At 40.8% G+C, this 144,179-nt stretch overlaps 3 protein-coding genes across 7 annotated transcripts in view; 1 reads left to right on the forward strand and 2 right to left on the reverse strand.

Annotated features, from left to right (window-relative positions):
- The first annotated feature begins 26,564 nt into the window (after positions 1-26,564).
- Positions 26,565-68,377, forward strand: prkcd (protein kinase C delta). 3 transcript variants are annotated; one of them, XM_002934221.5, is made up of 18 exons: positions 26,565-26,668; positions 53,632-53,754; positions 54,194-54,393; positions 54,482-54,542; positions 57,888-58,047; positions 58,433-58,464; positions 61,247-61,332; positions 61,438-61,567; positions 62,270-62,370; positions 62,676-62,775; positions 64,187-64,308; positions 64,391-64,564; positions 65,860-65,951; positions 66,074-66,136; positions 66,452-66,590; positions 67,151-67,339; positions 67,527-67,655; positions 67,749-68,377. In XM_002934221.5, the coding sequence occupies exons 2-18, from the start codon at positions 53,640-53,642 to the stop codon at positions 67,905-67,907; spliced, it is 2,052 nt and encodes a 683-aa protein (XP_002934267.1). In that variant the 5' UTR covers positions 26,565-26,668; positions 53,632-53,639; the 3' UTR covers positions 67,908-68,377. The 3 variants fall into 3 exon arrangements, with proteins under 3 accessions (XP_002934267.1, XP_012816952.1, XP_012816953.1); XM_012961498.3 differs by having other exon boundaries at positions 26,629-26,877; positions 67,749-68,370; XM_012961499.3 differs by lacking the exon at positions 26,565-26,668 and adding an exon at positions 27,020-27,117 and having other exon boundaries at positions 67,749-68,370.
- Positions 68,378-70,590: 2,213 nt separating this feature from the next.
- On the reverse strand, positions 70,591-106,021 carry pfkfb4 (6-phosphofructo-2-kinase/fructose-2,6-biphosphatase 4). 3 transcript variants are annotated; one of them, NM_213666.2, is given in 14 exon segments: positions 70,591-72,369; positions 74,296-74,360; positions 74,807-74,869; positions 75,393-75,522; positions 77,337-77,441; positions 78,082-78,228; positions 81,508-81,715; positions 81,978-82,099; positions 82,997-83,053; positions 84,062-84,136; positions 85,024-85,090; positions 86,948-87,044; positions 88,236-88,352; positions 91,213-91,626. In NM_213666.2, coding segments are annotated over 14 exon segments (1,413 nt in total). In that variant the 5' UTR covers positions 91,313-91,626; the 3' UTR covers positions 70,591-72,309.
- Positions 106,022-138,642: 32,621 nt separating this feature from the next.
- The window catches only part of wasll (neural Wiskott-Aldrich syndrome protein-like), an 8,716-nt gene continuing 3,179 nt past the window's right edge, over positions 138,643-144,179 (reverse strand). The window contains exons 3-7 of the mRNA XM_002934239.5: positions 143,882-143,924; positions 143,012-143,162; positions 142,105-142,835; positions 140,293-140,392; positions 138,643-138,744 (exon numbers count right to left, since the gene is read on the reverse strand). Of these exons, the coding sequence (XP_002934285.2) occupies positions 138,710-138,744; positions 140,293-140,392; positions 142,105-142,835; positions 143,012-143,162; positions 143,882-143,924 (1,060 nt within the window). The 3' untranslated portion in view covers positions 138,643-138,709. The remainder of the gene's footprint in view (positions 138,745-140,292; positions 140,393-142,104; positions 142,836-143,011; positions 143,163-143,881; positions 143,925-144,179) is intronic.

A 144,179-nucleotide genomic window follows, 5' to 3' on the forward strand; every position in this document is an offset into this window, starting at 1 on the left:
TGTACAAATGTGCATGGGACCATTGCTGCTGCAGTATTCTTTTCTCATACTCTCCAGAACTAAGCTTTGCTGTGATCCCAATCCCATCCAAAATATGGATGATATAGACTGTATCTAGTTCCATCCCTGCCTTTGGCACCCAGCCCACTGCCAACCCTTCCATGGTCAATTGGCACATGTTTAGGACAGTCTGTGCATGCAGACTAGAGAGAGGTACAAACACTCCCCATCAGCTTTGTGTTTTTTTTTTAATAATCACATGATAGGGTCACCCATAAAGCTACAACTCTAGGCACAAGTGTTTGGGGGCCTATAAAGTAAATATGTCCCTCTCCCTGCCAAATCTCCTCCCACTTATATAACTGCCCGACCGCTGTCATTGCAATCACCATCACCATGCAGCCCCTCATTGCCCCCCCTCCTTTGCACTTTGCATGCTACAATGACTTTGACTTTACTTGTCTTTGGTTAACTTCTAGTATGTTAAAAAATGTCCTATTCTAATCAGCTTTTCAAATGGTATTCATTTTTTTTAGTTTTTTAAAAAAAAGAATTTGCCTTCTTTTTCTGCTGCAATCCAACTTTCAGATGGGGTCAGTGACCTCATCAGGCAATGAAATGTTTGTTCTGTGAGGCTGCAATAATGCTGTTGTTATACTGCTATTACTTTATCCCTTATATTTCTATTTAGACCCTCTTCTGTTCATCTTTCATTCGTACCACTGCCTGGTTGCTAGAGTAAACTGGACCATTGCGACCAGATATCTGCTGAAATTTCAAACTGGAGAGCTGCCAGAACACAAAGCTATATAATTCAAAAGCAACTAACAATAAAAAATGAATGCCATTTGGAAATTGCCTCACAATATAACTAAACATTTGTTTAAAAGTAATCTTGGTGAGCATGATTAAGCTTCTTTAAACCTGAAAACATATACTTTACATGAGAATTGACTTGAGGGGGTCTATTTTTAAAAGATATACACATTGATTTTTTGTCACAGAAGGAAAGGGTTAGGTATTCTATTTATTTTTATATATCTTACTGACTGCCTATTTTTCCAGCTTAATTATAAATGGAAAGCTCTGCCTTACTCTGCATTGTTTTGTTTCCATTGAAACCTGTATAAATGGCCAAGAGCTCAAACAAAGCAGCAGAATTAGAACTGGTCTGGCCTGGAAAATCTGTTACATGATCAGGTTTGGTTGCTTTCATCAAATACTTTGCATCATCTACAAAAGAAACAATGCAGGGTTAGTGGCTATTTGCCTTAAATGTTAGCAAAACATATCATAGTAAATATACTGTATAGCCCTGTACTCATCCAGAGGTGCAGTCATGCAGAGTTCCAGCAGCTCGGAACCGGTACAGTATTACTGTAATAAAAATCAGATGTAAGATATTTTTATTTTTACAGTTTTTTTATAGTTTGTATTGCAAACTAAATTGCCATAAGAACAATGCTTCATTTTTAATGGCAGTATTGTTTGTTATATAAACTATATACTTATCCACTCAGTACTACAACGCACGCACTGAGACACTAGAGAACTGATAGGAACAGCACTCACATAGCCAGAGACTGACTTGTGCAGTGAATTCAACATATTGGGGGGGGACAAACCTTCTCTTCAATGGGTTTTATCCTTGATGAAGGGAGGCTTTGTCCCCCAAAAATGTTGAATTAACTTCACAAGGAAATCTATGGCTTACAATAAAGGGCAGGGTGCCAGACCTTTAATGGCAGAACAAACAGTCAAACATTAAAATACATGAAACTTAAACCTGTAAACAAGCCAGAAAACAATACTGCACTATTAAATCTTTTATGAAAAAGAAAATGAAATAAAAATAATACCCACAGTTTGTATGTGTCAGGTATTTTCATTTTAATCTCACCCTTCTCATTGTATCCAATAAAGAAGACACAAAAAAAGGTGACAGAACAGCCTGCTACTGTATATCCTGGCTCCATGTATAATTATCAGACTATATAAAAGTGGCTTTATTGGGATGCGGGGTGTAGGCCTTTGGTTTTCTCTTGCTTTTAGCCCTGCTTGTACCTCCCTCCTGTCTCTCCAATATATATTCTCACAAGCAGAGAGAAGCGCCACGTAATTCTGGGGTATATGCCTAAAAATGATTAATCGCTATTCCTGTCAGTGTTAAGGTAATTTGTGCCTGGATTGGCTACAAGCTTTTGTAGTGGTTAAAAGCTTAATCTGAATCCCTTTCTGGCTGAACTGCTTTCTTTCTCAGGATCTCCTACGTCTCACTGGGAATTCCTTTCAGGTAGTAGAACCAAAATAGCTTGAGTTTCCCTTTATAGTGTAGAGGAAAGGCCGCCCATTTCTCCTCTCCCCACTGCCCCTCCCTTTCACTCAGGACAAGGAACTACATTGCAGCAGGAGTGCCACTGAGATTAAATACATGGAGACTGTATCTGCCTGCTGGCAGCCATTCCTCATGGGTACACCTGAGTCATGTTCCATACACAAAACTATCTCTCGCAGCTCAATAAATACAGTGACGTAACGTTTTTCTCAATGCCCCGTGTGTCTTCTAGGACTGTGCCAGTATGACTGCATTTACTATGACTGCATTTTCTATGATATAGATGGAAGGTGCATTGTCAAGATTTTTAGTGACATTAACAAAAGTGGATTTGTAGCTATAGGTGTTGTGACCACACCTGGGCCCTTATTAAGTTGTGTGGGCACAAAGAATTGGCTACTGACACCACAGAAGAAAAGAGATAAAGACATTGTGGAAATATTGTGTATGGGGCTGCCCTGCTACACTGCCCTGTGCACTCTGGTCTTAAAGGACATGTAAAGCCTACATTTCCCTACAATGTATATCAGTTGGGCACGTCTCCCCCACCCAAATGGCATTTTTTGTACTGCATATTTACCCTCTGCTTGCCAGCACCATCACATTCTCCTAAAGCCAATAGCAGCTTTTACCCGGTGGCCATTTTTCCTCTAATACATAATCAGTTACATTTAAATCTGCAAACAGCATACACACACACAGACCCTTATTCAGCATACATTTCATCATGAATACAGGCTCACACAGGTAGAACTATCTTTGATAAAAGTTCTGCTTTGTTTGAGCACTGTAATGGTTAAGCTGAGCTCAGGAGAAAAAAATTGAAGCAGACAGCTAGAGCTGAGTTTCTATGGGAACCAGAAATGCCATCTCTTCACTGGCTGCTAGACTGGGGGGCATGCTTAGAACAACTGAGCATGCCCACAAGCCAACAGCCAAAGTAAATTCCTGAGGGAGGGGGCTGAGTGGGAATCTAGGTAATTAAGGAGATGTTGCAGCCTTACTATTAACCTCTGGACAACCAGTGTGGCAGGTATTGAAAGATTTCAAATGTCCTTTAAGGGACTTTTCTATGGACCTTTGTTGCCTAGGTAAATCCTAGTAGGCAAGTAATACTCCACTACTGAAGTTACAGGCCAGCTCTAGGCTGTAGGGTAGGGGGTGTGGGAGTGGAAGTTCAACAATTAATATTCAGTTTGTTGAAGACAGTATAGCACATGTCTTTTTATGGCAAAAAGGCATTCAAAGCATTTTAGAAATCCACCAATAAATCAGTCATTGCCACCTTTGTTGCCAGAGAGTTCCATAAACTGACTCCCCTTTCATGCTTATACAGAGGGGGTGGTTAATAAATGGACTTTCCATACCCCTAGTTTGTGTGTCATTCAGGGACAAAAGGGGGCCTATTTATTATGCTGTGTAAAATGAAATTCACAGAAAGCTGTGCAAAATAAATGCCGAATTTTGCCGTCCAAACTATTTTACGTAAATTCTGGTGGAAGAAAAAACACGTAAAACATTTATGCCAGTTTTTAAGCGGCAAAGCCTGGCAATGTGTGGAGAATTTTGTTGGCGATTTTTTACTCATAATAAATAGGCCCCAAGGTGAAGCGGTATGTTCAGGGCTCCCTCGTGCCTGTCAGCGCCGCTCTGCACCTACTTGCACCTGTGCTGTTAGTAAATGAATCCTCACATGACCTTTATGGAGAACAACCCAATTTGTGAGGCCTGTGTCAAATAAAGCTCCTATTTTTTTTATTTCATCAAAATCATATTCGGGGGCACATGTATAAATGTAAGTGCAAGTTGCTAGTAGGGATGCAAAATTATGGACACATTTATTCTATGGGGTAATGTCCTTAAAGAAAAATGTCATATTTGCGCCAACTCATTCACAGACTGATCTTCCATCATTTTTCCCCCTCAACCGAAAATTTGCAAAAAATGTTGTAAAAAAAAAAGTAGGTGTGGCTATTTTGTGTCATATGTATAATATTTTTGAGAATTAGTCAGAATCACAACATTTTAACAGACATGTTTTAGGCCACAAATTCTCTGCCATAACAAAAATGCCAGGGAAAAATGCCAGTAATTTGGTTTAGGTCTGTAAAGAGAACATTTTTTGGGACACAAACCACATTTTCATAGCACAATAATGACAATTGTTTACCATGTATATGTAAGAACTGTGCACTTACCAACACTTTTGTGAATTCCCCCCTAGAGGTTACTTCTGGCCACCTTACAGTGATGCACCTGTCCAACCTTAAATGTACACATTTGTGTGCAAGGAAGCTAGGAACTTGTGCAGCCTAGACCTGTCATTAGTGATACTGGAACTGATGCCGTCCCCACTATGAAAATGTGTGACGTCACAAAAGTCAGTTGCTAAATTGTGCACATTTTGGCACATCACATCAATGTGCAGTGGATGTTACTTAGTGGGCACCTACATTTACACTTCGGGCTAAACTGAATGGTGGGGAAAAAAATATGGTTATTTGATTCCAATTAATGCACTTTGCACTTGCTTCATAAACAAGCCCTGGAGAGTATTCTGAATAAAACATTATGTATTATGAAAACATTAAACATTATTACATTTTTTTCACCTTGGAATTGTAAACAAACTCCCTGAAAGGGGAAAATATTAAATATTTATATGAAATGGAGCCTGCCAGTTTTAAATGGTGCAACACACAATAACTCTGTGAATATTGTAAACACAATTAAATTGTACCACCCCGCCTCCCCAAGAGGCGTGTCTAAATAAAAGCTTTCTGTAGATCGAAGCATTTTAAAGGAATTTAGCTTAATAACTTTTGTTAGGAGTTTTTCTCTCTACTGGTTAAAGGTTAAACTGGCAAGTCAAGCATAACTATTCATCTGAAAGTTTGTTTTGTGAACAAAATAGGTTTTCTGTATCAGAGGCGGCACAATGGCTCTTCTTGTTCTTCCCTTATGTTTTATGTGTGGTACTTTGTTACATTGGACATTGCCAAGTTTTGTGTTTAACATACACCTGTAATTCTGATGTACAGTGGATACCAGTGTAATAAGAGGAAGGTTGGGTAAAACATTGGTACATCATTTACAGCTGACATACAGACTAAGAGATGGAATGGTTAGGTCCAGTAAACTATTACACCCACGGTGAGAAAAGTTTAAGAAAGAAGGGGCTGGGTGGTGTGGTCACTGATTAAGGAGACTGAGACTTATGAAATCATATGTTTAATTCCCATGCCTCCTGTTCTGATTCCTGGTGGCTTTACACAAATTATGAAATCCCCTGGCACCTACCTACAACTCCATAAGTTATCCCCTGCGGACACCATCAGGCGGAGGGCCCTGTGTTTGCATGGATCTAAAGCCTCGGGCACTTTGAAACTTACTGATCTATAGGTTTTCATATGCTCTGCCAATTTAAGAGGATTGTAGCTTGAACAGCTCAAGAAGCACAAGTTTCTAAAGTTTTATATTTATTTCTTATAAGTAACCTGCCAAGCTGCATGTGAATGTACTGCCTAAAGTACAAATTAGCAGATACAATCCCTAAAGGAAAAATGTGCTTTAGACTAAAGTGTGGCATATCTCATTTTGCCCTGGATTTGTGCCAGTGGACTCGATAGTGAAGCCATAAAGAATGGAACTAATTCAGGGGTCCTTAACCTTTTTTACCTTTAAGCCACATTCAAATCTAGGATAATAAAAGTTTCTGGGGGTGCAAAATAAGGGCGGTTATTGGCTATTAGGTAGACCATATATGGAATGGCAGCCTACAGGAGGTTCCGCTTTTAATTACACCTGGTTTTTATGCAACCAAAACTTACCTCCAAGCCAAGAATTTAGACATAAGCACCTGCTTTGAGGCCACTGAAAACAACATCCAAGGGGTTGGTAAGCAACTTGTTGCTCCAGAGCCACTGGTTGGGGATCACTGGACTAACAATGCAGCCTGAAATAGTGACGGTGGACAAACAAAGCGAGCCTGGCCAGTTAAGTAGATAGTAGTTCACACCAGTCAGATGAGAAAGTAATCCTCAAATCATTATTTTCAAATAGTTTAGAAAGAAACTGCTGACTTAACAATAAAAATTAGTGAATGTTTTTGTGAAAAAATGAATGCATCTATAGCACGGTGTTTAAAAATTGGGTAATAAATAATTATACATTTTAATGTAAATAGACTAGTGAGCAATGAAATCTCCAACATATTTGGCTAAAGGTCATAGCCACATATTTTTCCTTTATTATCTTCTAAATAAAGTTTCCTTTGTGCATACTTCTGCAAAGAGATGGTGAATGGCTCTCACTCTTATCTTTGGGGCTCATATGATAACCTGAGTTATCATATAATAGAAAATGTTGAAAACTCTACTTTAGAAATGGCACAACTCCCCTATTTCCTGAAAAACACAGCACACAGGAAGATCTTGTGGCAAAGTCAAGAAAAGGTTATTAAAACCTAAAGTTAATTGAATTGGTTTCAAAGCTGACGTGTAGTGACATTCTGAATTAATTACTAATAAGCCTTGTATTATGACATTTTATATTCTATATATACAGTATATTGTGAGTCAGTCCCTAAGCTCAGGTAACTGTGAGTCAGTCCTGAAGAGCATGTGCTGAGTGTGAATCAACAGAAAAGAAAACAGGGAGGAATCTTTTGAGGCACAGCTCTGAGGTTGCCTTGGGCAGGTACTGAACCCCAATACATATGCAGAATTTTGACCCCCTTCTCTGTAAGGTTTTAGTTGACCTTTAAACAGTTGACTTGTAAATCCTTTGTGCTATTTGGTTTCTATTAGTGATTAGATCTGCAGCAAACCTTGCATTTTTATATATTTATATATATATTGTATTGTATCATACTTCCTCTACAGAAGTATTATTATTCATGCTGTAAGAAATCGTGTATTTGGGTGCCATTATTTGTGATATATATAAATATATATATATATATGTGTGTTTGTGGCTCTATTGTGTTATACACTGAGTATGGGGGGAGCTCTAATGATTACTATAAACCAGTTGTTCAAGTAAATCTCCATATCAAAGGGTTTTTCTGTGGATGGTGGGACAGTACGTCTCCGAGAAGCCATAAAACTCAACAGTTACTGAACAAGGGGCAAGGTGTGGTTTTTATCAACCCCCATCTGATCAGTTGGTATGTGGGGGGCAGTGGCTGAAAGGTGCATAAATGTGGGCTGGACGGTGGTCAAGGGAGAACCGGGGAAGAGCAACCTGGGAAGAGCAACCTGGGAGGAGCACCTGGGGACTGGATCAGAAGTGACCGGGCAGGATGTGAGACAGACCAGAGAGAGGAGGCCATGGCAAGGAATCAGACCACCATGTTCTTTGTTCATCGGTAGCTATAATGTAGATTGTGTCATTAATCTTTAAATGTAAATAATGTATAAATATTGTTTTGTTAACTAATCATTTAAGTGTAACCGTCCATTGATTTGCTACTCAATATATTCATTTTAATATACACTTATTGGTGTGGGTTATTTGTCTGCTTCTCAAAAGAACCGAAAACCCTAGTAAGAGGGGTGATTAATATTATTATTAATATTATTATTATTATTATATATAGTCAAAATCTTACAGATGGCGAATGCAGGCAGGAGAGCAATGCATGGCATTTAATTCATATTTATAAGTGTATATTATTGTGTAGCAAACCAATCGATTGTTTTGTTTTGTGTTGTTTTAGTCTTTGTTTTAAGTTTAAAAAAATGGATGTCTTAGCTAAAAAGATTGCCAAGGTCACGTGCTCAGGGGAGATTGTTAAGTGTATGAAGGGATCTCCAGATCCATGGGCTAAGGCTCAGGTTTATGTGACCAGGGCAATACAGGAAAAATGCATGTCTAAAGCAAAAGGGAAATGTGCACTGGTTTTTGCTGCCTGCTGGATAGCAGAACAGTATAAAACTCTAGCGGTGCAAAAGGAGAATCTGGAGGAAAAGATTCTTTATTTGAATGATACAATTGATTCTCTGAAATTTTCTGTTGAAAATGCTGCTGCTATGTCCATTAGCAACCAGCAAACAATGGCAGAAAACCAGAAGGAGATTGCGCAGCTCAAACAGAGGCTGAGAGATGCAGAGGGCACCATTAAAAGTTTGGTTGCAACCTCAACCAGCAATGTAGGAGCTGATCATTCAAAATATATATCGGAGATTAAAGGGTTAAAAACTCAGTTAGGAGCAAGAAGTCCTGTATCAGTGGTTAATGGGCAGAATAATACTAAAAAGAGTAGAGATCTGTCTGTTAATGAAAGCAGTAGAAAATGTAACACTGCAAGTGAAGGTAATATGACTAGTTTAGAATGTACTAGTCATGCCAGGCCTTCTAAATTGATTTCTAATTGTGCAGAGTACAGGACTGATAAACTGAAAGACAACAGTCCAGGAAAACAGGTTTCTAACCCCTTGCAATCTAGAAAACAGCATAACAAGGAAAGGGTGTCTGCAATACAGGTTTCTCTCCCTGCTAAACAGACTTGGAACAATTCAGTTAAAAAACATACAGAAAAGAAAGTGTTTAGGTGCTATGTGTGTTCAAAAGTTGGGCACATAGCCAGGTACTGTACCATGAAACACTATTATTGGAATGATAATAATTGGTACAATGAAAGAGAGAATTGGAATTCCTCTAGGTGGGGATTTCAAAAGAAAAGTAGGTATGGGAATACATGGATCCCATATCAGGTTCTTACAACTCAGAAAGAAAGGCTGAGTGCAGAGAACTCCAGTCTCCAAAATGCATGGGGAGCATTTAAAAAAGAGTTGGAAAGCATCAAATTAGAACTTTCTCAAATTAAAGGAAGAAGGGCTAATGAGAATAGAAAAAAACAAAATGTGAATATGCCCTAACGTTTTCCCTTCACCAAGTTTATATTTTACAGGATAAACTAGGATTCAGGATTATGCGAAGGAGAAGTTCGTGCCTTACCCTGTCCTGTGGGGAAAAAAAAAAAAAATTATAGAGGACCTTATTTATTTGTTTTTTTTTTTCCTTTTTACACAGAAGGAGAAGCCTCTAAATTGGTTTGGTACAGTCAGGTTATACAAATTCAAAAATATTTTTTGGGTTTTAATAGTTAGAATGACCTGCACTGTGAGGGAGTAAAATGGCTGCTGCTTTAGTTTAGTAGGAGAGTAAAAATCACTGAGGCACAATTTGAATTTTATTTTTGATATGATTTGCCTGAGTCAGATTTTGTTTTTTTTACTCTTTGTATTAGCAGCAACACGTTTGTGACATTTTTACATAGAGTGCATGCTGCTTGATAACTTCAATATATGTTATGTGTTTCTGTATCAAAGCAGGATTCAGTCTATAGTTTTTTTTTTCTCTCCAAAGTTTGTCTTTTGTTGTTTGTATCGTAAGTTTGATGTGTGTGTAAAGTCTTCAAGGTGGGGTGTTTTAAAATCAATTCACTCTACAAGTCTGCATTAGAGTTACCAGTCCAGTCTGTTCTATGCATTTCTAGTTACAGCAAATGATGTTTATGGTCTGTACCTGTCCAAAACAGCTAAAACAATGATGTTCCTTACATTTATGTTACTCTATTTTAGATGATCAGGCATGAAACTGAGGGCGAAATACTGAGACAAAGATGACAAACATCTCACTAGTGATTTGGCTAAGATAGTGCTGCACACTTTAGTGTAGTTTATCTTTTTAATTTCCTGAAGTCAGTATTGGTTATGGTCACACCTATCAATGAATTGAGGTGCTAATCCCAGCTATGCTGATTAATAAAATGTGCCACAGAGTTTCTCACACTACCCCACAATAATAAAGGATTTTCCCTGTGTGGTCTCATTCATATGGTAACCGTGGTAAGCAAAATGTGTTGGGTGTTGCAAACACCAAAGTGTAAAGGCCATGGGTTACTGCAGAGGCCTAAAATGGGATCCAGCCCAGACATGGGTGGAGCAGTGTCATGTGGGTAAGTGGTGTGTATAGCGCACAGACAATGCAGCAAAGTAAGCTGGAAACAAAGCCTCTAAAAGTGTGTGAGATTTTCTAACTGGCAGAAGGGTTCAAATTATGAGTATAAACTGTGAGTGTATTTATAATTAGGTTAAATATTACCTCACAGTACCCTAAAACTTTAGCATGTGTGAGTGTTATATAATTTGGGTCTCAGTAATCCTTTCACTTTCAGCACAAATACATATTATACATGAATAGGTGTCCCTGAATGTTATACCTTTTTGTATTTAGAGGGCTCTTTCCTTGTGAAGTCCTTCGCCCTCTAGGTGGGGATTTGTAAGAAATCGTGTATTTGGGTGCCATTATTTGTGATATATATAAATATATATATATGTGTGTTTGTGGCTCTATTGTGTTATACACTGAGTATGGGGGGAGCTCTAATGATTACTATAAACCAGTTGTTCAAGTAAATCTCCATATCAAAGGGTTTTTCTGTGGATGGTGGGACAGTACGTCTCCGAGAAGCCATAAAACTCAACAGTTACTGAACAAGGGGCAAGGTGTGGTTTTTATCAACCCCCATCTGATCAGTTGGTATGTGGGGGGCAGTGGCTGAAAGGTGCATAAATGTGGGCTGGACGGTGGTCAAGGGAGAACCGGGGAAGAGCAACCTGGGAAGAGCAACCTGGGAGGAGCACCTGGGGACTGGATCAGAAGTGACCGGGCAGGATGTGAGACAGACCAGAGAGAGGAGGCCATGGCAAGGAATCAGACCACCATGTTCTTTGTTCATCGGTAGCTATAATGTAGATTGTGTCATTAATCTTTAAATGTAAATAATGTATAAATATTGTTTTGTTAACTAATCATTTAAGTGTAACCGTCCATTGATTTGCTACTCAATATATTCATTTTAATATACACTTATTGGTGTGGGTTATTTGTCTGCTTCTCAAAAGAACCGAAAACCCTAGTAAGAGGGGTGATTAATATTATTATTAATATTATTATTATTATTATATATAGTCAAAATCTTACAATGCCTCTCTTTCTTATCCTGTGCAGTTTTATATTTACTAAGTGACTTCAACTGCCAAATGCAATGATTGCTCTCATGCAACTAAAAATAATGTTAAAAAAAATGATTGCTCTGTGCTAGGGTCCTATCAACGCCTCGCTCTTACTTCCTTATTTGGTCTCCAGAAATTGACTAACTCCAGTGCCCACAAAGCTGGTTACTTCCTTCATCTTATTTTCACTCAAATTTGCTCTTCAGATGACATTTCAGTCTTCCCCTTTTTTCTTGTAAAGAATTATTTTATCCTGCCCAGACACCTTCAACAAACAGGGTGCAACTAACTCTCAGCTTGTCCGGCTCTGCACCAGAAACCCAATGGTATTTATTATAGATGGTCCTCAGGTATTTGTGCATTTTACACCTCGGTGCTCATAAATGACAAACGTCTTGGCCTACAATAACAAGCAGATTCCTAATTCATTGTAACTACACTCACTGGGCTGAAAGTGTGCGGTTAAAATCACACATTCTAACAGACTTTTGCACTACACATGTGCCCCACCCTCCTATAACTCTGCTTGGGTTTCGTCAGTGCAGAGCGATACCTCAGTTGAAATCAATGAGCTCAGATTAGCACATAACTCCAAAAACATACAAGCAGGTTAATTGGCTTCTGACTAACAGATCTTATGAAACACTATTGGAATTATGTTTATTTCGTGGACCTTTTTGCTTATGGACAATTGTCTTTTCTTATTGAGAATTGCCACTATGACATTTGTCTCTGTATTTTGAAATGGTAAATATGCTAATTGCACAATTATGTATGTTAATGAATCGTCAGACTATTAAACCACGCTCACTGTTCTGGTTTGTATGTCTGACGAAGGGGTATGCCCCCGAAACATTGCTCTTATACTTTGAATAAACACGCAGGGGCTAAGCCCCACTTGCATCACACTCGTTGTGCCGGTCAATTTTCTGCTTCTGACAGCACCAGATTTCAAATCCAGGCGCCCCTAGGCCACCCCCATTCGTGCCCCGCCCCCCCGCACATGCGCAAACAAACCCACCTCCCCCCCGTGCTGCGCCGATGCAATTGCGCATGCGCAGGCATTTAAACTCTCATACGGAGCAGTGGGAAGAAGTCCCCATTGCTCCGTATGGGAGCGAAATGTCACAATTTTGTTGTGGCGGGGCGGCATGCCGCCCCTAAATTTCTGCCACTCTAGGCCCGGGCCTTTGTGGCCTCGCCACAAATCCGGGCCTGGCTTCTGACTAAACTCACCATAGTGTGTGTGAATGCAATAGTGGACCTTAGATTGAAAGCTCCTCTGGGGAAGGCACTAATATGAACGATGAATAATCTCTGTAAAGCACTGTGGAAATTTGGCTATATAAATAACAGAAAATAAATAAATAAAAACAGCTTCTTGCTGCCTTTCAGTTATATTAATATAATTTCTTCTACATCCTCTTCCCTTGGCTCCTCCAGGCAGCCCTAGAGTTAGAGAAGATGGGGCCAGGGTGATGCAAAAACACTGAGACCTCTGTTTACTGAATTATAATTCCCAGCATCCCCCAAACAATAAGTGTAAATAAAGGGGTACAATCTAACAATTGTAACACAATATACAATTTTATTATGCACGGTTGGTTATTTTATTTTATATCTGCAATGCCCATTTAACCCAGAAACCAGTGACTAGTGATCAAAGGGAGTAATATAACAAGAGGGACCTCCATCCTCTTGTGTCTTTGACTCTTAACTTATTGCAACTGTATCTTGTATTTATTTGTATTTATTGTTATACTTTGTATTTATCTATTATTATCTTAATAACCCTTTGTTTGTATTAATGTATTCTTCTGTACAGCACTGCTTATATAAGTAGTGCTTTATAAATAAAGATACACATACAATAGGGCCAAGGTTTAATTCAGATATTGAAACCTATAGCTATAGTAGGTCAGCTCTGACCTACATTAGACCTGCACATGGTAACTAGCTGAGGTGTATTATTGATCTTGAGAAACCTTTCACTTATGATAAAAGTGTTTTGTGTAGGATCTAGGAAATCTAGCTTGGGAAAAAAGTCTATCCAGTGGTGTAAGCAGCTGGGACAAGATCCCCCCACTTGCCCCATATATGGCTGTGGGTGGCAGATGTGGCCCACAGGTGTTGGTAGTGGGGGGTGGGTGAGGATCCCAACATATCCACTGGCTCCATATGAATGAGGCACCTATTTTTAGCGATAGAACCTTGATTCAGTATCAGTAGGGCAGAGAGAATACATTCAGTAGATATAAATGTAAAAGGGTACATGCAATATGGCCAGTTGTTGTGCAGTTCCATGTCTCATGCAGAGCATAGAGTATAAGAGTATACACTTATTCCAGATATGGCAAATAGCTTTAGCCGCTGTTCTTTATAAAACAGCTTTCACTCCTTTATCAGTTCTTTCATCCCTAAATCAGCAAAAATATTGTGCAACTTGGTCTATTCTGCATTTTCTACAGGATCCGAAGCTCAGATAACTCAGCAACTTCTCCTGTGTTAAACAACTGTTTCAATATACTTGTATACTTATAATATTCCCTTGCTATAATGGTGTTATAACACTTCTCTGTGGTACATAATCCAGTTCCAGTTCGGACCGTAAATCTAGCCTGACCTAATAAAGACGGAGGACTCTATTATTCCTATAACTCTTCCCATTAAAATTTAAAATCTTTGTGTAGTGATCCACTACTGTGGGAAAGCCTATTATTTCAGTCACAATGACACAGTCCTTCCTGGCTTCTATTGTTTCTGGCAAAATAGCTCCTGTAATTGTCTCCATATCTTATTCTTGTCACTATATCTTTTTCAGTGAAACAAGTCTTTGGCTTTGTCTAATCTATACCCCCAGATAGCTGATTACATCTTTAGAGCCTCATTATCATTTGTATGTTTAAGTTACTTAACCCTCACCTCTTTTCATTCCATTGTATATCACTAGTTGCCTGTAGTCTGTCATTCTAACTGATGTTCTTCTGTGAAATAATATAAATATTAACTGATTGAATTGATGTTTCCTGTTCGACAGCACTGCATTTTCACAGGTCAGTGCCCAGCGATGGACAGCTGCTGTACCTACAGGAATTATGAGCTAAATCATCTTAAAATGAATAATAATATCATTACTTTGTTACTTTGTTCTGATTATTCTTCATATGTTTTGTCATCTATAGAGCTAATTTATAAGCTAAATATAGTATAATAACAGTTACCCATAACTTAAATTTATTTAAAATAATGTCCTTGCACAGAGCTGCTGTCTACCATTGTGTGTACAGCAATGTTACACAAAGTCTCTTAAATACTTTATGAGGAGTGAAAGCGATACCATATAGCATACAATGGGAGTATGTGAAACAAACTTGCACCTGAGCATAGTTTATAGCTTTAAGTCATACCTAAGTGGGTTAAAAGGAAGATACTAACTATTTAATAATTGGTCTGGGTTTTTTGTATCTAAATGTGATTTCCCCGTTAGTTGATCATTGGCAGTTTACATAAAACAAAAATACCATAATTACGTTATAAATGTGATGGCATCCTGGGTCAAAGGGGAGCCAAGATCAACTATTAAGGTTAACTGACGTAGATACTGGAATGGGATATATTGTATGGATTTCTTGGGAGCTGAACTTTTGCATATATGGAACATTGTTTCTTTATACTTCTTTAAATGTAAACCAAAGAATCAAAAGTTCCCTGATATTATTCTAAGCAATCTGCATTTGTTACTCGTTTTTAATGGTTTGAAATTTTTTTGTAAATGCAATAGCTTTAGAAAGCAGTAACTGTCTGTCTGTGGCTAATCTCTGTACCACTGGTTCCAACTATAAAAAAATGTAGCAGAAGTCAGCAGACCTATGACGAAGCATGCAAGGCATTGCGGGAGCTGGAGTGTTGCCTGCTGCTACATTGTTTCAGTAGTCAGAAGCAGCAGTATGGAGAATTACAAGACACAGACAGGTAGACGGTTTCCAGTAGCAATTAAAATTACAAATAGCTTTACTGTATGTACATTGAATAGTTGCTTAGAATTATTTTTTCTTATTTTATTAGGTAAAATTAATTTTTAAAAAAGCCTTCAAGAAAATCTAGGATTATCTCAGAGCAAAACCAAGTGTTTGGGTTTGGTTACTTGATCCAAGACAATCTCCTATGTGGAGCGCTGATTTTGGAGACATCCAGAATGCTGTTTATCTGGACAGGTTTAGATTCCTGCTAAGTATTACAAAGCATTCTCAAACTTGAATAAATACAGCAATCACTCAACTGGTGGCCAACTTAACTATTCTAATTACGTATGAATTTTAGCAAATGCGTGGCTGATGACAAGTTGTGCATATTTTTGCTTTAACTAAAAGATCTACATGTAAAAGCTTTATGGGCTATAATACTATATACCAATATTTTTTACCTTAATTAATTTTGTATATGATGAAGAGAGCATTTTGTCCATTTTGTAATTTACCTAGTTGCCAGGGCCCCACTTACCCAACAGGCACCCAATATTAGCTTGCCTCTGGGTAGTGGCATAACTATAATTGTGCAACCCCACTCCCCCGGACTGCAAGGTACACAAAAGAAGCAATGCAGCCTAGTAAGGACAGACAAAGGGGGTTGCAGGACACCCAAAATTGCCTGAATAGGGGCGGGGGTGGCACTGACCTGGGATGGCATTAGTTGCCACCCCTAGTAAAAAACTATTTTCTTAGACTGAAAAACTCCATTACTGACATTTAAGTAAATAGGGAAATCAGGGGTGATTTTGGACTCTTCTTATGCTTCTCACCTTGCAACTGCAAGTCCGTGAGAAATTACTACTTGCACAAAATAAAAAAGAATGTTCACCTTATAGCAATGTGTACATGAACCAGAAACTGGCTGGACCTGCTTTTGAAAAAAAAGTCTCCAAGGCCAGCAAGATAGCATATTGCCCCCGTATTTCCTTATACTGTACTACTGCAGACTCTTTGGTCTAGTAATATGAGAAATGAAACGAATACACAAACTTCACAACAGAAAATAACCAACCAAAATTCTTTGATCAGTTACAACTGTCCAGTTGTATGCTTCTGGCCATGTATGGCCAGCTTCAGTGTATATTTATTCTACCTAACTGTAGGTATTGTGTGCTCATGGGGAGTTAGGCACAAGTTTCCAGCTTAGTTAAGGGTTATTGTTCACACTGACTGCCATGTTGTTCCTATGACCCTAGCATGGTTAACAACATTTGAAAATAATTTCCAGAGAATCTGTTGCTTTGCCTTTGTGTCATAGTATGTTATTGCCTCTCCCATTTGCAGGCAATGGTAACTGATTTTAGAACACTGTACATTTTTGTGCATTTTCTAAGACAGCAATATCCAGGACAAACATTGAAAACCAGGGGCTGTTTTTAGGAAAGAGAGCCAAATGGCATTTATACACCCTGGAATGGTGCACTCCACTGCTACTGAAGGAGCCATAGGTTTCCAGATAATACAATTGCTAGGTGTAACTGAAAGAACTAATGGTAGTCCCCTGTCTTTGTGGACCCTAAGCAAATGACTCTTTTGCCCATTTGTAAAAGCAGCCCTACTGTACTATTGACAGCCTTAGTGGGAGTATGTACTGTATAAAGTAGCTTTTGTTAAGCATTGGTTTTACTCTATACTTTGGTGTCTAAAAATAGAAGCACATATTTAGTAAATGTAAAAATGTATACATACAATGTTCCCAAAATGCCCAAATTTTCACCTTCAGTTTTAATGGCTTGTTTATACCAGTGATTCTGCATGCCATCATTATCCTTTATTTATACAGTACCAAGAAGTTGGCCAGGTATCCCTTCCATGTTTCTACATAAACAGATAGATAGTAGAGAATGAATAACAAGCCCTTCCCAAATAATCTGATGCCTTGTTTTTCATACATAACCTTTTTTGTCCATGTAACAAAACCTATCCCATGTCTAGGTCTCTATACAAATATACAGTGGCTTGCAAAAGTATTCGGCCCCCTTGATCTTTTCCACATTTTGTCACATTACAGCCACAAACATGAATCAATTTTATTGGAATTCCACGTGAAAGACGTGAAAATGTTTGGAATCATGTATGATTTTCGTTCCACTTCTCACATGTACACCACTTTGTATTGGTCTTTCACGTGGAATTCCAATAAAATTGATTCATGTTTGTGGCTGTAATGTGACAAAATGTGGATAAGTTCAAGGGGGCCAAATACTTTTGCAAGCCACTGTATAACATAAAGCAGCTCATATGTAAAACCCTGATTCATTCTAGATAAACCATCATCATAAAAATATACTCATTTATAGTATGTGCCATTAGGTAATCCAAGTTAGAAAATGGCCATTTTTAAGTACTAAGGGCTGCCCCCTGGGATCATACGATTTATGGTGTAGGTGAGCGATCCTCCTCCTTCCTTCTCCTTTTGAAAAGATCCTGGGGCCCACACATGTACAGTTCTGCGAAAAGCCGGCTTTTTTGTTGAAAGTTTGGGTTTTCACTCCAGGAAGACCAAAGAAGGAAGAGGATTGCTTCATTGCATACACCCCAGGAGCAACAGCTGGGGGTTTTAGGTAATGCCTAACATTTTGACAACCCCCCCAGTGATTGTAACTTTCCTTCTCCTTTAATATAATGTAAAATATCTGTTGCTTGAGTATTTAATCTGGGGGTATAGTTTCCTTTAAATTTTATTGTAAATCTAAAAGATCTTACCATTGAATTTATGTTAGCCTTGACTGTCCAGAATATTCATACTGATGATGGGAATATGATTACGGACAATATTACATCTAGGCCACACCCGAAAGCTGAGATACTGCAATCAATAACTCCAGAGTGTGTAAATGTGTGGGAGAGCAATAGAGTACAACTGTTCTTATCATGCCAGTGGAAAGAGTATACAGTGAAACCTATTATAACACACAGGGATATCACATGGAAACTGTAAGGTCATGGCAAATGGCACATGACTATGCATAATCCTCTGCTCCTTACAATAACAAAAAATACTGTGTGGGTGTTTTTCTTGCTTTTGGACAGAAAATAAGAGAATGCCTCTATGGGGGCAGGGAAAACAATGCTACTGAAATCAGGGCAGATAAGTATATATGAGTCTATAACCAATTATCCCCTTTTTGCTGTGAGATTATATAAGAGGAATTGAAAATATAATTACAATATAACAAACATCTTATTTGTCAGTGCCAGACTAGGTCTCCTAGGGTCTCACCACAGAATACAGAGTCCGCTTATACAACAATTAGATGTAGATGTATATAGGCTTATGGGGGAAACAAGAAAAGGTTCATGGAAATTTTCATTGCCTGGGGTCCACTACATAGTAACATAGTAAGTTAGGTTGAAAAAAGACATCAAGTCCATAAAGTTCAACCTTAAAAGGAGAAGGAAAGGCAAAGTCACTTGGGGGTGCCAAAATGTTAGGCACCCCCAAGTGACTTTAATCGCTTACTTTGTACCCCGGGCTGGTGCCCCTGTTCGGAGAAAACAGCACCAGCCCGGGGTACCTGTAGCAGAGCACTTCCTCCTTCCTGCTTCCTTTTCCTAAAATGCCAGCGGTCAGCGCATTAAAATGAAAAGCCGATTTTTCTGTTAAAGTCCGGCTTCTCACTCTACTGCGCATGCGTGTGCATGGAACCAGGAAGGAGGAAGCAATCGCTGCTACCCTGGGCTGGTGCTGTTCTCTCCGAACAGGGGCACCAGACCGGGGTAAAAGGTTGGCGATTAAAGTCACTTGGGGGTGCCTAACATTTTGGACTTTGCCTTTCTTTCTCCTTTAAGTTCAACCATAATGCCTATATATAACCTGCCTAACTGCTACTTGATCCAGAGGAAGGCCAAAAAAACCCATCTGAAGCCTCTCTAACTTGCTAAAGAGGGGGAAAAAATTCCTTCCTGACTCCAAGATGGATAAACTTGTACTAAGAGCTATTTCCCATAACCCTGGATTCCCTCACTTGCTAAAAAGCCATTCAACCTCTTCTTGAATCTACTGTATCTAATGTATCAGCCAGTACAACTGGTTCAGGGAAGGAATTCCACAATTTCACAGGTCTTACAGTAAAAAACCCTTTCCAAGTACTTAGACAGAACCTCCTTTCTTCTAAATGGAGTGGGTGCCCTCATGTCGGAAGGACCTACTGGTAAATAAAGCACTATTATATGATCCACTTATATATTTATACATAGTTATCATATCACCTCTTAAGCTCCTCTTCTCCAGTGTAAACAAACCCAACTTGGCCAGTCTTTCTTCATAACTGAGACATTCCATACCCTTTACCAGCTTAGTTGCCCTTCTCTGGACCCTCTCTAATTCAATAATGTCCCGTTTTAGCACTGGAGACCAAAACTGAATGGCATATTCTAGATGGGGCCTTACCAGCGCTCTGTAAAGGGGAAGAATAACCCCTTCTTCCCGTGAATCTATACCCCTTTTAATACAGCTTTAAACCTTGTTTGCCCTTGCAGCTGCTGCCTGGCATTGCTTGCTACAGCCAAGTTTATTATCTACAAGGACTCCAAGGTCCTTCTCCATTATGGATTTGCCTAGTGCAGTCCCATTAAGTGTAGAAGTGGCTTGTAGGTGCATGACCTTACATTTATCCACATTAAATCTCATCTGACAATTATCCGCCCAGCTTGCCGCCCAGATCCTGCTGCAAGGATGCCACATCCTGGATAGAATTGACTGGGCTGCAGAGTTTTGTGTCATCTGCAAACACTGATACATTACTTATAATACCCTCCCCTAAGTCATTTACGAACAAGATAAACAAAACACTAGGTTCTGTTCTAAATGGAGATACTCTGGTACTTAGCCTGGCCAGTATGACCCTGATCACATTAGCCTTTTATGAACAGGCTATAAAATCCATCTCTCAGTAACACTGAATTGATGCCAAAAATGTCAATCAAGCTGAGGAAAATGTGGGTTATACAGTAGTTGAGAACACCCGGATAGCCAAAGATTCGCTAGTTGTATATAATATATATATATCAAAGGGCCGCCAACATGTAGCATAGCTACATTCTAAAAAAAACCAAAGTACTGCAGCAGTAAACATTCTATAATTATATGAAATATATATATTCAAAAGAAACTTGTGTTACTTGTGTTGAAAATACTAACCTGGGTTATTTTCTCTTTCCGTACCCCCTCTTCCTTTATAAACAGGACAATTTGTTCAGAGCTCCCTATCTTCCTTTGAACAAACAAACCCCTAACCAAACAAAACCCCTTCTCTAAGGGCTGTGGCACGTGAGGGAGATTAGTTGCCCCGTGACAAATCTCCCTTGTTGCGGGCGACTAATCTCCCCGATATGACATCCCACCGGCGAAAATGTAAATCGCTGTTGGGATGGCATACGCGGCGGCGCGATCGACAAATTTGCCTCTCAAGGCAACTTCTGAGATTTCCGCAAATCACCGCGCCGGGTGATTTTCGCCGGTGGGATGTAATATCGGGGAGATTAGTCGCCCACAACAAGGGAGATTTGTCATGGGCAACTAATCTCCCTTGTGTGCCACAGCCCTAAAGGTGGCCATACACGGGCAGATTTGAGCTTTCAGGAACAATGCCTCCTCCGGCCCTGTCAGTCAGCAAGTTGCTAAAAAGACACGGGAAAGATTGCCACCTGGTTGGTAAAAATGATGTTTGATGCCAATGTTATTTATAAAGAAAAAGGTTAAAAATATTGGAAGGCTGGTATTTTTCTCCTGAAACCTTTTGGAAGAGCACTGGGTGTGCCCAAAACGTCGAAATTTTTTCAATAAAATGATTTTTTCTTTTGTATCAAGCCCCTGTGTGTGCGGCACTCTTTCTATTATATATATATAATATATATATATTTTTTTTATTTTTTTTATTACAGTGGTTGCCCTTCTGAGAAAAGTCCAATTTTTGTTCCTACTATTAAGGAATGATGCAATGTAGTCAATTTAAAACATCTTGTCCCTGGCTATAGCTTATGGCAGTGATCCCCAGCCATTGGCTCATAAGCAACATATTGCATACCAATCCCTTTTTTTAAAAAAAATTGAAATAAATTAGTATTGATTCCCCTTCCCGGAATGCATTTTCTGCTGGCCTGCACCTCTGGTGGGGGAAACTATTTGGCCCCGATAGGTGCCCTCATAGCAAACAATTCTAGAATCTATGGTATATTGTGGTACAGGTATGGGATCCCTTATCTGGAAACCCGCTATCAAGAAGGCTCCGAATTCTAGAAAGCCCGTCTCCCATATACTCCATTTTAATTAAATAATTCAGAATTTTAAAACTGATTTCCTTTTTCTCTGTAATAATAAAACAGTACCTTGTACTTGATCCCAACTAAGATATAATTAATCCTCATTGGATGCAAAACAATCCTATTGGGTTTAATTAATGTTTTATTGATTTTTTTGTAGACTTAAGGTGGCCACACGTGGCGATTTTGGATCTTTCGTGCGACCATCGGTTGCACGAAAGATCGTTCAATCAGCCACTAACGTTCAGGGCTGAAACGGCAGATAAGGAGGTAGAAACAATAGGATTTCTACCTCCTTCTGCCGATTCAGCGCTGAAGGCAGATTTTGGTCAGGCACCTTCTATCGACCGATATCAGCAGCAAAAGTTTTTAATTATACAGCGTATTGCTAAATGTTATAACCAGCTTTCTTGTTTAAGTCTGAACTTGTACCCAAACAATACATAGCAAACAGAAGGACATGTAAATATACTTTACAAACAATTCCTGCTTACTAATGAGGAAGAAACATTTTGCAAACACGAAATCTAAATAAAAAACTGCCACAGGAAATGCCATGCAAGAGTCAGAACTGGCACTGGAAGTAGGCTGGAGGAGAGAGAGTGGAGACAGAATGAGCAATAAAATGGGAAAGATAAATAACTGTACCTTGCCAAATCTAAAATAAAAGGTTTAATTCCTGTAAAGACTCAGCAGATTATCTCCCTAACATTTACATTCCATAACAAAAGCACCACATTATTCACTTAAATTCCACAGCAGATCTTTCAAGGCCACCTGAACAGTTAAAGTTATCCTTTAAAGTGATACTGGCATCCCTTTTTTTAATTTCTCTGTTTTGGAAATGCCGGTAGGAAGGAAGTGCAGTTACTGAGTTTCCCTGCAGTGGAATGTGGCTATGGCGAGACATACTGTAAGATTTTTTTGCTCGTGCTTCGCTTTAATAAGAAAAATAAGAGAGAAGCAAAAGACAAAACAACACAAGTATTGGTCACAGAGTGAGAATGAGGAACCTGGCAGCAGAAGGGAAAGACAAGTCACACCCACATAAATAGGATTTCCATGTCATTTAATCAGCATAATTTGTCATCTGGACAGAATGATGAGATGAGATGCTTTTTATCCAGGTATTTATCTGATTACCTTTACTTAACTTTTAGTATGTTTCCTGTTCTTAGCAATTTTGCAATTGGTCTTCATTATTTATTTTTTATAGATTTTAATTATTTGCCTTCCTCTTCTGCCTTTTTCAAGCTTTCCAACGGGGTTCACTGACCCCTCAGCCAAAAAACTTTTGCTCTGTGAGGCTACAATTTTATTGTTATTGTTACTTTTTATTACTTATTTTTCTGTTCAAGCCCTCTTCTATTCATATTCCAGTCTCTCATTCAAATTCATAAAAGTTGATTTAAAGGTTTAAAGCTGGCCATACACGCACCGATAATATTGTACTAAACCTCGTTTCGTGCGATATCTGGTGCGTGTATGGCAAGTCGGCGAGTCGACCGATATCGCAGGAGGTTGCTGATATCGGTCGACTTGCCGATCGGCCAGGTTAAAAGATTTTGATCGGGCGCCATAGAGCAAAATCTGCCTTCAGGGCTGAATCGGCAGAAGGAGTTAGAAATCCTATTGTTTCTACCTCCTTATGTGCTGTTTTTAACGATCTTTCGTGTGTGGCCATCTTAAAGCTGGCCATACACTCACCGATAATATCGTACGAAACCTCGTTTCGTACAATATTCGGTGCGTGTATGGCATGTCGGCGAGTCGACCGATATCGCAGGAAGCTGCTGAAATCGGTCGATTTGCCGATCGGCCAGGTTAGAAAATTTTGATTGGGCGCCATAGAAGGCGCCTGACCAAAATCTGCCATCAGGGCTGAATCGGCAGAAGGAGGTAGAAATCCTATTGTTTCTACCTCCTTATCTGCTGTTTCAGCCCTGAACGGTGTGTGGTGGATCTGACGATCGTCAGATCGCCACGTGTGTGGCCACCTTTAGGAAGATGGCTGTATCTGAATGTAGTTACACACAGGTGACATTGTCAAGCACTGCTATCTTTATTTACAGAGCTGATGTAAAATTTGCCAGTGCGCAGATTTGAACTCTATTGAAAATAAGGAATATTAATTGGGCTACTCTGAAATCTTATTGAATTATGCAAAACAATGAGTGAAATTTTTGGCTGAAATCCTCCCCTTGTTTGCAGTGACAGGCAGATGCACAAGAGGCTGTAGCTGCCTGTGTCAGTGCTTTATCTGCCAGCTGAGAAAGATATCAAGTGCCAGAGGTGGGCCACCTCACCCCCACTGCAGCTTCCCTGTTCCCCCCGTGCTCGTGCACGAACACACACATGCGTGCCATTGAGGGGGGAATGCAGCACTAAAGCCCACAAAGGGGGGAGCGACCAGGAAATCAGCGGTGGGGGTAAGAGATCCTGGACTAGGGGTTGGCAACAGAGGTACCTGCCTAACGACCTCTCACTGTTGCTCCCTAGGCGGGTGCTTCTTCTGCCTACCCCTAGTTCCAGCCCTGTCAAGTGCCATTACCTAAAGAAGCACTTAAATAACACATTGGCATTTATTTATTAATTTCTAAACACTGAGTGTGTATAACCATTATTCAGTATATTACAATATGTGTACATTAGAAATTTGCCCGTGTGGAAGAGGCCTTATGCTGGCCAAACATGCCCCAATGTCAGTTGCCGATTCTGCCCCCCCCCCCCCCGTCTGCATCATATTTGGTTTTGAATAAGACCTGTCCGACAAATAGCTTGGCCCAGCAGGTGCGTGACCAACTGGGGATTTGTTTGGCTACTTTAAAGGACAAGGAAAACATTATTTATTTGGGATGCCAAAATGCAAGGCACCACTGTAAAAAAGAGTTGCAAGCATTGTTCCTTGGGCCGGTGCCCGAATGCGCTGGCCTGGGAAAATTTAAATTGCAGTGCCACGGTGCCATTTTACCTTGCTTTCTCAGTTGTCCCTGACACCGGTATAGTAGGGTAAAATTTCAGGACTTAAGCTGGCCATACACGTACCGATAATATTGTACGAAACCTCGTTTCGTACCATATTCGGTGCGTGTATGGCAAGTCGGCGAGTCGACCGATATCGCAGGAGGCTCCTGATATCGGTCGACTCGCCGATTGGGCCAGTTAAAAGATTTTGATCGGGTGCCATAGAAGGCGCCTGAGCAAAATCTGCCTTCAGCGCTGAATCAGCAGAAGGAGGTAGAAATCCTATTGTTTCTACCTCCTTATCTGCCGTTTCAGCCCTTAACGGTTAGTGGCGGGTCTGACGATCTTTTGTGCGACCGATGGTCGCACGAAAGATCGCCACGTGTGTGGCCACCTTTAGCTCTACTGTGCATGCGTGAACCTATATTTAAGTCCAACAGGAACCGAGGTAAGGCTACGCCTCTGGCTCAGGAGCAAACATTTGTGTTCACTTGTGAATGCATAACATCTTTTACTTTGCTGTTTTTGGTAAACCTACCTTCAGGAAAATGTCCCCTTTAAAAAGTTTAACACATTCCTGGTGCTGAATTTCAGAAAAGCAGTGATACCCAACCAGTGGCTCTGGGGCAACATATTGCTCCCAAACCCCATGGATGTTGCTCTCAGTGCCCCCAAACCAGGTAGTTATTTTTTAATTCCTGACTTGGGGGCAAGTTTTGGTTGAATAAAAACAAGATTTACTCCCAAATAAAGCCCCCTGTAAGCTGATAGTGTGCATAGAGGCTGCCTAATAGCCAATCTTAGGGTGGCCATACACGAGCAGATCCGCTCGCTTGGCGAAGTCGCCAAGCGAGCGGATCTTCCCCCGATATCCCCACCTACGGGTGGGCGATATCGGGGACCATTTAGGTAAAAAAAATAATAATCCGATCGTTTGGCCCTGGGGCCAAACGATCGGATTATGTGGGCGGCAATGGGGCAGTCGGATCGGGGACCGCATCAACGAGCCGATGCGGTCCCCGATCCGACCAGATTTTCTAACCTGGCCGATCGAGATCTGGCCAATTTCAGGCCAGATATCGGTCGGCCAGGCCGCTCTGCTCTCCCCATACACAGGCCGATTAGCTGCCGAATCGGTCCAAGGGACCGATATCGGCAGCTATAGTCGGCCCGTGTATGGCCACCTTTAGTCTTTTTACATTTGATTGTGGCTCAGGAAAAAAACATTGGGGAACCCTGCTCTACAGCATAAAGTTCTGGGCCACCCTAAAACTGCCCCTGAGAAAATGCCTGTTTGTCTTTTGTGAATTTTACTTTGTGAATTTACCGCAGTCTGCTATAGTTGTAACATTGGGTTTTATGCGGTAATAAGAATAGTGATACTGCTTTGTGGTACAGTCCTGGGCTAAAGCATGAAGGCTTGGGGCCCTATAAGATGATACTGGGACTGACGATCAGCAACTGCTGGAGGGCCACAGGTTGGACCTCCCTGGTGTATACACTAATATCTAACAAAATGTACAAAATGTAACGAGCCTTTATGGTTTTATTATGCTTTTCCACTAAGGGGCCATTTTGATGCGGCTGCGGGCCAGGGAACGTCCGGCCCTGGGTGGAAGTGGACATAAATTCTGACAGGACACTGACAAATAGATGCCCTGGGCCTGGGGAGTCTGTGCGGCAAGAGGAGGATAGAAGACTGGGAAGGAAGTTCATGGCCAGGGAACAAATTAGTAGAAGGCGAGTGGGCGTAGGACTGACTGGGACCTTATCTGGGAGAGGAGGGGACAGGGCGCATCGGGAGACTTGGGGAAGGTGAGGGGACATGGCCGAGACACATGGAAGAGAAGTAAAGAAGGTAAGACAGAGGCAAGTAGGGAAGGAAAGTACAGGGAAAGTAAGGGGGCGGGGCCAGTGAGAAGGAGGAGGAGGGAAATTCTGGGAGGGGGACCCGACTTCATTACACACTGCGCGCAATAAGGAAGCAGCTTAGCGAGCAGCACTTTTCCAAGGAACGGACTTTAGTGACCGGGGCTCGCAGCCCTGCCTGACAGGTGAGTGGGCAGTACGAGTTTCTGCCGAACGGGGAGTGGGGAGAAACTTTTGAAACGGAAGAGACTTACAGAAGGTGGGAAGTGAAACTTTGCAGCCATTGATGGACTAAAGAGCCAGGCGAAGGTGCCATTTGTGCTTCAGCAACAGCCTGGGGTGGGACTGAACTATTGGAAAACTGTCCGGCCTGAGGTGCTGCCTAGAACTGCAGGTGGGTGGGAACTGGTACCGGGACTCGCCATGATCCTTGGGCTGTGCCAGAGGGGTTGCTATGGTGGGAAAGCCACAGGCAACATTCACACGCTGCTGAACTACAACTTTAGCAGGCAGAGTACTCATGAACCAGTAGTGATACTTACACAGGGGATGAGCAGGCCAGGCAGGGCGTGTAGCTTGGAGAGGGAATGCTGCTTGAGACTTGTAGTTTGACAACAGGCTGGAAAAGCAAGAGGTGGGTGATCCTTATTAACTTTCAAGTTGTATTTCAAGTTCATTGGTCTGTAGTGCTAAAGGGGTAAACAGGGGTAGCTGGTCATGGAGCTGACAATCTAAAAGTGCCGGGAGGGCTCAGTATACCTTAACACCCCCTTGTCTTACTGTCTGCTTGCTGGATAGTGCTGGAGTCATACAGAGCTACATTGTATCAGCAGCCAGATATTACTGTACTCTAACCCAGTGTTTTTCAACCTTTTTTGGGCAAAGGCACACTTGTTTCATGAAAAAAATCACGAGGCACACCACCATTAGAAAATGTTAAAAAATTTAACTCTGTGCCCAGTAGCAGTGCCCCCCTAGTACATTGGTGCCCAGCAGCAGTGCCCCCTAGTACATTGGTGCCAAGAGCAGTGCCCCCCTAGTACATTGGTGCCCAGCAGCAGTGCCCCCCTAGTACATTGGTGCCAAGAGCAGTGCCCCCCTAGTACATTGGTGCCCTGCCTACGGCACACCAGGCAACAGTGGTTGAAAAACGCTGCTCTAACCAACAGCCCTGGGGGCTCCCTGCAACTCCCAGAATCCTTAGCCAGGCGGTGGGAGAGAGAGTGCTTCTCCAAGTCTCACATCTATGCCGTGATTGTGCTCAGATTGGCTTTCATCTGTTTGAACTATGAGACAAATCATTTTGCTTATTGGAATGATTAACGCATGTACTGTACTATTCTCTTACACACAGCTTGGCGGCCAGAGTCTGACATACTTTGCTTGCAGATGTGCCTGTGGCATGTGTACAATATACACGCACAACTGCTGGACTAAGGCGTTGTTTTTGTGCAATCTCCTTCCCTGTTGTGTTGTGTGGCCTTAAGTTTTAACTGAATATTTGTGTTAATGTATTTGCTCATGAATTGCAGTCCACACATAGTCTGGGCCAGTTTAATATAGTTAAGGACATATAAAACTTATCAAGTGCTGTACAGTAGTTTTGGGATATGCATCAGTGCTGAAATAGTTGGTTGGATGGTTACTCTTCTTCTTGCATAAAAAATAAAAATAGTATTAGATATATTTTTGAAGTAGAATTCACTGGTTAGGTATCCTTTTTTTCTCTTGCAAAGCAGCAGTTGTGTCATGCTTTATGACTCAGATTCTAGCTATTGTTTTAACAGGTCATTCAGTCCAACATCCTACCTGAGTTTTGGATTGTAGTACAGGTATGGGGACCTGTTATCCAGAATGCTTGGGACCTGGGGTTTTCTGGATAAGGGATCTTTCCGTAATTTGGATCTTCATAACTGAAGTCTACTAAAAATCATTTCATTATTGAATAAACCTAATATGATTGTTTTGCCTCCAATAAGGGTTAATTATATCTTAGTTGGGATCAAGTACAAGGTACTGTTTTATTTTTACAGAGAAAAAGGAAAATATTTTTAAAAATTAGAATTATTTGCTTATAATGGAGTCTATGGGAGATGGCCTTTCCGTAATTCTGGACTTTCTGGATAAGGGATCCCATATCTGTATTATGCCATAGGTAGTGAAGAGTAAATCTCTCCCATTTTGAATCATTTCGCAAAAAGTTTGCCAAACTGCAGGAATTTGCAAAACACATTGAAGTCAATGGGCATTGTTTTGTGGCTACCACACAACTCTTGCAGCCATTGAAATCTATGGGCGTTTTTTCACAGCGAAACCTTGCAAAAGATTTAGCTCATCGCTAGTCATAGGTTAAGCAACCACTGCAACAATCTTGAAAACTGTGTTAACTAGCCCAAATAGATGATGGGTTGCTGTTTCTCCCCAGAAAGCTGGCAATTGTAGATTCTGTTAAGGGGGATTCAGCCGAATACCAACCATGTGGGTTCAGTGCATCTCTAGTATGAATGGCTCAGCTCTTGAGCAGGGTCCTCTTTACCTTCTGTGTCTGTACAGTGCTGCAGAATATGTTGGCACTTTATAAACACGTGCTAGTAATAATACAGCAACTGTAAGTCTAGTTCTTACACAGAAGTGGGATTTACTATCATACTTTATGATGATGACATTCCTGCCCTAAAGCAAGGAGGTTAGTGGACAGCGGACATGGCACTTACCCTACAAGATGTGTCCTGTTTCTTAAAAGATAAGTGCATTGGGCTGCTACAGCATTCTTGCTTGCCAATTAGCCCAAGCTTTGACACGCCCCCCCTCCTCTCCTCTTTTAAAGTCAAGATCTAGACTTGAAAAGCAAGAATTAAATTAAGTATTTTTTAGCCTCCCACCGCTCTTTGGACAGTCTAAAATTCTGCTTCTGATACAGTTATTGGGGGAAACATATATATAAATATATATTGCATACATTTAAAAGTTGCCATAACCTATCAAAGTAAAATATGTTGCGTAATGTTACTAGGGAGTAAAACAACTTGGCTAAGAATAAAAGAAATGTAAAATATTTTGCATAATATGTTCATTATTATTATTAACATTTATTTATAAAGCGCCAACATATTCCGCAGTGCTGTACAATAAGTGGGTTACATACATTGGACATACAGAGTAACATATAAAGCGACCAGTAACCAATACAAGAGGTGAAAAGGGCCCTGCCCAAAAGAGCTTACAATCTGATGTCTTTGTTCCTCTTATGACCTTAAAGCACTTTAAGGGCACCTATTGTATAAAAAATGTTTAACTCATTGGGACTGTGGGCACAACAGTTTTTTTTTTCCCCCAAAAAAGGGCCCAAGCTCCCAGTATGGATGGACAGATGTTGGAGCACACACATGCCAAAATGAATGAATGCCCCAACTCATGTGTGACGTAGGCTCACTCCCCAGATCTCATATCACATGCATACATGTGTCCTGTTCTTAGCAAATTTTCAGTTGGTCATCTTTTTTTTTTTTTTTTTTTTATAGTTTTCTATTCTAAATCTATTCACCTTTCAAGTGGGGTGAAGGTAGTCGTAGACTTAGGGGTAGAAAATGTGAGTTCCTGTGGCATTTGTGTATTTGTGCTGAATTATAACTTTCACTCATTGATAAATGCACTTCTAAAAATCCCATAGGAATGAATAGAACGTTGTTTTTTATGTATTAAGCTCTAAACTCACATTTTGATCTGCTCCTTATTTTTTTTTAATACTTACCTTTATTCAGGCCCTCTTCTGTTCATCTTATAGTCTCTTATTTCAACCATTATCTGGTTCCTAGGGAAAGTAGGAAACTAGCAACCATATAGGCTGAAATTCCATACTGGAGAGTCGCTTAACAAAAAAAAAAAAAAATGAAATAATTCAAAATTCTTCCTAAGCCCATATACTGGTAGTTATTGGCTGTCAACAGCATAAATCAACAGCCAATAACTACTAGTGTATAGGCTGTCGTACTGTGGATGCAGCACTGTACATTTTTGCAATACAATAATACGACAGGTGGACAAACATTGCAATTAAGAAAGATTACATAATACCTTAGAGCTTACAGTCTGTTACTTACCACATTAAGCCTGTTAACCTGCCTGGAAGTGTGGGAGGAAACCAGAGTACCTAGAGGAAACCCCTGCAGCTTTAGGGAGAATATACAAACTCCTCGCAGATAGCACCCAGGTAGGGACTCAGTGATACATGATGCATTCTGAGCAGTGCATGAGCATATACAGTGGAGGAAATAATTATTTGACCCCTCACTGATTTTGTAAGTTTGTCCAATGACAAAGAAATGAAAAGTCTCAGAACAGTATCATTTCAATGGTAGGTTTATTTTAACAGTGGCAGATAGCACATCAAAAGGAAAATCGAAAAAATAACTTTAAATAAAAGATAGCAACTGATTTGCATTTCATTGAGTGAAATAAGTTTTTGAACCCCTACCAACCATTAAGAGTTCTGGCTCCCACAGAGTGGTTAGACACTTCTACTCAATTAGTCAACCTCATTAAGGACACCTGTCTTAACTAGTCACCTGTATAAAAGACACCTGTCCACAGAATCAATCAATCAAGCAGACTCCAAACTCTCCAACATGGGAAAGACCAAAGAGCTGTCCAAGGATGTCAGAGACAAAATTGTAGACCTGCACAAGGCTGGAATGGGCTACAAAACCATTAGCAAGAAGCTGGGAGAGAAGGTGACAACTGTTGGTGCGATTGTTTGAAAATGGAAGGAGCACAAAATGACCATCAATCGACCTCGCTCTGGGGCTCCACGCAAGATCTCACCTCGTGGGGTGTCAATGATTCTGAGAAAGGTGAAAAAGCATCCTAGAACTACACGGGAGGAGTTAGTTAATGACCTCAAATTAGCAGGGACCACAGTCACCAAGAAAACCATTGGAAACACATTACACCGCAATGGATTAAAATCCTGCAGGGCTCGCAAGGTCCCCCTGCTCAAGAAGGCACATGTGCAGGCCCGTCTGAAGTTTGCCAATGAACACCTGAATTATTCTGTGAGTGACTGGGAGAAGGTGCTGTGGTCTGATGAGACCAAAATAGAGCTCTTTGGCATTAACTCAACTCGCTGTGTTTGGAGGAAGAAAAATGCTGCCTATGACCCCCAAAACACCGTCCCCACCATCAAGAATGGGTGTGGAAACATTTTGCTTTGGGGGTGTTTTTCTGCTAAGGGCACAGGACAACTTATTCGCATTAACGGGAAAATGGACGGAGCCATGTATCATGAAATCCTCCTTCCCTCTGCCAGGAAACTGAAAATGGGTCGTGGATGGGTGTTCCAGCACGACAATGACCCAAAACATACAGCAAAGGCAACAAAGGAGTGGCTCAAGAAGAAGCACATTAAGGTCATGGAGTGGCCTAGTCAGTCTCCGGACCTTAATCCAATAGAAAACCTATGGAGGGAGCTCAAGCTCAGAGTTGCACAGAGACCGCCTCGAAACCTTAGGGATTTAGAGATGATCTGCAAAGAGGAGTGGACCAACATTCCTCCTAAAATGTGCGCAAACTTGGTCATCAATTACAAGAAACGTTTGACCTCTGTGCTTGCAAACAAGGGTTTTTCCACTAAGTATTAAGTCTTTTTTTGTTAGAGGGTTCAAAAACTTATTTCACTCAATGAAATGCAAATCAGTTGTTATCTTTTATTTAAAGTTATTTTTTCGATTTTCCTTTTGATGTGCTATCTGCCACTGTTAAAATAAACCTACCATTGAAATGATACTGTTCTGAGACTTTTCATTTCTTTGTCATTGGACAAACTTACAAAATCAGTGAGGGGTCAAATAATTATTTCCTCCACTGTAGAGATGAGAAAGTGAAGAGGATCTGTAATTTGGTCCTTTGGACTCAAATGAACCCAAATGTGGCATTTGGCAATCTCTGTGTGTGTCCAGTCACATGTTATCCATCCTTTCATCCTGCAGGCTGATCAGTCACCCATTGTATGTATATACATACATACATTTATTTATTTATTTACTTTATCAAGTGTGTACATTGAAAAATGTAATCTAAATCAAATGGCCTGCAAGCACAATAAGCGATAAAAAGATTGCAGATGGCCATTGATCACAAGTAAAACACATCTATGCCACCTACCTTACTGCCATTGGAGTACTTAGATTGCTTGGTCACATTGATAAAGTTGCAAGTTTAAGTGTAGCCAAAATAATCATGGGTTTCAGATGAAAAACATTTTTGTCTTTGTTCCAGCACTGTAAAAGGACTACAATTGAGGTTCAGTTCTGCACTATGGCTTGCTGAGGTGAGGAGAGAGCTACACAGTGCAGGCATTGATGGCATTCTGGCAGCTGGAGAGGGCATGGTGGTACACAAGACCCTCAGTATTAGCCAGAGCGGATGTCCCAGCCAGGGTTAATCTGATTTGGCTGCACCCAAATTTGCTCTGTTTTTTTTTTTTTTGCACAAATACTTTTCTATGCATTTAATTTCCAACTTGCATTTTTTTTAAAATTTAGCATTGTTTATTCTGACAGCCATCTCAGAGCACTGTTCCAGTGGGTTTATGTTTTACAGCTGTGCTGTATTTTTTTCATTGTAAAATTCCAGTTGTTTAAATGGAAAAAACTATCTGGGAGGGCCCACTAAACAGATGGAACATTTTTCTGTGTTGTGGTTATTTTCAAGCAACACTACTGCTTATTTTGTAGATGGGATAAACAGCCTAAGGGTTTCGAGTATAGGTGCTGTTAAATTGACAATGGGATAGTTATTTCCTGTCTTGCATTAAGAACCTTTTATAATAATTGTTTCTTCCAGGGGAGGTGGGGCTTATACAGCCTGCACTTCAGTTAGGAAAAACAATACTATTTGGGCAAGAAAATGCTTTTAGTGAGCTCTGTGATGCCTGGTGTGGATGCCATGTTTGGAAGCTCACAGATTGGTGTGCCAGTTTGCTCATCATGTTACACGTCACACATATGCACATAATGAGAATATTTGTAAATTATTCAAAAGTTAGGCCCCCCCTGTGATTGTATTCACTTACCCGATAGCCCAGGCCGGTGCGCCTGTTAGCAGAAAACTTAACTAGTCGCGATTCTTCCACCAATCACTTTCATTGTCCTTCTCCTAAAGACACACACACAAAATAAATCTCCAGGTAGTAGTACCAGCACATATATGTTGCCTAAACCACTTAGGTTTGTCAATGATGTGTTCTCTATATGTATATAATGGTGCAAGCTGTACCTGCAGAGAAGAGCAGGCCATAGTGGGCTGTTGGTCAGTAGCCTGTACATATCACTTGCTGCACTGTTCTATTCAGGGTGGGACTGGGCATATTGTTTGTGCAGTTTTGCATGTGTGGTGTTTTGGCAGAGATAAGCACTGTGACACAAATAATAGTGTGTGTTTAACCTTACTTTGGGCATGGGGTTATTACGCTCCTGCAACAGGAATTGGCCTTCCCCAAGTTGCTGCTTCTGACAGGGGGGTCTTATGAGGGGGCATTGGCTGTGCTAGGGTTTAGCAGAGCAGCTATGTCAGCATATTAGTACAGGTAGTTATCTTCATAATTATATATGGATCATTTACAGAAAATAAGCTGTGAGCTTCTCCATACAGCTTAATGCAGCCCTGCATTGTGTTGCATCTCAGATGAGATGAAAATGCCAATAGATGAGCAGACAATACGTAGATTTATGATGGTTCAGCAAAGAAGGACAGTCTGTAGTGCTACACAGGAGTGCTGGTCAGCAGGAATGAATAGGCTGTGCCTTTATATAATTATATTTTGTGTAAGCAGGGATGGAAAGAATGTACTAGTATATAATAGAGATAGCTATATCAGCACAGATGACTGTACGTCTGTAGAGCAGCACAGGATGTGTCAGCAGATATATAGGATATCTAAAAACTAAGGGGTCCCTGTGAGGGCTAATCTGACAAAGGTAACAGCTGCAGTGTAAAGGGGATGAAGCACAGTAGGACATGCAGCGTTTGAATGATATGGTTGGAAGGAGATGGTGGGATGAGGAGACTAGTGGTAATGAGAGGCAAGGAGGGGTACAGATATATAGGAAGCACAACTGGCACATTGTGCAGCCAGCTATCAGTAGTGGTGTTTCTGAATGCACAGCCACATTTTAATTTTAGCAGTTTCAAATAGAAGCGTTGGCTCCACTGCTCTCAGCCTTCTGCAACTCTGTGTATCTGCTTTGACAAATACAAGTCCCACCTAAGTGCTTTTTTGGGCCAATATCTGCTCCATATACCAGAACTCAAGTGGAGCCAGTACTTGTCAGTGCAGATACCTGGAGCTGCAGAAGAGAGCAGATCCACTTCTTTCCACCTGCCTAAAAAAAGGCAGACTGAGAGCAGTGGAGCCAACACTAACATGTATACACAAAGAGCTAACCAGAAGGGCATGCTACCATTATTTGATTATCTAGTCCCCAGACAGTCATCTGTGTCCAGATAAAACAATGGTACGTTATAATATATGATCGTTTAGAATAAAAGCCCATACACACTCCAATATATTCATTCAATACGAACCGCGTGTGAGCTCCAAATTATTATCCTGTCAATTTTCGTTCCATGGCGATGGGACAGATCAGAAAATTTTGATCAAATAGCGATAGTCTCTGTGCATGTATTACTTATCTGATAATATCCTTGGGTGACCTACAATCTATTTCTGGGACACGGCTTTTGTACGATTGTCATCTGGCAATTATTAATTGTCCTACAATTTTAGTCTGAATGCTAAAATCTAAACATGTATGGCCAGCTTAAGGGTAGGGGCACACTGGGAACACTGAGTGGATCATCCGCTTTCCTCCACCTGTGTTTTGTATGCAGTAGGAGGCAATAGCGTCCGCTGTCATCTGCTCATTTGTGTATCCCCATTAACGGGCACAGTGTGGGCCTGCATTGAGCTACACTCAGGAGATATCAGTGCAGAAATGCCTATTATCCTGTTTCTGCGCCAGTATTAGCTCTGTGTGGCTCCATGCAGGCCAATGCCATGGATGTCAGTGGAGCTACAGGAATGACAGGATAGATATCCCCCACCTGGGCAAGAAACACAGATAGAGCAAAGCAGATTATTTGCTTCATGTATACTTGGCCTATTGTAAACCATGGTTGGTGAGTTACCCTCAGAAATACCCCTCAGAATCATAGGTGGCAAAATGTATTGGTGGAATTCTGGTCCTTTGGTGTGGAGGTAAACAATTACCCGTGGGGTTATTCCTATGCAATGGGCGCAGTTTAAACTGGAGAATGTACCTCAAGTGTACATCACTTTTTAATTCTCTTTATAAAGTATGAAGGACAACCAAACATTGTAACATATTGAATACATATTCACTTTTATACATGTATTTCTATATGGTTGGTAGAATTTTCATTTTGTATTTAGCTTTTATGACATTAATTGCACAAATACAGGATGTGCCAGTATATGTGTGATTTCAGATTTGTGCATAAAATTATTGCATAAGCAGGTCCATGTTAGCACCCATACTGGTCCTTGTACGGGTCACATAATGAGCATTTCATGTGAAGCCGTAGATTGTGAAAATTGAGATGTTAGCTTTTTCTCTTACCCATTCTATACCTTCCAAATGTGGAACAGAGGTGTTCAGATTTTTTTTTGTTTTGTTCTAAATCATTGATAAATTCAGTCATATTTCCAAATGCCCCAATTTCTTGTAGGTTGATATCTATGTAAACTGCTAAAATCTATAGGAAAGAGTCTACTGCTGACACAGGTATCCATACACGGGCAAATTTCAGCTGCCGATTCGGTTCCTTCAAAACAATTTGGCAGCTTATATGCCTGTGTATGGACATTCCCCTCGGGCCTACCTAACCAATATCTGGCCTAAAATTGGGCACATATGGATGAGGATGTTTGGTTTTCCCATTGGATTGGGGACCGCATCGGCTTGTTGATGCAGTCCTGGGTCCTACGGCCCCTATACCCGCTGTTTCATTTTGATAATTTGTCCATAAGGCCAAACAATCAAATTAGCCTAGTCCTGCTCACCGTTAGGTGTGCATATTGGGAAAAATTTGCTCATTTGGCAACGTCGCCAAACAAGAAGATTGTAACATGTATATCCACCATTATGGATTTTAGGTACCTGATACCATAATGGGACCCTTCTACTTTTTTTTTTCTTTTTAAAGGTCACCTACCTTAGGGAAATGCTACCTCGGTATGAGCATTTCTTGGTCAAAATATTATTGTTTTCCCCCAACTCATAGTTGGTCTTATTCATATTACCAGCAGGCAGTGCTAAGGCCCTAACCCAAATTATTTGTGGCCCATTGCCCTCTAGCTATGATATATATATTTTTTTTTTTTAAACTTTGTTTTTATTTCAAATTATCAAAGATGTCTTTTACAACATTTATGGTAGTGTTTCATTCTTACATTATAGTAAAACATTTAGGTTTAACATTTGTAACAAGAACTTGAACTTTCAGCTCATACTTGTTTCTCCTAGGCCTTGTGAGAATTAGTTTTCACTGTGGTAGGTTGCCAGCATTCTGTTTATTTGTTGGCTCCTGGGGGGTCCGTAATTTCGTTGGTCCGTTTCCTGGTTTTGTGAATTTTGAAGGTACTGGGATGCTTCAATTAGGAGTGGGTGTTCCTTAAGTGTTTCCATGTCGTACCATGTGGTTTGTCTGAATGTGTGGACTATGAGGTATCTGATTGGGTTGAGGTAAGGAAGCTATGTATGTGGGCCATGTGTTAAAGAACTTTGCAGTGTTTTGTTCTTTTCTGGTTGTTGCCTCCAGCCAGTCCATATAGAAGATGTTATGGATGGAGTATCTGGAGTTAGTGTTATGGATGGAGTATCTGGAGTTAGCCATTGATGTAGTATTGTCTTCCGGGCTGCCGCCGACAGTCTCCCCGCCAATAGTTTTTCAGATTTGGTTAATTGTGTATAAGATGTGGTTGTGCTGAACAATGCCCATTCTAAGTTTGTTTGGAGGGGTTTTCCAGTCACCTGTGACCAGTATAAGGCTATTTCCTTCCAAAAAGTTAGCTATGATATTTTATTTTAAAAAGAGTACAGGTTGTGTCAGTGTGTATATATATATATATATATATATATATATATATATATACAATCTCTATTGCTCTATAACAAAGCATGGCATGGCAGTAAAAACAGCCCAGTTTGTGGCAACAGAGATTCTCTGGGCCGACATGGGAGAAACATTAGACATGCAATATTCTCTGCATGAATCGGCATGTGAAAGGCTTACGGCACTGAGCCAGTCACAGCTTCACAATAGTGGAACAACCTCCTTATCCTTTTGGGAGAGCCCCAAACCATTTAAATGTTTGGATACAGCAATCTTTAAAGGACAAAGCAGCGCAAAATATAATTTTTTGCCTTATAAAAGAAAACAAAATTCTAAGCAGCTTTGCAGTAAACATTTATTACAAATTTGTAATGATTTTTGAGTTATTTCTATATATAATTGCTATTAAAAGCAGTGTTTGCCTGTCCTTTTCTATTCTCTGCCCTGGTGACTCAGACTGTTGAAACAATGTAGATTGTTAGGCAGCAGATTGACAGACTTGACTTGCTGGAGGAGACTGAGGGGCACATTTATTAACCCATGAACGGGCCGAATGCGTCCGATTGCGTTTTTTTCGTAATGATCGGTATTTTGCGATTTTTTCGTAGCGTTAAAACTTGCGCGCAAAGTCGCGCCATTTAAGTTTTAACGCTACGAAAAAGGCGCGACTTTGCGCGCAAGTTTTAACGCTACGAAAAAATTGCGACTTTGCGCAACTTTCGGAATGGCTACGAAAAACTCGCGTTTTTTCGCAAAAATCGTAAAGACGCCGAAAAAATCGCAAAAAATACGAAAAAGTCGCAAAATGTTCGTTTCCAATCGGAATTTTTCCAATTCAGATTCGAAATCGTGTCTTAGTAAATCAGCCCCTTACTGTTGTAACATTGTTTAAAAAGTAACAACCAGGAGTTCAGCAAATGCTGCTTTCAATAGCAGTTACATTTACAAATAACATTTAAAGCGCTACACATTTTTAATTATTTCATATTGGAAAATTGCTTAGAATTATGTTTTCTTTTATTATGCAAAAAATTATTTTTGGGGTTGACATGCCTTTTAAGGACTGCAGCACCAGAACACCTTATATTGCTTTCTGTGGGATGTGATGTTTATATGTCATATCATTTGTCATCATTTTGTCCCCTTATGTATGTTAGGTTGGCGAATTATTTAAAAGTGACCCCATTACTGCTGATACCTACCTGTATGTGGCCATCTTATCCCATTGTGAGGGTTTTTAAGCTATAATTGTGAACCATGGCCTACTTGTGATTTGTCCTATTGCAGCCAGTTGGACCTACAGAGATACCTGTTTTTTGAGCACCCACAACGCTGCCTGCCTACATTGCCCAGGTGATAGAATTGCTCCCTGTTTTACAGGTCTGTACAGATCTCACTAGTACACCTCTACCTCCAATTACCCCTGGTGCTTTGAGTCACAATGATCAGTGCAGCAGATTCAACATTTTGGTGGGGACATCAGGAAGGGAAGGTTGAAATATTACATCTGCTACACTGATCACTCGGTGGCACAATATATTGGCAAAGTGCTTAAAAATCCAGTTCCTATCGTTGCTGCAAACCCTGTACACAATGGGCCTATGTTCACCTCAAAAACTACTGGCTTTACTCTAGACGGAAGGGTAAAGCTTGGGGAGACAACTGCGCTCGCTTGCCAAACACTATAGGACAAGGTGAGAACTGGTTTTCAGCAAGATTCAATTGGTCACAGGGTTATTGCTAGAGGGTGACATTTACATGGTGTTCAATCCAAATGAATCTTGCCGAAAACCAGTTTTCACTTTGTCCTATAGTGTTTGCCAAGCGAGCGCAGTTGTCTCCCCAAGCTTTACCCTTCCGTCTAGAGTAAAGCCAGTAGTTTTTGAGGTGGAATTATTTGACTTATGGTCACTGTGCTGTTTCAGAAGCAACACAGAGGTCCTGAGTTTGATCCCTACCTGAACAATATCTGTGTTTTCTTGTGTTGCCTGGGTTTCCTTCTAAAATCCAACAAATCTCTATACCAGCCCAACATATCATGTATCACAGGTGTACCCAGGACTTTGTTGTTTGGCCACCAGAAATAGTGACCATGTGAATCGCTGTCAGAACAGGGTTATGAAAAGTGATATATATATTTCAACATCAATAACAATCAAACACTTTAATAGAATGTTCCATCCAGGACGCAGCATCTCATCATATTATTATTTTTCCTTTGTATGGTACAGCAGGCAGCAAAGGGTTAATAATAGCATTTGTGTGTTGTTCACATGAAACATATTTGCAGAGTGACCCAAGGCGGCCTGTTTGCTTCCTTTTGTATGTAAAGAATCTCCTAATAACTTGCGTTGGGAGACACCCTTAACTCTTCCGGTGCCACCACTGACCCCCATCTGTGGCACTACAAGGAATACTTTGCCTTCTCATCTCTCCCCAATAGAATCACCGTTTCCTTTGAATTTTACCCATACTGCACCCATAATTTTCGCTTAAAAAAAAAATTGCTGAAGTTTCAAATTTCTACAGGACTTTTTAATAGCCACAATTTGGCCGGATAGGGCAGCTGATTACATCCATAGTACCAGTTGTATATTGCCTTGCCAACAGGATAGGGCAAGCTTGAATGGGGATTATATTATATGTCGGTAATGTAGATGTAGCAACATAGATGATATTTGTCTACAACTCCCGTCATCCCACCAACAACATGTTAATTGGTTGCCCAGTAGTTTAACAACATGTAGCAGGCCTCCGTTTGCCAGCCTGTTATAGGTATGCACAGGTCTTGTCATAAAGAAAAATGCAGTTTTGGTGGGGAAATCCCAGAGCATTATTTCAGTGCTCAGAAACCGGTAGCAGACTCCTACACTTGCAGTTTCACTGCTGTGAGAGTCTGACCCCGCCCCCTGCCTTCAAAGTGTAAGAAGGGCGGTCCCTTATTTTATTTACTTTGTTTGGGTGTAAAATATTACAAACACTGCAGTCTTCATTTACTTTTCTCCATTGCAGTAACTCATAGCAACCAAATCAGCAACTAGCTATGGTCAGTTTACTGCAGTCAAAATAGTCCAAAAAGGTCTCTCAGGTTGCCTTGGGTTACAGTGCAGTTACATTGGTGCATGTGGGTTAATACAAACATTGTGCTAGGTGCAGAACTATAAACATGGGTTTGTCTAATGCTGCCTGTACCCTACATTAATAACACTGTTCTGTACTGGAGGCATTTAGAAATCTGATCCCTTTAAAAGGGGAATGGAATCCTTTGTCGGCGTTGGTTTGTGTGGCCCTGAGCGAGCCCGGACTCGCTATAGCGACTTCCCATTTTTGTGCTGCTGCAGGTTGCAAGCCGAATTCAGGTTCAACCAGTTCTTGTGTTTTCAGTCGAATTAAGGGGCGGGAGGGGGTAAGACGGAGACCAGAAGAAGAAAATCAAGATTTTTCAATCTGTAACTGTTTAAATGAAAGCACAAAGGCTCGGATAGTGGATGTACGGAGGGGAACTGGTTTGGTGGATATGAAGGCTGTGTAACTCAATAGCTTTCAGACATATAGGAGAGCTCTGGCACTGGGGGAGACCATGGGATCTTAATGGCAGAACTGCTTGTAAATGGCTACAAACAGATCTCTTTGTTAGCAGCAAGACGAGGTGCCCATAGGATTATTAACTTTATAAGGAACAAAGAAACCTCATTCATACTTGCTAGAATTACTCTTCTTCAGAGAGGGAGGTTGATGAAGACTGTACTACACCGGCTGATATTGTGTTTATTTACCAAAGAACACTGATATGGCTGTTTGCCACAAGCACTGTTCAGGGACCAATCAGGCGTGAGTGGGCCAGTAGAAGGAGGCTTATAGTAACGATCTATGTTCCAGGCTGACTCGCAGCCAAATTGCTGGAAGTAAAATCTAAATCTGTAATTGGGCACACAATAAAGCATTAGATAAGACTTGCCTGATTAGGCAGTTGTAAGCCAGTTAGTGGGGGGAACCTTAAAGCTGGCCATACACGCACCGATAATATCGCACGAAACCTCGTTTCGTACGATATTCGGTGCGTGTATGTCAAGTCACCGAGTCGACCAGTATCGCAGGAGGCTGCTGATATCGGTCGACTTGCCGATTGGCCAGGTCAATGGCGCCCGAGCAAAATCTGCCGTCAGGGCTGAATCGGCAGAAGGAGGTAGAAATCCTATTGTTTCTACCTCCTTATCTGCCGTTTCAGCCCTGAAGGTTAGTGGCGGGTCTGACAATCTTTCGTGCGACCGTCGGTCGCAGATAGCCACGTGTGTGGCCACCTTAAAGGAACAGTAACACCAAAAAATAAAAGTGTTTTAAAGTAATTAAAATATAATGTACAGTTGCCCTGCGCTGGTAAAACTGGTAAGTTTGCAACAGAAACGCTACTATAGTTTATATAAATGAGCTGCTGTGTCAACACGGGGGCAGCCATTGAAGCTTGGAAAAGGGAGAAAATGCACAGGCACATAGCAGATAACAGATAAGCTTTGTAGAATATAATGGGGTTTTATCTGTTAACTGCTAAGTAACCTGTGCCTTTTCTCCTGTAAATGGCTGCCCCCGTGGTTACACAGAAGCTTTATTATATAAACTATAGTAGTCTTTCTAAGGAAAACACACCAGTTGCACCAGTACAGGACAGCATTACATTATATAGTAATTACTTTTATACACTTTCATTTTTTGGTGTTACTGTCCCTTTAAGTTTCCAGTCTGTCAGATGTCAGCTCTCAAGCACACAAGCGCTAGGTTGCATGTATTTTTTATATAAGGACCAGAGGTCCCAAGCCATGGGTTAAGTCAGTACTGTCCAAGTGGTGTCCCACAGCCCCCCCTGTGTGCCCCCCATCTGTCTGGCTGCTTTGACTGCTTACCTTTTGTCTAGAAAGCGGCGACTAATCTCCCCGTGTGTCACTGCCCTAACAAGCAAGCTCCATCAGCATGTAAGGATCTATAAAATCTGTATATTGGTGCAGAACATGGAGACCCCAGTAATTTACCCAGCAACATCAAATTTCTGGCTCAGACCCCATGTTCCAGATTAGGTGAGCTGCAGAACATATCTGTGCTGGCACGTGACTGCTGTATCTGAGGCACTATAGAGCAGCCCTAATGGAGCAAACAAATGCACCATAACTCTTTCTGGGCCTTTAGTTATTAAAAATCTATATACATAGGACACAAATGACATGTTTTGCAATATTTGAAAGTAGAAACATGCTGCAGATAGGGGGAAGCAGTGTTGCACATAGCCACAAACCATTTCAGTTCAAATTGCTTTGATGAAAATATTGCATAAACTTCCCCCAGATAAGTTCCTGATTTCATGCTCCAAATCATGTGTAGGGGAAGGTACATCCGAGTTTGTTGGAGAGCCTTGTGATGGGGAGCTACCCTGCTGATGGGTAACCAGTTCAACTTCATTTCATAGTGATGGGAAACCTTGTGTCATTTCTTCCATGTGGCCTGACACTGCTGGGTGTGTGTATGGCCGGAGGCTGCGCCTATGAGACGGAGGGATGCCTGACTATATTTAATGAGTTATTTATTACACATTTCCTTGAGTATGATTATTGGACTTTGGATCCCTAAGAAGAAAGAATAGCATTACTGTAGTGCACTAAAGCGCTTATCTGCTTTGTATACACTGACACCAAGCTACATTCTCTTTTCAGCTCACCTTGGAGGTTGCTCTCTGTATAAAGTACTGCCACACTTTCCCTTCATACACTTACACACACAAACAGGGCTCACAGTCAAATCAGTATTCCTTATATAGGAATATATTATCGCTAAAGTAGTGGGTTCCTGCCCGTGCGGACGGGCGGGCGACCGGGCGGGGGGGGTCAAGGCAGTGGATGGGAGTGATCCAGCCTGAACAGCATTTAGGGCAAAATTCATGACTTTTGGTTGTTTGCTGTTTTGGGTGGCCATTTAGTGGTAGCATAGCAGTGTTATATGTATGTATGGGATTCCTAATCCAGAAACCCCTTGTACAAAACACTCTGTATTACGGGAAGGCCTTCTCCCATTTTAAGTAATTAATTCTAATGTTTTAAATTATTTTTTTTTTTCTCTGTAGTAATAGGATTGAGTACAATATACTGTTTCAACTAAGCTGCATGAATCCAAAGCAAAACAACACTATTGTGTTTATAAAATGTTGAAATGATTTTTAGCAGACTTAAAGGACATGTCAACCCCCAAAAAAATGTTTTTGCCGAATAAAAGAAAGCATCATTTTTAAAGCAACTTTCCAATAGGAATTTATTAAACATTTTTAGTTCGTTTTTGTTCATTTTTAGTTGTCAATGCATTAACTCTTAGGGGCCAGGTCATTAAAACACAATTCAAATCCAAAATGGGAAAAATTTGGTTTGGATACGATAATTTCTGAAGATCGCAAATATCGCGAAAATGCTTATGAAAAAATTGTATTGGTCACGATAATATCGTATTGGCGATCCGAAAGTCCTGAGATTTTCGTACCGAACAATTGTAAACAGCGGCAGAACCATTCCGAATTTTTCACGCAGGCGTGCAAAAAAGTTGCGCATGCGTGAAAAAATCGGTGAAAATATGCTTGGAGCTTTGGGTCCTAATAAATCTCCTCCTTGGTATCATGTAGAAACTGCTATTCTGAGACAATTTGTAATTGGTTTTTATTTTTTATTGTTTGTGGATTTTACTTAGCTTTTTGTTCAGCAGCTCTCTAGTTTGGAATTTCAGCAGCAAACTGGTTGCTAGGGTCCAGTTTAACCTAGCAACCAGGCAGGGGTTTGAAAGACAGACAAAAATATAAATAGGAGGGTCTAAATAGAAAGATAAGTAATTTAAAAGCAACAATAACAATAAAATTGTAGCCTCACAGAGCAATAGTTTTTGGCTGCTGGGGTCAGTGACCCCCATTTAAAAGCTGGAAAGAGGCAGAGGAGGAAGGCACATAATGAAAAAAATATAAAAAATAAATAATGAAAACTAGTTGCAAACTAGCTAGGAATAGGCCATTCTATAACCTAGTAACCTGAACCTGAAGGTGAACCTCCCCTCCTGGTTTACTTTTTAAACGAGGTTGCAAGTTAATCTGCTGCCTTGTGTGACATTGCTTCAAACGCCAGAGCCCCAGGGCACAGAATGGGAAAAGACAAACACTTTTAATAGCAATTACTTTTACAGAGTTGCTTAGATTTGTTTTTTCTTTTATTAGTCAAAAGTATATTTTTGGGTTAACATGCCCTTTAAGGTATGGTGATTTAAGTTACAGAAAGATCCCTTATCCATCAAACCCGGGTCCCAAGTATTCTGTATATCAGATCCTGTACCTATATTAATATACGCAGTGCAGCAGCCATGGCTTGCGATTCATACCACCCTTGTGTTAGTACATGAGACTCAATTAATCTTTTCACAGTTCTGGCTATATTGACCCAACTACTGTTCTGTAACAGCGATACCTAACCTGTGTTCTCCAGTTGAAGGGTTGTGAAGGGTTTCTAAGTGGATTTTCTTTTCCCAAAGCATTTGAATGTGAGCCTTTGTTATATAGAGTGCAGGCCATAATGTGCTATGGGAATGCGAGATTCTTCACAAAATGCCTTTAGAGTGCTTGCCCCAGATACAGACGCTCTTGTGTATCCCAAGCCTGTCTGTGTGAAGGTCACATCTTTCCAGCATTGCTAGGAACTGCATCATGTCATTCCTGTGATCAAGCACTGCCTTTTCTTTCTGCCCTCAGAATTGGCCCTTCTGCGTTAGCCCTCAGTGTGGGCCCTTCTGTGTTAGCCCTCGGCGTGGGCCCTTCTGCGTTAGCCGTCGGCGTGGGCCCTTCTGCGTTAGCCGTCGGCGTGGGCCCTTCTGCGTTAGCCGTCGGCGTGGGCCCTTCTGCGTTAGCCGTCGGCGTGGGCCCTTCTGCGTAAGCCATGCTGCACCCAGCTGTCACAGGGCAGCGCTGTTTGCATCACTGCTTTCACTATATTTGTATGAGTGGTTTAAATGGCAATGGTCATTGTTACAAAAAAGACATTAAACTTTAGTTTATGTTTAATAGGGATGCACCAAATCCAGGATTCACATTTTGCCCAGCTCTGGATAACTGAAAATTAATGTTTCTAGTCTATGCAATTTTATTATTTTTCCTAAATGTGAATATGCAAATTAATGTTTGGGATTCGGTTTGGTATTTGGCTGGATGCTTTGTGGAGAATTTGGTATTTGGCTAAATTCAGAAATTATATATTTGTGCATCTTTATATTAAATGACCTATTTGTGAGTTGCTCAACCTAATTTTTATTTTTGTGAGTCACTGACAGATTGTCTCTGCTCTCATTGGCTGATTCCAGCATGAGTCGCCAATAATTTGCATTGTGTATGTACATATGTACAGTACATGTCTTAATACAGGAGTGGGATCTGCTTTCCGGAATGCCAGGGACCCGTAGGTACTGTACATGCCCATATCTGGTTGGAACGTTTGGCTGATTTATACTGCTTAACCCTCTGGGCATGTTTTGCGAGGTGAGAGGCTGTGTGGATTGATTGATCAAAGATTATCTAGCCTGACTGAAAATTTTCATTGGTTGACTGCACTTGTGATCATTTGGGCAATGCACATCACTAGTGGCCACACAGTTTTGCCATTTAAGGGCATTAAGGGCAATGTGCCATCACAACATTACCTGGCAGGGTATCCCACCCCCTCAACAACCTCACAGTAAAGAACCATTTGTGTCAGGTGACAATGCCTTCACTCTGAAGGGCTGGCTTCTTGCTTTGTTTTCCCCTTTGTGAGTCTGTATTGCCTTCCAATTTATTGGGAAAGAGTTGCCATGTTGCTCGAAAGCATTTCTCCTTCAGAGAGAGCTGTAAAGTTGTGGAATTCTTTCTCCCTAAATCAGACGTACTGGCAGATATATTACATAGGATTAAGAAGGGGTTGGATAGCTTTTTAGCAGAGGAGAACATTTTTAAAAAGTTACTGAAATCAATTGATCCAGCGACAGGTTGGTCAGGAAGGAGTGTTTCTCCCCCCTGAGGCAAGTTAGACAAGCTTTAATTGGGTTTCTCTGGATCAACTAGCAGTTAGGCAGGTTTTATTTAGACAAAAAACTTGATAGACATGTATCTTTTATAATGCTAAATACTCTGCCGTAAATGTGTCATTTATTAAAATATATTTGAAAAGTGGAAACATCGTCCATGAAACCAGTACTATAGATAACAGATCCCATGCTTGCCATATGTGTTTTGGGGATTTTCTCTCAAAAACGGGGCTCATGCAGGTAAAAATAGTGATCCCTATGGACCTGTACATACAAAGGATTATAAATAGGGGAGGTGTGTGTGGAAAAGTAACACATATGTAATGGGACGGTGGAATAAACATTTTGTACCTCCCTGTTAATGGGAGCTCTTTTTTTATACTGCGTATTGTCCCCATCCTACGAGTGTATGGGGAAGAGTCACTCATACTACTATTTATACTCATACCTCTTTCTCTGGTTACGTCAGTGGCTTATTTCTGATTTAAAAGGAGTATGGTGAGTAAACAGAAAGAAAGAGAATGCTAATTCTGCCACTGGAAGATGTAGTTATTCTGGGCAGGCTACACAAATTACAGAATATATATATATATATAATATATATGTCAGTGAAAGGCTATTTCCAGATTAAGAGAGAAGATGTAGGCGTAGACTAGTTTTTTGCACATATATGTAAAAGTATAATTTAAAGGGGTGGTTCACACTAAAAGTTAACTTCTGGAATGTTTATTGAATGGCCAGTTCTGAGCAACTTTTTAATTGGCCTTTATTTTTAATTTGTTATGGTTTTGGATTTTTTGCTTTCTTCTTTTGACTCTTTATGGCTTTTAAATGGGGGTCACTGACCCCAGCAACGCATAAATTGTTGTTCTGTGAGGCTACAGTGTTATTGTCTATGAAGATTGTCATTCATTCATTTCATCTCATTTATTTTACAATGTTATTGTTATTGTCTTTTTTGTTACTTATATTTATATTCATGCCTTTTCCTTTAATATTCTAATCTCTCGCTCAAATCAGTGCCTGGTTGCTAGGTTAAGTTGTACCTAAGCAATCAGGTAGCTACTGAAACTCCCAGCAAGAGAGCTGCTGAACGAAAAGCTAAATTGTTCAAAAACCACAAATATAAAAAAAAAATGAAGATCAAATGTAAAAGTTGTCAGAATATCACTCTCTACATTGCACTAAAATTTAATTCAGAGATGAACAACCCCTTTAAAGGGGAACTGTCCTTGTCTGCTAATTTACCCTCATGTTTGTGTTGAATGTGCAGGGCTATCACCCTTATTACTCTCCCGGGGCGTGCCGCTGGCCTGTCCTGCTCCATCCCTGCAATCATTTACTATAGCATTTCCGGAGCTGCGGCCAAGGATATTTCTGGAGGATAATTCAGGAAGGAACAGCTTTCGTAATTACCTTTCACTAGGATGTGGAGGAAACTCTCCTGGCTGAGAAAACTGTAATGTGGCCTCAGTTCTATGTATACATATTGTTTTCTGGTAGAATCCTGTCCTTTTCTTGAACTGTGTATATTTGTATATACAGGTATAGGATCCATTATCCAGAAAGTTCTGAATTACGGAATGGCTGTCTCCCATAGACTCCATTATAAGCAAATAATTCTAATTTTTGAAAATGATTTTCTTTTTCTCTGTGATAATAAAACAGAACATTGTACTTGATCCCAACTAAGATATAATTAATCCTTATTGGAGGCAAAACAATCCTATTGGGTTTATTTATTATTTAAATGATTTTCTAGCAGACTTAAGGTATGGAGATCCAAATTACGGAAAGATCCCTTATCTGGAAAACCCCAGGTCCCGAGCATTCTAGATAACAGGTCCCATACCTGTACTAGCCAAAATAATAGAAACACCAACAGGAAAAAATAGTAATTTAAATTATTAATTGAAAACTCTCTAAATGTTGGCCTTACTGCCAAGTATCAGTGCCCCTTGTAACTTCAAGAGCCGACATTCTGATTCTTAAATCGGAATTTCTGCAACTCGGCCCTCTCTGACACAAAAACCCAAAGTGGGGGTGGGGTTGGGGGAATCATTCACTCAGGGCAGCACTAGGGGCTGAAACGTCCTTGGTTTGGTGGTATGTGGCCAGAGAATGGATATCCGTAGCCAGTGCCTGGCTAAAGCATTGGCATTTGGCTTTAGCATAGCTGCACCAATAGGAACATATCAAGAGAGTAACATACATAGTTAGATATAGTTACATAGGGTTGAAAAAAGACCCTTCCAAGCAAACCCAGCACACACAAACCTATACTGACCTATCTATCCACTCACATACAGTCCCATACTGACCTATCTATCCACTCACATACAGACCCATACTGACCTATCTATACACTCACATACAGACCCATACTGACCTATCTATCCACTCACATACAGACCCACACTGACCTATCTATCCACTCACATACAGACCCATACTGACCTATCTATCCACTCACATACAGACCCATACTGACCTATCTATCCACTCACATACAGACCCACACTGACCTATCTATCCACTCACATACAGACCCATACTGACCTATCTATCCACTCACATACAGACCCATACTGACCTATCCACTCACATACAGACCCATACTGACCTATCTATACACTCACATACAGACCCATACTGACCTGTCTATCCACTCACATACAGACCCACACTGACCTATCTATCCACTCACATACAGACCCACACTGACCTATCTATCCACTCACATACAGACCCATACTGACCTATCTATACACTCACATACAGACCCACACTGACCTATCTATCCACTCACATACAGACCCATACTGACCTATCTATACACTCACATACAGACCCATACTGACCTATCTATCCACTCACATACAGACCCATACTGACCTATCTATCCACTCACATACAGACCCATACTGACCTATCTATCCACTCACATACAGACCCATACTGACCTATCTATACACTCACATACAGACCCACACTGACCTATCTATCCACTCACATACAGACCCACACTGACCTATCTATCCACTCACATACAGACCCATACTGACCTATCTATACACTCACATACATAAACCATATATACCAACATCAATGCTATGCTACTGTAGATATTAGTGTCACAATAGCCTTGGATACTATGCTTGTTCAAGAACTCATCCAGGCCCCATTAACAGAATCTGCCATCACAACATCACTAGGAAGGGCATTCCCCAGCCTCACTGCCCTCACCATTAAAAACAAAAACCCCTACGCTGCTTCAAATGAAAGATCCGTTCCTCTAATCTCAAGGGGGGCCTCTGGTGCGCTGATTGTTTTTATGGGAAAAAGAACACCCCCTATACGTCTACAATCCCCTCTAATATATTTAGGCGTGAGGCGTGCACCCCTCTTCGATGTTTCCGCTTTAATGGTACTTCATGGTGTACACAATATTTCAGACCACCTGGTCTATTTCTGAAGTATATTCAAGAGAAGCCCTGTTTGGTCCCAGCTTTGCAGAGAAAGTCTTTAACCCAAATTGCATGGTCCTATTAAATTATCATGGCACTAGATTGCAAGGTATTAACAGGAATTTATTGGGGTCATTTATTTCTCTGTATTTCAGAATTAGCCGTGGTGCTCAACATTTTGCTTGATTTAGGTATACCCTATCGGGCAGATTTGTCAGAATTCTTTTTTTTTTTTGTTTTTCTAAATATGAATTTTATTCGGAGAAATGCCACTAAGTTTCAAAGGGTTTTTATATATAATCAAAGGGGATTATAGCCAGATAGTGGTTGAACATTTCTCCCATAAAAACAATCAACGCACCAGAGGTCACCCTTTTAGATTAGAGGAACAGACCTTCCATTTAAAGTAGCGTAGGGGGTTTTTCACAGTGAGGGCAGTGAGGTTGGGGAATGCCCTTCCTAGTGATGTTGTGATGGCAGATTTTGTTAATGTCTTTAAAGGAACAGTTATTATTATTAACATTTATTTATAAAGCAGTTCAGTGTAAAAATGAAAATGGGCAAAATAGACAGACTGCACAAAATAAAAATGTATTCAGTATAGTTGATCAGCCAAAAATGTAATCTATAAGTGAGCAGATTTCTAACATAATAGCCTGAACACTACTTCCTCCTTTACAGCTCTCTAAGCTGTTAGCAGTCTTTGACCTGCATGCTCACAAACTAACTGAATAGTTAGTTTGTCCTATGTGCCCCCCTAAAGTCACTGACTAAATAAGAGGTTCAAAAGCGGAATGCAGGAAGTAGTGTTCAGGCCATTATGTTAAACATCTGCCCACTCCTGCCTTTATAGATTACATTTTTGCCTAACTAACTATATTGCAAATATTTTCTATTTTGCGCAGTCTGTCTATTTTACCCAGTTTCATTTTTACACTGAACTGTTCCTTAAAGAGGGGCTTGGATGACTTAACGAACAAGCATATATATGCAGTGCTATTGTGATACTAAATGTGATACTAAAATCTACAGTTGGTTATATATAGTTTATGTATGTGAGTGTATATATATATATATATATATAATATATTTTATGCACTGGGGTTTGTGTAAAGGGGTTGAACTTGATGGACTTTGGTCTTTTTTCAACTCAGCTTGACTATATAACTATTTGTGTAACTGACTTTAATGCCAAGAATTCTTGAGTTAGTAGAGTGACAGAAATATTTTCATTCAGCCAAGCGATGATGTGCCATTGTTTTCAAAGCAGCCATAATTTAGTATGGCACACTAACCACTTGTCTAATAAAAATAATAAGGAATGAATGTATGACTTTATTCCAGTTTCAGGCAGAGCTTCCTTTTGTTGTTAGTGGCAAACAGGACTATCTCAGCTGTTTGCGCACTGTGTTTTTTACTTGCATGGCATCAAATCATCTCAACAAGCCCTCCATTGCCCTCCATAAGGATCACTTAGAATTCCAGCACAGCTCTTACGAGATGCAGGAGAGCACATTTTCTATTAGCCGCAGCCTTGCATGGTGATTTTTTGTGATTTTTTTCAGAACTTAAAAACTCTAAATGCAGCTCTTTAGCACCATCCAGAGTCAGTGCCGGGGCAACACAGGATGTTGATGAAAAAAGTCCTATCAGTGAGAATTGTATCTGACAAGTCTTATCTGCTGTGGTCTAAACACAGACAAGTGTTAAAGGATGTTTGCATCACATAATCGCCCCCTCTAATAATTACACCATCTACAGCATTTAACGTGTGAATATGACTGGTGATACCGCAGAAATGACATTTTGATCTGTGCCGCTTTATTTGTGTTGTCTAGTAACACCCGGCATGGCAAGATTAGAGAGAACCAGCATGGAAGGTGTTAAACATTGTTTGAATTGAAAAATGAGCCCAGAAGGACTGTTGGCTTGTATTATGGTAATATTGGTTTGTGAGATCCTAGCGGCCTGGGCCTCCCCGAGTGATTTTGCCCTTCTCTAGATATTCTGTCTGTGTCTGCACACCTGAACTGTTACAGCAAAGCAAACCATTAGGAATGTCATTTTAGCTATAATGTCAACAGGGGGGTAGGTGGCAGTGCTGCCCACAAAATAAATAGTGCTAAACTATATGTAAGTGGCCAAAAACTATATTGCCGTTTTGGCACACACGGGTTTGTGGAGATTAAGTTAAACAAATAATTTAAAGAAAGGAATAATTTTAAAATGAAAGTTATATATATATATATATATATATATATATATATATATATATATATATATATATATATATATATATATATATATATATATATTAGTGTGTGTGTGTGTGTACGTATCTATATATATATATCCTGACATTTCTGGAAGGAAAGTGGAATAATTTAGGCTCATTACTTTGGCAGTAGATACTTGTAATATAGTAACAGAATCCATGATTTACTGGTTATATTTCAGCCTGGTAGAGTCCTCAAACAGGTATAGGGTTACTTTTGGTTTTAATTCCTTCTTTCTTTTTCTTTCTTTTTTGCTGTATTTTAATAGTTGTTGATTTTAATGTAGGCAAAATAAAAGTATATTTTATGATTCGGAGCAGGTGTGCCTAGATTTCATGTGTCTCTTTACTACTTTCAATTTATATAATATTATACACACTAGCGCACCCTGTTAATAGACTATAGTGCGAGGTTGATCTGCTCTATAATAGGGTTTACATGTCTGCGTTAAGCTTTCCTGGGTTAGAGAAGCAGAAGAAGCATTGCAGAAATGCTGATCTTTACAAGGCCCTCTTGGGCAAAAGCCACAGAGCATCCCACTTGGGCATTAATTCCGATAATGGTGTTGTGGGCACATGCCAGTCTCTCTGTAGTGTTTACTTTGCTCTTGTATAAACTTTGAACATTTTATTCCTGCAGATTAAAAGCAGACTCTTAGCTGTCCATTAGGAGCAGGTCCAACGTAAACAGAGCCCCCTTCCAAAGTAAACCGAGAACCCTCCGTTTCCAGTCACCTGGCCCATGTGGCACCTCTGCTGTGGGCTGCCAGTGAGCATTTCTCTAACACTTGGTTTGCAGCTAATTTCTTCACTGAAAAGTCCAAAGATCTGCCAGCAGCTGTACCCGGTGGGCACTACCTAGGTGCTTAGCCAGTGCTGTAGCGATGGCTGCCATTGAAGTGCCTTGTGGTGCCACTGTTCACTCTGAGCATGCTGCAGGCATTGCATATTCTCACCATCAAACTGTACCTAGAGAAAAACATGGCCACTAATGTAGGTAGCTCCTAATCAGAGTTATCTATGTCAGATACAATATCTGCTTATATACGGCATGCCTGGGATTGTTCTTTTAAACTGCCATTTTTATCCAGTGAGAGGGTCCGCTCTCTGTGTTACCATGAGGTAGATAATCTGGACAAGTATGTTCTTTTCTACATGTCTTCACAATAAACAACTTGTTTTGTTAACACGCTACTTGTGACTCTTTTCACAGGGTTTACAATGTCTCCTTTCCTGCGCATTTCCTTTAATTCCTTCGACCTGGGGGGCATGCTCAGTCTCCCAGACCATAGCCAGCCTTTCTGTGCAGTCAAAGTGAAAGAATCTCTCACTACAGGTAAGTGATCTCCATTCTGATTATGAGCTTACATTGCTCTTCTATAAGAAGGGTGCACCATTTGTCTATATGCATGTAAAAGTCTGCTCGCTCTTCTACAAATATAGAAAAATTGCAGGGCACTCTGGTATTCAATAAAAAACATTTTATTGAATACCCGATTGCCCATCAATTTATTTTATATTTCAATAATTTGCTTGGGGATCCTAGATTGGACCCCTGCAGTAAGCACCGAACCCTATATTATATCAAATAATTGTAAGGAGTGCATCGCCAACTATATTTTTCTCTCTTCTAGAAGATTTTTGGAACCTTGTTATTATAGTGGTTGGTGATTAAAGCAAACTTTCTACTCGACTTACTGGTGCTGACAGAACAACATGTGAAAAGAAAGATGTCTGTTTATCACCATAATACAAGACTTGTGTATCCCTTATAGAGAGAGGCAAGACTTTGGTTCAGAAAAAGCCTACCATGTACCCAGACTGGAAGTCACCATTTGATGCTCACATCTATGAGGGACGCGTGATCCAGATAGTGCTAATGAAGGCAGCAGAAGATCCTCTATCAGAAGCCACCGTGGGTGTCTCCGTGCTGGCTGAACGCTGCAAGAAAGGCAATGGCAAGTCAGAATTCTGGGTAAGTGGAGGGGTTGGATTCTGTGAGGCAGCCAGAACTGGGCTGATGTTGGGCAAATATAAAGATGCACTTTTATATCTTCCCACAGTTGGATCTCCAGCCCCAAGCCAAAGTGCTAATGTCGGTGCAGTACTTCCTGGAAGATGCTGGTATGTTCATTGTGTGTGTATTTGTGTTGCATTTCTGGGTTTTATAATAAGGGTTTTTTATAACCTACTGAGACATTGTGTTGCCTGGGGGTCCCTAATGTTTGCTGGGATGGTAATGACTATATGTGTTTAGACGTGCGTTACAGACCCACTCTGGACTTGATATAACAGTTAACTTTATTAGATCAGGATTTCTTCCCCCAAAGTAGCAACAATATCCCAAGCAGCCAGCCTAATGTACATGCATAATATGTAGGAGTATAATATACATGCACATAAATGCCACAAATAACATATGATCACATTTTGCATCTTGAGTCATCCAACTTTGCAGTGTTGTTTCACCCCTGGACATCCAGAGTACAAACAGGAGAGTCTGTAAAGCTGGATATACATGCCCAGCTTTGGTCAGACTCCTGACCTAAGCCCTGTTGTATCTGAGGGTGTTGCACTACACTGAGCCATCCTGTAGCTGGTTGTGAGATGCAGTGTTTCTGTTGTCATATGTTACATAGTTACATAGTTACATAGGGTTGAAAAAAGACCATTGTCCATCAAGTTCAACCCATCCGAGTAAACCCAGCACACAACCTATACTAACCAATCTATACACTCACATACATAAACTATATATATACAACCAGTAATACTAACTGTAGATATTAGTATCACAATAGCCTTGGATATTCTGCTTGTTCAAAAACTCATCCAGGCCCCTCTTAAAGGCATTAACAGAGTCTGCCATTACCACATCACTAGGAAGGGCATTCCACAGCCTCACTGCCCTCACTGTGAAAAACCACCTACGCTGCTTCAAATGGAAGCTCTGTTCCTCTAATCTATAGGGGTGACCTCTGGTGCGCTGATTGTTTTTATGGGAAAAAAGAACATCCCCCAACTGCCTATAATCCCCTCTAATGTACTTGTACAGAGTAATCATGTCCCCTCGCAAGCGCCTCTTTTCCAGAGAAAACAACCCCAACCTCGACAGTCTAACCTCATAGCTTAAATCTTCCATCCCCTTTACCAGTTTAGTTGCACGTCTCTGCACTCTCTCCAGCTCATTAATATCCTTCTTAAGGACTGGAGCCCAAAACTGCACTGCATACTCAAGGTGAGGCCTTACCAGGGACCTATAAAGCGGCAAAAATATGTCCTCATCCCTTGAGTCAATGCCCTTTTTTATACAAGACAGCACTTTATTTGCTGTAGTAGCCACAGAATGACACTGCCTGGAATTAGACAACTTGTGATCTACAAAAACCCCTAGATCCTTCTCCATTAAGGATGCCCCCAACACACTACCATTCAGTAGATAGTTTGCGTTTATATTATTCCTACCAAAGTGCATAACTTTGCACTTGTCAACATTGAACCTCATTTTCCAGTTTGCTGCCCAGTTTTCCAATTTTGTCAAATCGCTCTGCAAAGCGGCAGCATCCTGCATGGAACTTATAGTTTTGCACAATTTAGTGTCATCAGCAAAAATAGAAACAGTACTCTCTATGCCCACCTCCAGGTCATTAATAAACAAGTTAAAAAGCAAAGGACCAAGGACTGACCCCTGCGGTACTCCACTAACCACACTGGCCCAATTAGAAAATGTTCCATTTACCACCACTCTTTGTACTCTATCCTTCAGCCAGTTTTCTATCCAATTACAAATATTATGTTCTAGGCCAATATTCCTCAATTTGATCATTAACCTTCTGTGAGGTACTGTATCAAACGCTTTAGCAAAATCTATGTTGTATTTATATACATAGCTACAACACCACTCAGTGAGTACTGGGCATAACGGTTATGTTGCGTGTTGCTATCCTTTGTCTCTGTGTTGTATATTAATGTGAGGTTCTGTGGCTGTTTGTTCTGTTTTTGCGTAGAGGTGCCACACCATAGAATGAGCAGACCGTGTCCTTGTGATGTGAGATCTCTTAGTTCACATGTTAAGGGTGTAAATCTGTTTGAGGACATTGCACTTGTGGGCAAGTGTTGGGTTAACTCATTGCTCCCTGAAAGGAGCTGCAGTGCAGATACAAGCAGCCTCTCCTAAACTGTCCCCCAGTTTCCTTTATTTCATGCCACTGGCACAGATTCTTGTGCTTTTTCCTTTCCACTTTCCTCAGCCCAACCTCTGCCGTGTGTGTTTGTGTATTACTTGTATCCCTGCACTGCTGCCAATTTCAACTTCAACTTCTTTTTGCTGCTCTTCCCTTTCTGTATCTAGTTCCCCCCCCCTCCCCTCATGCTGCGCACACTCACACATACACACACACTCACACCACTGAGTTTCACACAGTTGCACAGAGCAGTTTCTGTCATTTTGCTCTTTGTGCATGCCGAGTGCAGTCCCAGGATAGCTGTGTGCTGAAGCAGTGCCTCCCCTGACCATGCACGGTGCACTGTCGCCACATCGGAGGGGTTAGTGTACCTGCAGGCTATGGATGTCTTCTTTGTGTCTGATCATATACCTTTCTATTAGTTGCACCATGTTTTTATGTCTTTGTGAATTATATGAGTGCTGCATGTGTGCTTTAATCACCGTTGTGTAATGAAATACTCTGTTCAGGACAGAGTGCCTGCTGAAGCACTGCCGGTTTGATGGCATCGTTTGCGTGTTGTTGATTGCAGACCTTCCCTCATATAAACTGTTTGTTAATGCTATTTATTTGTTATGTGTTTTCATCTTTATCACTATAAACCAGTTCTAATTATACAGTACAGTATATAAATAATTATTATTTGTAAATGTAATTGATCTTAGAATACAATACATGTCTGGCTGTTTATATTCTCTGCTGTGCTGGTTCTGACTCCTGAAACAATGTAGCAAAAACCTCATAGACATGGCACCTTTTCACTGCCCTGTTTTTTTTAGACCCTGGCAGACCACAAGCAGATGAAAACATACCCCATTTGTTTTCAGTGGGGAAGACACAGCAACCTTAATGGGGTGTTGGTCAACTCTAAATTAACTTTTGGTATGTTATAGAGTAAACTATTCCTAGCTACTTTTAAATTGGTCTTTACTTTTTATTTTTATTTATAGTTTTTAAATTAAATTATTTGTCTTCTTCTGCCTCTTACATTTAAACCACTGCCTGGTTACTTGAGTACATTGGGAGAACTGCTGAACAAAAAGCTAAATAATTAAGCATGAACTCCTTGAAGGAATAAAAATCATGGTGTAAGAAAGGCTGTAATGTGTGTGTGTGGGGGGGGTGGGCATTCTGATTGATCTGCTCAATCAGAATGCCTTGTAGCCATCACTACACCATCACATCTATTCCATTCAAGTACATTCAGTTCCATGTAACAGAATTGTCTTGTTTGCCATTGCTACAGACTTAAAGTCATCGGTCCGGGAAGATGAGGGCCTGGTCACTATCAACAGGAGAAGAGGAGCCATCAAACAGGCTAAAATACACTACATCAAGAACCACGAGTTCATTGCCACGTTTTTTGGTCAGCCAACCTTCTGCTCCGTCTGTAGGGATTTTGTATGGTAAGGCACTTACTAATATACACAATGTACACTCAGGTACCAGTTTTAATGCTTTTTTTTTTTTTTACATACTCAAACATGGATAAGATGCCATATCGGCCTATAGCTTTTCCTGAACTACGGTACTATTCCCAGCCAGCTAAAATGCAAAACTAATATTTTTTGGTAATTTTGACATCCCTTTGTGGGAGGAAGTATTAGTACCACTCAAACCCATGGTATTGCTAGTTTTCTAGTCACGCTCAGATACTCTGTGAAACTTAAAAAAGTGGAAGCTGGGCATGTTGGATAAGCCACAGTGCACGCAGAATTGACATGGCTTTGAAAGCCCAAAACTAAACCTGGAGTAGTCACATTATCAGTGTGTGTGTGTTTTGTTTTGCAGGGGCCTGAACAAGCAAGGTTACAAATGCAGACGTGAGTATGACCCCTGTGTTATACTGTAGTGTGCTATGGAAATACTTCCCCTTACATGAAATATTATTTATATTCTGACACACAAAATTACACTTGATTGAGGTTGTACTCTCCATTAGCGGTTAAAGATTTTATTTCTACTGAATACAGTTGTGTGACTTTTTATTTCATACTATTAACAGTTTTAGAAATGGTGTCACCCACTCTGTCACAAGGTTACAGATATAGGTGAACACTGGTAGATTAGCCATTTAACCATCATTCTTATTACATCTAGGGGAGCAAATAAATGTTTGCCCCAAATCTCATCCTAATTCAAACTGGCTTTCGGGTGTATCTAGGAGAACAAATGGGTATCCTTCCCCAAAATGTACTTTAATTGGTATTAACGCCCCACTAGCCTCACAGTTTGGGAACTACTCCTTTAAGGGAATATTTTCAATTAATTTGAGTTTTTAGTTTTGTTTTGCCACTTGTTATGCTGGCAAGTATCAGGGTTACTTTGGCTCTGTTGTGGCACAGAATTATCATTTAAGGGGTTGTTCACCTTTAAATTAGCTTGTAGTATGACACTGATTCTGACCTGTTTTTTGTTTATATACTCTCCAGTTTGACATTTTAGAAGCTATTTGGTTGCTAGAGTCATGTTTACCTTTGCAACCAGGCAGTGGTCTAAATGAGAGCGTGAGAGAGGCTATAATATGAATAGGAGAGGGGCTAAATAGAAATGTAAATAATAAAAAGTAACAATAAACTAATTATTGAACTATAATTAGAGAACTATAAAAAATAAATAATGAAGTGCAATTGCAAAGTTGCTAGGAATAGGACGTTCTCAAACATACTAAAAGTTAAAGTAAAGGTGAACCACCCCTTTATAACCTTGCATTTAATGTGAAACCTTCTTATATGCGATTCCAGTCAGCTCAGTGATCTTAAATGCCAATGTCCCCAAATAAACATACATTAGAAATAAAGAGCAGTGTTTGTATTGAGTGTGGGAGAGCTGGGGGATTTTGAGGAGGAAGAAAGAAAAGGGAAATTTTCAGAGTATTTATGTTGCTCCTTCAGTTGTACAGAAATGCTCTCTTGACACTAAGATAAACCCTTCCAGTGACTGCACTTATCCTGACAGATTGCCATTCCCCTCTGCCCAGCTCCTGCTGCCAATAAGATCTCTATCTGCTGTTTGGCACCAGGTTGCAAGAGTGCCCAGTGCTGAATTGCTTTGTGTCATCATTAGTGGGTGGGGGTGGAAGAAAGTGGAGGCATCTCAAGATTTATCTTTGTGTACATAAAGCGTCTGTCTACATGACAGCATAGGATTTTTTAAATGAATGAACCATGTATGTCCTGTTTTATATTTCCCGTGGCCTTGAGACTAACTGAAAGTTAGTAGGCCAAGAAGTTTGGCCTAGGCCCAGATTTTAGATGTAGCCCACTGATTTGCTACAGATTGTAACATTAGGTACTCTGGTTTGGTTGAGAACCCCCCCATCCCCATGAAAATGTTATGACTGGAGTTCTTATTGGCTAGGCCTAGAAAATTAAGGCATGCGTGCCATACAGATTGCATTTATCTCAAGGAAATCATGTTTACAGGCATGTGATCTATTATCCAGAATTTCCAGGACACAGAGTATTTCTGTACTTTGAAGCACCATGCCATAATACCACTTAAATATTTCAATATATAAAAACAGGACTGCCACCCCCTACTCCTAAGTTCAACACCTATCCGACAAGGCTAATCTAATGCTGACATAAAATTCTATCCCTTCTATATACAACTGGTTAGGGATGCACTTAATCCAGAATTCGGATCGGTCTTCAGCAGGATTCGGACTCGGGCGAATCCTAAAAATCACGCAACTTTTTGTCACAAACACGGAAGTTGAAAATGTAACCCTGCCAAAACCTAATTGGCATACGCTAATTAGGATTTGGTTCGGTATTCGGCCGAATCCTTTAAGAAGTATTCGGGGTTTGGCCGAATCCAAAGAAGTGGATTTGGTGCATCCCTACAACTGGTACACTAGGGAGTGGCAAAAGTGCCTTATGTATATCAATGAGACACAAGAACACCAGGGTTACATTTCTTGTTGTATTTTATTTTTAATTTTCTTCTGTATTTAAGATTATTGTAAAATGAATTGTAAATCTTGTACATCTGTTGTTCATCCTCTTGTAACATGTTCTTTTCGATTGTTAAATTTGATGCTTAAAAAAAAACAGTACTGCATTATGAATGCTTTTCAGAAGGCATGGTTTAGTCTACATTACTCTCCAAAGGGGATCTAAATCCCAAAAAATAATTTGATGTAAATTTACTCAGCAAGTTAGGTTGAAATAAGACATACGTCCATCACATTCAACCATCACGTTGGTCTGGCTATCCTTTTGTAGTTTACATTAAATTTCTATATTTAGTAGTTTCTGAGATATTAGAAGTTTTATACTGCTAATACCAGGCTCAACAACAGCAATCTTTGAAGGTCAGATTGTCAGTAGTTCCAGCTGTCTTTTTTATGCTCTTTCAATATAGTCAATGCTAGGGTTGCTGACCAAAAGTTTGGTGTTAGTGGTCTAAAACCTAGGATATCCGGAAAAACACTAAAAAACAGAGGAGCACACTTTAATTTTTTGGGTTTAGATCTCCTTTAACCCATTTTTCCCTTTTGCAGTGTTATTATATGTATCATACTATCATGTGTGTCTCCTTTGCCCGTAATAGGTGAAACAATCTCTTCTGTCATCTAAACATCAAAATCTTCTCTCCTAGAATGCAACGCTGCTATTCATAAAAAATGCATAGAAATGATCATTGGCAGATGTACAGGTACTGCTGCCAACAGCCGGGACACCATGGTGAGTGCCCCCTTTTTCCTCCCCCCCAGTTTGTAATCACACTTCGTAATCTGCTTGTGGTCCCAGAAAGGTAAAACCAAATCTGCTTCTGTCTCTTCTTTGCAGTTCCAGAAAGAACGCTTCAACATTGATATGCCACACAGATTTAAAGTTTATAACTACAAGAGCCCCACATTCTGCGATCACTGTGGCAGCCTGCTCTGGGGCCTGGTGAAACAAGGGTTAAAATGTGATGGTGAGCTCCTGTCAAACTGTTGGTTGTTGGTAGCTGAACATTTACTTTTCACGTGGGTTAATTATATGAAGCTGATGTCTTACTGTTGAAGCAAAGGGTTCTGGGTAGTTATCCAAAAGCAGACACCCATACCATAGTAATGTATATTGAAATAATTTTTGCTCACTTATTGCAAAACTTGCTCTCCATCCCCATGCAAGTTTTTATGGAGTGTTATTCCCTGACCTGATGTTATTACACTTTATTATTATAGTAGCTACAGTATATAAGTTGTTATTATTATTATAATAGTTACAGTTGATCTGAGGGGAGAGTGCCCGGCCCTTATTATTAAGCAGCTCCTCTTCCCTTGGTCTGGCTATGGGCTGCATCTTATGTCTCTTTAGAAAATAAATCTGGCTCAAGGTGTTAACCACAGCCCTGTCGTTACTGCCTGCATCCCCTGCCGCTCACTAACTTGTGCGTCCAAATTACAACTATGTGTCCCTCATGAATATAGTGTTGATGGATGCAATTCTTTAAGAGGCAAGCAAAAAACTGACACACTTTGCACGCTGTCTCAGAGTTCTTATATGACCCCTATAGACTATTAGGTTGGGCCCTGGGAAATACAGAGGCATTCTGTCACTAAAAATGGTTTCATTTCTTTGCTACATTTGTGATTTGTGTTGTTACCAACGTTATTTATTTTGTGTTATTTAGAGTGCGCCATGAATGTGCATCACAAGTGTCAGAACAAAGTGGCAAACTTATGTGGCATAAACCAGAAGCTTTTAGCAGAGGCATTAAATCAAGTCAGTATGGTAAGCACCGTGGGACAAACTTTTTAGTAACAGGATAGAATAGAATAAGGTGCCCGTGAAGCACCAGTAAAATGCTGATGGCCAGAGGCTACTTTCTAAATAAATATAATCTATGGGGGTGTCTCTCTTGTGTCACTATTGGGGCACTGTATTCTGTTTCTCAAAGCCATGGCAGCTGGAGCTCTAGGAAGTAACTCACCTGGAGCAGAGATATCCAAACACTGTCTCTGTCTGAATGTGACTGCCGGCTTTAAATGAACCAATGCACTTTGTATTGATTGCATCTTTTTGTGGTTTTTCTCTAGAAATCTAGTTCTAGAAAATCAGATTCTGGATTGGATAATATTGCCATATATCAAGGTGTGAACCCTAAAACCCCAGGATTGCCTATGCCTGATGCTACAGGTACGACTGGAAAATTACTGCAGTATAACTCACCCTTTGTTGTCAGTGTATTGCACAGTATTGTATGGCGTATAGCACAGCACTTCCTCCTCTGCATATCTGCAAATGTATGTATGTATGTATGTATATCTTTATTTATAAAGCGCTACTTATGTACGCAGCGCTGTACAGTAGAATACATTAATACAAACAGGGTGTTAATAAGATAATAGATAAATACAAAGTATAACAATAAATACAGATAAATACAGCTGCAATAAGTTAAGAGTCGAGGACACAAGAGGAAGGAGGTCCCTGCCCCGTAGAGCTTACAATCTATATGGGAGGGTAACTAACAGACACAAATAGGCAAATATAAGTGCTGTAGGTCACAGTGGGTGACACTACAATATAAGTGCCACTAATGAGAGTATCACAGGATATCACACGAACATGGCAGCAATTTATGTTAGAGACAACTTCTGCTAAAGCCAGCAGTATGGCAGCATCCAATCCCAACTATAAATGCAAACATGTAGAGATTGGGTTTTTGTGCATTTACTGAACATATAAGGGTAAAAAGTTTCCTCATTAAAAGAGGTAGATCACATTTAAAGTGATACTGACACAGAAAAAATACTTTTCAAAATATTAATGTATGGATAGGTTACTTGATGTTTATAAACCTGACAGTTTTGCCAACCCGACTGTCCCTTCTCAGGCTGTCAGTTACAGCTTCTAATGCTAACAGACTCCTGCTGCACAAATATGGCCGCCCCCTCATAGGGGAACATGGGGATCAGATAGGTAAAAGCATCAGGAAGTACTTTTATGGCAAAATAATAAAGTTCATTCAAAGACAATGTTATGTTATATTTAACAACAAGTTAGCTGTTAGTATGTTATAGAATATACTATATTATTTATAGTATTTGAATGAATTCTTTGCCTTCCTATTCTACTTCTTTCCAGCTTTTATATGGCCCGACATCCAAAACCAATTGCTCTGTGAGGCTACAGTTTTATAGTATTACTTTCGATTAGTTATGTTTCTTTTCAGCGCCTCTCCTATTTATCTTCCTGTCTCTCATTCATACCGCTGCTTGGTTACTAGGGTAATTGGACCCTAGCAACCAGATAGCTGCTGAAATTCCATACTGTAGAGCTGCTAAACAAAAACTTAATTCAAAAACCTCATAAAATAAAAAAATAAATAAGACTCTATATCACTCCAATATGACTCCATTATATTAAAATGTGTTTAAAGGTGAACTACCCCTTTTAAGCCTTTTGGAAATTGATATACACAATACTGGAGAAACATTCTGGCCATGGAATTAGCTCTTGAGCTTCCGGCCCTGCAGCAATTAAGTAGTCGTCAGTTGAGAATATCCTTTAGCTGCGTCTTACTAAAACCCGTTTCTCCCTGTAGATAACCAGTATGATAGACTTTGGGAGGGAAGCAGCCCGCATCCTCACATCAGCCTGAGCAGCCGTTTGAAGATTGATAATTTCGTCTTTCACAAGGTGCTCGGTAAAGGCAGCTTTGGTAAGGTAGGTAACCCCGGCCTCTTCAGCCCTGCCTCATTCTTCTCTTCTATAGCCTGCATGCAGCCTTACCTCTCTCCTCTTGCAGGTGCTGCTGGCAGAATTAAAAGGCAAGGGGGAATATTTTGCCATAAAAGCCTTGAAGAAGGATGTGGTGCTGATTGATGATGATGTTGAGTGCACCATGGTGGAAAAGCGAGTGCTAGCATTGGCCTGGGAAAATCCTTTCCTCACCCACATCTACTGCTCCTTCCAGACCAAGGTACCAGCCTGAGCAGAAATGGTGCCTTTTGCATACATTTCAAAACACATCAGTTAATAGAGCTTCTCCAGCAGAATCCTGCATTGTAATCTGTTTTTGAAAAACACAAACAGATTTTTTTATATTTCATTTTGTAATTTCACATGGGGCTAGCCATATTCTTCATTTCCCAGGGTGCTACAGTCATGTGACTTGTGATAAACTTCAGTCACACTTTACTGTTGAGCTGCAAGTTGGAGCGATCCCCCCCCCCCCCCCAGCAGCTGATCAGCAGAGCAATGGGAAGGGAGCAAGATAGCAGCTCCCAGTAGATATCAGAATTGCACTCAATAGTAAGAAATCCAAGTCTGACTTGGGACTCCCCCAGTTACATAGGAGTAGGAGAAACAATAGGTTAGCTGAAAGCAGTTCTAATGTGTAGCGCTGGCTCCTTCTGAAAGCTCAGACTCAGGCACAATGCACTGAGATGGAGGTGTGCTGAAACAAGAAACCACACAGTATAAACTAGAATATAAAATGTAACCACACAATAAGCACTAGTACAGAATGAGTTACTAACAAAACAGGGGGCCAGGGAATGCATTGGTCAGTTCTCCTATGTACAGTGAAGCAAATTCAGCCAGGCCGGTCACATGTCTATTATACGTTACTTTTACCATAATTAGCCCTGGAGCGCTCCCACAACCCCCTTTTTTTCTTCAAATAAGGAAATAGAGACCAACGACCTAAAATTAGAGTTAAAAATGCTGCAGCGCTATGGGAAATAGTGAGATTCTCTTTCCTGCAAATAACATCAATTTCAGGCCATTATGAATAAGACTTAGCATTGTGCTGTGTTTCCTGTATAGTTTGCACTTCCTTCTTTGTTATTTAAACTGGGCTCAAATGTTAAAACTGAGCAATCTGCCATTTGGGTCAGGAAAGAATGTTTCCCTACAAGATCTGACAGTTGCCTCATTTGGGGTTGTTTGTTTTGCTCTGAATATTCTTTGTAGAGTGGTTTAAGGGCTGTGGCCCACAGGGAGATTAGTTGGCTGCGGTTAATCTTGGCTCATCCTGCAGCAAGAGGAAAGTTTGCGGGACTTTGGAAAACAAAACAACACCTATGCCTTCCCAATGCTGATTCCCTTTATTGCTGGCAGGAAGGCATTATGGGTAGATTAGTCGCCCCCGCCAGCCAAGATTTAACCGCAGGCAACAAATTTTCCTGTGAGCCATGGTCCTTAAAGAGCTAAACATGATGGACTGTGATTGTCCTGTCTCACAAGACTTTCTCCTTCTTGGCTTGGTGACAGGAGCATCTCTTCTTTGTCATGGAGTTTCTGAACGGAGGGGATCTCATGTTCCACATACAGGACAAGGGGCGCTTCGACCTGTACAGAGCTACGTAAGTTGGCTGGTTTTGGTTCAGTAAAACACAGATGGGCCTATGTGAGAGATTACAGGACTGCACTGCTACAGGGAGAAACCTGAGATGATATTTTCCTGAAACCTCTCTCTGTTGTTTAGGTTCTATGCATCAGAAATTATATGTGGGCTGCAGTTTCTCCACTCCAAGGGGATCATTTACAGGTACATTTACCTCCATGATATCTCAGGCTGTTAAATGTATCTATGTTTTCAATATGGCAGCTGGTTCTGGCTTTCTTTAGAATCCGAAATCCATAGATCTGTGTACAGAACCACACCTGTCCCACTTGGCAGAGGACCATGCACAGCATGGGCTCCATGTGATCTGATTGTTAACCCTATATTTTCAGCTGATGTTTAGCATTAAATTGAAATGACACAGGACTGTGCGTAGTGCATATAGTTAACTAATTCCTGGCCTCTGTGCCTTAAAGGAATATGTCCCAGCTGAGAAAATTTATATTTTGTTCGATACAGAGATCTGAAGCTGGACAATGTGATGCTGGACAAAGATGGACATATCAAGATTGCAGATTTTGGGATGTGCAAAGAGAATGTTTATGGAGACAATAAAGCCAGTACCTTCTGTGGGACACCCGACTACATTGCCCCAGAGGTAAGCTCCCTTGTATACTGCAGAACCAACTGTCAAGGGTGTAAGGACTCCATTGCACAGTGCTGGGCTGATCCCATTCATTCCTGGTACTATGTACGTAGGATGGATAGAATCTGCTGTTGCTCCACCAATGTTTTTAGCCGGCAGAGAGAACGTTGTGGCGTTAGACTGGTAGTGAGATTGCAAACACAGCTTTAGCAACTCATGGCACTGGTATGGCTAAGGAGGCATGCATTTACTGGTATAGCTAAGGCATGCATTTACTGGTATGGCTAAGGCATGCATTTACTGGTATAGCTAAGGCATGCATTTACTGGTATGGCTAAGGCATGCATTTACTGGTATGGCTAAGGCATGCATTTACTGGTATGGCTAAGGCATGCATTTACTGGTATGGCTAAGGCATGCATTTACTGGTATGGCTAAGGCATGCATTTTAAGTGCTGGTAGTTATACACCAGGGGTTAATGTGTAAGCTAATATGAGCACAGTATCCCTTTAAATTTCCTCTTGTTTCAGTATTACATAGCGTTCATTGTGTTTCTCCTACCAATACGCAGATCCTCCAGGGGCTGAAATACACATTCTCTGTCGACTGGTGGTCGTTTGGGGTCCTTTTATATGAGATGCTCATTGGACAGTCTCCCTTCCATGGGGATGATGAAGATGAGCTGTTTGAGTCCATTCGGCAGGATACACCCCACTACCCACGCTGGATAACAAAGGAGTCCAAAGACATCCTGGAGAGGGTAAGTTCTACACTGATCCTGAATTGGTTCTTGGTGTTGCCACCCATACATGTTAAGATCTGCTCGTTTGGTGAGGTCACCTATTGGAGGTCCCCATACACTGACAGCTGCCGAATCAGTCTAAAGCACTCAAATTAGCAGCTTAAATCTGTGTGTTTATGGGAATCTTTACGTTTTTTATCTGCAGCTTTTTGAAAGGGAACCTACCAAACGGCTCGGAGTAGTTGGAAACATAAAGGTGCACCCATTCTTTAAAACCATTAATTGGACTGCTCTGGAGAGGAGGGAATTGGAACCCCCTTTCAAACCTAAAGTGGTATGTGCTAAATATAAATATATATATATATATAATGTATGTGTGGTTTACTTTCCTTAACCTTCCTGAATACTGTGCCGTTTCTTTCCACAGAAATCCCCCAGTGACTATTCCAACTTCGATCGAGAGTTTCTCAGCGAAAAGCCGCGTTTATCTTTCAGTGACAAAAACCTCATTGATTCTATGGACCAGTCGGCCTTCCATGGCTTCTCCTTTATTAACCCCAAGATGGAGCGCCTCCTGGAGAAATGATCCCACTTCCAAACACATGCATTTTTATTTGTAAAAACTGTGGACACCAAATCACACTGAAAGGAAGATGAATGTGAATTGTAGGCTTACTGTACTACGTTCGGCTAGTGGTCTTCTATGACCCCCCGCCAGCGTGGCATACCAGTAACACGTTACTTCGCAGTGTGTCTCGGGGCATTAGGCAGCAGAGAATCCCATTGTTGTTTTTAAACTTCCATCCATGTGATTTAGACCTGGTCCCTAATGAAGCCCCTCACATCTGTTTACTTGAATGTAGTTATATATGTCAGATTATAAATATATATATTTCTAGGCATGGATTTGCTGTATATATGGCTATGGAAAGATAAGTGTATGTATGGAAGGTGGGGGGACAGGGAAGAGGTAAAGGCAGGAATTGCAAGAAATATCTTACAATCCACTCCAGCGTTATTCTAATATAAACATGGATTTTCAGAACTCATCATCTAGTGCCTTGTTTGTTGGGTCTTCTTGTCGCTACTCTTCCTATGGGGAAGCTACTGCTGCTTTATACAAAGAACAGCGCCACATTATAGCTGCTCATGGTACTGCCTTCATGGCACACTATAAATGGCTGTGTATATATAATGGTCTGTATATGCGGCACAGACGAGACGGGTTCAGTGGTCGCAGAGTATCCTGAATTGTATTTGCTTGTTGCCCTATTTTGGCATGTGCATGGGGTATCAGCAGATGTAAAAGTGAACAAGGGCAAAGCTCCTTCTCTTTTTGGCTTCAATAAGCCCACTCAAGTGTATGGACAAAGTGGACAATAGCTGATCTCTGGGACTGTGGCCTGACTAGTCAGAGTTAGAATCCTGCCCAGGCCTAATTTTTGTATCACGCAACCCGCATTTTTACCCTCTGGTGCCCTCCACCCACAACTGCCTCATCTGCAACCTGATCCATGACCTGCTGACCACCATTAAACAGGAAGAGCTATTGTTGCAATCTGGAAATTACGTTATCAGAGGTAGGTGGGGCAGAAAAAACATGTAAAGAAATACAGATAAAACCTATGTGAGCCACCAACCCACATGTGTGTGTGTGTGTGTGTGTGTTACGGCTTTTCCCATATTTAAAGGGATTCTGTCATGATTTTTATTTCTAAATTACACAGTTTTCATAGCAAATAATTCACTCTACCATTTAAACTTTTATTCTTCAACAAACAAATGTATTTTTTTTTGTAATATTGGTGTGTAGGCGCCTGAGTCTGAGCTTTCAGAAGGAGCCAGCGCTACACATTAGAACTGCTTACCTGATAACCTATTGTTTCTCCTACTCCCATGTAACTTCTTAGGGCTCTGGCACACGGGGAGATTAGTCGCCTGCGGCAAATCTCCCGTGTCTCGGGCGACTAATCTCCTCTGATTGCCATCCCACTGGCAAAAATGTAAATCGCCAGTGGGATGGCATACGCAGCGGCGCAATTTCATCACATGGCTGTGGCCCCATGTGAAATTTTAACATTAAATATAAAAAAAACTTCACATTCCAATGCAGGATTCTGCTGGAGAAGCTCTACTTCTCTACTTGGGGAAAAAAAAAAAAAGTTTCCCATGAGAGTATTCCTTGAAAAGTATGGAAAAAATGCATGGGGGATTACTGGCTATTCATCATCATCTTCATCTTTTTGTAAAGCTTCCAAGAGCTACACTTTCCATTCCGGATAATGTGACTGGACCTGCTGTTTTCCTGTTACCTAGAATATCACCAGAAAATTGTGAGGTGGGAGTGATCAGTCCTAAAAGATGGACCCATACTGGCCAATCACAAAGCTCTGAGAAGAGAGGTCTGACAGCAGTGGATTGGACGACTGGTCTCCAGAATGTACATACAAGCACATTATAAATGGCCGCTCTAATGAGCTGTGAGGAAATAAGGAACAAGGGTTTGGCTGCAGTGGGGTCGGTGGGTAAATTAAGAGACACACACGCACTTCATACAAGATAAATTGTATTTCACTTTGCATTCAAGTTCTAAATTTAAAATGACAAATTTATACATGAAAATATTGCCTTCTCTTTACACTTTCTAGAGAACATTTCACAGAAAATTTAGAAAGGCTGAACTCTGTCACAGTTGTGTTAGCTTTGCCTCGGGGTCAGAAATGGAGAAGCCATAAAGGAAAGAACCAAGGTGCTGCACTCGGAAGGATGTGTGTGCCCCGTGCTACAGCGCAGACAGGAAGGGAGATCAGAATATAAAGGTGCAGATAGGTCTGTGCATGGATTGGACTGGCATTTACACAATAGGAATGAACCATCTCCAGTGTTGGTATCACTTCCCAGTTCAAATAAAATAGCCATTTACAACCGTCATATAGATTGAAAGACAGCAGCATGAAAACAAAGTGCTATTTCAGTGCTGAAGAAGGGGATACTTGGGGTTCAAACCGAATGCGCCAAATTTCTGCCTTAATCAGAATCACGACCCTTCAGAGTGTTTGGCCATAGAAAGCAGACACCGGGCTGCACACAAATATAGAAAGCGCAAGTGAATCACCATCATCCCGAGAGCCTCTGCACATACAGATGAACTGTACATATTGCACATTGTAACTCACAGTCCCAGTAGCAAGTGCAGGAGAACAAACCGTACAGAATATAAAATAAAAAGGCTATTGGTTATTTACATAGAAGACTTTGTGTTGGAATTGTATTCACCTGCAAATAAACCTTTATCAGTGCAGAATAACCCAGAATCCTGTGCCACAATAACTCACTGGGAAAGCCATTTGTAAGGAGCAGCATGTATGTGTTGGAGGACAAGGATCAACGCAAAGCCAGCTTCTTCCCTTGCATTTAAGATAAATATTGAGAAATGGCTGCTCTGCCCCCCCCACCCCGCCAACCATCATAATAACCATGTGACTTATTAAGGTGGTCTGGGTGACTCTCTCAAACAGTAGGAATGCAATCTCATCCTTATTAAAATCACTGACCAAGGAAACAATGTGCCATTGGCTCACTGCATAGAACTGTGCTCTACTGGTTAGTTAAGGACAAACAAGGAAGTTTTTGAGTTGGACCATACCAGTTCTCTATAAAGGCCTAGCTGAACAGTAATTCCCATGCATGAGAGTTTGAACAACCAACTACGATATGTTTAAGTTTCTACAGAGTAACAGAAATTAAAGGAAACTTAACTCTCAAGGGAATTTGAAATATTGGATTTAGAGCAGGTTGTTTTGTAAAAATTGAATGAGCCTGACCCCTCCTCCCCTTTCTCGATTATTGCCTTCAGAGGCCATGGAACATGGGTTAGTCTGTTCCCCAGCAGAAAAGTAGTGCAAAAATAAGGATAAATGCAGAGAAACTCAATGTGTGGATTACCAGGGATCCCATCAGGGGGTACAATGGGTACTGCAGTCCCTATGGCAGTGGAGGTCGGTGAAGGAGTAGGACTTGTAGGGAAATGGACAGGGTTTGGCAGATCATGGGAAGGGATTTGGCATAATGAAGCATGGTAAGTTGGATCAGGGTTGGGACCATGCGTGAGTAGGGTATTCGTTTTCATTTGGCCCCCATTCGATTTGATGGCAGGGCCACCACACAGGTGAGCAATGGGCTAATATTTGGGGTTCCCCTGGGGGAGAACCCTGCTAACTTAGAAGTGTGGCACCCCATGATTAGTGATGGTGGCCCTGGCTCTGCCAATATATATCTCAAAAACAGACCAGTCTTCTGCTCTAGTGTTGCTGAGGGGCAATGGTGCGCTTGGACCTGTGGGACCCTTCAAACAGATGCTACTGGGAGCATACAAGGTGCTTAGAGATTATTTCCTGTAGGCTGGCAACAAGAAGCCACATTGTATGTACCATGCACCCCCAAGTAATAAGATACAGTATATCAGTGACCTGGGGAGGGAACAATAGAATGGCTTTTTATACAACAGCTTAGAGTAACGAGACATTCCCTGCAATCTCGCTACTGCGGAACTAAAACTCCCATAATTCACAGCCAGTCAGCAACAGATGTTGTAGTTCAGCAAGACCTGGAAGCATACAATTAAGAAATACCTGCACTAGATTTCCCCTTCATTTACTGACTCATTAAAAAACAAACAAGCAATTCACCAGTTTGAGCTGGTTAGGAAAGAACTATCCAATCCAGTTTCAGGAGTCACTGGGCCATAACATTCCCAGCTCATACACTGGAGTGCAATACTGTGATTCATACACACCCCTCTCTATATGAAAAGCGGATGTGCATGGCCATATTTATACATTCACTCACCCAATAAAAATCTTAATTAAAAAAACAAAAAACAAAAATGAAGAAGATATTTGATAGCAGTGTTTCACTGGTTCACATCCTGAATATCTGCTGGCAGACAAACCCACCATGGAACGTGTGGGGACTGGATTCCACCTGGGTTAAAGGTGATTTGGTACAGTCTGTAAAGCGTCTTCGCTAGAGCGGTCCACATCGACATTCTGAAATGTAGGGGAGACGGGGGGAAAGGATTTTTTAACCAATTACTAGAATTTATTTTCCGACTAATCATAGGCAGCCTTAGGCACTCCAGCTATTATAAAACTGCAACTGGCCTTGGAAAGGGGGAATTGGGAGTTGTAGTTCTGCCACAGCTGGAGCCCTGCATTTTGCCTATTGCTGGTTTATATAATTCTGCTGACACACAGGAAATAAACAAAATCACATCCCCATTATGCCGACATTTCCCTTTGATTCTTGATTTCACAGAATAGTTCAGATTATGAGCATAGGATTATTTGCCCAATTAAATGAGGAAAACCTCAGAGCCCAACTGATTTGAGGTTTAGAAATGGTAAATAAAAATGCACCAAGGTTGCAGGATCCAGTGAGGTCGGCACAGTGACCAAGGCTGCTTCTGTCGTGCGACAAATATCTACGTTCTAAGGAGCAGAACCACAGACACATAAGGATATAGCAAGCAGGATATAACGCGCAGGGGGCTGCCCCCACTATGGCAGGCAGAGGGGTGACAGGTCATTTGCTACCAGCAGCACCTGTTGTGCCATGGGCCATAAACGTGAATGGCTGCCCCTTTGCCCCAGGAGCTCATTTTATATATATATTGTATTCAACCCTCAGAACACAGACAGTTTGTACCAGTGAAGGGTATTTATATATAAACAGGAGCTGTTAAAGGGGAAGAGCCCCACACACAGAAACCCCTAATATACCTATCCTTGTAATCAATTTCTTCAAGTATGAATAAATACTATTTTTATATGCAAAACAGTTTCTCTTTCTGCATCGTTTGTAATCCTGTCAGGGGAGGAGGGACTAAAACACTGATGTTACAAATCGTAACAACTTCTCCGCAGCTTACAGACAGGATTTAGGAACTATATAAGCCACAATGCATTGCACTGCAATGTTCCTTCCCTTATTGACATCACGTGCAGGGAATTGTGGGATTTGCAGGATACAGGCTGAAGGCCGAGGACAGTCGACTACTGTTTTTTCTCAACATAGCCAGCCAGATCAGCAGGGGGTGGGGCTTAGGTAACTGTTCCAAACCATATTATTACATTACAAATCATGAAAAAACTGCATACCAATTGATGTATATTGTAAAGTTCCTTGGAATTATGTTTACTTTTTAAAAAACTCAAGTGGTGTTTGAGTTCCCCTTTAATATCCTGTGAATACCCTGCCTCCATTTGACTAAGAACATTCCAAGATGTTCATGGTGCCCCTTGCACCTACAGGTTGGAAACCTCGTGTGTAAATGCCCAAAAATGTAAAAGGCTTTTTTGTGTTTATACAAGTACTTAACCCTTAACATAACCTCTACTTGCAATACTACATTAAACCAGCAGATGCTGCTGTAAAGAAAAAGAGCAAACTACATTGCAGCATCTGGCACTGAAACAAATGTAGTGCAGGGTGTGCCAGACTCATCCCTTATTCTTCCCACATCTGTAACTTCCCAGTCAGTTTTAGTTTAGAGGCCAGTTCTACATGCTATACTCTGGGGGCAGGTATAAATGTGCATATGGAATATACAGGCTAGGAGTATCATGTTTTTAAGCTGCATAAAAATGCAGCACTTATTATGCCTGGTCAGTGGATGGCACATACTGCATGGAAAATATATCGAACATTTTATCTGTATAGGGTTACATTATGGTGATATTAGTGCTACCATACAGTTTGCCAAACAGGTGAAGTGAAAGTTCAGCAATCCTTCACCCTGCATTTCTAATGAACACAACAGGAAATGCTTCAATGGCAGCGCAGACTGGCTGGGAACTCCTGTGGCTACCCACAAAGTCAGGCTATGTGCCAGTGGGCTCTTTTCTGTTTTGCAAGTTCTTTAGCACTCTTGTGGGATTAAGTGATATGTCCACACAAATACACATGTGACTTACCTCTGGCTTATTCCTATGAGTATTAACTGCCTCCACGTTTAAACAGACACACTCCACTTTACACCCTGCAGAGAAAAAACACACACATATTATTATTTTTAATTACATACATGCTAGTTACCCTGAGCTTATGTCTCAGTCCTCCCTTTTAGAATGTAAGCTCTTGCGAGCAGGGCCCTCCCCCTAGTGTCTCCGATCCTCATCCAATGTAACTGCAAACCATTTTTGTGAATTGTTTAACTCTTCTGTCTTTTGTACACCTTCTGGTTCTGAAAAGCGCTGCCTAAATTAATGGCACTAATAATAATACAAACATACAATTGGTGCAGTCCTGTTAATGTAAATGCTTGTTCCCCACCTTCCTTATACAAACACAATCTAATCCAATATCAGACATTCATCTAGCTGCATTATTTTATGGGTATATCACACTAAAATATAGAACAAAGCATTCTGGAGTTTGAACAGCAGGTGGCAGTGCAGAACAAGGCTTATAGGAGAAGAGCCCTACCGTAAGCTACTGGGGTGAGTTTCATCACTGTATGCAGGGGGCATTTGAGGTAAGGCAGTTCCCCTGTAAGAGAAAAGGGAAATTGTTATTTTCTGTGCAATATCAGCATGAAGCCAAAGAAATAGGTTTATATTTGTAGAGGATATAAACCCAGTCCCCCCAAAAAGAAAATGTCTTTCTAAGCAACCACCCAATGTTACCTTAATTTAAAAATGAAAATGTTTTTAAAAGTTATTGTAATTGCTATTGAGAGCAGTATCTGCACTTCTGGCCCTGACTCTTAAACTAATGTAGCAGAAGTCAATAGCTGACTGGCTTCTGCTACATTGTTTCAAAAGTCAGAAAGCCCTTTATGTAACAATAATACAGCAATTATACAAACAGCAGTGATATCTGGGTTACACCAGTCAGTACTAGGCTGTGCGCATTGTACATACTGCCCACGCTGCTATTAGATGCAAGCCCTTCTGTACAATGTTTTAGAAAGCAAATAGAGGAAAACAAATTATATTGAAATAGAGAAGCAGAAGGTTTAATAAGCGTAGTGTCGGTGCCACATGTAGGGGGAAAAAATTTCTGAGCGCACCTCCACTTTTATCAAGGAAGTAGGCCAGCAGGCATCGCATAACGGCTTGATGGCAAATGACCAGCACATTCTCCTGTCGTTCCAGTTCCATTATGACGGGTTCCAGGCGCTGAACAAGATCTTCATAGGACTGCAAACAGAGTGTGATTATTGGCACGGTGCAGCTGCCCAACATGGCAACACAACGCATTTGTCTACTGCACAGAAACAAAGTCAACCCTTATCTGCGCTTAATTAACTTTAACTTCTAAGTATAAATAACGTGCAATTAGCAAAAAACCACATAAATACCCAACAATAGTGACCTAAAATGTGACCTTAAAAATTAATAGCTGCCTACCTCCGAACTAATCCCAAATATAAACTGTAAAATTATTACAAAAAGAAGTTGGCGCTCAACAGATTAAACCACCCAGTGTAAATATAAAAATCAGTTTATTTAAAATGTTTAATTCATTCAATTAAAAATAATCACACAGTGTTACACATAATTAATCTTACAAATTAAAAAGAAGAATAAAAAACTTTTTTCCTATACATGAACTAATAATTTTACATATAATACCAAGGTAAGAAGATTTATCACTTAATAGAGAGATGGAAGTGGCAACATATACTTTCATAAAGCAGTGGGAATTAAATATAGATATTATCAAAAAGACTCTATACACAAAGTAAATTAGCAGAGATAAAGCACAATATATATATAGAGCGAATAAATTAAATAACTCTATAGCAGATTATTCCATTATACACAGGAGGGAGAGAATTAATGCACATATACCCAAAGAATAGATGTAAAAATTCATAAAATGCACAGAAACATCAGCTACAGCAAAACATAATGATGACTCTCGCATACGAATCTTGTGCCTGTTCTGTAGCCCCCGGCCCCGGCCTAAAGACCAAATGGACAGACAACATATAAGGGGGGCCATGGGTGATCAGGAAGTGATGAGGGGCCACAGATATGAGGCTCTGCTTCATTTCCCCAATCCACATTACGGGATTGTTGATCTAAATGGCCCCTTACTGGCTGTATTTACATTTATAGAAATTTCATTTTCAGCCCTATTATTTTGCCCATTTCTTGTCATAGGCAGAAAATACTATCTGGTTGTGGGGGTCACTGACCCCTGCAAAAAAAAAAAAAAAAAAAAAAAAAAAACAGATTGAATGTGGAGGTTTTCATTTTCATTTAGACTACTGCTTATGTGTATTCAGCCCTTTTACCATTTTACTTCCCAACCGCTGCCTGGATGCTATGGTAATTTTGCCCTAGTAACTAAACAGCTGTTAAGATTCCTAGTCAGTTTCTTCCTGTCTGTGTCAGGCTAAAAGCTCTACCTGCTATGCCCACACACTCGGAGTGCTGCGCTGGGCATGATTAGTAGCAGCAAACAGTAATAGCAGGCAAGATGGCTGACAGAGCACTTTGCTATTTTTAACTCTGACAGAAGGACAATTACACAACTCCAAATCAATTTCATTTTCCTCAGAATCAAGCCACGTGAACTCACACAGAAGTGCATGTAGGCGGCAGCTACACAAACACTGGCGGCACAAAGCTCTCATGTTGCCCTTTCCTTACAGAGCTGTTTGCGCACAGTTGGGTGAGCATGGATTGTGTGACTTATTATCACAACACACTAATCTCAGGCAAAGAGTGTCCGACCTGGACCTCCCCTACAATTTTAGCAAACTAGAACTCCCCTTTTTAGTGCTGGGAACAGTAGTTCAACAGAAGATGGTTCAGGCTGGATATTCCTGCCCTAGATATATTTTTATTTATAATTATTCTCTGCTACAGGAAGGAATATGGTTTCCATGGAGTGTCACAGACAGACAGGATAATGCCTCAGTGCAAGAACACCATTTTCAGTTGTTACTTTCCAGCAGTGGGATCACTTCTACGCTAATAAGTTTCCATGTCCCATTATTTACCTCTCCTTTGGGATAGCGGTATCTGTATTTATCCTGATCACGCAAAGCGAATTCCAGTGGAAATGATTCCTGGATCTCCTCATAGCGCATTTCCTCGCACACCCCCTGTGCAAATAACACATTAAAGGAAATAGTCACTGTTAAGGAATGCCTTGGTTAACACTTCAGGGGCGTAAAGAGGGTGCTCAGTATCAGACTAGGTTATTTGGGGCCTACCAGGGGCCATCACCCAAGGATACACCCCCCCCCTTGTAAACCAACTTCCCCCAGCCCCCAGACCTGGGCAGGCAGCAAGCCTATTGGTCCCCCCCCCCGGCCAGTCTGACCAAATGGGGAGGCAAGGGCACAATCAATTATATATTTTAGTCACAGAATAAAAATAAATACATTTATAACCTTACAGGATCAATGGACTAACAATCCCACAAGCAGCAGCTGAGGAAAAAGCCAAACATTAGAGCTACTAGTTATACACCCAATCAGTGCAATAGTCTCACAAGACACCTAACAAGTGCCAGTTGCCCTTTATTCAAAAGACTTGGCTACTGTACTGCTGCTTGGGGTGGAAACTAATAAATTAACTAGGCAAAAGGTGAGATAAGAATATCAACTTCCAACATGAGAAAATAACAGAGGAAAAAAAAAAAAGATATGTGGGTAATTATGTGATGTTAGTATGTGTTTAAATATCCAACCAGGTGCCAGTTGTGCACAATACAGACAATGGAGAATTACACACACTCACAGCGTCAATTTCATTTAAGGTTTTCCACTGCTCATAAGGAACACTCAGGGCCTCCGCAGTTTGGATTGTTCTCTTCATTTGGCTGGTCCAGACTTTCAGGTCATGGATGTTCTGTTCATGGATGTACTTGCCCAAACATTGAGCAAACTGGACAGAGGGAAGGAATGAAGACAAGGTTGAAGCATATAAAAGAAGAAGCTGGTTGAATAACCAGGACACCTGGAATGGAACATTCTGGGGGGACAGTTTAGCAAAACCAACTTTTGTCAAAGCTGCCACCCCCATCACTCATTCCCCAATACAATGAGCTGGTCTTACATTAAACCAGCTGAGGCACCCACCAATCTTACATATTTAAAATTGCAGTATTATCAACACCAAAAATGTTTTGCTATGTCATTAGTCAAATAGGTAGGTGGGACTATAATAATCATTGGTTGTTAACCCAATGCAGGCAAAGAGACCGCATTACCAAGCTCAGTACCCTTGAAAACTTCCATGTATGTTTTCTCCCTCATAATGTATGCTTAATAGTTTTCAATACTATGGAATGGCACAATCTCATTGCTAAGATGGAAGGTATGCGATTTGGGGGTAAACAGATTGCAAACTGAAGCTCAGTACCTTTGAAAACCCCTGTGTACATGTTTGGCCACTGCCACAATGTGTTGCTAAGTAGCTTCCCAATAGCAGTGCTGTCCAACTTATGGGTCGATTAAGGACCAGATAATATTAAAATAATGATGTCATACAATTAAGTCTGTGTGGCCCTAAGCCAGACTGTCCTATAACATGGAATTGTGGAATCTGATCCACAATCAGAAAGGAAGGGATTTTTGGGTAAATGGATAGCAGCATTAAGTTCGGCACCTTGAAAACTATGGGATCCATAATCCAGAAAACTCCGAATTACGAGAAGGCCATCTCCCACAGACTCTATTACGAGGGAATAATTTAAAATTTTTACAAATTATTTAGTTCTTCTCTATAAAAATAAAACAGTACCTTTAAGATTTGGAGGGAAAACAGTCCTGCTAGGTTGAATTACTGTTTAAATTATTTTTAATAGACTTAAAGACCCCCTTATACGGGGTTCTGAGCATTCTCAATAACAGGTCCCATACCTGTACTTGTTTTGCTGAAATCTGATTGGTCAGGTAAAAAAGGTGGGCTGCCGTCAATGGGTGGGGAAAGGAACAAACATTTTACAAACTCTTAGATGAGAGAACAGTCCCTGAAATGTTTTGCTGCATTCCACGTCCATATGAATGATTTGTGGTCATTTGAACACACAGCAAGCCAAAAGTACATGCTGATATATTTGTGGATGAGAGGGAGGTGCCTGAGATTTTTCATTGCAATTGGTCATATTGTTTCTGCATGCACTCAGAACAAACAAGCTCTCCTTTATATATAAGATGCTCTCAGTTAAACATGGGCCACCTGAGCTGTATATACAATAACCTGTGCATTGAGCTTTCTTGCCCCACTTCCTGCCATTTGGCTCAGCCCATTTCTCCATCTAATGAAAGCAATTTCCCGGAACTGTACAGTTACAACATTATTGTTGCACCAGGACAGCAGCCACTCACATCCCACTCACCCAGCACCACATCCTCATTACAGCACCTTTCATCACAAGGCCATTAGTCAACACCTCAAGCAATGGATTCCCAGAACAGATTGCAACTTCTCAACTACAGCTTCAAGGGAAACTAAGCCTCTGATTATTTCAAGTCTCCTGCAGTATTTTATGTGCTAATTTGGCAAGATTCTTTGAAAGGTCAATTATTAGGGTATAAACTGAATGTTGGTTGTTTTATTTCAGAATATATAGTTCTCCTTTACAAGTTTAAAAATAGTGGAATGAAAATGTTGCTGTGGTACCCTCACTGAGCCCAGGGAGGCAATTGGGTTAACAAGTAGATCTGCTATAACCTGACCATACACATGGTGGAATTGTGACTGTAACACTTGAAGGCATTTAGAATGGCCAGGTCTGTCTGAGGACCCTATCACTGTGCCAGCTGGAGTTCTTAACCAGCCATATTTAAATATGTATAAAGACTAAAGACCATTAATATTTGGGCAATGTCCAACATCTGGCAAGCTTGTAAAGAGAGGTGACCAAGAAATGCTAAATGCTGATTGGTTGCTTTAGGTAATAAAAACTGTGGCGAACTTTGCCCATTATATTTCATAACCCCAAAGTGCAAAGAGCACAACGTCTTAGGTCTCAGGGTTAATCTTTTAGACTTGGCCCATTTCCTCAGCACTTTGCACAACAAGTTGAACTATAACCTTAGCTCGATAGAAGAGAGATATCACCCCCCATCTCCACCCTTCCAGCTCCCAGGCACAACCCTCCTGCCATCACTAGTCAAAATCATTAAAGCATTTTATATCAGGGAAAACTAAAAAAATGGGGAGAGGTGGGTGCTGCTATCAAAAGTGGCAGTTAGGCCAACAATACTTGGCTAGACAGGAAGAGAAAAAAAGACACCACTGTTTGTGCTGTACTCACAATAAATGTGATCATAAACCCTTTAATACACTGCTAGGCCCAAACAAGTGTCAAACTGTCTGCAGCTGCAATCAGATCAGCACCTGCCATGGCTGGCGTGGTGCCCAAGTGGGGATTAGCTACGCAGCAGGAAGTCCCCCTGATTCGATAGTGGGGCACATGAGAGTGTAATAAATATTACTGGATTAAAACTACCAGGTGAAACTTGAGCCCACCCCATTAAATTTTCACCTGGATATGGCTGCAGGGGCACAGGCTTGTCCCGACAAAGTGCACAGGATGCCACACTGCCTTAGATTAGACATTTATTTGATTATTAGGTTGGTAGTGCCAAGTGATGCACAGGTCACAGTATTATAATTACGACATCTGGTTATTAAATGAGATGGACTTCAGAGCTGCTTATCTGCTCAGCCACAAAAGCACCATGGAGCAGGCACTTCAATAAAAACTTGGCAGGGTCTTTTATAGCAGAAATCCTCAATCCCGTTGCACAGAAACCTTTGCTCCCCCTAGGGTCACAGGATTAGATATGATATATTAAAACAAATTATTGTTTTGCTTTTTAAAGAAAACCATTTCTGAGACTGAGAAAGTAGAAGGGACTGCAGAGGATATACAAATCTGTAACCCACAGGCAGTGGCATGTTGGAAAGTCATAGTCTATGGCAGAGGTTCCAAACTGTGGGCATGCCTCACCCAATTTCTCCCTCAAGGCAGTTCTGGGGGCCCAGTTTTAAGACCAAAGAATTTAAGATGAGTCAATCACTATTCTATAAGAATAATTGTTTCACAAACATTTCTATACTTGTCAAAGATAATAAAGAGCTGAGTGTAAGGGAAAAAAAAAATCATTGAAGGGCCACAATCCAACAGCAGAGCAGCATAAATAGCAGCCATACCTCTTTCCCCCGGCGGGAGAGTCCAGAATCTCCCCCAATGCGCCCCTTGATATTGAGTTCACTCTCCCCATGTCGGCACAAGTAGATGGAGCGTGGAGTGATGTGAATGTTCATGAGGTAGTAGACAATGCGACTCTGGATGTGATCCATAACTCGATTAACAAGATATCTGCAGCCTACATCCATGATCTTAATATAGGACAGGTCCCTGCAATAAAGGAAGAGAACAATGGCCCTCAATACTTCCCTCCAAGGTTACCCTGATTTACCTCTTCTCTCTAATATGATTTGCCCATTCTCTATAAGGTTAGCCTTATTTACCCCTTTTCCCCCCCAACGTTATCCTGATTTAACCCTTCTCTCCAATCTGATTCACCCCTTCTCTCCAAGGTTACCTTGATTTACCCCTTCTCTTCTCACTGCCCCTTCTCTTCAGGGCTTACCAGTAAATACAAAAGGAGACACCATACCTGTCAAAGTTCTCATCCAGGGTCTCATATGAGTTCTTATAGCAATCAATTCTTTTCATAAAGTCTTCTGTTGCCTCCTCACTGCTGCAGTGCAGATAATCTGGGCTCCCTAACTTTACTTGCTGTGGAAAAACAGGAGAACGGAGATTATATAGGATATGTCTATATGATAAGTTTAATGTTACATTTTGCCTAACACAGTCCAAAACATGTAAATATCTCCTATAGCATGGTCAACAAAGCAGTGGATCTTGGAACTATTTGCTGGCTACGGGGGCTTGAGCTGCTTGTTTGGCTCCCAGGCTAATCATCAGATAGTGTTAGGGGCCTATGCAGACCCACTGGGAAAAAACTGCAACAGCATTTCAACAGAAATCTGTTCAGGTCCCAAGCAAGCGATTGGTCAGATAGGTAGTTGTTTTGGTCCTGTGCACATGGCAGTTAGCGACTGATGCCCTGCTATTTTTTTCATGCAGCCCGGGGGAATAATCAAAGAAAACCACTAAAATATGCACTGGCCAAATTAAACACATGAATATTTATTTGCTTTGCCTGATCAAATCACAAACACCCTGAATGGCTACGGATTCCCTGGTCCCTGGATACGTTCTGTTGGGACAATGTAGAACAAGACACCATTTGCCAAAGTCCAGTAACCCATAGCAAACATGTTAACTTTAGCTACATGTAAGCTGTTACTATGGGTTACTGGACCTGAAGCAAACCAGGAACGAATGTTAGGAGACCCAATCTTATTCTATTATATATATATATACATATAAAAGGGTCCAAAGCTTTTAAAAATCTCCCACACAATTTTCATTTTAATGCACAAAACCCATACCACACAATGTATAAAATTAAAGACATATCTGAGCATCTGGTTTATTTAATGGAGAATAATTTGAGCAAAAAAAGTGAACAATTAGTCCTCAATATGCAGATAGTATCCCAAAATGCTTAGCAACATTGAAATCAAATAAGGGCTGTGCAACTTAGGATGATCCTTTTCTGCTTACCACTATATTCTGAGCAATAACTTCAGGGTCCACGCACACAGATTCCACAAAGAAAGTCTTCAGTTGGAAGGAATCCATTGTAAAATGAATAAAGGAAAAGAAATCAAAGAGTGAACACAAAGCGTCCTACAAATACAGTAAATTCATGACATTTTCTCTCAGCACACCAACATATACAGATGTGAGTGGTTTTTACATACAGATTTATTAAAGGCTTAAATATATTAGCTCACAAAGGAATAAAAAGGCAAAGGCAATGTCTTTTTTCCATGAGTGCAGTTACCCATATCAACCAAGCAATTAGCTTTGATCATTTTTTGCAATTATACTTATATACTAACAAATACAAATATTTTATTGCTTGCTGGTTTACTTCACTGCTGCATAATTTCATCTGTGTTCATAATCGAGGCAATTGGTGGGTAATATACAAAATGGACAGATTCATTATCAATAGCAGCACATCAGAATTTAGCTCAGTTGTTTACTGCTGAGATTAAAAGTTTTGCCATTTAGCTGGCTAGATGCTGGTATCAAGTTTTCTATAGGACAAACAGTCTATTACAACCAATAGGAAAAAATTTAACTTATTTATAGCCAGCCACAAGTGGAAGCTACAAGTTTCCCAGTAGGACAGTAGCCTTACTGATGAGGACAGACCAGAGATGGTTGCCAAATGCTACTATTCTACCATTGTGAATTTCTCCTATGGCCAGAATCCCATTTGCCTAATTAAAGGAATGGCTGGGAGCTACAGCTCCATCTGCTTCTCAGTTTATCCTGCCCTGCTAATGAGAGATTACTGTATCTTGTTAATGCTTGGGAATTTGTCTAAGCATGTAATAAACAATTAAGCCCAAAATATATAATATTAAAGACAATAGTATAATAAACAAATTAAAGGTTAATGTACACTACTGGAATATTATACAGAGGTAAAAGTGAGAAAATGCCATGACCGACATTCTCCCTATAGGATAATCCCTCACCAACCTGCAATCTGTTTGTTAAGTATTCATTTAGATGGCATAAAAACAACCATTGCCATTCGTAAAAACTACTCACTTTAAAACCGTTCTGATCTGCAAATTTAAGGATGGTCTCTCGCCGTTCTCTTGTTGTGTTTGTTGCGTCAAACACCTAAAGGAAGAAAATGAAGATTTGTCAGAGGAAACATTTATAGATGACTAAATTGTTGTGGCGGATATATTTCTCGCAGTAAGAGTAAACTGAAGTTAAAAGTCAAGGACCACTTCTGGCCAACCAACACACTGATGGCCAAGTTGGGCAAAAAGTAACCTCTCCAAATGTGCAGATCTTTATATGCCTACACATCTTAAGACCTCAGTTGGCTAGACACAATCGTAGGGGAAATTATTTGAAACAGTAGCAGGCTGTTCTACCAATGAGATCATCAGATGCATGAAACAGCACTCTTCTGGAAATCACACCCAACCTCAAACATCAGTGGATGAGATCCCTCGGGGCAGTGCTAGCAGTTTCTGCAGGTGCCCTTGTATAAAACATGCAGTTCAAGGCCAATCCATTACAAGGAAGATGGGATGGTTCTCCATTCATTCCTGCCAGTGTGCAAGGATAGAGCTTATAGGACAGGGCTTTTAGCCTCTCTATTATCAGCTTGTGAATTGTCCCCCAATTGGCAGCAACATTCTATCAGCCACCTTTGATTTTACCAAAACTTTCAGACACAGCCTTAGACATGTTTTAACCATGCTAACATTTATTCTATAATTTGTGCTGAAACTCCAAAAATGATACCCTGCTCATGTACATACAATATTGTCCTAGAAGCAATAATTTGGCATAATCCCCCACCCACAGTGCCAAATGCAGTCTCACCTGAAGCCAGCTTTGCAGTTTGTCCAGCTTTGCTTGTTTTTTTTTTTAACTCAAATGGCAACTTGACATTGTATTTGTATCTTCAGTAAAGGTATTTACATTTTATTATCTACAAAGCCCCCTAAATATATAAATAGATATATATTTGCATGCTGCTTGACACTTACTGCCACATGGCCCCCTTCTTCTCCCAGATAGCGCCTTACATCATTCAAGGCCAGCAAGGCACATTGTCTGTAGGGGGAAAAAAAAAATAAGTAACTTGTGTTATTCATTTTAGTCGTTACTTTTATAAACAGGGAACCACGGAAAGAGATCTGAATTTCTAGAACTAATGGCAGCATCTTCACATTATACAATGAGGGGATCACAAAGCTTATAGCAAACAGGAATCAGTATTATTATTACCCTTTATTTATACAAAGGGATCATATAATGCAGACACTGTCTGTCCATCGCTCATATCTATCCACAGCAAGATGATATTTAGGTCCATAAGCCATTTGCTTCTGATAGAGCAGGGATCCCCAACCTTTTTTACCTGTGAGCCACATTCATACGTGAAAACAGTTGGGGAGCTTCGTTTTCCCGAAGTCGCCTCTCAAGGAAACTTTGGGCGACCTCGGAAAAATGAAGTAACGCATATGCCATCCCACCAGTGATTTACATTCTTGCCGGTGGGATGGCATTGCGGGGAGATTAGTCGCCCGCGGTAACGAAGATCTGTAACAAGTCAAATGATCTCCCCGAGTGCCACTGCCCTAAAGCAAAGATTTGGTGTGTTGCCCGCAGCCCATGCAAGAGTGCAATTTGAGCACCTTTGTTAGCATATCAGCTCTATGATCTTATCTATAAACACAGGGATACAGCCACCCAATATGTTCATTATACAGCAGCCATATGTACGGGGAACAGGCAGTCTGTGATTCTGATGCTCCAGAAGAAAACATTGGTAGTCATACCAATTTAGTAATTTAGTAATAAAAGAGCTTTTGAGGACACTTCATATGTTCATTGCTTTTATACTACTTCTGTACTGTAAGTAGCCTGCAGAGCGCAGGGCCTTTTATATTTATTAAACAGTTTCACACTATATTTGCCTCATCTTCCATTCTATATACGTTGCTGAATTGGATCCCACTTCAATCAAATACCCAGCTGTGTGTGGCCTATATGCTTCTTGATTTGCTGTTCTGGTGAGCAGTTTGAACACATATATAGAGTTGGGGTCACACGTATTAGTGGTGTTTTATTTAAGCACTCACTTTATATTACGGTTGATTTATTTATTTATTATTTGACGTTGTTGCACTATATATATTTTATTTTTATTTCCATGCGCTTCCATCAACATTCTGCATATATATTCTGAGGCTCATCTGAAGGGGAGCTTATACCAGGAGGAAGCAGCACACGTTCACACTCCTTAATATTGGAGATTTTGATTTATATGGACTATCACCAAGAAGCGCTGAGTATACGAGTGTTTTTTCACTCTTCAAATATTATCATTGGTAGTCATTGGTCTGTAGGAAACATCAGTCTGAACATTTATGTTTTCATAAATGAGCCTTGTGTTTCAGCAGTGAAAGGGTCCCCCAAGCCACAGCGGGGGGCAGCTCATTATGTTGAATGGGTTCCTGACCTACAGTCAGACAGAAGCAGCCCTGTTTGGAATCTGGGTCACAGAGCAGGGAGCTCTAAGTAAAGAACGTATAATTTTGCAGGCTTAGAGCCAAAGTAGGCACCAAAATGGAGGTTAAATTTCAGGCAGACAAGAGCCGCAGAAGGAGAGGGTGGCATCTCCTATTTCATGTAGGTAACTGAATGGGCTGGTACTGGGCACAGGACAGTTACTAGGACTCTATGCACTGTGCTAGCAAATACAGTTTATCTGGGTGCTATATTACACGCAAGTGTTTTACCTCTTCTGGCTTTTTTCATGTGATTAGAACAAAAGGCTACACCTTTATCTGACCCAGTACCCCACCCACTGGCACAGAGAGGGTTATTAGGTGTCTGTACAACTGCATTACTGACACATGAACACACACTGATGCACATCCACCTATACATGAACATGTCACTCACTTTCGGGTTTTCTGTCCCTCTTCATTGTCTGGAAGGAAGAATTCAAAGGATTTGAAGGTTTTCACCAAGTCCCGTCTGTACTGGCCAACATTGAATTCTGCAAGTGAAACGTTGTTGGAGTGAGTGTAATTCCAGAATATTCCCGTCAGTAGAGACTAACACACAAGCACTTTAGCAGGCATGTTTTTATCCCAGACATTCTGCTGTATGGATGCTGGGAGTTTTAGTCCAACAGCCTCTGGATGGCTGCAGGTTACCAACCCCTGTTTTTGGGCTACACAACAACCATCATTTTTATCATCATAATTATGATCAGGAGTCCAAGGCTGTTAGTGGTACTTCCTACTGCCATCAATAGAAAGCCAGCCACAGTAATTTATGGTGTTAATGATCACTAATGTGGCACTTTGTACAATCTTTACCTTTAAGCTGATCATACACAGGCAGATTTAAAGAAAAACTATACCCCCAGAATGAATACTTAACCAACGGATAGTTTATATTATGGTAAGTGACCTATTAAAGAATCTCGCCAAACTGGAATATATGTATCAGTAAATATTGCCCTTTTACATCCTTTCCCTTGAGCCACCATGGGTGGGTGGAGTGATGGGCTGTGTGCTCCCTCAGAGATCACATGACCAGAAATGCATCCCCTTTAATCACTTTGGATTCCTTCTCCTCTTCTAATCCACTTGTCCCTCTCCCTTAGGAATTAGCTGTTGGCTACTGAGCATGCTCAGTTTGTCGCAAGTCAATTTACAAAACACACCCTCCAGTCTAGGAGCCAGGGGTGGCATTGCTGGTATCTATAGAAACTCTAGCTGTGCACTCTGCTGAAAAACTTGTTTTTTCTCCTTCCCTTTCCTGAGCTCAGCTGTACCATTACAATGCTCAATCCAAGTAGCACTTTTTATGAAAGTTCTGCCTGTGTAAGAAAGCATCCTTGATTAAATTTACGCTGAATAAGGGTCTTTGTGCATATGTGATGTTTATAAGATATAAATGTCACTTATTGTGTGTCAGAGGGAAAATGGCCCCCGGGTGAAAGCTGCTATTTGTTTTAGATAAATGTGATGGTGCTGGCAAACAGAAGGGATTAATGCAGTACAAATGATGCAGTGTGAGTGCGGGAGATGTGCCCAACATATACATGGTAGCAAAATGGTTTTATAAAAAGGGTTTATATGTCTTTTAAACTGCAATGGCACATTACTAGCAATAGTCACACTGTACTAACATTGCAGCATATGAGACACAATAAAAGTGCCCCCTGGAATGCACCTACCTTTGGTTGGCACCCCAATCCAGTTGAGATAGCGTGTGAGTTTCTTGGAGATGTAAGTCTTGCCTCTGGCAGGGAGTCCCACCATAACAATGAGAGTCGGGCAGTTGGTCATGCATACTGGAAGGAAGCGAGAGAGGAAGAAGCTGATCAGCACATACAGCAGTGAGTCCGTAAGAGAACTGGAAATAGCAGGCGCACTGACACAACTGCCCCCCCGGGCCTGCATTTGCATCTCTACTGCCTGCAATTAGCTCTGCAAAGCAATAATCATAACACTAAATCCTGCAACAAAAGCAAACCGCAATCTGCTGCAGCAAACACACAGCCTTGTGTAATTCGCTTGGTAGCAATAGTTTCATTACGAGGGCCACTATCTCAGGATATCAAACTAAGCATGCCATGGCCTTGCAGAGAGGATTCTGGGTATTGTAGTGGGTACAATTAATGGAATTGTTTTTTCCCCAAATCTCTCTGCTTTCTGGGGCATAGTTGCTGGAACCATTAGAAGCCAGGCTACTGCTTGTACAAGGAACTGTAAGAAAATGCCGGTATTCCTTTAATCGACCCTTTCAATAAATATTGGCTGTAGAGTAAGAATAGGACAGTGAGGAGAGATTTCTCACTGCAAGATCACTGAATTACTTCTATGCAGTTGGTCAGCTGTAAAGAGCACAGCTATCTGCAGGGACAGGGTGTCAAAACCAGGGCTGTGCTGGAAATAAGAGACAGCTGGCTACTATGTGCTTATATGAGGCAACCTGAAGAAATCCTGTATGTCAACTGGTCAAGTGATGGGAATCTACTGTATGTCCCCATTGTCTTCAAGGCAATGGATGTTAATTTCTGAGGTAAACACTTGCACACAACCGCTCTGTTAGTGATAACCTATTTTCAACAACAGCCAAACATATGCGGGTAGACAAATACCCACCCTTTAGATAGACTTGCCCTTCAAGCTGTTACATTGGGGAAAACTTCTTACACACACACACAGGGGTCACTGACCCCAGCAGCCAAAAAACTATTGAGGCTACAGTTTTATTGTTTATTGTTACTTTTTATTATTTATCTTTCTTTGCAGGCTCTATCTTATTCGTCTTCCGGCCCTTTCCCCTAAATTTCACCCTAGCAACCAGACAGCAGTTAAAATTCTAAGCATGGGAGCTGCAGAACAAAAAGCTAAATACTTCAAACCAACTGTAAATTGTCTCAGAATATCACTGCCTACACTGAAAATTTAAAGGTGAACGATCCCTTCTATTACCATTTTGCACAATAGACAATACTATTCTACAACAATTCACAATCACTTTTAATTGCTTTTGCAGTTTGTGTTCTGCAGTAGGAGAGAATAGAAAGATAAGTCAGGACAATGGGAATTTCAGGTTGGAGACACGCATAAAATAATAATTTAAACAAAACAGAAGGTCAACTGCAACTCTCCTTATCTAGTACCTGAATCTGCAGGAAACATATAATGGCATTAAGGCCTCATTTTGCATTACATTGCCCAGTGGCACAAGCTTTTGCATGGGTTAAAGGAACAGTAACACCAAAAAATGAAAATGGATTAAAGAAATTAAGCTATAATATACTGCTGCCCTGAACTGGTAAAAGTTGTGTGTTTGCTTCAGAACCACTACTAGAGTTTATATAAAAACCCTGGTGTGTTGCCATGGGGGCAGCCATTCAAAAGGAGAAAAGGCACAGGTTACATAGCAGATAACAGATAAACCCTGTAGATTACAATGGTGTCTAATCTGTTATCTGCTATATAACTTGTGCCTTTTCTCCTTTTTTCCAGCTTCAATGGCTGCCCCCATGGCTACATATTAGCTTATTTATATAAACTATAGTAATGTTCCTGGAGCAAACACACCAGTTTTACCAGTGCAGGGTAACAGTAAATTATATTTTAATTACTTTAAAACACTTTCATTTTTTGGTGTTACTGTTCCTTTAAAGCAGAACTTCTTGTAAACTTAATTACAGAAAATAATGCTAATCATAATGAAGTACATGCATGAGCTGGGGGAGTGGGGGAAACGAGCAGAAAGAGGAAAGCTACAAAGCCTGTTACACTTGGCCGGCCAGTCCTGGGACACTTAGGTACTGCCATTCACAGACAATGGGCAGAATTCTCACTAACTCACTGCTCTACCTAAACAACCTGATACAGGCATTGCACTTTACAACACATAACAGCATATTGCAATAATATCTCTCAGGACTGGGCCTTATTGCCCCATGGTACCAGTCACACACTGCCTTGTCTGACAGAGCAGTAGTTGAGAAGGGGGAAATGCAAGAAGCTAGGTGCCCAAAACCATAAGAAAAGGTATAGGTTACAGACATCCAATATCTACTCTTAGCAATGGCATTTTCTTTCTATCAACCCCAAAGTTGATGCCAAGCGTAAATGCCCTCTCTGCCCTTCCCTCCATTTAAACTACCCATGAGAGAAGGTGAAGGCCCTGGGAATCGCCCAGTGTAGCATTCCTCACTGCAGAGCAATTTAGGAGCAGGGTGCAGGTACCATAGAGACGAGCTCTGGATGGCACTGTGTGTTACACTTCTGTATATGTTCTATAGTTCTAGCAACCAACCTGCACCACCCAGTATCTGCCTGGCACCAAGTGGCACACTCACTGGGATACAGGCACAGTACAGTTTGTCACAGAGTAGAACATTACTACTGAGGCTAAAATCTGCAGCATTCCAGGATATACAATTCAACTGCAGTGGGAGGCAGTGATGGGTGTCCTGCGGCAGAGGGTGCCAGGATGACTTTGTGTCACCTTTCCAATGTGCTGACGCTATAGGTCTTACTGTGCTGCACTTGCTATGCTCTCCATACCCTTCTAGATCACTAATGTGTGTTTCTCCCTATATGTCTGTGTGCCATTGGTTCCCTATAGAAGCAATGTGTAGGGTGCATCTGTAGTACCTCCCCTGTGTCCATCCCACAAGCCATTACCTTTCCTCTGGGCACTGTGCTGCACAGGATGTCCGTTGTTATAAGGCACCCAGATCTTTTTTAGCGGGTTTTGGGTGAGCTCCCGGGGGGAATCAGCCATTTCTTGATTCCAGGTGGATTCCCACAGCAGACTGTGTAAGTACCACAAATACACAGCACATATACAGCAGGTTGCCGGCAGCCGTGCCTCCTAACATACAGAACACATGCACACTAGGGACGCTTGGCACACATACAATGCAGCACAGTTTGCCAGCCACGCACATACACTACAGATCAGCCTGCCAGTGCCAGCTCACTGTACATACACGCCACGCTCTGCACATTGACCGGTGACAGCACAATCCAGCCTTCAGGTACAGGGAGTACCACTAACACACACACATCTCACACCCACAGTGCTGATTGCACAAACGCACCATCTGCATGTCCTGAAAAGTGAGGGCCTCCCAGCTCCACCCAGAAGGAGGTGCTAAGCCCCATACTGATGCTAATATAAGTGCACATACCACAATGGCATGTATAAAGGAGCACTTGTCTACCTAGCTTAAAGGCATTTTTAATAAAAGCATTAGACATGTTTTAGTATGATAAATACTGTAATAATTTATCTCTATACAGAGCTGCCTGATGGACTCAAAACGATTATAACTAAAAGCTTTAGTCTAATCCCTCACATATTTATTTAACTCATTGCTACACTGAATGCATCCTGAGAGCTGTTAAGCGGCTGACTGGCTGGCAGCTGGACATCCAACCTATAGGGAGTTATGAAATAAAAGGCACTAAGTTTGCCCAGGAGCAGTAACCCATAGCAACCAACCAGTAAGAAGCATTTACTGGTCATCTGCTAGTGAGCAAATTTAGTGCACTTTATTACATATGGGGGAAAGACTCCTCCTTAAGCATATCAGTGAATTATTTTTTTACACATTTAACATGTGTATGTGGCCAGCCATGGCTGGCATTAGAAAAGGGGGGCCCAGGCAACAAGAAGGAAGGGACCCCCATGAGAAGGGTTTCCACCTCACCTATTTCATACTGGCCACTTACTGTATCTACATCCTGCATGGCTAATTACAATTCATTTAAATACATGCTGCAGACTGAACTGATTTATGTGCAGCCATGCAAATAATTTGCTAACTAGCCATGCAGGATGTGGATTCAATATGTGGCTGGTATTAAAGTAGTGAGAGTAGGGGAAATTATGGATTTTATAAATGATCAGCCCAAAATATACCCATGTATATTTTAAATGCTGCACAATAAATATTTTCACTTTAGTAGGCCCCAGGCCAAATGCCGCCTGTCTTGTTACCAGAGCCTATATTTAAATAGGACACTGCCAAATTCCATATGCTGAATGCCTAATTAGCAATTGATTTAGATGCACACTGTCTGGGAAGATATAAACAGAAGGGAATGTTTTGCTTCCCCCTAAATCACACAGAATGTATAAATGATATGAGGTAAGGTTTCAACCTGATCAACATCATCATCACAGTATGGAATCCGCTGCAGCCTGCATCTAGCCCTATTCCTGAGTAGCCATTAAGCACATGGATTTTTTTTCCTAGGTGAGCTTACAACCCTACAGTTCCATTCATTATCTAGAATACTATAAAACCTCATGTGCATAGCTGAGATTCATGACATGTAATTATGTAGTATTTAAGTTCTGCTGATGTTTATGTTTCACAGCAAAAAGCCTCTAAAGGGCCCATATGTCAAAAAAACATTTTTGTTGAAAGTGAATGTGGTGCTGCTGCTACTACTTTGTATACTGACGTTTGGGAGACCTTTCTCATTATTTAAGGGCAATAGTACCCCATTATTTTGTAGCTCAGTAAGCAGGGAGAAAACCCTGATAATTGCCCCAGGCATGAAATCGCCTAAAAGCTAAAAGTTATCAAATAACATGGTTACAAAACACTCCCTAAAAAAAGGGGCAAAACAGCACGACTGTAACGACTCCCAAAGACCCTGTTAAAATTGACATTTCTGTAACCTCTCCAATGCAACAAAGTGGTTCCTATAAGGGTGAAGACACAGGGAGCTAATAGTAGCAGCTACTTGTCACAACTACTAAATGCCAGAAAATACCCTGCCATAGAGACATATAGAGACTTTCCTCTGCTAAAACATACGTAGTGACAATTATCAGTAAATAATTAGCATTGTCTGTGTTCTCGGTAGTCTTGACAAGTAGCTGCTACTAGTAGCTCTGTATGTCTTCACCCTTAATGACTAACAGGCAATGAGGAGTAACATACCAATTACATAGAGTATCATTTAGATACTGGGGAATTCATAGAGAATATCTGAAACCTTCAGCAGAAAGAGTGATTTGAGTCCAATGCCCTAAAGGCTATAGACATATCATATAATGGGGAAAGGCAAGATAATTCCACACACAATATTTTATGTTTTGAAGAGCTAGGGTGATGGAGAGTTAGCAGGGTTTTTACTCTTAAATGGCATTTGATCTGCTGTTCCCTTATAAAATAAACCCATCATTCACCGACACTAGGTACAGTTAAAGTGAAGACACACGGAGCTACACTAGTAGCAGCTACATGTCACGACTACAGAAACAGACAATGCTGATTATTTACTGCTAATTGTCTGTGTATTTAGCAGAGACAAGTCTCAGTATTGCCTTTGGCAGGGAATTTTCCGGCGTTTAGTAGCCGTGACAAGTAACTGCTACTAAGTAGCTCTGTGTGTCTTCACACCTCACCCTCTTTAATACTGAATCCTGCTTAGCTAATTCATTTAGCTGTATGGCTGCACATAAATGCATATAAAATAATAGACAATTAGCTTTGCAGGATGTGGATTCAGCAGGTGGCCGGTAAGGCGTGAGGTGGCAACCCTAGGTACAATCTCCATGCAATGGAAGGGGTTATAGAGTGCTGCACTCGCATGAGCAGGCTCTAATGCTTCCTGTATTTTCCCTCCTTAGCATTAATGGGGCACAAAAGATTGGAAGACCCTTTGCACTTATACAAGACTGCAGGTTACACAAAACTGACTCAGTATACCAGCCAAGAAAAAATTAATTTTAATAATTCATTCATATATTTACTTGTTTAGATTTTGCCTCATAGCTTACTGGACACTATTGCACTGCAGGTTTTACATTATGCAGCACCCTCTTGTGGCTATTTTCAGTATTACAGAAAATACAGTCCAGGACTGCATGCCCTCTCTCATTGAAACTGCATTGTTTATTGTATGGGCTCAAATAATGGCAAATCTTTGTTTAGTTTTAATAAGATCATATAACCAATAATGTAAATGAGATAAAGAAGAGGCAATCCTTTACTGGCTTGACTGCATGCGTACGCAACCTTTTATATTATTGGTTGTAACTGTGTTTAGATTTAACCAGCCATATTCCAAGGCATGAACATTGGAACATAGGAAATAAACTAAAGTGACCGAGTTTTCCTAAATAATATACACATCTTTTGTTGGCTTCACTAGGAGGCACAAAAACTGAGAATCTGCCAGAATCCTTGGCAAATGAAAGCCATTACTGATTAAAGACATCACTGAAAGCCGCAAGTACAGTGTTCTTATCACTCACTTCTAGATAATTTGCTGAGTGCACTGCCTCTATATACCTGTTAGGGAAGCGGCACACTGGGTGACTTCTAGTAATTGGCCCCAAAGCAGTTTACCATTCTGTGAGAGGGAATAAAACCCTAGGAATTAATCCTATCCAAAATGACTGGGAAATTACCGCTGGGCACCAGGTTCTGCCTAGTGACAGGTGCGTATAACTGAATTGCAGAATGCAGAATATTTAGGCCAGAAAATGCTTTGATCCCCATAACTGACCTTACAGCTGGGCTTTTAAGAAAGTCACTCCCTAACTGACCTTCTGGCTGAGTTGCCCCTGCTCCATGCCCCCCCCCCTCCAAAGGGGCAGGCCCACAGTGTGGGAACCATGGTTGTATGGAGCTGGGTCTCCAAACAATGCGGCTGTGGAGCTGAGTAATAATCGGCTCACAAACTGGCAAACAGGACTATGTGGCTATTGGTGGCACACAATGCATGTAATGCAATGTAAAGGTGGCCATCCACGTAACAATTATGACCACTGGTCACAGGAAGATTGTTTGTACCCTTCACTGACATTCAGGGCTGAATCGTCATATATGGAGGTAGAAACAATAAGAATTGTTGCTAGACCTACAGATAAGCTAACAAGATTTCTATGCACTAACAGTTATAATATGATTTACTACTAGCCTTACAGTAAGATGTCTGAGGAGCTGCTGTGCCGGAAATAGCTAATAAAATTCACATAGCAGCACACCAGTTAGCCAGACTCACTCCTCTAGCCCTGCATGGGTTAACTCTGCCACCATTAAATTATCCTTTAGCAGGAGAAGACAGACATCTGTGATGTTTGTTCAGAGGTACTTGCATGAAAAACAAAAGCATCAAATGTGCCACCCAGGCAAGACCCACTGGGGCCTGGGCAGAACACTAAAAATAGGTTTTCTTGCCACTTTTAACTGCACAAAATGCAAGGGACCTGGACTCACTGGTATGTGCTTGGGGGCCCATGTATAGGTTATTCTGTGGCATTACATCATGTCTAATATACAGTTTTCACTAATCCCCAGTTCAGACACCTGTTATCATGAGCAGACTGTTTGCCTGTTTACCAAATATGATTTTCCCAGACCTACCATTTAGTAGAATGGGGTTCTGATGGACTTGGTTATGTTACTATATTACCTGATAGACTTAGTTATGTTACTATATAACTCCCCCCCCCCCCCCCCATCCTTTCCCATTTGGTAACCCAAAGGAAAATTGGCACATTTGAAGTAAATCTAGGTGAGCAAAAAACTGCTTACTTCCAGTTACAACACAAGACATAAACCTAGCAGTAGGGCGGGCACAAAGGGGCATGACTGGCAAGGCTTCCCCCATTTAATACTGTGGTTGTGTTAGTGATTCAGATGCCTTATGTGTTTTGTTTTCTTGGCCACTATTTGAGTCTTGTGATGCTGATGCACAAAGACCTTTAACTGCCTATTTTTACTCCAATGGCTGGACAAACTTACTGCACATTTTGTGCCAATGCACTAAATATCTGTGTGAATTGCTGAGGTCAGAATACTACATTCCTTCCTCACATGTGTTTCTAGGGCAATGAAGGCTGTCAGCAAGTATTGAGCAATGTCCCCCTCCCAGGGCGCACCACACCTAGTACCAACAGCTGTCTGCATCTCCGCGTGTATAAACAGACTTCTTGTTGGGAGAGCAGTTAGGGTGAGATTTGGGATAAAATGTATTTGCTGAGCTAAACATTCCTGGCACTATAACCAATGTTTTTTATAATGTCCTATTAAATAGGCCATTAAAGGCGCTTGAAGTGAAAAAAGTCTGAACTTGTAGCTTTTAGCAAGTTATACAGTACATTAGCGAAGACAAATGTTGGTGGTTATGCCTAAGGAATAATGGGAGTTGCAGTTGGACAATACCTGGAGGGCCGCTAGTTACCTCTCACTTTGCTTTTGCATTGGTATTTTTGTTTTACAGTTTAACACAAAATCTAGTTGGATCAGATATGCATAGACTGGTAAAGTCAAGTCCAAAATAGGCCCTGGCATTTCAAATGCATAAGAGACACCCCCCGGCCCAATAAACAATAACTGACTATAGCATCTTACAGCAGCTCCTTTGGCATTTGCCAGAATTCATAGATTGCCAGTCCGGACCTGGGTAAAGTTCCCCTTTAAATGACAGACACAGCTCTCAATAGAGGGTGCATTAGAGGAGCGTACAGTCTGTACTCCCAATGGCATTACTGGGTGTTGTGTCCGCTGAGGTCACTAGGAAGCAGCGTGGGATTCCCCGGGTGTCATCTCTGTCATTTCATTCCCGTGGGTGCCTTTAAGGGGAGGACAGATGGCATATCCGCTTGCTTGCTGGCATTTCTGCCTGGGATATTATTACACAGAATTGGAGGAAAGGTCACAGACAGAAGCAGGCAGAAATCCAGCTCAGCTCAGTGAACAGGAATATCCATCGCTCCTACCAGTGGCTTACACTTTAACCCTCTCAGCGCCAGGGGGCAAATACAGAGAGACACTGTAAAGGTGGCCATACACGAGCCGATTCTTTACTTTAAAATAACCGATTCCAGAACGATCCAATAATATTGTTAACTTATCATATAGTGGATGGTGTACAAACGATTGCTGGCCCACTAATTGGGCCGACATTATTGGGCAAAAAATTGATCGGCTGGGTTTAAAAATTTTGGTCGTTCAGGTGTGAGTGGCAGACATTTGTCACTGAACAAGTGTTCCCTGTGCAACAAACGATATCGGATGGTACATAGTTGTATGAACTTTCTGTATTTTACGTCAACAATATGATGACATCTTTTCAAATAATTGTTGCCCATGGATGGCAACGTATGCCCGTATGGCAAACCGATCGTCAAACGATTGTTACCGATTAGATCGTTCATTGTAGAACGAGTGAAATCGGCTCATGTATGCATATGTTACAATCTCTAATAAGGTTGTCAGGAAGCAAAAAACCTAGCAACACCATGGGTGCTGCATTATTGCTCTCCCCTGGCTATTTTTAGTTCTATTCATTAAAAATGTAATTCTTAAAAATAGTACATTTCCAGCATGATTTACTGTAATGACTTTTATTTCCATCATTTTTGTATCTAAATGTACAATTATTGAATAAATTACCCCCCCCCCCCCATCCCAGTAGCACCCCAGCCTGGTCTCAGTCTCTCTAAACTGTTAGTTTGATACATAAGTTGTTGGGAAAAGTTTCACTATAACAGTTTGGCGAGTTGGCCACCAGGCTGGGCTCCTCTAGTAGGGAACCTAAACAAATTCAATGTTACATTTATATTAAATTTGAAAAAAAGATATTGGTTTAGTATTTGATTACTGTGAAGGTGAGCGGCACCATTTGACCCCCTTGTGGGGGGTGTCTTATACACAGCAAGAGAAACTAGGATGATATTCTTCTGCCATTATACTGACCACAAAGGGTTCTCTAGGCTTTTGATTCTGACCTATGGGATGCTTTAGAGGAGACACTCATGCTCATACAGACAGCAGGGGGTTAAGCAGAGACATGAGGTCTGTGACAAACCCGCTGTTCCCTAAGCCTCCCTGTAAGGCTCTAGCACAACTGCATGTACCCACAGCCTTCCTCCCATGACTCATCTTTAAATATGGAGACTTCATCACCCCCCAACCCAACAAAATCATGTTTTCTAACTGGTTCCACTTACAGTACTAACTCTGACTGTTCATGAGCTGAAAAGGTTAAAGGGCAAGTAAAGCTTGAGCTCAGGTTTTATTTTGGTAGCTCTTATGCACAAGACTTCTGTGCTGTTTCCCACTTGTAGTCCTACCCTCAAGCCCCTGCACATACCTACTGGGTGGGATTTGCCTAGTTTAACCCTTACTCCCCTGCACATTCATTCTGGGTGGGACTTGCCTAGTTTAACCCTTTGGCTCTTCTTTCATAACAATAAATGCATAAGATATGCCCCCTTAACTCTTTTAAAAAGACCCAAACAAATTCCTTCAGAATTTGTTGATGATTAATTTAGTAATGCAGTGTGCATTAAATTGACTTATTGGCTTTTCAGTGAATGCATTATTCTTATGTATGTTGGGTTTAAAAGGACTGAAATGATAATTCTATCCACATGGCCACTTTAATTCTCCACCAGGTACCCCAGGGTCCAACACTGATAACACACTTTGCCCTAAAGTACATATAAGATTACTAAATCACATTAAAAAATGTGGACACTGTCTGGATTTAATTTAAACGCAACTGGTGCAGCTCAACAACCTGCATTTATTAGACATTTGGCTGATTTTTCCCATGATCTGGTAACCAGGGGGTTTCTGGACCCAGTATTTGCATCTTCTGTGCTCTAACCAATGCAAACAAGGTTTACTGCTAGTGCAAAAATTGCCATTTCTGGTTAAAAATAAGTGGTATCATAGTCTGCAGCATTTCTAAGAAAGTTTCACTTTCGGTTGGAGCTGTTTTTCTTCATATCTCAGGTGGGGTGGGAAGGCCTTTTAGAGCCAGTGACAAAGCACAATAGCAAGGAATCTGATTGAGAAGTTTAGTAACGTAACAGTGACCAACACAATGCTTTCTGAATCCTCCTAATAAGATGTTCAGGGTGGAACTCCAAGTCACAAACAACAGCTATGAAAGGAGAGATTAAGGTAATGCCGAAGGGCTTAGACTCAGTCATACTTACAATATTCTGTATTACACCTGCTATAGGAGCCAAGCAACACACCTTAGCAATATATCCTATATATCATATATATGAAACTAGATCAACAGGGTTTTAGCATTCCACCAGATGGAGGGAAATAAAATCAAACCAAATGTACATGTGATTATTTGCAAATAACAGCAAATAGCAGATTATGCTGTGTATACTGGCTGTAATTTATCTTAGGCTCAGGTCACATAGAACAATTTGTAAGTGTGGCATGTGCCATTCAATGACTTCTACATATATAAATGTAAATGAGATTTAATGTAAATGGTGATATCCAGGAGAAACTGCAGAGGGATGGATATTCTTTGTGATGGCCACAAACAAACAAAAAAAAATGCTGTGCAATAGTGCAATAGTATATAGCAGTGGAGTAGGGCACAAACACCGTGGAGCAATAGCCAGGGCCTGCCTGAACAAGGGGAGCCAGAACCAGGAAGACCATGCAGAAGAGCCAGATCCAGGGGTGCCATGCAGATCAAGAGGGGAGGGAAAGATGATGAGTGGGCAGGCTGGATGCTGGGCCAAGTAGTATGGCCTTGGGCACCAATATTACTGGGATATAGTGACCTTGGGAATGGGTGTTAGAAGTACATTCAAAAATTTGTGCTGCACCTACTTACCTTCCACAGTACAGGTAGAAGTGGTACAAGCCATGCATTCTCCATATTTTCACTCCATATTTTTGCTACCCTGCTCACTAATACTGACACTAAAAAACTACTCTTAATATATGAATGCACATAAAAAGTTACGTTGATCGTTTTTCACTGATAGGACTGCTTTTGAACATTATTGTTACTTAAAGTTCCTAAATCTGACTGTTTTGCCAACCTGACTGTCCCTTCTCAGCCTGTCAGTTATAGCTTCTAATGCTAACGGCCTACTGCTGCACAAATATGGCAGCCCCCTCATAGAGGTACATGGGGATCAGATAGGGAATGTAAAAGCATCAGGCAAATACTTTTAAGATAAATTATAAATAGTATGTAAAGACAGTGTTATGATGTAACAAAGTTTAGTTTCTAGTGTCAGTATCTATTTAAAGGGTAACTATCTTGAAAAGAACTTAATCTCATGGAAATAAGAAAAATGTTAAAAGTTAAAAATGCTAAAGTTATTCTTCACTAATGCAGGAGTTTGAGATGACAGTTAGGTGCTCCTTTGCCAACACTGTTGTATTAAGGAACAATTTATCAAACCCTTTGGAATGTATACATTTAACTCCTTTCAGTGGTGTACAACTTTTTCCCATTAAATATACATATGCCCACAAAATTCATTCAGCGCACTTTTGTTATATTCCACTCTCGCTTTCAGTGCCAGACTGGTCCATTGGGATACCAAAAAACTCCTGGTGGCCCAGTTGTTCCTCTGGCTTCTAACCATCTGGCCTATTTTGCGGTCCTTCCCTATTTCTTTATGGGAGCAAGGATTAAAAAGATAGATTGTAGAATATAAAGACAAGAGACTACAAGAATAAAGAGGTTAAGTGAAGAGAGGAGGAAAAATAGTTTGGAGCGTGGGCCATGGTCTAAGGTTTTCTGGTGGGCTCCTGGCATCCCAGACTGACACTCCTCACATTCAAATTGCAATGAGGATGAAGTGTTTCCCAAAACTTCCATATATAAATGACGCATTGTTTTTGGGCCTCTGCCATTGTTCCACTGGTTTTGTAACTTGCCCGGTCTATCCTGGGTGAGAGATTAGGAGCCCTGCCAGTTACACATTAGGATGATGTGGGACCATGCTATTTTTCCACATAGCCCATCTAACTTTCATACAAACACTCAGCCATACTGAATGGCAGTATGAGCATTTATGTCTCTTTCTATGAAGTAGACACAGTTTTCAGTTTCTTTCCCCCATATTTCTTGCTTTCAGTACAGTGCAATCGCATAGCCAGGATGTACTGAACACTGCAAATCTGCTTCCTCCAGGAACAGCAGGAAACAACATCTGCAATTTACTGTATCTCGTATATACTGTATTTAGAAGATTGTATGGTATTTAGTTATATTTCCAGGATTTCTATCCAGTGTCGGACTGGCCCACCAGGATGCCAGGAAAACTCCCGGTGGGCCCAGGTGTCAGGGAGTCCTCTTGCTTCCACCTATTTAGCCTATTTCATGGTCATTCCCTATTTCTGTATGGGAACAAGGAAGCTTGATGGATGACAGAATAAAGTATAGTATGTAGCGCAAAGAGACTAGGATAATAAAGAGTTTGAGGGAGCAGGAGAGGAATGAAAGTTTTTAAAGTGGGCCCATGGACCAGGGTTTTCTGGTGGGCCCCTGCCATCTCACTCTGAAACTGTTTCAATTTTTGCCAGTTTTTTCACCATTTTTTTTAGCAGCCAAGCAGTGGTGCCAGACAATGGTTTTGCACACAAATACCACCACAGTCAGGGGTATCTCATTTTTGAACAACATAAAGGAAAGATCAAGCAATCCAATAAACATGAAATATTTCCTCTTTTAGTGACTTGTGCATGCCCAAATGCATTAGACAATAGAACTGAAACCAGTCTTTCCTAGGTCACAGTGCAGTTCCCTAACCAACTCAATACACCCCCATATACCTTAGTTTATGAATTCTGAATATCCTAAAATATTTTTAAAGCATGTTTATTATAATTATATGTGCTTTATAAATATAAATAGAACAAACTTTAAAAAATAAATATACAGAAATAGATAGATGGGTGTTGCCTTGTTCTGGGAGACACAGGTGGAAGAATATCCGTACTCCATAGAGCAGTGATCCCCAACCAGTGGCTCGGGGGCAACATGTTGCTCACCAACCCTTTGGATGTTGCTCTCAGTGCCCCCAAACCAGGGAGTCGTTTTGAATTTCTGGTAAGGACACAAGCTTTGATTGCATAAAAACCCAGTGTAATTGCCAAACAGAGCCTTCTGTAGGCCAATTATAGCTCTCATTGGCACCTCCTTTTTTCATGCTTGTGTTGCTCCCTAAAACTTTTTCCATTTAAATGTGGCTCATGGGTATAAAAGGTTGGGGATCCCTGCCATAGAGCTTATAGTCCAAATATGTATCTGAAAACAACTCTGATTACTTCCATCGCCCCCTGTGTTCCTCCTATAACGTCCTGCTGGCCCTGCAGAACCTAACAGAATTATTAGTATCCTATACAGACCATTATAATACAACCCCTGCATTTGAAAATAAAGACCCAGCCTTTCAGAGAGTAAGTAAATGCCTCAGCATCATTGGCTAAGTAAAGTATAATGAGAGACGATTAGGCACCATATAAATCCTCTCCACATTGCAAGTCTTGGCGTGGTGGTTCTGTCACAATTCAAGATATGCCTTAAAAGCAGTGAAGAGGCTGCTATTAATACACATTCACTACACAGCACAGAATGATTATAAAGGCAAGGGCAACATATTTCTGATAAGGAGGGTGTGTAAATGGGAGAACACAGTAGTGAGAGATGCAGCTATGGCTGTTGCAGGGGAGTGTTGCAACACAGTGCATTCAGGCAATGGGGTATGTGGTCCGGTTTAGGGCAGTGGATCCCAAGCTGTAGGGCAGCCTGAACTTTAGCAGTGACGGCGTGGGGCTCAGCCTGAAACAGATGGTTTTAATAGGTACCCAGCTAAATACTTTCCTAGATATTCATGAAACTACAGGTATGGGATCCATTATCCAGAAACATATTATCCAGAAACATATTATCCAGAAAGCTCTGAATTATTGGAAGGCTATCTTCAATAGACTCCATTTTATTCAAATAATTCACATTTTTAAAAATGATTTCCTTTTTCTCTGTAATAAATAAATAAAACAGAACCTTGTACTTGATCCCAAATGAGGTAATAAAAGAAGAGCTGGCTCACAGCTACCCCCGGCTGGTGCGGTTTTCTGCTAACAGGAGCACCAGCCGGGGTAAGGTAAGTGATTACCTAACATTTAGCACCCCCCAGTGATTTTTACCTTTCCTTCTCCTTTAAAGCAGGTTACCCATGAGATATTTTTGGGACATTAGAATCATTGACTCACTAACCAATCAGCTCTATACTGTTAAGTTCATAGGCACAATTAGGTCACATTGCATCTATCTTTCCATTACCAGTTTGCTAAGTAGACCTGATGACCATTATGTCCCAGACTGGTAGATGTCTCCCTTTGTTGATACCTAATATGTCTCAGGCCTCAACTGAGACATGGGGTGGTTTCCCAATTGTTGTAAATAAAATAAATCGCCCATGGTGCTTCCTGATAAGTTTAATAGAAATCACCATACACTGATGATAAAGGTAACTCTCCTGAATTAGGCAGTTTTTGGGCCAACAATCACCTTTTTCTAGTTGTATTGGGCAGCTTAAAGTCAATTGAGTCAGGATGGGTGGTTTCAAATATTTCTCTCTGCCAGTTGAAATTAGCCTTTTATGCTGAGATGCTGCTATCTCTCTGAGGCCAGTGTACCTGTAAATGTAGTGTTACTTAGATAAGAAAGCAAAACCAAGGAAATGAAAACCAAACCACTAGTCTTGAAGATCTGTGATTTGAGGAAAGCTAATAGAAAAGGAAAACTGCTAATTTAGTCAATAATATTAGAGCATTGGAAGGTGCAGGGAATACTATTTAAAAGGCTTCATTGATGTAAAAAATGTACAGATTTGTTGCATCCCTACAGTATCTATGAGCACATACCATTTTATCCTGAAAGTGCAAAGAAGAAGCTAAAAGACACTGCGCACACAATGAACACAGTGAACACACAGTATGGGCTCCTGTACCTTCTGCAACCAGATGTAGTAGGTGTAAAGCATCTAATGTTATGAGCAGTTGTTCATTAGATTTATTTACAGGGGTCAGGCTTTGCCCTTCACATTATCTATCTGCCATGAATGTAGGAGACAATCTTTGTGCAACATGACGTAGTGTAAGTGCCAAATGCCTAAACAAGCTCATTCCTTTCTGTATGATCAAGATGTAGCTTTGACACTGAGCCACCATACAATCTGACCTGGAGAGGAAGGACACAGCCTTTATTCACCAAACAGAAGGAATCTATTCAATTGTTGCAATAAACACTTGATCTGGATAGCAAAATATAGTTATTTTCAGTATGCATAGGAAATACAAACTATACCAAGTTCTTTATCCAGAATATTTACCTTATTCAAAATCTGTCAACATCATTTTCATTGGAAAAAAGAGCAGTTGGCAGTGCCATCCAAGAGAGGCAGGCAGCACCTACTGAGGCAGTGTGTTGTTGGGCAGGGCACAGCCTGGGTTGCCATGGCCTTTGTGTTTATAACCTTATTAAGAAAGGCTGCAGTCAGTGCTAGATCTTTAGCAGTTAAAATCAGCAAAGAGCCCCCCCCCCTCCATGTTTTCATCCTCAATTCCCAGTACCATATGGGGGGTTGTGGGAGATGTAGTCCAACTACATATAGACAAGGCAAAGGGTATTTGCCCTGGACCTTAGCATCTCAAGGGCTGTTAGGAATCCATTTTGATAAAAGCCCAAAAGTCATACTGTAACACTCAGCAACAGATATTTGCTATAAATCTACTAGAGATGTCCATCCTGCAACCCTTCAGCTGCAGCAAATGTAGTGCAACAACAGCTGGAGGGCTGCTGGATGGACAAGCCTGAGTTACATATCCTGCCCCCCTCAGATCGGGGCCCACTCTTCCTACAATGCCAGTGTCATGTCACCCATAATCTCTAAAATAGGGCGAGGGTTGTCCATGGGTTAAATAATGACAATACTATGCATGAGCAGTCAGAGAATATAAAAGGATAGAATGAAAGTAAGATGCCAGAATGGAGGGCAGGATGATGAGAGAGATGCTAGGAATAAATGAGGATGGAGCAGAAACACAGGGCTGGAGAGACATAGGGGAGACATAGGGGCTGAGGGAAGGGGAGGGGATGCACGGTCAGTAGGGGGGAAACACTATGGGAGGCCCTGCTGCTGCTGCTGCCCCACTCACTGTGAAAACAATAACACTGAGTGCAAGAACATAAACAAGGCAAATCTCCCAGGGGACTGTGGGTAGAGCAATGACAACTCTACAGGCATAGGCAGCAGCAGCCTCCATCCTTTCCTCTTGTGTTTCCCTCACACACACAGGGGAGTCCAGATGCTGCTGCTGCTGAACAACAACTCCCAGCTCTGCCTGTCGGGGATGTTGCCAGTCACATGTAGGCGTGTAACATACATCATAGGCACACAGCGATACAAACACATATCCCCACATACACTGAGGGATGGGCTCCATCCATCCTACCTCTCCTGTTGCCCCTCATTGCCCTGGTGCTGGGGTGGCAGGGAGTTTCCGTAGGGTCAGCAGCAGCAGAGCTGTGGTGCAGCGGGGCAGCCTGGCACGGTGACTGCTAGGAACATGCTGTTATTCCCTGACGGACAGCTGAGCCCAGCCTGCCATGTGTGTACGTGCTACTCCGCTTATCACTGCCCCAGCACTGGCTCCCAAGGAATGTACCACGGAGGTTACGCCCCTTTCGGAGGCTTGTCCTTCACCCCCAACGCTCTAATTGGCTAAGCCGGGCAGGGGCGGGGCCTTACCTAGGGAAGTGCGGCCCCGGGCTTGTGTTTGTACACACAGGAGGCTCGCCTGCCGCTTAACCCCTGCTATGCCAAGGGATTCATTGCGCCACATTATGCGCTCATGGGGGCTGGAGAGGGGTCGTTAGGGCTGGGACACATTCCATAGCTGGGAAGAGAGCTGAAAAGCTCCACAGTTTCAACATTTTGGAAAAGCCAATTATAATAAATTGTACAATTTTTGAAACCTAAAGTGCATGTGCCTGGGTATAAACATTTCCCGTTTAATTTCATAAATGTTTCTGTCAATAAAAGAGATCTTTCACATGACTACAAGTTTATTCATGAAAAATCTGTTCACCTCAGGGAAATGTCGCCGAACTCTGTATTTGCTGTGACTATTATTTGTGGGACGGAGGGTCTGTCCCCTTCTAGCAAAATGTGCCTGAAGTTGTGCTTTTTGTTTAATATGGCGCCAACTAACCTTGTGTGTTCGGTGAGGGAGTAGTATATACGGGCTTCCATATAAGAAACAGTGTAAAATAGTGTGTTTAACAGGGCTGGTTTGTCCGGGACATGAAGGGTGTTTGCCTGGGGTCCCATTTCCTGAGGTGGGTTATAGGCCATTCCCATGTAAATGTTGCAAATGCAAATTGGTAAAAATTTAGTTGGGCCCCCCTGATGGTGGGATGTGCCCTGCGCTTTTCTGCCCAAATGAATCCTGTCTCAGCTACCGGCAACATTACCCCAGTTGTCTGTGCCCCTGAAATGCTTCCCTATCATGAACCATCAGTTCCTCTGGAAAAGTTTAGAATTCCAGCAGCTATCTGGTTGCTAGAGCCTTGTTTACCATAGCAACCAGTGAATGAGGGACTGGAATATGAATAGAAGAGGGGCTAAATAGAAAAATAAGGAACATAAGTAACAATAAAAATAAAATTGTAGCCTCACAAAGCAATAGTTTTCTGGCTAGTGAGGTCAGTGACCCCCATGTAAAAGCTGGAAAGAATTTAAAACACTATAACAATAAGTGCCCCTAGAGGCACTAAATCATAAGCCATAAGCCCATGATTATGTGGCCCTGGTGCACGAAAGGCATGAGGGTAGATTCACTACAGTGCGATAAGCGTTATCACATGCTTTTTTGCGTTACAACTGACGCAAAAAAACAGGCGATTTGCTAAAGTATTATCGCATGTGTTGTCGCATATCGAATGCGCTAAATAGCGCATGATCGCAAGGCGTTCATTTTACCGCATTGCGTTAATTCTCGCACAGAAATAATACATGATTCACAAACACTTAGACGCGCTAAATATCGCATTAGTCTGTGTGAAAATTAACATCTACTTGGGGCAAGCGGTAATTATAGAAAAGTACAGTTCATGAGCTTTTGGCAACACAATATGGACTTTGCAGTCTGTGTTGGCCCTAGAGTGATGCAGCCTCCAGTTTGCAGGGAAATGGCCATTTTCAGAACAGTATTTTTCTGAAAGTAATGGTGTGTATGGTTAATATGGCGTGTGTTTTATAAATAATTAATTAGCGCGCATTGCGTCTAATACCGCACAAAAATAGTCTTTGCGACTTAAATTACGCAAACAGCATCACATCTAAATTAACGCAAGTGTCCTTTTAGTGAATCATGCGTTAGGTTGTGAAAAATAAGACGCAATAAAATTTTTAACACATGCTATAAATAGCGCTCATTTTACGCACCTTAGTGAATCAACCCTATGGGGCTTATGTAGATGTCTTCAGGGTCGGACTGGGGGGTGCAGGGCCCACCAGGGCTCCCGCCCCAGGGGCCCTGCAGGTGCCCCCACCAGTCGTGTCCCCTACCCCCCCCAGGGGCCCCCCTAACCCCACCCGATGTCCTCCCCGAGCGCGTATAAATTGAACGCGTCAGGGGAGGACCAGTCGGTAGGGGGAGCACCGGCAAAGGTCGGACTGGGCTGCCGGGGCCCACTAGGGCGGGGGCCCACAGGGATTTTTCCTGGTGTCCTGGCGGCCCAGTCCGACCCTGGATGTCTTATATTTTAATGTAGCTTTGAATAAAGTCTTTTTTACTTAATTTTGCAACCCTTGCAGAGATCCTTGAGTGCCTGTTTGCAAAAGTAGATGCTGTCTTTGCTTTAAAGGAACAGTAACTCCAAAAAATGAAAGAGCTTTAAAGTAATAAAAATATAATGCACTGTTGCCCTGCACTGGTAAAACTGGTGTGTTTGCTACAGTAACACTACTATAATTTATATAATACGCTGCTGTGTAGCCACGGGTGCAGCCATTCAAGCTGGAAAAAAGGAGAAAAGGCACAGGTTACATTGCAGATAACAGATAAGTTCTGTAGAATACAATAGTGTTTTATCTCTTATCTGCTATGTGCCTGTGCCTTTTCTCCTTTGAATGGCTGCCTCCATGGCTACATAGCAGCTTATTTATATAAATTATAGTAGACTTTCTGAAGTAAACAAACAACTTTTACCAGTGCAGGGCGGCAGCACATTACATTTTAGTTACGTTTATACACTTTCATTTTTTGCTGTTACTGTTCCTTTAAGCAACCCATGCTGAGCGTCTGGGGCTGGTGCATATGGACCACCACCATTACATGGTGAGTTACTCTTTATCAACAGTCTTTATGTGCCCTTAATCTTTGGTCCCATCTACCCTAAAAGTTGCCATATGATAAAAGCTGCCAAAGGTCACCAGCTTTTCGGCCTGTGTATGGGACCCTCAGATGGGCCTGTCCCATCATCCAGATGTTGATTGTGCAGGTTTAAAAATCCCATCGGGGTAAGGAGCAAATTAGTGCACTGTGGGAAATGATACGCATCACCTATGCTTCCCATAGTAGCCCGAAGTTGCCTCCCTATTTACCTTGTATGCAAACGAAAGAAGCTCCTCCCTATTTACCTTACTGCCAACGGGCATGAAACTTTGGATATCTTGTTGCCCGGGGCATTAAGATGTTAGGGTTGCCCTGAGACCAAATCAATGCCCCCCCCCCCCTCACCAACCCAGTGCTATGATTCTATTTTAGATCACTAGTTTAGAAAGCACTTTGAAAATCCAAATTTTAGCTCTTTTTAGTTATCAGAAGTGGCTTTTTGCTGCCAATTTGTTGGTACTGCTGCCAACTCAACTTACCTCATGGCAGCAGCGTCCCTGCTTGCTGTCCCTGCTGGAGGAGTGACAATATATTCTGTGTGCCAATGCCCTAATCTATCCCTGCCTTTAGTGCTTATACACTGCTCAAATGCCCTTCAGTGAATACGTAGCCTGCGTAACCATAGCTTTCACTGCTGGAGCAGAGTGTGCTGCTTTACACTTTCATGTTGGAACAATTCACAGAAGCATACTTTGCTATCTTAAGCACTAAAGTTTACTCTAAAAAAAGGAGGCAGGAAAGATACAATGTATATTTAGGACATACTGGGACAAAGCAATGGGGCAAATCACATGTCTATAAAATGTCACAGAGAGGTGTAAAGCTAAATGGGTCAGTGACCCTGTCAGTCAGTGAGCAAACTGGAGAATATAACAAAAACATTAAACATCACAAAATAAAGACCTACTATATACTGTCATAGAATACCTCTGTCTATATGTTGCTAAAAGTTAATTTGATTGGATACTTTCCTGAAAGCCTGTTTAGCTTGATGGGGATAAATATACATATGCTGATAAGTAGCTGATGTCTGCTACATTGCTTAGAACCACCAAGGCAGGGTAAAATAAAGTGGAAGAGAAATACTGGAAAGTTGCTTAGAATTACTGTACAATTTATTTCATTGGGCAACATTTTATTTTTAGGTTTACATCACCTTTTAATTTATACTTGTTTTTATTTAATTTTATAATTAATACTGTACAATTAAAGTATTTAGTTTGTATGTACAGATATGGACCTGTTATCCAGAATGCTCAGTAACTGGGGTTTTCCAGATAATGGATCTTTCAGTAATTTTGATCTCTATTCCTTAAGTCTTTTAAAAAAATATTTAAACTTTAATTAATCCAAACATGATTGTTTTGGGTTAAAGAAGGATCTTTGCTATAGGAAACCAGTAATTTGATTGTAGATAACTCATCAAATATAATGCTGATAAACACAGATTGAGAATCAGCCCCTATGCTGGAATCAGCCTTCGCAGTTTCTGGAACCAAAGTCATTGTGTGAGCCTAGGCGCAGACACGTGGAGCAGATTTGGGTGCCAAAATGCACACCTGAGTGTTTCAGCACTAAAATCTGTTCTGTTTCTTTTTTTTAATTGCATGTTATTGGGTGAGCCTTATGTCTAAGGGGCACCAATGATCAAATCCTCTTGGGTATAAAACACATTTCTGTGAATAATGCCCATGCCAATGAATAAATGACCCTGTGCCACAAGACCTCTTGAGATACAATTCCTTTAAATAAAAATAATTTGTGATCCAAACTCAGTGCCTGTCTGCTACATTATTCTCGATCTCCACACAAAATTATTTCTTTTTGCACAATAAAATAAAATGTAATTCATAGCAACTTTCCTGTATTATAACACTGTAAATTGGCAGGTCGCTTAGACTTTCATTTTAAGTCATTATGTAAAACATATTTTTTGGATGGAGATCGACTATAAATATACTAAAAACCCAGTGTATGCCTGCGCTACATCACAGGAAAAGGACATGGCAGTAATTGGGGCATATTTATTATGCCGTGTAAAAAAATTTGTTGAAAAAGCAGTGTAAATAGCAGAGAAGAATGCAAAAATAAATGGATGGCTGCCCAAATGCCAGATTTTATGCCATTATTTTACGTAGGTTCCAGCAGAAGAAAAAATGCATAACAAAATTAAGCCAATTTTACACCGGTTTTTACACGGCGAAGTCTGACTAGGTTTGGTGAATTTTCTCACCGTTTTTTAAACAGCATAATAAATAAATACCCTATGATGGACCCTATACAGGGCATTAACAACAGAGTTCAGAAACCTGATATGTATGTATGTATAACTTTATTTATAAAGCGCCACAAGGGTACACAGCGCTGTACAATCTTTTAAAATACAAAATTACACACAGGAAGGACAAGTGTTATAATAAATACAATACATATATAAATGCACAGGGAATAAGTGCCATGTGGTATGAGACATAGTAGGAAGGAGGTCCCTGCCCCGTAGAGCTTACAATCTAAGTGGTTGGGTAACATACAGGCACAAATTGGAAGGTTACAGTGCACCAGGTATGGGCATTTGCCTTTAAGTGCAGGACTAGGCAAAATAATGTCTTAGTGCTCCAGAAGGTAACAGCTGAGCTTTTTCTTAAAAGAGAGTGAGTGCTCCCTACAGAGGGATTCAGGGATAGAGTTCCAGAGGTAAGGAGCAGCGAGATAGAAAGGTTTAAGAGGAGAGAGCGCAGTGGGTGTGGATGGTGTAAATAGATGGAGGTTCTGAGAGGAGCGGAGGAGACAACCAGGACATGCAGGGAGCAGGGGCGCTTCTGCCATGAGGCGAGTTGAGAAACTCGCCTCAGGCGGCAGAAGCGCCCCAGTTACAAGGGGTGGCAAAAAGCCGCTCCTGGTAACTTTAAGAGCCGAATTTCCGGTTTTTAAACCGGAAATTCGGCTCTTCTAGTGCAGAGAGCACAATTGCGCTCTCTGCACTAGCGATCAGACCTCCCCCGGACCCGCTCCTGCGCTGGAGAGGTAAGCCCTGGCAGGGAGACCAGTGAAGAAATGTAGTGAGGAGCAGAGGAGTGAAGGGCTTTGAATGTTAGCAGAAGGATTTTGTAAGCTATCCTTTACTGAATAGGCAGCCATGCCAGAGAGCTTAAGTGAGGCTGAACAGGTTCCCTCTTAGAGCAGGGGTACATGGGGAGATTAGTCATGCCGCGTCAAATCTCTGTTGTCACGAGCGACTAATCTCCCCGCAATGCAATCCCACCGGCTAGAATGTAAATCGCCGGTGGGATGGCATACACAACGCCGCAATTTGCCACCGAAGTTTCCTCTCAAGGCGACTTCGGCAAATCGCGACGCTGCATATGCCATCCTACTGGCGATTTACACTTCGTGTGTCACAACCCTTAGCAGAGAGCAGGAGGATCCTGGCAGCAGAGTTTAAGATTGATTGCAGGAGAGAGCGGTGGGAGTCTGGGAGGCCGGTTAGTAGGAGATTGCAGTAATCTAAGCGGGAAAGGATAAGGGCATGAATTAGTGTTTTAGCTGTTATTTGTGAAAGAGGGGCATATCTTGGCAATATTGCGGAGGAAAAAACGTCAGGTTTTGGCAGTGTTATTAATATGGTTAGAGAAGGAGATTGACTGGTCAAAGATAACCCCAAGGCAGCGTGCAGAATTGACAGGGTTAATGGTCATGCCATCAATAGTAATGGTGAAAGGAGGAGGAGGGCCAGATTTGGGCGGGAAGACCATGAGCTCTGTTTTAGCTAGGTTAAGTTTGAGGTGGCGTTGGTTCATCCATGAGGAGATAGCCAGGAGGCAGTTAGCAATCTGGGTTTGAACATCAGTGGTTATTGCCCAGAAAGCTCCTAATTACAACATGTCTTTTTCTCACAGAGTCCATTTTTAAGCAAATAATTATAATTCTTTAATTATAATACCAAAAACTTGTACTTGATGATAACTGAGCTAACGTAAATCCATACTGGTGGCAGAACTTTCTATTGGGTTTATTTAATTGTTTTATGTTTTTGTTTCTATTAGAAGTTAAAACATTTCAGGAGGATGTTTGCTAATTGCCACTAAGCATATTTTAGGAAGTATAAAGTTGTCTCATAGTCTGCCTTGCAGCATGATTTGGAAACCACTCTTGCAATGATCATAGCAAATGCTTGCACAAGCCAAAGGATAGTGTCCCATTCCATAGTGTCCCATTACAAGCTGTGTTCATCATTCTTCCTTCTTCCTGGTCTGTAATACAGCATGGCTCATCGATAAGGAAATATATTTTCCCAGGGCACCCATTCTTGAGGGTTTTAATGACAGAAAATGTTCATATAAAATATTATCACATTGTGTAAACAGGAGATAATATATTTACTTAATATACTAAATATACTTTTCTAAATATATTCATGTAATCTGTCTTTTGCAGCATTGTTTAAAAAGTCATAACCAGGAGTTTAGCAAATGCTGGTTCTAATAGCAATTACATTTACAAAATTTAAATTCATGTTGGAAATTTGTTTAGAATAATGTTTTCTTTAAGTAGGCAAAAAGTTATTTTTTTGAGCTGACGTCCTTTAATCTAAAGGCAAAACATACATATAACGTCCCATTAGGTAGGATGGCAGAATACAGGTGGTTTACATTGAAACTAATGACAGGATACATTGCAGAATTTGGAAAACACCTATGTCCTGTGTACCATGGGTCTAGGGATTTAGCAGTGATTTTCAGTGTTGGACTAAGGTGCCAGGGCCCGCCAGAAACCCATAGACCACAGGCCTAGTCTCCAAATGCGATTTCCTCCTCTCTTCACTCACATTCTTTATTATACTCTTTACTTATTGTCATCCACACCTGCCACCATTTCTCCACTTTGTTCTCAGAAAGAAATGACAAATGGCATTGGTATAGACATACAAGCCCATATAATTAGGTGAGCCAGAGCGCCCACCAGGAGTTTTCCTGGTAGCCTGTTAAGTCGGGCTATCATTGCTCTTATACATTGTATGACTGGCACAGTCACAGTAAAAGTAGGTTTTTTTTGGATATTTTGGCTTTTAACTCAGTATCACATAGACATTGGGGCTCATTTATCAACACTGGGCAAATTTGCCCGTGGGCAGTAACCCATAGCAACCAATCAGCAATTGGCTTTTTGCAGCCTGCTGCAGGTCGAACAATGAAAGCAACAATTTGATTGGTTGCCATGGGTTACTGCCCGCGGGCAACTTTGCCCAGTGTTGATAAATGACCCCCATTGAGTTTTGAGAACTGAAGTTGCAATTGGTCTTCATTTTTTATGGTTTTTCAGTTATTTAGTCAGTTATATCAGTGTTCGAGTCGGAAATTTCAGCAACTATCTGGTTGCTAGCAACCAGGCAGGGGTTTTACAAAAGACAGGAATATGAATAGGAGAGGACCAGAATACAAAGATAATAAAATATAACAAGAACAATAAAATTGTAGTCTCAAAGAGCAATGGATTTTGGCTGCTGGTATCAGTAACCCCCATTGGAAAGCTCTATCTCTATCCCTCTCTCCTTCCCCTCCTAAATATAATCCCTCTTTTCTTCTGTAATGGTTTGTTTATTTGTTACCATGTGGCACTGATATATTTCTGCTACTTTGTTCTGTTAAAAAGAATAATTCAATAAAAATAACTATGTCAAAATGAGGCAGGATGTGGTCACCCTACCTACTAGCCAATAGCACACATATTTAAATTAACTAATACATTCCTGTCTGCTCAGCAACTAAGGGAACTGAACCAGAAGGGATTTAAAGCCATAAGGGCTATTAACAGTATGGGTCCTTACAGTAGAATTGTGGAAGATGAAGGCAGGGCTGGAACTAGGGATAGACAGAAGGGGCACCTGCCTAGGGCATAATGATTGGGGGGCACCAGTCAGTAACCTCTCCTGCCTACCACTAGTCCGCACTCCCTTCTCGTTGCATTAAAAGGTGGCCGACCGGGTTGCCAAGGGCATTTGGTCGGCTTGGCCCGCCCCTGGATGAAGTAAAGTCCATCAACCAACTTACCTCCCTTTTCTACCAAGTGTTGCAAACAAGTAGCTAATAGCACAGGCTTGCTGCAACTATAGCATTACTATAGCCAAGCAAAGTGTTGCTTTTCTTTCCTTCCTGTTTTTGGTTTAAACCTTATGAACAAACAAGGAATTATGCACACTTACTTGCTTTAAATTGTTTATACTTACAAAGATCAATTCACATGTTAAAGGGGTGATTCACCTTTATGTTCACTTATAGTATGTTACGGAATATCCTATTCCTATCAACTTTGTAATTGGTTTTCATAATTTTTTTATAGAGTTTGAATTATTTGCCTTTCTCTTCTACATGTTTTCAGCTTTCAATAGCCAAAACAAACTATTTCTCCAAGAGCTTACAATTTTATTATTATTGTTATTGTAAGCTCTTTTGGGCAGGGCCCTCTTCACCTCTTGTATGGGTTATTGATTGCTTTACATGTTACTCTGTATGTCCTATGTATGAAACCCACTTATTGTACAGCGCTGCGGGATATTAGCGCTTTATAAATAAATGTTAATAATACTCTTTACTTCTAATATTTATATTCAGACCCTTTCATATTCATATTCAAGTCTCTCATTTAAACCACAGTCTGCAGTGGCAGCAGTCCTCACGGTTGTGGAGGGGGGCCTGGACCTCGGGGTCTGCTGTATTACACTCCCTCCTCCCTCACCCCAATACTCCCTTTTTTTTTTTTTTTAAGACCGGGAGGGGGGGCGCGGCAGAGGAGGGACTGTTCGGGCTGGCCCACCTTAGAAGGCTTTTTTGCAGGAGGGCTCAAAACAAGCAAGTTATGCCACTGACTGTTGGGTTGGTAAGGTAAACAAGACCCTAGCAACCAGAGAGCTAATGAAATTTTAAACTGGATAGCTGCTGAACAAAAAGCTAAATAACTGAAATAAAACTCACAAAAGATAAAAAATGAAAACCAATGACAAATAGCCTCAACATATCATTGTCTATGTCATTCTAAGGGCTGTGACACACAGGGAGATTAGTTGCGGGCGACTAATCTCCCCGAAATGGCATCCCACCAGCTAGAATGTAAATCACCGGTGGGTTGGCATAAGCGGCACCGCGATTTGCCGAAGTCGCGGAAGTTGCCTTGAGAGGAAACTTCAGCGACTTTGGCAAATCACGGTATTGCGTATGCCATCCCACTGGCATATACATTCTAGCCGGTGGGATGGCATTTCAGGGAGATTAGTCACGCGGCAATTAACCTTCCCATGTGTCACAGCCCTAAAGGTTCATCTGAAAGTGGAGAACCCCTTTAAATTTAGACTATACTGGAGGCTAGATGAAAAAGAAGAGCCAAACTAACACAGCAGGTACTGAGTAGATAATGAATATATATATATATATATATATATATATTCCTACATGTATATTTCATGAGAATTCTAAAAAACAAATTTATTAAAGGTGTCAAAGTAACAATTATTTGCATTTTAAGGGTTAAGCAATGGGGACCCATATGGCCCCTGGCTACTAGAATATATTTATTTATACAAGAGAAAAAATGCACAGGGAAGACCTTAAGAAACTATTACATATATTTTGTTATTATTTTTTATATTATTATATTATTATATATTATTTTGCTATTATGTTTTATAAATTATCTGATTGGAGATAATACCATATAAAAATAAAATACATTTCTCTTTTTAGTATTTGAATTTAGTTTAGTTTTGTTTTTTGAACTGCTTTCTCTATAAAACCTATATAAGATCTACAGATGGCATAACTTTAGTTATTGGTGCATGAAGGTCAGATGGGGTGAAATTTACAAGCTATCTGGCATACACCAGGAATTTAGCAGAGTGACAGTGTTCCTATATATCTGTAACCTTGTTATGAGGTGAGGGGGCCCAGTCTCAGGGTCAGTTAGGGTGAAATTTGGGATGTGTGCTTACAGTATATGCTGTCCTGGGCTGTTATACCAATGTTTCTCTCACTCTATGTGTATGTGTGTGTGTGTGACCCTGTTTTGCACTAAGAGGTCTCAGTCTGCAGGTTCCTTAGGGTGGGATTTAGGTAAATGGTTGCTTGCTCTCCTAAATGATTCAGACGTTTTTGGGTGCCTGTTAAAACAGGGTAATTTACAGGGGCCACCTTAGTGAGAGAGAGGTAGATACATTTGCACAAGACAGATTATATCACTTAATAATTGTTAGGTATTTTCACATTATACAGTATATTATTAATCCTACCAGCTACTGTAATACTAAGTCTTCCAAGATCCCACCGACAGCCAAGGCTGACAGCTATTCCATTCTAGTTTGTAACAGATTATTTTTGTTATCTTCTAGAATTTCTAAGCCCTGGTAGTTGATAATTATACAGACATGGGACCTGCTATTCAGAATGCTTGATACCTGGGGTTTTCTGTAATTTGGATCACCATACCTTAAATCTACCAAAATATCATTAAACAAACATTATAGAAATGTTTTGCCACCAATATGGATTCATGCAATTTAGTTACCATCAAGTGTTCCGTCTGTGCATGATACTATCATTATCGAACTGGAATTTGAAAGAGGGAACTGGGATTAGAGCAGTTTTATGGCATTCAGACTTTCCTTGTTCTTTAAAGTGGTTCAAAATGCTGAACTGGATTATTTAATAAGGAAACTAAATGTTTTTGGATAAAAGCTACAAAAAAATAAAAGTGAACAGTATCCATTATGTAGACAGTCTTGTTTTATAGCAAAAAAATTGTATGTATGGGTTGATAATCTACTGCTGGCTTTATAAGTCAAGGCTGTGGCATTTATAACATTAAATGCAAGAATGAAAGACAAAATAATAAAATAACGCGCAACAATATGAACAGCCCTGCACATTTTTTGCTGTCAGTAGCAAGTTTTACATTTGTATTTGTAAAGTGACATCTGCCTAGGGTAGCATCTTAAGGAGCCAGCCCTCAGGTACCTATATACATAAATATATGTGTGTGTAAACAGAATAGCCTTAAAAAAAAATATATATATATATATATAAGTACACATTACACACAGAATCGATTATTTCAGATGGGGTGTGCGGCTGTGTGTGCCAATTACTCCATTAGTAGATGTATGAGTTGAGAACACAGACAAATAAGCAACCAATCTTTCTGGCAGACACACTAAGTGCCCAGAGTATGCAGCGGTAATTATCTGGTGGATCTTAAAAGTAAAGTATGAAGTAAGGTGTGTTGTACTGTATGAACATGGCCTGAATACTTCCCTGGGTACAACCCTGAAACCACGTACCATTTGCTGCAACAAATTGTTCTGCACTCATGCCCAAACTTAGATTCTTTTAATCATAATGATTTTTTTTTTACAACAATTTCCGTGGAATCTAGACTAACAGGAAGAATCCTCGTGTGAACTGCTTACTCTGCATCTGACTCACATCTCTTCCAGAAAACATCAATATCAACATGCAAATTATTAATGATTCTTTCATGATAACGCTGTAGCAATGACCAATAGAGCATTATACTGTACCTTTCTTTTACTCTGTTTTCCATTATTATTTGCCTGTTTTGGAAAGTTTCATATTATATAATGCATATTTGCCAAGTAGGTGAGGAGAATTAGAGAAAAACCTAAGGTGGGTCATGCTTGCTTATGGAATGCATTTAGGCTCCCAGGTCCCAGGCAGTGCTGTCCTCTGTATTTTGTACCATTTTTTTTTTTGCATATGGCATTGCATAAGGCCTAAGTGCAAGTGTGTTGTGTATGGAGCACTTTCTGCACTTGCATCTATCTCTTGATAAATTACCCTATAAGCAATATGTATTATCTATTAGGGGAAAAACCTGGTGGGCCCCTGCATTCATGGGCCCCACTGATCCAGGCCTGCTCCCAATGGCACTGCAGACACAACCCCCCCCCCCTCTCGTCCAATCACAGCAGGGAAACATTGTGCAGATGTTGGCAGTGGGGGCCCTTGTGGTCACTCCCCAGTGGGCCCTGGACACCCGAGTCTGACACTGTATAAGTATTATATTTATGCCTCTTTCTAAAAACATGAATGAACACAATGCAAACACCTCCCAAAATGTAAACAACTGGCAAGATTGCCACCACCCCTTTATTAACACCTGTCCCAATATCTGTAACAACACGAACAATCTATTCATTTATTTTCCATGTACTGACAATATTACAAATCCCTTTACAGAAACTGTTTAACTATCATTCATATAGGTCAAGGTTTCAGTGGAGCTTACACTCTCATTTCCCTACAGCCTTTTCTGTGTTTGTTTTATCTGCATAAAATTCCACTGTAAACATTAAAGAAATCAAATAAAAGAAATAAAAGCTATAATAATAATTCCCAACCTCAGTCCATTCCAGGATTCATTTGATTTACAGTTACACTAAATTTAAGTATCAAAGGCCCTTAGTCGATACCAGAGAGCGATACATTTTATTAATGTAAGAGATGTGCATATACTTGTTGTTGAGCTGCCATGTTCTCTGCCACGTGCTTCATCCTGTTAGTGGTGTGTGGCTGCAGGCATTTGAGAATCATATGATGTGTCAGCTGTATAGAGAAGGATTTTGATGGGCGGAATGCCTGGTTTGCCCTTATTCTAATCAAACAACAAACAACACTCCCCTTTTCAACTGATTGCAAGAGTAACAACGATACTAAAGTTCCATAGTCACTATGATGAGGATTAACATTAGGAAGATATTTTCTTATAAATGTGAAAATAGAACAATGTAAATAATAGGTGGAGCCAGACAATGGATCTCATAATACTGTCCCAAAGTAACTGCCTTGCTGTCAACCCAGCCAGAAGAACCAGTAAGACTAGGGAGGGGAAACAGCTCAGAATTTATAGCTAAAGCTCTGCCATTAAATAGGTAATAGGTTCATAAGCCAAATAGACATTAACTGGGATTTGCATATTGCTTCCCACACTTCCGGATGACAGGATTATTTCCTCAGTTCTGATTTTGTTTTTCAAGCTCGGTATTTCTGTGAGTACAAGTTGTTTTTGATGGCTGTATGATACTTTGCTTTTGGTATCCAGTTTTTCTCTTCTCAGTCTCTCTTTTCAAACTAATGCCATAGCAAACATTTAGGGGCCATCTCCTAACATTCATATTTTTTTGTCATGATTTGTGTTTTCTTGTGCTCAAACTTGATGCTTTAATGTAAAAAAACATGAACTTTTTGCTATTATGCGTCAAAACCACGTAAAACACGAATGAAAAAATATGCCATCCAAAAGCTGTAGAGGTCATATAGAAGTCAATGGGAGCCTAGGCAAATTGTAGCAATCTTTATTTTATTCATGGTTTTGGAGGTTTTTTGGGTCAGGGGGATATGTAGGAAAAAGTAAAAACAACCAAAATTTTGGTTTTTGTGTTCCTTTTGTTGTCATTCCACATTTTAATTTGTTTGCGCTTTTTCAATTTGCATCTTTTAATAAACTACGAGACATTTGTGGCTTTTGTGGAAATTCATTTATTCATAGATTCAAAAAACTCTAAAACCACTAAAGTCCGAATTTTAATAAATCTGCCTCCATGTCTGTCTATACTGTTAATAAGTATATATCTGGCCAAAAGTTCTTTGGCTGTCTGGGCCTTAACAATCCTGTTTGTAGCAGATTTATAATGGCAAAAGTGAGAGATACCTGGCTAAAAATTGGCCAGATATCAATCGGGCAGGTTTGATTTTCCCATCAGATTGGAGACTGCATTGGCTCATCCATGTGGTACTCAGTCCAACGCTTCTATACCTGTTGTTGTAATTTGATCATTTGGCCCTAGGGCCAAGCAATTGAATTTGCAAAATACTGCCCACTTTAGGTGGGCATATCGGAGAACAGTCCACTTTGTTGACCTTGTCAAATAAGCAGATCTTAACGTGTATGGCCACCATAATCCAAGTGGCATTAAGCTCTTCCTGCAGCCTTGTCACTGTCAGGACCATGGAGACTATTGAGGAGCAAAGAACTAGGCAAAGCAGAGTCTTTCCTGCAGAGGTTCTGTCAAAATATATTTACTTTTCTATAACATCTGTTTGTGAACTGCTGTGTTTCTGTGCAGTTATAGTCAGAAGTCAGAGCTACTGTTTACTCAAGTGCCTAATGAACTTTGCTGAACAACAGACTTTACTAACAGGAATTTCAGGCTTTCTTTACTAACCAACTCATTGTTTAGAGAATACAGGCCTCCATTCAACCAAGTATTCTGGAGTGTGTGGCTTATTATTGGAATGTACCCCCAGATGAGCCAGCCTAATGGGTATTCTATGTTATAGTAGCTACATGCATATCCTCAGATTTAGGGTCTGTAAGCAAAGAGAAGGAACAATTAATGGCCAGCTCCCTATTACAAATGGTTTGCAACCCTGGAGACTCATCCCTCAAAAGCTTAATAGAAAAGCTTCTAGCAACAGCCAAGGGAATCCATGGGTAATGCACAGTAATGCACTATGTTAAAGTGACTCGCTACAAAATTCCTTTGCTGACCCTGGAGAGACATTGAACCACATTACTGTTTACACAATAGGCCACAATAGGTTATAACAAAAAAACCCCAGTAAAATAAAGAAAACAATCATTTACCTTTATAATCACATTTATATTACATCTCAGTGTGTTATAGATGGACAGGTGCTAAGCATCTCTTCATCTTTCCTTCCAAAACCTCTCCCAATCTGACTTTCTAGCTGCTGCCTGGTTGCTAGGATAATTAAGCCTATGGACAAGATAGCAGTTGAAATCCCGAGCCTGAGAGTTGCAGAACAACAAATGTAGATATTTCAAAAACCCACAAAAAAGAAAGAATAACTGCAAATTATCTTAGAAAACTGCTGCTTACATCATACAAAAAGTTATTATTAAGGTGAACTAACCCTTAACCTAATATTGGTTACATTTTCTGATAACTCCAGAGAGAGCAGAGTCCATATTCTGGAAGGATCAAAACAAATTGTAATCAGTAGTATTTTTCTTTAATGTAATATGTCCCAAAGCCTATGCCGCCTATTAGCACGAATTACCTTCTAATACATGTATACAGTTACTTTTAGACATAAATATACAAATGTACTAATATCCTGTGAAAAATAATGAAGTCCTAGAACCAGGTTTTGGTACTTTTAAATGCTGAGCCACTTAGTAATCTCACTATCCTCTCCTATCGTTCCTGCGCTACAGACATGTGCTTGTGCATACAGTGCCACCTAGTGGTTAAGGTAGTCATGTGCCACAAAGTGCAGAGAAGGATGAAACGAAAGATATTAGGGGCATTACAGAAATTATATGAATGAAAACATCAAATTAGTTATACATCGAGCCTGTCCATCTTGCAGATGACTTGCAGACTGCAGCCTCAAATGTTTATGATTATGACTTGAAGGAACAGTAATACCAAAAGTGTATTAAAATATTATGTACTAATTACGAAACAATTAACAGATAAGGATAACAACAGCCCAATCAACAAAATGTGGAGAAGCAAAAACGCAAAACAAAACACATCGGCCATATATCAGACAATCAGAACACTAACCGATGTTAATAACGAAAAACAACAAATCTTCAAATGGACTGCTAATATCCCAAACACAAATACATCAAATATTCTAAAACAACATACAAATGCCATGAAACTGATCCCAGTTAGTAAATATCAAGATATGACAATGCAAATCCTTCACAACTCATACCTCACCCCAGACAGGAGACACAAAATGGGTAACCTACCGACAAGTGAATGTCTTAGATGCCACTCTCCAACCGCAAACTTAATACATAACCTATGGACATGCCCCAAAATACAAATCTTTTGGAAAGAAATAGCCTCATACTGGACACAGGTGACAGGAAAACCCTTCCAAACAAAAATAGAATGGGCATTATTCAGTACCACCACGTCATACATAGGCCTAACCAAATCAGAAAAATTATTGGCAGGGAGACTGTCGGCAGCAGCCCGGAAAACGATATTACACCAATGGCTAACTCCAGACACCCCATCCATAACACTAGCAAAACAAAAACTACACCACATATTTTACATGGATTGGTTAGAGACAACAACCAGAAAAGAACAAAAGACAGCAAAATTCTTTAACACATGGTTTACATACATATCAGCCCTATCTCAACCAATTAGATATCTTATAGTTTACACATTTAGGCAAACTACGTGGTACGATACGGAAACACTCAGAGAACACCCATTTGTAGTCGAAGCATCCCAGTATATTCAAAACTTACAAAGCCAAGGAGCCGACCAGCAGATGCAAAGACCCCCCAGGAGCCAACAAATAAACAGACTGTTGGCCACATACCAACGGTAAAAGCAAAATTCCCACATGACTCAAAGGACAAACAGGTATGAGCAGAAAGTTCAAAGTAATTATAATTGTTAAACTATGTATAAATCTTTAAAACCTTGTTACAAACATGATGTAAATGAAAAAAACTGCATTATGAAAACTGCTGTAACAAAAACTTTGATCATCAAAAATAAAAAAAACAATGATTAAAAAAAAAAAAATATTATGTACTGCAGCCCTGCACTGGTAAGGACAAGGGAACAAGGAGTGTTGGCTCTGCTGCTTTCAGTCTGCATTTTTTCTGCCCTTTCCAGCTTTATATAGCTGTTTTGACAATTACAGCTTCCATCTACATGTAACTACATTGTGGCGAGGCCAAAAAGACCCAGGCCTAGGGCAGCACAAACTTTTAAAATAAAATTTTTACATTTTGCTCCCATACGGAGCAATGAGGACTTCTCTCCACTGCTCTGTATGGGAGTTTTAACGTTGGCGCACCGGGGGTGGGGAGGTGGGGGCCGTGTGTTCACACATACATGTGGGGGGGCGCAGAGTGGGGGTGGCCCCGGGGCGACCCCAGTAGAAATCCGGTGCTGTACATCGAAGCAGAGATTGGCCCAAAATGGCTGCTTTTACTTTCTTGTGCCAATATCCACTTCTGCTCCTCTCTGAGTAGCTACACGCAGACGGAAGTTGTGATTGTTAATACAGACAGGCAGAAGGGATTGTATCTGCTTCTTCAGCCAATGCTTTGTGTGCCCTAATGCTGAAGCCACACAGGGCTTATTTTCAGCCGCAGAAGAATGCAGGCCCAGAATCAGCCCCTCCACTGGCATCAGCCTCCTACCTTGCCTGCATCCCAAAGCATTGCCTCCGCCCAGGTGCAGACACACGGTGGATATTGGCACAAAAATATGAGCGTTCTCATTTCACAGCCGATATGCGCCTACACCCAGGCAGACACAGTGCTGGCAAGGAGACTAGCAGCATAGGGGCTGATTCTCTGCCTTTGTTTTTCAGTGCCTGTGAATCCCTGTGTGACTTCAGCCTAAAAGCTGTGTCTTTGCCTTAGAAACACTTGTATAGTTTATATTAAAAAAAAGCTGCTGTGTAACCACGGGGGTAGATATTACAAATCAAAACAGGGCTAAGAAGCATAACTTACATAGCAGATAACAGGTAAGCTCTATAAACACCATTGTATTCTACAAAGCTTATCTTTTATGTAACCTTTGCCTTTTCTCCTTTCCTCTATATTCAATGGCTGCCTCCATGGCTACACAGCCACTTATTTATATAAACTATATTAGTGTTTCTGAAACAAACACACAACTTTTACCAGTGCAATGCATTATATTTTAATTACTTTAAAACTTTCATTTTTGTGAAACAGTGTGCTTTTTTTTGTTCTTACTCTGTTTCTGCTCATCATAGCACAGAAACTAACACCCCCTTATCCCATTGCTGCCCTTCATTCTCATATATCAAGTCTACACATTTACAGAACCTGATACTGTAACAGAATTGATGGCACAGTAGTGCCATCTAATGGCTGAATTAGAACATTGCGGGACAACTGAAGCTTGTGCTGGAGACCCTACTGGTTTATAACTCCCAAGGGGTTGCTTTTGACTGAGTATTTCTCACACATTGTCACGAAAATGGCACTCTCAGCCGCACGTGGCCCTTACACTCAGTCACCTTACATGCACTCAGGGGTTACACTCAGTCACCTTACATGCACTCGGGTTACACTCAGTCACCTTACATGCACTCAGGGGTTACACTCAGTCACCTTACATGCACTCAGGGGTTACACTCAGTCACCTTACATGCACTCAGGGGTTACACTCAGTCACCTTACATGCACTCAGGGGTTACACTCAGTCACCTTACATGCACTCAGGGGTTACACTCAGTCACCTTACATGCACTCAGAGGCCCCAAACATAAAACACCCAGAAAATCTATTTGCTGTCACCACCTATCCATGGAATAGGGACCTTATATAGTTTCCTAACAGGTAATATTTCCCAACACACAAAATGCATCAAACACTCTCTCTTACTGTAGTCAGGGTTAGTGTCTACTAATTCAACTAGTTCTCCAGCAACAAAATGGATCATTTACATTCAAAACTAGTTAAGCAGCATGTAAACAGATCACGCTCCCTTTCCACACACACACAAAGAGTTAATACATTTAGGCCCCAGCTTTTATACAGGTGATGAGTTCTTTGAGAGCAAAATGACAAAACATATTAAATAGTGAACAAAACATGAATCGCATCGCTCAGGACTTATAACAAAATTTGTAGTTTATTAAGTGTAGAAACAGAGAACTGATGTTTTGGCCACAATTGCAGCCTTTCTCAAAGTTCTCAACTTTGAGAAAGGCTGCAATTGTGGGCGAAATATCAGTTCTCTTGTTCTACACTTAATAAACTACAAATTTTGTTATAAGTCCTGAGCGATGCGATTCATGTTTTGTTCACTATCTACGCTGAAGAGGACTGCACCCAGGCACCTGAGATTTACCTGTATCGTGAGTGCTGTTTATCGTGAACTTTTAAAACATATTAAATATTATATTTAATATTGCAAAGATAAACAGTGTATATACACAAAATAATATAACAAAGTAGAGACATACACATGCAAAACAGTAGATAAAGTAAAAAGAAATGTATGTTACACAGTTAGCATCTTCCTTTGTGTCCTTAGGAGGCAAAAGTTGGAAACCCGGGCAGAATTGGGCCCTCAGGTCTGAGCTATCATGGCTAGGTAGGTTGCCACCCAGCCAGTATTTTAAAACACCTGCCAAGGCAATTTACCGCCAATGTAGCTGCTGGTAAATCTGTAATACCCTGAAGTTCAGTCCCTGGCTGCCCCCTTAATTCTCAATCTGCCCAGAACCTGCCCCAGACTTATCCTTCTCTTCCTTTTCCTCCTTCCCTGATCCTTCTTACCTCCGTAACGTCATATCCTCAACCCCATTTGTCACCTCCCCGCCCCCTTCTACATCACAGCCTGCCCCTTTTGTTTCCACATCCCCCTGCTGGCCGGTAAATTTATATTAAAAAGGTGGCAACCCTTGGTGTCACCCCCTTTTTATAGCCTGCTGAGACATTCTCCCCTCAACCTCATTACCTTATGTATGAGAAGGGAATGTCCAGGGGAGTGTCGTTTACACCCCTCTTAGGTGGTTGTAGGTTTTAGGCCGATTTCTGTAATATAATATTGGGGCTTGCCAATATCAGCTTGCTGTAATCCCTACATGGGCGATCAGAATGAAAGAATTGTTCCAGCTTCATTGCCCAAATGGTCTGGCTCTGAATAGTCCAATACACCAGTAATTATGGCACCTTTCCACATTGACCATGACAAAAAACTGTTGCTGTGTGAGGCTACCATTTTATTGTTATGGTTTTAGTACTTATCTTTCTATTCAGGCCTCTCCTATTCGCTCATGCAAACTACTGCCTGGCTGATTTCTCTTTTAGAGAATGAGCTGTTCTCTTATTTTTTCTACCTCTTTATTTTCTTCATAACTTCTTTATATTTGGTAAAAAAAAATCTCTACTGTGGGAAACTCTTTTAATGTTTAATAAGAATCATACTGGTATGTTGTAAATTATTAAAAGCCATCATTTCTCCCCAGTTGACTGATTTCCATGTTTCCCAAAGAACGGGTAAATTATTCTGACGTTTACTGTTTTCTTTCCCATCTGTTTTCCAACATCTGTAAAAAATCTAGCCTGTCTAATGAATACGCGAGGAACGACCAAGGAATAAAACTATTAAGAATAAGAAATATTAATAAATACTGAGTGAATTGCGTGCTTCAAATTGACTGATTTTATTAACTTAATTTGAAGCAAGAATATAACCTATTCTTGTACCAACATTGTGATGATGGGGGAAGAAAGTGAACGTTTTCTCAAAAGGTTGAAATATTCTTCAAGTGTCATTAAGACCTAAATCTCTTTAAAAAGATCCTATTTCTCCAAAGGAAGGTTTGAAATCTGAAGATAAGTTATCCATTGCCCAACTATGTATCCCATTAAAGTCACCTCGTATAATTACATTTTTTGGTGGGAGTAGAGAAATTCTATGGATTAGCTGGATGTAAAAATAATCTTTTTGTCATTAAAAAAAAATCCATATTTTGTCCCTAGTTATTACCTCAGTCAGAACCAATACATCCCATCTAATCTGTATTGCTTGTAAATTTAAAAATTTCTTAACCAGAATTGCTATTCCATTTTTCTTAACTGCTGGTGAAAAGGCAGCATCACCCCCCCCCCCCCCCCCCCCAATCAGAACTGTGTGAGGGTCTTATTTTGTTTGGTATAATGATTTAACCCACTGACATTCCAGGACACAATGCTATGAATATTTTTTTAATATGACATTTCCAACTAAAGGCATGAGCAGAGGCAGGCAATATATAATGCCATAAAGCCATATTAGCATGTGGACAGTACATGTACATGCTACATATTAAGCATATTAACAGATAAACCAGATATAAGTAAACCAAAATAAGGAAATTATTTTCTTTTCACACAAAATGACTTTAAACATTTATACAGGTATGGGATTCGTTATCCAGAAATCCATAATTACAGCTCAGAATTACTGGAAGGCAATTCCAAATTTTAAAAATGATTTCCCTTTTCCCTGTAATAATAAAACAGTATATAAATATATTTGTATATATAACTTTATTTTTTAAAGCACTACAAACATACACAGTGCTGTCCAGTCTTACCGTTCTATAGCACCTTGTACAAGATATAATTAATCCTTAATAGAGGCAAAAAAATCCTATTGGGTTTAATTCATGTTTAAATTATTTTTAGTAGACTTAAGGTATGTACATACAAGTTACAGAAAGACCCCTTATCTATAAAACCCCAGGTCCAGAGCATTCTGAATGAGGGCCTCACTGTCACCCCCCCAACAAGCAAGGAGGAGGAGGAGGCGGAAGAAGAAGAAAAGGAAGAGGCAGCAGGGCCCAGCCAGAAACACTTTACCAGCATGGAGAATTCTGCTCTGGTAGGGGAGGAGGTTCTGCAACAATGAGACATTTTGGTTGGTGCCAATTGCTGTCAGAGCAATGTTGTCAGAAACAAAGAACTCTAGCAGGACAGTGTGAGTGCTGTAAGCGATGTGCACCATGATAGACACATTGTGTAAAAGCATTTCAGCGACCTGAAGAGATACATCTGATACAAATTTGTGGCCCGGAGAGCAAATCCAAAAGGCAGGCAGAGGGCCAACACCCAACCTCTGGCTAAAACCCTATGAGCACTACTTTCTGGAAGACGTTTTTTTTAAATTGTAAATCACTTTTTTTATTATTTAGAAATATCTCTGCTTCTTACTTATGCTGAAGGTCCCTATTTAACATTACTTGAGTTAGGATTTTGCCTTCCACATAAACCTTTTTTTTTTTTAAATAAATCCTTCATTTAATTAAAAAAAATGTAATTTGGCAATTTGCAGTTTGGGTTCCACATAGTCTTACTAGTACCCCTGTTCCCCCACATGCCCCTCAAATAGATTAAATGAACTGCAGCTGTTGGGCCTCGTTTTCGTGGTTGGATCAGACCACATTAAATAATGGCAAGTGATTTACCTCCAGCTTTTTTAATGGCTTTTGTCTTGTTTTGGAATCACCGGTTGACCCAGAATATTGTTTGTTTGTTTTTTGTTTGGCTTTGTCCTCTGTTTCCAAAACTTGTTTTTCTTTTGTGAACTTGTAGCTGAAACGCAGTGCCAAAGGCCCACAGCCAGAGTCCCAGCAGCAGATCCCTGCAGAGACAGCAGCTCAGATCCCTGCAGAGGAGCAGCCCCCGGATGCCAGTGGGGCAGATGTGCCAGACCCCATTCAGTCTGAAGGTAATTATTATTTAGCTAGTTGTTTAATAAAGCAATCATTTTAGTATTTTCTGCAATGTATTCTTATGTCTATGTACTATTTATATTTTTCAGAACGCCATGCTGGACTTTTCCACAGCCCCTCTGCTCCCCCCAGGCATAAATAACAAAATTTAAAATGCTATTAATGCTTGTCTTGAATTGTGGGTGCAACTGCAGGCTAATAGAGCTCCCTCCCAGTGCAGGCAGCCTAGCAGGGGCTGATTTTTTTTTTTAATTCTTGTTTACCCCAACTGGGGTGCGGACTCTATTAGCCTATTAGCGCTATTAGCCTGCACCTCTGGTGAGGGAAGCCATGTATTGGTGATAGGTGCACTTTAATAGACATACAGTAGTTGATGCACTGAGAAGAGAGTTGCATTAGCAGAGGAGGTAATGGGGTGTGTTATGGGTCTGACCGGCCCAGGGCCTTTGCTTGTGCTGCCTCCATTTTCTGCTTTCTATGTATTAACCCCTGTATTTATTTTCTTAGGTCAATCACATAACTTGTGTTTTGTTTTTTTTTTACTAGATTGATAATTTCCCCTTTTTTGGAATAATATCTTAGTCCTAGTCCTTAGCAGTAAGGTTTTTTTTCCCAAGGTTCTTGTCATGCTGCAAAAGCAATTTAACTAAACACTGAAATTATACACCTGTAAATATTTTAGGGTGACAGGTGCCCTTTAAGCTAAAGATTTGAAAGTCTCTTATCTGAATAAACTAGTTTTTACATTAAACACATTTTATTTTTTTGGTCTTATCATGGATGCTGCGACTGTTGCTGCTGCTGGGGGAAGTGGCCAGGACCGGAAACTGGGACTGGAAGAGCCATAATTGCTTTCTGGCTACAAGCTTTCTGAATGCATCTCTTCTGGACTCACACAATCCACTACATGATCTCAAGGGAATGAGCACCAAACAACAAGTCCCATTGTTATAAAAATCTTCCTCAACCAAAGGAGAATTCTCCTCACTGAGGGGCGCCACAATATAATGTAACACTCCCCCCAATTACATCTGGGTAGCATTTTTAATATTTAAGTGCATTTGCTATAATATATTTATTGGGCTTTCCTCGAATTACAAATTTGGCCATGCCTGTGTGTTGCCCTACTTAAACGCACTAGAGAAGCAATTCTAACATCTTTATTGTAAACAGACAATATTCTATGTATTTGGAAAATCTGAGACTTCTCTCTGTATATGCTGTGGATGTTATATAAATATCTCCACTGGCAACACTGATGTTGTGCTCAAACACACTTCAATCTGCAATTTGCTTAACGACGCAAAAAAAATAAGCATGGAGGGGTGGTACTAGGGGCCAAAATTCCTCCTGGGTAACATTAAGAGCAAAACTTTTTAAACTATAAATTTGGCTCTTCTAGTGTATAGAGTGGGATTTCAACCTCTGCTTCCACAATGTGCCCCTTTTTACCTGTTTGGAGCACAGGAAATGTAAACATGGTGGGGTGAGGGTGGCTGCAACAGGTTGGCTGCCTTAGGTTTCATCAAGATCAAAAACACCCTCGACATCCAATGTCAGCATGGAGATTGCTTGTTTAACTTGTGCATATCTATATACAGAATACTAAATTTAAAAAAAAATGCATTTCCATAGAAACCTTATACTTCTAGTTTTAGGCTGACGCCACACGGCTAATTCTGGGCCTGCAGGAAAAACACAGACTGAGAATCAGCCCCTCTGCTGGCCTCAGCCTCCTACCTTTTCTGTACCTGGAAGCAATGTGTTCACACATTGCAGACAGGTGCGGTTCTGGAGGCAATATTCACCAAGTCTGCCTTCACCTGTGTGGACACAATGTTTGTGGGTGCAGGCAAGGTAGGAGGCTGATACTAGCGGGGGGGCTGATACCAGCGGAGGGGCTGATTTTTGGCCTGCTTTTTTCTGCAGACAGAGAATCAGCCTCTAGAACTTATTGTCATACTGTTTTCTTCAGTAACAAACATATTTACATGGCAGTTGTAACATGTAACAATGTATAGCACCTTTCATCAAATATATACTACACTATAATCCAGTAGAGATTTAATTCAAGATTCAGAAATACATTCTGGGGACAATTTACCTTTAAGAACTTCTTACTGTGTATATTTTAGAAGTTTCCCAGTCATTGCCCAAACAAGTTTTGCAGGAGGAATAAGACACCAAGGCATTGTAATACAGCAGCTGAAATCCATTGCCTAAATGAATGAAATCTCAGTCTATGAGTTCTACTCCCTGCGGGCTTGTACCCGGAATTAGGCCTGTTTCTACAGGCTGGCCAGAAAATAAATCAAACTCACTTTCAGAAATAAGCAGAAGGCAAACTGATATGTACATTTCTAACTAGCGCACAATAATGTCACTATGATAAAAAAAATACCATTATTACAACCATTTGTACTGGAACAGCACTGCTTGTTCTGATACCCACCATAAGGTTGAGTTATGGTATGACACTGATATTTTTACAGCCCACTCGCAACATGAAAAAATCATGTACATGTGAGACATTTGGTTATCACTGATGCCTTTTCTAATTTAAAAAAAAGATTAAATAAAATATTTTATTCAAAGCTCAGAAGGCTGTGCAGGATAAGTTTGTGGGCATACAGTATGGGTTCTGTGGGTTCCCTTTCTGAATCATTGCTCACATCTGCATTGTTCTCCCAGTAGAACCAGTAATCCACAGCCACATTTGATGTCTTAACTGAACCCTGATTGGCTGATGCTCCCTATTGTTGGCTAGTGGTAGTCCAGGTCAAGAAGAACTTACAAGCATTCACCTCATTCTCTGGGTACCATTTAATGAAATGATGGAGCTATATTACATATTTTATGTATGTGATAGTATAGATTGGTGTGTGCTGGGTTTATTTGGAAGGGTTGAATGTGATGGACTCTGGTCTCTTTTCAACCCTATGTAACTATGTAACTATAATAAAATACCAATGTTTAGTACTCTAGAAGCAAATCCTTTATTGGTGCTAGTATTAGGTCTCACACTCTCACAGATGCTTAGGACATTTTCATAATGTTTGATTATTACAAGCTAATGCATAAAGACACAATACATTTCCGTGGCTATTTGTGGTGCAGTGAATGTGTAACATTTTATCAATTTTAATAATAAATTACAGATATTATCAGTGCCAGATTTGGCTGTTGGGGTGCCCCAAGGCTGCTTCCATTCGCGACAACCCCACCACCCAACCCCCCCGCACGCGCATGCACATTCCCGCAGCATGCCTCCCCAGGCCCGGGCCTTTGTGGGCCTGGATATTATACTTATCCCTAAGATTGCCAGGTGAAGGGAAGGTAGGTGAAAATCCTCAAATTCCAAGTAAACATAAGTTTCCACCAGAAAGAGTTTTTGTAATCCTTTAGGCATTAATAAAATACAACAAATAATGTACGGTTCTTAACTTGGCACATTGATATTACTTCATGGTGGAAATAGCTGGCACACACTTGCCTTTTCTTGGTTGAGATGCTTTTTATTTATGTAAAAAAAAAATGTTTTAACTGCACCACAATATATTTGGTCCAGTTTGTGCCGGGTTCCACCATAAAGTAATATTGTATCAAACTACTTTTAGGAGTCACCGGTGGAAAGGCCAATGCATTGCTTTAGCCTTTCTACCACCAACACCAATTGTTGCCGGTGGAAAGGCATTTCGGAGCAGTTAGTCACCTGTGGTAGCAGCGAACTATCGCAGGTTACTAACTCGCACCATGGGTCCTTAGCTGTAAGGAGAAGGAAAGGCTAAATCACTAGGGGGTGCCAAATGTTAGGCATCAGCCCGGGGTAAATGCAGGCGATCGATGCTCTTCCTTCCTTCTCAGTGCATAGGTGAAGACGGAAGGAGGAAGTCATTTTGTCTTTTCATGGAAGTGCAAAAGAAAAAGCGAAAGCACTCCACCACCAGGTGGCACAGAACCATAAAATAAGCATAGATTAAGCAGCAAAACATGGCACTATTATTAAACACCTACCCCATATTTTCTAGGACATATGCAATACATAGGGGCATATTTATTATAGTGTGTAAGCCAACATCACTGGTGATGTTGCCCATAGCAACCAATCAGAAATTAGATTTGAACGATCACCTAGAAGTTAGAAAACAAAAACAAATATCTGATTGGTTGCTATGTCCAATATCACCAGTCCTGGCTTCTTCCTACATAAAGCCATGGTTTGCTGCGCTGCAGCCTGTAATTAATTTATTTTGAGGCAATAGCCTTTTGAGATTAGAAAAAAGCACCAGCCTAGGATACTGTTTGCTGCACCATCTTCTTCCAGGCATTGTCCGGCAGGCTTGGGTGGGCACATGCGCAGTATAGAGCTTTATCAGAGATTTTCATACCGCACAGAACCCTAGGCTTCTGCACTTATACAAGCTGGGGGTAGAAGGTAAGTCATACCCACCAACTGTCCTGCTTTCCGCGAGACAGTCCCGGTTTTTATACCGCATCCCGCTGTCCCGGATAGTTCAATGAATGTCCCGCACTTCCGGGACATTCATTGAACTATCAAGCACAGCAGGATGCGCTGGCTGTACCCGCGACGTCGGCTTCTTCTGCTGCTCTGCAACTTGTGCGGCGGTGACAGGCCCTTTTATAAGGTTGCGCCCCGTGGTACGTGTGACGTCATACGCAACCTTATAAAAGGGCCTGTCGCTGCCGTATAAGGAGCAGAGCCGCAGAAGAAGGAGCGGCTGTGTACGGCGGGGGTTACTGTGTAAGGGGGGGGCTACTGTTTATGGGGCTACTGTCTATGGGGGCAATTGGGGGCACTTACTGTGGGGGCATTGTCTATGGGGGCTACTGTCTATGGGGTCAATCGGGGGTGCTTTCTATGGGGGGGTACTGTCTATGGGGGCGCTTTCTATGGGGGACACTGTGTATGGGGGTACTCTGTATGGGGTTACTGTCTATTGGGCCATTGGGGGCACTGTGTATGGGGGGGGCAAAACTGGTACATAGTTATAACTCACTTATAACTGACTGCCTTCTCTCTATATTTGTATTTTATATGTAGGAGTTGCTATATTGTTTTCCTTAGGTAGTACAGTATGAGGGTATAGTACATTTTGCGTCTGATCCCCCCATTTCAACTATATAAAAAAAAATGGGGTGTGGTAATTGGGGCATGGCCACAAAAGTGGGCGTGGTCACAAATTTTGCCGCGTTGCGTGCACCAAATCTTTTTGTCCCTCTTTTCATTTTTCAAATGTTGGTAGGTATGGGTAAGTGACTAGAATGACTGGGGGTTGCCTAAGAACTTTGTACCCCCCCCCCCAGCTTGGTTTGACGTCACTTCCCTGCCTGCATCTCTCCTGCTGTCTGTATCTCTCGCTGCTGAGAGGAGGGGGGACAAAGGAGAAGGGAGAGAGGGGGAAGCTGAACAGGCTTGTGCCATGCCCTGAAGGATTTTGCTGAAAGAAGGAAGTCTGACACAGAAGATCATGTGTGCAGAATAGAAGGAAAGAAAGGTGGTGTTCACAGAGGACTTAGAGCATCATTACAGTGAGTTTTTACTGTTGTATTTACACAGACCTTTCTGATAAAGCTTAATTAGTTTTTACTTTTCCTTCTCCTTTAAGTTTGTATATTAAAAATATAGAGCATATTAAATTAAAAGTAATGGGATATTTTTCCTTGAGTAATTGCATTTTTTATTGAAAGCAAACCATTCACAAGTCACTACACCGCAAGAATATTCTGTCTTTATCATTATCCTCCTCTAAACTAGTACAGACAATGCGTAAGTGAAGCCCTTAATAACTGATTTTCAGTATATTGCCTGGAGCACAGAAACCGCCAGTGGCTTCAACAAGACCGAACAAGATGTCTAAATATCAGTCTCAATTGGAAATAGCAAGAATCTATTTTACAGCCAGTGTTTACATGCTACAGCTGTGAGCTCTATAATCTGGACACCCATTGTCCAGAAAGATCCAAAATACAGGAATGCTGCTTTCCATAGAATTCTGTTTAAAAAAGGCAATTCTTTGTTTTTGACAAATTCACTTGCTCTCTGTAATAAGACAGAAGGCCTTATTTACAAAGTGTGGGGGAGGCTAGAAGCTCCAGCAGCCACATGATGCCGTGGGGTCCTGTTCTTACCACCTTGCTATACATCCCTAGCGCTGTATCAAGTGCAAGCTACTAAGCACAGGCTGCACTTGGCATCCCCAAAGACAAGTGCTATGTAAATGACCACTGAGAGGAGCAGTGTTCCTCCTCCTTGTCGGCCAAAGGGAAGCCGACCCCCCGCCTCTCCACGCTTAGATTGTTTCTCTGCACTACAAGAGGCGAAATTCTGATATAAAAATTACCAGGAGCGGCTCTTTACTACCCCGATAACTTCAGGGGCGCTGCCAGCTGAGGCAAGTTTTTCAACTTCGCCCATAGCAACAGCACTCCTGCCCTTTGTGCTCTAGCAGTGGAGTCTAAATATTTGATAAATAAGGCCCAGTACCTTGCACATGATTATAAGTAAGCTAGCACAAATCCATATTGGCAAAACACAGTTTTAATAAAAAATGTTTTGTAGCATTAAAGCATAGTGCTTTACATTACAGAGAATTCCCTTATCCAGATAACATCTAAACATTCCAGGTAAGACCCTTGGGGGGAAAAAAAGGCACAGATAGAGGAACCCACCTAAATATCACCCTCACCTATGCTCATTTACTACCCTTTACTTTCAAAGCTTACTAGACCCAGTTTATGTCCATACAGAAGATATGTTGTGTGGTCGTTGTAAGGGGTAGATATTTTTCATAGTATGTGTAAATCAGATTTTGGTTCCAGTCTAGATGGTGGAGTCAGGGGAGGGATCCCAGAGTTCTCTCTTGAATGCAGGTACTCCTCGTGGCACTGAGGGGATTTTCCTAGACACGCTAAATAAGGGGGAGAGCAGTTTGCTACTAGTTAGTGGTATGTTAGACCCCTGTAGATGGTGGGAGTGGTAGGCCAGCTGTTTAAGCAGATAAGGCTAATGCCACAGGGGCGTATTCTCAGCAAGCCATAAACCGCTTGCCAAGAATAAGCCCCGCTACTGTAGTTTTCGCCTACCTTGTGCCTACACCTGAATGAATGAAATATGTTCGGGTACAGGTACATGTAGTCAATATCCGCCAAAAAACGCCAGACTTCACATCTTCAGCAGATATCGGCTACATGTGCCTGTACCTGAGAATATTTCATTCATTCATTCAGGTGCAGGCACAGGTAGGAGCATATGGCGATATTTTTGGCATTTTTCTGCTAGCCGAAAATATACGCCATATGCTCAGTGTGGAATTAGCCTAAGGCTTCAACAAGGTCTAAGGAAAGGGCCAGTTCCACAGCTGTACCTCAACAGACAAGGACCCAGTAAAATGGGAAACTAGGACCAGATAGGCCTTTATTCAAGACTATGCCTGTGGTCTGTACAGTACAGAGCCCTTAGCCTGAAGAGAAGGAAGGCAGGAGGTAAGGCCTGGGAACATTCTTTGATATTTGGGGATTTGGGTAGCAGTCACATTGGAGGAGCTATGGTGACCAAATAAAGTAGTTTCTTTAATCTGCAAGATCAAGCAGACCTCCAGTTTATTCTAATAGCAACTGTGATGCATACCCAAATTCAGGTAGAAATTACCATTAACTATTGGGCACCACCTTACAAAGCTGCTACAGACTCACATACTGCTGTTAGTGGACAGCATTCTTAGAACAGTCCATGATACACCTTAAAGAAAAACAAAGACAAACCTGTTTTGCAGCCCTTCTAAAGGAAATGCATTCTCTAAAATACACAATTTAAGTAGGGACTTATGTGAATGATGAAGAAAGTGCTGTGTATTTATGAGCACTATATAAATAAAAGTCAGACATCTGTAGTGGGAGAAACTGGTTTGTAAAACAAGAACCCCCACTGCTGAAAGATCAACATACATTATCACTATAGCGAACAGCTATTAAACTAAAACTTATTAGGAGTAGGTCATTTGTGCAGGCCTGCCACTTAAGCATTTTATCTAATTTTAAACCCACATTTACAGTTGAAGAATATTTAATTCAAACAATTGTGTGGGTGAGCCTGCACCCCCTTTATCATAACAAATTTCAGGTTTTTGTCCTAAGACACACCTCTGTGGTTTCAAACCACTGACTTAAAAAGGTTATTTAATAAACGAAGACCAGAGTTCGTGATTAGAAAAGTTCATTCAATAATTTATTTGCCTGCATTGCAGGTAGAGATATAAGGTGGCCACATGTCGCCATTATAGGTATAGGGGAAAAAACAAAACAAAACCCCAAAACAGTATCAAGTACTTTAATTTGGAAGCTTCTGTGATGTGATTCAAGGGGAAGGAACCCCTAAAATTAGTATAGCTAGAATTCCAATTCTGAACTCCATGCCAGCATGCCTTCAAAGTTGTAACAGGAGCTACCCCTGTTGGATTTCATTAGGAGTATCAGAGATCACACACATGCTCAGTGTGCCCTACAAACAGAACTGTGCCATTGCCATAACAGCAAGGGCACACAAGGCAGATTATCAGCCTGCAGATAAGTGCAGACCGACAACCTACCCCATGCTCAAAATCTTCTAGTTGTGCTGGTGGATGGCCCAAGCCAACCAGGTTGTCTGGGGCACCTGGCCAGCTTGGCCCAGCACGGATATTAGTAGTCTGTCTGAAACAAACATCTTTTACCAGCATTACCCTTTTTGGCGTTACCGTTCCTTAATGGTAATGGCACATTCGGATATTTGTCACCCAAGGTTAAATCTCTGCTACTGCAGGAGACAAGTTTCCCTGAAATGCTTTCCTACCGGCAGTAAAAGTGAAATGCACACATGGCGCTTCACTTTCCTGCACAGGAAGCTTTAGAAAACAAAGCACTGCATTTGCTTTACCACCAGTGATTCACTTTATTGCATGTAGGAAAGCACTTCAGGGAGATTTGCTGCCTGCAGCAGCAGAGATTTAACTGCAGGCAACCATCTCCCTGTGCCATTACCCTTTTAAACAGGTGCTTCACTTTTAAGATCTCTTAATTTTCTATAGAGTGACCGATTCTAAACAACTTTTTGGCGTTCTGATTGGCTACAGTGGTCTATAGACTGTCTAAGGTAGAATTGATGTAGAGGCTTTCATTTATCTCCGTATTTATCTCAAGTATTTGAGAACAATGAGGATAGGTGGAAATAAAAGGAGGCCTGAGTGACTGGTGTAGTATTTGGTGATATTCCGACAGTTCCTAAATGGGCGCATTGATGGAGTTTGCTATAGGAACAGTTACCCCCAGGCCCATGCCACACAGGCATTCTTCTCCAGTGTTTTCCAAACAATGCAGTGATTTACCACTAGTATTAGCTTGATTTTTGCCACAAAATATTTACTTTCTGGTGACAAAGATTTAATTTAAGGGCAAGCTGCATAGCCACATTCACACCATGAGCCTTAAGAGTCATGCTGCAAACTGGCAATAACGATTTGAGAAACTGAGCATTAAATATAACCATTTATATAAGAGAGATAAATAAAATAAATGGCATCTTTATTTACATAGACATTAAGTTTTTTTAAAAAAAAAAAAAAAAAATATTAACAGTACTCAAGTGCTATTTCACATTTACATTGTTCACAAAAAAAGTTTCAATTCCTAATCTTCCCATTCATCATCATCTGTTTCATCATCTGTAAAAAAAAAAAAAAAAAAAAAAAAAAAAAGTGATTAAAAAGTTGGCATTTCTGCATTACATAATCCATAGCCTATAGTAGACACCGGTAATAAGGAACTATACTCATTTTTTTGGTCAGGGCTACAACTGCAGCAAAGAACTGCAACATAAAAAAAAAAAAGTTGCTAGAAGTCATAGAAGCTCCAGGAGTCATACTTGGATAGGTTCCCAAGTAAATGGGGTTCTAATGGTGGCTTAGGGCCAGCACACAGTATTCAGGGCTGGGGAATAAATCAGGGTTACGAAGGACTTGATTTTGTACATCTATTGGGTGTGCATGTCTATGGCTAAAAACACTTGGGCTAGCCAGAATGCCAGGTCAGAATATAGGGGGGTAGGGGTGCAGTGTACAGTACCAACATTTTGGCCATGCCCCTTGTGTGCATAATAAACAGTTGATCTTACTCTATAATAAGAGTTTCATTAATGTGATAATTAAAAGGTCAGTTCATTAACGGTCATTTTAGTTTAACCCCTTCCCACCTACCTGCCCCTGCTCTGCCCTGTCATTGCTTGATATGGAGTTAAGTTACGTAAACTGCATAGATTTAGGGCCCCAATAACTAGTCAGTAGTAATTCATAAAAAAATAGTAAAAATAATGAGCTAATAAGTCAGTCTTTTTAACTTCCTTTGAATGTACTGCAAGGTTTGCACAAGTTACGTAAAGTGTAAGCATAGGGGCCCCAATAACCAGTCATTCCCCTGCTGAAACTTCATATAGGAGACGCCGATATTCAGTAAATAGCTCCCAAATTAAACAGTTGATATTTCACTATAATAAGCAGTTTATATAAATAGTTAAAATTAATAATAAATGTGCTAATAAGTCAGTCAGTTCATTGGGGGGAAAGAATTGGAGCTTGCCTGTCTGTCTGTCTGTCCCTTCTCTGCTATTTCGTTTCCTTGTATGAAAGTTTCCTAAAATTCTAGGCAAGTTACTTAAATTGTTTAACATAACACTATGGGGCTGATTTACTAATCCACGAATCCGAATGGGAAAAAAAAAAAAATCGGATTGGAAACTAACATTTTTTGTGATTTTTTCGTCACCGTTTTCATAGCCATTACAAATTTTGTGAATTGTCATGACTTTTTCATAGCCATTATGGCTTTTGTGAATTGTCGCGACTTTTGCATAGCCATTATGACTTTTGCGAATTGTCGCAACTTTTTCGTATTGAGCGCTCGAAAAATTTGCGACAATTCGCTAAAAAGTCGCAAAATACAATCATTACGAAAAAAAACACATTCGGACGCTTTTTGGATTTTTGTGGATTAGTAAATGTGCCCCTATATGTAACTTATGGCAATGCGGCCGGACCCCCTTCCCAAGCTGATTTTCATGGGGCCTGGTGCAAGGATACCTCCTCTCCCCCCCTGATGGTGGCTCTTATGGATATGCTTGACAATACCAAACACCCCCTCTCCCCCAAATACACAATAGCCTTTTCTGTATTGGTTACTTGACAAAGGAAGCCAAATGCCAAGCTATACCTACACACCAGAGCCATGCAGCGCTTTGTGCCTTTTCTGTATAACGTCCATTAGTGCCGACACAATTGTGGAGTTCTGAGAAGATTCTATTTTTGAGGGCCGTGAAATCTATAAGGCAGAAAGTGTTGCCATAAAGAACATATACCATACATAATGCCAAGATTTTCATTGAATGGGCTTCCTTATTTATACTCACTATGATGGATGGAATATACACAAAGCATTGCTGCCCTACCCAACAACTCCAGTGCTATATAAACAGTAATAGTAACCTCATGCAATCAAGCTGGGGGTAGCTTTACAAAAAGGGCAATATTCCCCACACCAGTTTAGATTGCAAAATAGAGCGAACAAATATTTATAGCTGCACCCACACAATAAAACACTTGCTCAACGTTCCGCATACAAAGACATTACAGGGAATGAAGAAAAAAAAAAAAAACAAAAAAACCCACCCATTTGTGAGGAGTTTCGTAATCATTAAACCCAAAAGAATGACCATCCCAACTTAAACAGAACTTTGCTACTGATTGGGGGGCACCAAATAGTCAATAACTTCATACCCTGGACCAGCTCTCCTGGTCTCTAAAGGCACACAAGCCCCGGATACCGTCTAGGAAGGTCAGACAAAAATGGCACACAGAGTCCCATGGGCCACTTATGTAACCAAGTTCAGTGGCCCAGGACCAGCTCATGTGCAGTATTGTAAAACATCCAACTTCAGTCGGCTATGCATGCACCAATCTTGGATCATTGATGGGCAAAGACCCATATATCTAATTTATGCTTTGCACTTATACCTTATTGGTTTATTTGGTTGATCACACCCCTTGCACTCCAATATAGTGTTTAGCAAGGAGGTGTAGCTTCCTCTTTGGCTGCCTCTGTCTCAGGAACAGGTCACTGAGCCTGGGAGCAGGACAAGGCCCCAGTAAAGCCTTTATTGCCCTAGAGTTATCATCCTATACTCTAGAGAAGATGGGGACAGGGACCCCATGAATGAGGACCTGTTAGATAGTTACACTTGTAGAGCATTCTCTAGGAGAGTGAGAGAGAGGGAAGGAAGCAAGCAAGAGCAGTTTCGGCTCCACCAAGGAAAGTAACTGGAAGTACATAGGAGACAGGCAGTACCTAAACCCTGATCCACAGTCGGCTGTGGGACTCTCAAAGCTAGAGGTTATCAACCCGAGGACTGAGCTATCTATCCTGACTGCTTCCAAAGGGGGTTGCCAAGCTGACCAGGTGCATTTACCCTGCCCATACTCTAAAAGGAGGTGGGATAAAGCGGTGTGCATCCTCTCTTGCTGTCCTCAGAGTACGATTATCATTTACCATCTGTATTTGAATTGTGAGTATAATCCTGCATTTCTACTTGCCTCTAACCCGTCTATAGCTCAACTGCAAGAACCTTCTGGCATCCATCTTTGCTAAATTGCACTGCACACAGCTACAGGGAGTTTTAGTTAAACTACACCCCAAGGCTCTGCAGGTCTCTTCCATATAGCGAAGGCCCATCCTATGTAAGAGTCGCATGTACCCCATGCTCTAACAACTATACTAGCCTGAGTTTGACTATTTTATAGCCAAATAGGGGTTACACAAGTAAAACTTGGGGGACGGAACAAAAATGCCAGCAGTGGCACAGTTCTGACAAATGTGCCATACTGTGGTACCTTCTATGTGAGAACAGGAAGATCGTCCCAGGGCCTAATGTTTGCAACTATAGTAAGTCTGATTATAAAGTAATTATAAAAAACTCTAACATATTATACTGTACTGTTCAACAGAATTGTGCATGCAGACACATGACAAATACTCACAGATTTAAGCTGTACACCCTGTCTGATCTGCTCCAGGAAGAGAGATGGATCCCTTAGCTTCTCTTTTCCTCTATGTATTTCTTTCTCAGTCTGCATCATGCACTTTAATGGGGAGTTGTGTAGTTCCTCGACAGGACAAGATGGAAGGACCAGGCACGCTTTTTCAGGAGACTCTTTCTTCAAAAAAGGAGGAATAGGGGGTGGAGGTGGGGGCACACTAGCATGTTGTATGTCATTGTGTTGGCATGATGCTGGAGACTGGGGCTGACATGGAAAAGACAACTCAGAAGAAGATTTATGGACAGAGGCAGGGAGAGAAGGTAGAGGCAGAGGAATTAAGGGAGAATCTTTAGCAGAAAGTAGAGTAGGTGGCCGAGGAGGAATAGCTGGGCGAGCCGATACATCAGTTAGGGAAGTTTTTATTTCAATGCTTGTTTGGGGAGAGATTTTGTTTTGAGCTGGAGTAGGTACAGGAGAGAAATCACCTAACAGCAGAGGGGGAGAAGGTATGGGACTCAGTGATGGGAAATCGCCGAGAGGAGATGGTTGAGCAGATGGCATTCTATGGAGAGAAGCAATGTAACTAAATGGAGATGAAGGCAATGTAGTAACTGGTATTTTAGCTGCATGGTGAGAGGTAACAGGAAAGCTATTCTGTCTCTTGGGTGGAGTCTGGTTGGTAGATGACCGGGAGCGGTATTTATAGCGAGAATCTGGCATTTCCCTCTGGGCTAGGGTGGCAAAAGGAAAAAAAAAAAAAAATTTGTCACTGCATATTTCTTGCCACCACCAAAATACAGCACTTTAGGGTTCAAAGAAAAATAAAGAGCAATTTAGTGGTAACCCAAAGTTTCAGTAATGACTAGCAAGTCATTAATAATTACATTGATTCAGCACATGAACATACCCATCCTAAGAGTTTCCTTCCTCACAGCTTCCATGCCACCCTTCTTCTCTATAACTGCAAATATCTTGCGGGACATCTCCTGGTCTTTCAGATGCTCCTCTTTTATCCCTGCCAGCTTAAACAGCTTCTTCAAGTCTGCATCAGTTCTTTCCTAGGACAGTTTAAAAAGGAGAAACAAGCACCTGTTACAGCAGTGTTTTTATTAAAGGAGAAGGAAAGGTAAATACTAAGTAAGCTTTATCAGAAAGGTCTATGTAAATACAACCATAAGCACTTACAGTAATGCTGCACCGAGTTCTCTATCAAAAGAAAAACAGGATTTTTGGTCTCTTTTGGAAACATGATGTTTGAGTGTCTGACTTCCTCTCAGAAAAATCCTTAATCCCCCTGGCCAGAGTCTGCGCAGTTGTCTCCTCTCTCCTGCTCCCCCCTCCGATAAGAATGCCAAGAACTCCCTCCCCCTCCCTTAGAAATGTGTGATCTGAGCTATACTGCAAACATGAAGCTATTTAAAATAGCAGCTGCCATCTTAAGCAAACGGAGAAAACTTTTAGGGCTCTTTAACTCAGAATAAATGTGGTGCATCAGCAGTAAAATGCCCAAATTACTTTCCTTCTCCTTTAAACTAATACTCAGTTCATGGATTCTTTGAGGTTAGCCCTATTGTGAGCTATGGGGGCCCAAAGTTAGATAGGTTTTATTTAAAAACTTTGCCTAATCAGCCATTCATCCATAGTTGAATGAATATCTAGGAGACAAAGTGTTCACACCAACTTGTACCCTAATCCATTTCAAAGCTTGGTTTCCAGGAGAACAAAAGACTCATACACTGGCTTTTAGACTGTGCGTAAATTCAAAGAGATAACTTACATCCAAATTGGTCCCAGAAGGCCATCCCACATGGGCCAGGTGTCTAGAAAAATGGCAAAAGGAATATGATCAGCAATATATGACACTGTTGCTAGGTTGCCATATACTGAAAAAAAAAAAGCAATACAGTAAAATTGTGAGGAAATATTGGGCAGTACTGGAGGTATTAGTAGCATAAAGAACGGTTGAGACCTTACCTTGAAACATGCTTTCCATTTTTGAGTAAATGTATAAAGACAGCTTAGAGAAGGACAAAGCCATCTGCAAAATATATATGCACCCCTGCAGTGTGTCATAC

This window comes from Xenopus tropicalis, chromosome 4 (genome assembly GCF_000004195.4).
Source record: "Xenopus tropicalis strain Nigerian chromosome 4, UCB_Xtro_10.0, whole genome shotgun sequence".
In the NCBI taxonomy this organism is placed as follows: Eukaryota; Metazoa; Chordata; class Amphibia; order Anura; family Pipidae; genus Xenopus; species Xenopus tropicalis.

Bases quoted from the DNA above. Each gene is read 5' to 3' on its own strand.
- prkcd (XM_002934221.5), top strand. From the start codon at position 53,640: ATGTCTCCTTTCCTGCGCATTTCCTTTAATTCCTTCGACCTGGGGGGC. The intron at 53,755-54,193 runs GTAAGTGATCTC...TATCCCTTATAG, and splicing joins GAAAGAATCTCTCACTACAG to AGAGAGGCAAGACTTTGGTT. The intron at 58,465-61,246 runs GTGAGTATGACC...CTTCTCTCCTAG, and splicing joins GCAAGGTTACAAATGCAGAC to AATGCAACGCTGCTATTCAT.
- pfkfb4 (XM_031899973.1), bottom strand. From the start codon at position 91,312: ATGGCTGATTCCCCCCGGGAGCTCACCCAAAACCCGCTAAAAAAGATC. The intron at 82,100-82,996 runs GTAAGCAGAAAA...GTTTTTCCACAG, and splicing joins TTATTGCTCAGAATATAGTG to CAAGTAAAGTTAGGGAGCCC. The intron at 77,442-78,081 runs GTGAGTGTGTGT...TTATTTGCACAG, and splicing joins CCTTAAATGAAATTGACGCT to GGGGTGTGCGAGGAAATGCG.